Raw genomic sequence first — 144,179 nt, 5'->3', positions numbered from 1 at the left:
CTGCTTTTAACAGTTGCCTCTGGGTCAGTTCTCAGAGTAAGAGAGGAGGGTATCAGGGAAAGCTATATAGTGCAGGGATGTGGAACCTTTTCCCAGGTCGAGTAACCAGAGGGCAAATTCAAGCTGTCCTGTGAGCCCCTGAATTATCAGAGAGCTGAGGGAGAAAGTGCTGGCTTTGGGCCTCTGGACAGAGGGGTGGGCATGCAAAAAATGTCCTTGGGTGCTGGGAAAAGGGGGAATGGAGTAGCTTCCCAAGTGTCAGCTCTGCACGTGTGCCACAACTTCACTAATGAGGATGTAGTGGATGGAGCTATAGGCCTGGAGTCAGGAAGACTTGAATTCAAATCCAACCTCAAATGCTTACTAATTAATTGTGCAACCCTGTACAAGTCACTTAACCTCTTTCTGCCTCAATTTCCTGAAATATAAAATGAGGCTAACTCTCCCTCACAGGGTTGTAGTGAAGATCAAATGAAAGAATATTTGTAAAGTGCCTGGCACATATAAGCAGGTGCCTAAGAAATGCTTATCTCCCTCCCACTCTCCCTCCAAGGAAGAAATTATGGACAGCAAAGGACAAAAATCAGGCAGTTCAAATAGTCAAATACATGAAGTTCAGAAGCCTGTCCTGGCTACTGAGCTGCTCAAGAGCCCCTGCCTGATATATTCTCTCCCTCCTCTGTGAGTCTCTTGTTGGGAGTGAGGCAGGGTGGAGGGGTTTCAGTGAGCAGCAGCTGCTGGGAGCAATGGGCCAGCTCTGAGGACCATCTGGAGGACGGTCAGCCTCTCTCCTGAGGTTTGAGCTCAGCTGTTTCTTCCTTTACTGGCCCCTCTGTTAGCTAAGGCATTTGGCATTTGGGCTTTGAGGACCACAGGAGAAGGAGGCTACTTTAACCTCCTTTCTGATGCCTTCCTTCTGCTGATCCCTTACCCTATCTCAACACATACTCCACGGGAAGCTTTATAGATACTGGAGAAATAAGGGAGAGTGAGGGAATAGCAAGAAAGAAGTGCAGAAAACTCACGGCTTAACTTAAACAGGATTCTAGATAAATAAAATTTATCTGGAATGGACCCTAGAGACCATCTAGTTCAACTCCTGCATTTTCTCAATGGGAAGGGACTTGACCAAGGTCCCATAGGTGATTTGTGGAGCTGATAGTTTAGCATAGTAGGAAGCACATAGAATGTGCATGGTGGAAGAGATTCAACCCTCTAATTTTACAGATGGGGCCCAAATTCAAAGAGCAAGGTAGTTAACAGAAGTAGAATTTGGACTTAGAGGAGTGGGTTCAGTTCCTAGCCCTTCCACTTTCACCATCTGAATCTCAGTTTTCTTATCTATAAATTGGGATAAGGGTATTTGGACTAGATTCTCAAGTCCTTCTGATCTTAATGAGAATGGCAGAGCTGAAACTGGAACCCAGTCATGCTGATTCCCAGTTTCTAGTTCCTCTATACCACACTTTTATCTTTTCTTTCCAAAGGAAATCATTTAAGGGATCAAAATGAAAATATCTGTCTGAGATGAAGTCCCAAACTCACTGCCTCCAAGAAACCTTCCCTGACTAGCCCTACCCTATACTGATCATTCTTTTGGTCCACATTCCAATATGCTTTGGGGGAAAAAGTTTCCTTTATTTATATTTATTTGTTATATTATTACCTGTATTTATTCATGTCTAGTTATGCAGTTTTCCCATCCTCTTTTTGTAGGAAAAAGCCCTCTCATTGTTTCGGAGAATTGACTGTCTTACACTTAGCGTGATTTTGGCCCCACTCCCCAAAGACTTAGGAAGATGCTGTGTATATGTATACATAGTAGTTCAATAAATGTTTGTTGAATAAATACATAAATTAATGAAGTAATCCATCCACATTCAAGATGGAGTCAGGAGCTGTTGTAAGATTTCATAGAAATTTTGAGCTGAAAGGGAAAATAGGCTATAGAATGTAAGATCTGGAAGGGACCTTAGAATACGTTAGAAATGGAAAGATGATGGGCTAGAGGTGATCCTTCATTTTAGAGAGGAAATAATTAAGTAACTAGAGGCAGCTAGGTGGCCCATTGATTGGATAGAACACCAGGCTTGGAGTCAGGAAGACTACTTACTCTTCATGAGTTCAAATCTGGTCGCAGACACTCAATCCACTGAGCTACCCAGCTGCCCCCATCAGCCCTTACCTTCTGCTTTAATCCATACTAAGTATTGGTTCCAAGGCAGAAGAGCAGTAAGGGCTAGGGCGATTGGGGTTGAGTGACTTGCCCAGGGTCACACAGCTACAAAGTGACTGAAGCCACATTTGAACTCAGGATCAATAAGAATTTATTAAGTGCTTACTATATGAGAGGCTTTATAATAAGGGATGAGGGTACAACCAAAGTCAAAAATAGACCCTACCCTCAAGGAACTCATATTCTAATGAGAGAGATAACATGCAAACAACTATGTATGCACAAGGTATATATGGGGTAAATGGAAAGTAATATTGGGGGGGGGGTGACCAGGAAAGGCCTTTTGCAGAAGGTGGGATTTAAGCTAGATAAGTGAAGAAAGCCAAAAGGCAGAGATAAGGAGAAGCATTCCAAGCATGAGAGATAGCTCTTGAAAAAGATAGTTAGTGAATAGCTAGGTCTCTCAATGGTTAGTCAGGCCTCTGAGGCATGAGGTCTTGGGTTCAAATCTGGCCTCAGACACTTCCTGTGCGACCCCGGGCAAGTCACTTAACCCCCATTGCCTAGCCCTTACCACTCTTCTGCTTTGGAACCAATACATGGTATTGATTCTAAGATGGAAGGTAAGGGAGAGATAGAGACAGAGACAGAGAGAGGAAGAAAGAAAAGATATAGGTCAGAAGATGAAGTGTTGTCTGGAAAGGAACAACAATAAAACCCAATGTCACTGGGTCATAGAGAATTTTTTAAAAAAATCCTTACTTTCTGCCTTAGAATTGATATCAAGTATCTCTTCCAAGGCAGAAGAGGTGGCAAGGGTTAGGCAATAGGAGTTAAGTGACTTGCCCAGGGTCATGCAGCTAGGAAGTGTCTGAGGCCAGATTTAAGCCCAGGACATCTCATCTCTGTGTCTGGCTTTCTGCCCCCAGGTGTAGAGTATTTTCAGGAGGGGAGTAAGAAGACTGAAAAGTAGGAAGGAGTCTGGTTGTGAAGGACTTTAGAAGACAAATTGAGGAGCCTCTATTGATCTAGAGGTCACAGGAAGCTGCTGGAGTTTATTTTAGTAGGAGAGTAACATGTTCAGACCTACGTTTTGGAAAATCTGCCAAAGTGCAGCTGATTGGAGGATGGACTGGAGTGAGGAGGCTTGAAATAATGATCAACCAGCAGGCTATTGCAATAGTCTTGGCGCATAGGTGATGGGAGGGTTTGTACCAGGGTGGTAGCTTGTCAGAGGACAGAAAGGGATGTGAGAAGTGCTGGAAGAGATCTTTCTAATGACAAGTCTTGGCAGCATCACTGCCTCTGGCCCTTACTACTCAGATGCTGAATTGCTGAGTGTATAGCTATGTTTATTTAAAAAATACAGATTTGTTACAATATGATTGATATATTAGAATATGATATATTTTGAGTATAACTCAAGTTTTAAGTTATACTTAATTTCTTCTAAAAGGAACATCAAGAAGACAGAAAACTATATCACATCATCATAACTCATAAGCTGCCCACTTCCAAAAGCAAATTTCTGATCTTTTTCAACAAAAAGTGCCATATTTAATGTGTCAATAAGTTGTCTTTTGTTTAAACTCTTCCCTTCCATTTTAGAATCAATACAGGAATTGGTTCCAAGGCAGAAGAACAGCAAGGGCTAGGCAATGGGGGTTAAGTAACTTGCCCAGGGTCACACAGAGAGCGTCTGAGGCCAGATTTGAACCCAGGGCCTCCTGTCTCTAGACCTTATCAATAAATTTTTGAGCACTGTGTTCTAATCCCATTTTCATCATAAGCCTTGTGATTTTTATTGTGTGATTTTGGATAGGACTATGCTTTGGGGGGAGAATCTCCCAGCTAGACCCAAAGACATTTCTCTTAACATCTATATACCCTCCACCAAATCCAGGAGAAAAAAATGAAAATTTGTGAGAATGTGAGAAAGAAAACAAAAGTCTCCAAAGAATATTAGTCCCTTATAACTACATATGACTTCACATTTTCCCAACATACTTGTATTTTATTTAAGTAGATTTATAACTGATCTGTAAAATTGCATTACTTATACTTTACTGCTTGGAGGCAGGGGGTTGAACCAGATGATCTCGGAAGGGTCCATCTGAGCTCTGAGATTTATCTTTCCTCCTTACTTGTTTTTACTTTTTATTTTTTAAATCATTACCTTCTTAGAACTAAGAATTCACTCTTAAGGCAGAAGAGCAATAAGAGCTAAGCATTTGGGGTTAGGTGGCTTGCTCAAGGTGACACAGTTAGGAAATGCCTGCGGCCAAATTTGAACCCCCAACCACCCAACTTCGGGCCTGGTACTCTATTCATTTGTTACCTAGTTGCCCTATTCCTCCTTACTTTCAGAAAGGTTTAAATTGGTGAACCTTTCCTAGAAATTATCAGAGGACTTTGAAGCCACCTCTGATACTTTTTGTATGACCTCTCTGGCTCTTGGTTTCCTTACCTATGAAAATGAAAGGGTATTGGACCAGATGGCCCCTGAGGTCCCTTTCAATTTTGAGATCTATGATGTCATTTAATCCTCATAGCAGTCCTGAGGGAATAGGAATACGTAGTGCAGATAGATATTTATAGCCCCATTTTACAGATGACAAATTGTGGCTCTGAAATCTAAACTTGTTCCAGGTGTGTTCTCTCTCTCCTTTCCTTCCTTCCTTCCTTCCTTCCTTCCTTCCTTCCTTCCTTCCTTTCTTTCTTTCTTTCTTTCTTCCTTCCTTCCTTTCTTTCTTTCTTTCTTCCTTCCTTTCTTCCTTTCTTTCCTCCTTTCTTCCCTTACCTTCTGTCTCAGAATCAAAACTGTGTAATTGGTTCAAAGGCAGAAGAGTGCTAAGGACTAGGCAGTAGAGGTTAAGTGACTTGCCCAGAGTCAAACAACTAGGTCAGGTGTACTCTTGGCACCATATCAGACTGTCTTGGGAAGAGGAGGCACTGGAGCCATAATATGTCTGATCAAGTACAATTGAAGGTATTCATAACTTGCTGAAAGACACCCCTCTCCCCCATTTTGCATCTGTCTCCATACCTAGACCTCAGAGAGCAGCTGTGAACTAGCTATAGCACTGAGCACATCCCTTGTCCATAGTAGGTGTTTATCTTGCGTTTATTGAATAAATAAATAAATAAATGAATTAGTGACAGAGCTTGTCCAACCCACAAATCTAGTCTAGATGGATTATAGAGCCTGGTCTCTCACTTTGGTGCCACCCTGGAGTACAGAAACACTCCTTGATTCATTGGCTTGTGGAGGCATTGTTATTGTTCAGCCGTGTCCAACTCTTCGTGACACCATTTGGGGTTTTCTTGGCAGAAATACAGTAGTGGTTTGCCATTCCTTTTCCAGCTCATTTTACAGATGAGGAAACAGGCAAACAGGATTAAGTGACTTGCCCAGGGTCACAATGCAAGTGTCTCAGGTCACATTTGAACTCAGGTCTTCCCGACTCCAGGCTTGGTGCTCTGGCCACTATACCGCCTAACTGCCCTTGTAAAGGGAGGTTGTAGGCAAATGAACTTTTGTGTCGATGAATTCCATCCCCACTTGTCTTCCCCCTATCCTGAGGATTGTTCCTCTCTGTCTCTCAGGAATTTCTCTGTGACCAGAAGTACAGTGATGAAGAAAACCTGGAGGAAAAGCTCACTGCCTTCAAGGGTAAGCCTGGGCTGGCAGCCCCTGGGACCCCCTCTGGGAGGACTTCCAAATGAAGCCCTATGTCCTGGGAAAGCCCAGGGCCAGTTGCTGTTGACCGACCCCTTGTTCCCTTTGGATTCATTCCTGGGGCAGCAAAGTAGCCAGATAGACCTCTGTCCCATGGGTCTAGGCCATGAACCTATATCCATTTTGGAGCTCACCCTGTCCCTTTTTCCTTTGTGTTTCTCTGTGGAATCCAGGCCGGATACACCGGGTATGGGGCTCTCAGTGAACCCCACAGAGGGGAGGGTCCTTCCCCTCCTATTCCTTTCTTGGTCCCTGAGACTGGAGCTCACTTTAACCTTTCCTGCCCAGAAGATGCTTGCCATACCTTTAGGGCTCCATGCCCACAGGTCTGTAGGCATCCTAGGCAGGACCCTTCCTCCTTTTCCTCTCCTCCTCCTATCCTGCCTCAGGTCTGCAGGGCTGGCTTTTTTCTGCTTTGCTACCCGAGCCCCACTGGCTCTCTGTAGCCTTGCACAATCGGTCCATTGTGAGCTTGCCCTCTCCCCCTCCAAGCAGAGCGTCTCAGGAGCCCCTGTGGAGAATGGGCATTTGTGTAGCTGCACTGGGCCAGGGGGGCAGGATTTCTGCCCATTGAATCCCAGCAGCACGGGATGAAAAGAAAACACGAACGTGGAGCCCATGTTGGAAAAGAGGCAGCATAAAGGCTCTTCTGTCTCAGGCCATGCCTTCCAGCTTCCAGCCAGCAATCCCCCCCAGAAGAGGAAATATATATGTAAGGAGTGTGAGCAGGCAAATCTTTTCTGGATGGATCCATACACATGGGGCAGAGAAAGCTTTGTCCTTGGGAGAGGATGCACAAGCAGTAATATACAGCTTTTTGATCAATCATAAGCAAACAAATTTTATGGCACGCCAGTCAGGCAGTCAATCAGTCAACAAATATTTACTAAGCACTTACAAAGTGCCAGGCACTGTGTAAGTGCTGGGGCTACAAAGAAAGGGGGAGGGGGGGGGAGGAAAACCTGGTCCTTGCTCTCAAGAAGTTCACAGCCTAAAGAGGGAGACAATATGCAAAAAACTCACTACATACAAGATATAAACAGGGTAAATGGAAGGTAATCTCAGAGGGATAGTGCCAGCAGCAGGAAGGACCAGGAAAGGTCTATTGCAGTAAGTGGGCTTTGATCTGAGGCTTGAAGGAAGTCAGGAAACTTAAGAGATGGCAGTGATGGGACAGAATCTTCCAAGCATGAGGGACAGCCAGTGAGCACAAAGGCATGGACAGGAAATTGAGTGTCTAGGGATACAAATATAACTCAAGGAGCTTACATTCTTTTTTTTTTTTTAAACCCTTACCTTCCATCTTAGAATCAGTACTGTGTATTGGTTCCAAGGCAGAAGAGCAATGGGGGTGAAGTGACTTGCCCAGGATCACCCAGCAAGTTAGTGTCTGAGGTCAGATTTGAACCCAGGACCTCCTATCTCTAAGACTGGCTCTATCCACGGAGTCACCCAGCTGCCTCCCATATTTACATCTTAACTAATTTCAGTGAAGTATCATAAAAACTTTTTAGTGCTCTCACTTATTTTGGTCCCCTCACTTAGGTTTTTCTGGGCTACCTTCAAGACTCAGCTCAAATCCCAGTTTCTGCAAGAGGCCTTTTGTCTCTAAGTCTACATCAGAAATCTTTATTTTTTCATTCATTTTGCTCTTATATTGTCAGAGTACAACTAGTGCTTCTAGTTTTGCTCTTTTGGGGGGGGGGAGTGTTTGAGGGGGCGGCGCTTTGCATTATTCCATAAAAATCTTAAAGTCAATCAGTCATAGATCTAGAGCTGTAAGGGACATTAGCAGCCATTGGTCCAACTCCATTTCAGGAGCAGAGAGTTCAAAAGACTCGCACAAGGTCACAAGTAGCAGAAGTAATATTTGAACCTAGGACCTTATACTCCAAATCCAGGACTCTGTCCATCTTACTACCTTTTTCTTTTCTTTTTTGAACAACACTTATCTTCCATCCTAAAATCAATACTGTGTATTGGTTCCAAGACAGAAGAGCAGTAAGGGCTAGCAATGGGGGTTATTGACTTGCCCAGAAAGTATCTGAATCCAGATTTGAACCCAGGACTCCCATCTCCAGATCTGGCTTTCTTTCCCCTGCTGCCCCTCACCTTACCACTTTTGCATGGGGTCAACTGAAGGAGAGAGATGGTGGGAAGAATAATGCATGCATACAGAGAATATACTCAAGGGTACTGGCTCAGAGGCTACACTGATTTATTAAAAGTCCACATTGATCTATGTATGTGATTGGGAGAGAATCCCAGAATTTAAATGGGGAAAAGACCTCATTAGCCAACTCATTCAGCTGTTTGACAAATGGTCAACCCACCTTTGTTTGAAGATATTCAAGGAGGAGGAACTTCTACTACCTCAGAAAGAAGACCAACTCTTACCATGCTAATTCCTTACGAGGTCTTTTGGTTGTTGTTTTTTTTTCCCCCCAAGCTCTTCCAATTTATTGGTTTCAAATGTAATACAGTATTCTCTTAAGTTCATGTATCATAATTTAACCCTTAATTCCTCTATTGTTGGATATTTAAGTTGTTTTCAGTTTTGAGTTTGTTTTGCAATTATGTATAATATTGCTCTGCATATTTTTAAACATTGCCCTTTTTAAAAATGACTCTTTAAAGGCCTATTCCCAACAACTGGGTAGAAGGGTGTGATTATTTTTGTAACTTTTACTACATGTTGCCAGACTGCTCCCTAAAAAGATTTGGCAAGTTTGCAATTACATCAGTAATGAATGGATCTACTTGTTTCTCCACAATTTTTTATTTTCCTGGAGAGAGAGAAACAGACAGACAGAGGAAGGAAGCAGCTACCATTACCTTCACTTCCCAGAAAGGACAACTGAGTCTCAATGAGGTTAAATGCCCAATGTCAAGATATACTGGTCATCAGTAGAGTAAGGTGAATAAGAATGAAATAAAATGAAGATTCTCTGAGTGGAGTGTCAAGAAAATAGCAATTTACATTTGTAGGTTTATAAAGTTTTTCCTCACAACGATCCTCTGAGTTAGATGTGGGAATGTCATCATCATACCCATTTTGCAGATGAGAAAATTGAGGCTCCAAATTAAATGACTGGCCCATAGTCACACAGCTAAGAAGTCTTAAAGCTAGGACCCAAGTTAGACTCATCTAGTGCTCTTCCCTTTTCTATCTCTCTGAGCTATCAGTCATTGAGATACTCTCAACCTTTGATGAGATTCCTGTTTGCAGTTTTCTCTTGGTTCTCTCTAACATATATTCTTACTCTGTCTTCCAGAAAAATATATGGAATTTGACCTGAACAATGAAGGAGAAATTGGTAAGTCAATTCTCTAAGGCCCAAACAGGGCTAGGAAATTCTTTTGGGGTGGGTAGGGGAGAGTGAAGGTGGAAATGGAAGGTGGGAAGCATGCATACAGGGGACATACCCAAAGATGCTAGGTAAGAGTCCACATTGCCCTATGTATGTGATTTGGGAAGAATTCCAGAATTCAGAAAGGACCTCATTAACCAACTCTTTCATCTGATGTCTAAGTGATCATTCAGCCTCTTCTTGAAGACATTCAAGGAGGAGAAGCCCACTATCTCAGAAGGAAGACCAACCAAAACTCTTGAAGTTTTTCCTGATATCAAGCATGAGTTTGCCTTTTTGTAGTTTTTCTTCCTCTCTCCCCTCTACCCCCCCCCCCCTTATTTGTAAGATTTCAGAAGTTGGAGCTTCTAGGAAATTAATTCATTATTTCAGGCTTTTTCCCAGCTCTCACACTCTAAGACTTTTCCTAGGGCCAATTGGCTACCACTAATACCACCAATACCTTTGCTTCTCACTCCTCTTTGGGCTTTTCACTTCTTCCAAAGTCTACCTCCATCTAAAGCAATTTGCCTGAAATTTTAGATCCAAGAAGGACCTAGGGAGAATGAAGGATATTGAACTGTGTCCCCAGATAGGTTTCTGCTATTTTAGCAGCAGTCAAGAAACCAAATGCCCTTGCTCCCTTTTATCATACTATTTCCTTTGCTTTTCTTTTTAAATAATCAAACATAGACATAAAATATTTTTTTTTAACCCTTGTACTTCGGTGTATTGTCTCATAGGTGGAAGACTGGTAAGGGTGGGCAATGGGGGTCAAGTGACTTGCCCAGGGTCACATAGCTGGGAAGTGGCTGAGGCCGGGTTTGAACCTAAGACCTCCTGTCTCTAGGCCTGACTCTCACTCCACTGAGCTACCCAGCTGCCCCCAACATAAAATATTTTTTTAGAAAATTGAGTGACTAGTGAATAAAGAGTAGGTCTTGAACTTGGGATAAATTGGGTGAACCCTCTGACATACTGGCTGTGTCACCCTATGAAAGACATTTAACCTTTTAGGGCCTCTATGCCAATAAGCCTATAAACTACAGGCCTTTAAACTTCAACTCTTGGGAAAATTCCAGAAGGGATCATTAAAGAGATAGTTGACAAATATCAACAAAAGAAAACTATGATTACAAGTTTCATCAAGAATAGTCATGTGGGAAGTGGGGGAAGAGCGGGGTGGCTCAGTGGAATGAGAGCCAGTCCTAGAGATGGGAGGTCCTGGGTTCAAATATAGCTTCAGATACTTCCTAATTGTGTGATCCTGGGCAAATCACTTAACGCCCCCATCCCACCCCACTTGCCTAGCCCTTACCACTCTTCTGCCTTAGAACCAATACACAATATTGATTCTAAGATGGAAGGTAAGGGTTTAAAAAAAAAAAAAGAATGGGTCATGCCAGTCTAAACTAATATCCTTTTTGGGTAACACTCTCTGAGAATAATATGAATATGCTTATCTTGGATAATGTACTTCATAATATTTTTTTAAATAAGATGGAGAGAGAAAGATCAAACAACAATACAAACAGATGGGTTCAGATCTGGTTGAGTGGTTGAACTCAAAAATGTAGCTGTTACTATTTCTTTTTTTATTTAAAGATATTTTATTTTCCTATTTACATGTAATAACAATTTTCAACATACATTTTACAAAATTATAAGATCTAAATTGTCTCCCTGTCTCCTTTCTGTACCCCTCCTCAGAGGTGACAAGTAGTTTGATCTGGATTATAAGCAAAACATATTTCCATATTGGTCTTTGTTGTAAGAACATACTCATATAACACCCAAACCCCCCAAATAAAACTAAATAAACTAATGTGAAACATAGTATGTTCTGATGTTCATCTGACTCCTAGTTGTTATTATTTTAATATCAGGGTGTCAGGAGGATCTCTAGTAAAGTGCCTCGGGGATCTGTGCTTGGTCCTTTATCTATGAATTGAATGAAGATAGATAGTATACTCATCAAATGTGCAGATAGCATGAAACTGGGAGCCCACTGTCTTTCCTGACTTCCTTCCAACTACAATCTCATCCTTTATAGGAAGCCTTTACTAACCCCTCTTAATTTTAGTGCCTTCCCTCTTTTAATTGTTTCCTATTTTTCTGGTATATAGCTTGTTTATCCATACTTGTTTGCTTGCATTTTCCCATTAGATTGTGAGCTTCTTGAGGGCAGAGACTGTCTTTTGCCTCTTTTTGGATCCTCAGTTTGTGGTGCATAGTGGACACTTAATACATGTTTATGGACTGATTGGATACTCTGTTCCCCACCATATCCAGTCTGTTCTCATCCAATCTCTTGCCAAGGCCTGTAGATCTCACATTGTTAACATCTCTCAAATATAACCCCTTTTCTCCTCTGATAATGCTACCACTCTAGTGCAGACCCTTATTACTTCTCATCTGGACTATTGCAATAACCTGCTAGAGAGACCCTAAGTCTTTCCCCAGTCCAATTTATCCCTATTGAGTCACTGAAGTGTTATTTCTAAGGTACAGGTGACCTTATCACTACCCCACCCCCCACACACACACACACTCAATAAACTCCAGTGCTTCTTTAATGCCACCAGGATCAAATGCAAAATGTTCATTTTTTGCCTTTCAAAGACCTTTATAACTTAGCCCTTCTCTTCCCCTCCCCCCACCCCCCTTTCCAGTCTTCTTTGATCTTACTTCTGGACAGATATTCTCCAGTCCAGTGACACTGGCCTCTTGGTCCATTCCATGAACAAGACATTCCATTTCTCAACTCTCAGCACTTCTTCTGTCTCTTCCCCATTCCTGGAACCTTCTCCCTTTTCTATTTTAATTGTTGACCTCCTTAGCTTCGTTTAAGTCCCAACTAAATTTCTGCCTTCTAGAGAAAGCCTTCCCTAATCCATCTTAATTCTATTAACCTCCCTCTGTTAATTATCCCATGTTTATCCTGGATATAGACTGCTCTATATATTTGTTTGCATGTTGACTGCCCCTTTAAATTATAAGTTCCTTGAAAGCAGGGACTGTCTTTTGCCTCTTTTTATATCCCAAGTGTTTAACACAGTACCTGGTACATAGTAGGTTGTTTAGTAAATGATTTATTGATTGATTGATTGATTGATTGGAGAGCTAACACAGTGGATGACAGAGTTAGGATCCTAAAGGACCTTGGCAGGCTATAGCTTTGGGCCGATCTAATCTAGTAAGATGAATTCAGTAGGGAATACTATAAATTCTTGTTGAATTCCTTAGTGTTGACCCTTCATGACCCCGTGGACTATAAATTCTTGTATTTGACTAAAAAAAATCAATATCACAAGTATAAATTAGAGGAGGAATGGATAATTCTGAAAGAAATGTGGGGGTTGTAGTGACTGAAGGCTCAATAAGAGTCAGTGGCAGCCAAAAAAACCTCTAATACAATCTTTGGCTGAAATATAAGTCATAGCTTCCAGGAACAGAAAGGTGTTCTTTGCTCTCATCAGACATGATATGAATATTGTATTCAGTTCTGGGAATCATGGTTTAAGAAGTGTCCAGAGGAACTTGCCTTGAGTCTACTCTATGAGGATCAGTTTTAGGAATGTTTGTCTTAGAGAAGAAAAGACTTAAAGGGGGCCATGAGAGCTACCTTCAAGTATCTCAAGATCCTATCAGATGGAGAAGAGATTAGTTTTGCTCTTTTTGGTCCTAAAGGGTAAAACCAATAACAAGGATAGATGCTGAAAAGAGGAAAAATTTCAGCTCATTGTCAGGAAAAAACTTCCTAACAGTTATTGTTCAATCATATCCAATTCTTTGAGACCCCATTTGGGCTTTTCCTGGCAAAGATACTTGAATTCTTTGCCATTTGCTTTCTCAGCTCATTTCATAGATGAGGAAACTGAGGCAAATAATTAGAGTTGTCCAAAAGTGGCAGCCAGGTAGCTTAATGGATAGGCTGCTGACCCTGGAGTCAGAAAGACTTGAGATCAACTCCATCCTTAGACATTAGCTGTGTGACCCTAGACAAGTTACTTAATCCCGATTGCCTCAGTTCCTCATCTATAAAATGATCTGGAGAAGAAAATAGAAAAGCACTCCAGTATGTTTGTCAAGAAAACTCCAAATAAAGTAACAAAGAGTTGGTTATGCCTGAAAAACAGCTAAAAAAAGTGGAATGGGCTACCTAGCTTAGCACAGAAAAGCAGTGGCCCTCTCTACCTTTGGAGGTCTTCAATTAAGAGCTGGATGACCCCTGGCTAGATAGGCCAGAGTGGAGATTCCTGTCCTTTAAGGTCTGAACTAGATGGCCCTTGAGATCCAGCCACTCTCACAAACACAACTACCAACTCTCAAATTCTTAGTTGCTGAGCAGATGTCAAATCTGCATTAGTCAAGAGAATTCCCTCTCTGAGACTTCCCCATATCTATGAAATCCCAGGTCCTGACCATACACATATATACACATATGTGCATATTTATGAGAGATGAAATCTACATTTTGAAGAGGGTAAGGCAGCATTTTCCTTTTTTTTTTTTTTTGACACATCGCTAGGAAGACAAAGTGCCACCAAAGTCCCTCTGTAAAGTGCAAGGATAGGAAATTAGGGGGTAGAGAAAGGCCTGATCTTACTCCCATTTGTCCTGATTCTCTCATCCTAAGCCACTCTTTCCCAAAGCCCTGATACTAGCCTGGCAGACCCCTCCTAGGGTTGGCTAATAATACATTGTTTCCCAAGAGAGCAAGGTTTGCAGAGGGGAAGCTGTTGAGATGGAGTAGAGTTCTGTCCAAAGCACCAGCTCCAGAGGGGTGGGGGTTCTTTGCTTGTGTGTGCCTCCTTTGTTTTTCTTGCATTTTTTTCTTGTTTGTTTTCCTGCTCTGCGTGGTATTTTTGGCATCTTAGTTCCTCCCAGCTGGGGAGGTGCCCCTTCACTTCCCTTCCCCCACCCCATGTGGGGGACACTATGCAGTTGGCACCTGCTATTCTGCTGAGTTGCATTAAGTATAAGCTGGTTTGCCAACTTGCTGCCCCCACCCTATCATGAAGTTACTTTGCAGGGAGGAGAGAAGCTACAATTAACAGAGACCTGGATCAACAGCAGGAAAGGGGCAACAGGAGGCAGGAATGATCCCTTCTTCCCCCCTCCCCCCTGTGGCCCCCCCCCTTTAAACCCTTATCTTCCATCTTAGAATTAATACTAAGTATCAGTTCCAAGGCAAAAGAGTGATAAGGACTAAGCATTTGGGGTTAAGTGACTTGCCCAGGATCATACAGATAGGAAATGTCTGAGACCAAATTTGAATTCAGGATCTCCTGGCTCTAGGTCTGACTCTAACCATTGGGTCACTTACTGCCCTCCCCCTTCTGTAACTTTTTCAACAATCCAACAAACTTTTGTAAAGTACTTACTAGATGGTGCAGATTTTAAAATTAATATTCATTATCTCCTAAGTATAATATTTATATGGATTTATTAATATTTAACTAGAGAGCTAGAGGACACAGGGAATATTCACCACTCAATTCATGTGGAAGAGACGGCATGGCAGAGCAAACCCAAACTATATACAGACCATGTAACGACGCATGTATACCAAAGACAAAAAGAATTGTGAGTAATACAGAAAGGAATTTTGGACAATGCAGTTCCAGGGGTTCGAGATTTTCCAACTATACAATGACAAGGCCCTATGCTCAGTTCTGGGCATATAAAGACACAATCTCAGCCTGTGAAGAACTTGGGTTTTAATAGAAATTCTCTGGAATAAATAAGTATTTATTGATCAATTGATTAGCAAAAATTTATTAAGCACTTTCTATGTGCCAAGGATTGTGCTAGGCATTGGGAACCCAAAAACAGAATAAGCAAACAGTCTACTCTTAAGCTTATGTTCTAGCAGGGATGTTTCAAGGTAAACTATGATTAGAATAAGAAAAATTGCAATGAAGTGACCCAAAGAAATTTTGAGGCAAAAGAAATAACTCAAAGCAGGGGATGAGAGAAAACTTCAAAGGAGGACATGGCATCTGAGCTTGGACCATGAGGGAAGAGAAGAATGTCAGCAAGTGGAATTGTGGAGGGTAGGGATTCCAAGAGTAGAAGCAACAGAGTGCAAGAAAAGATACAGAGTAGTTTAACTGGGAGCAGGATGAAATAATACCAGAAAGGTGAGTCGGAGCCAGACTGTAGAAAAATCTTAAATTCCAGGCTGAGGAGTTTGTATTTTATCCTAGGGCCAAGATGGAGACTGAGAAGGTTCTTGAACAGGGAGTGGCATGGTCAGACCTACTTCTTAATTCCTTGTACATTTTCAAATAATTTCCAAATATTTATTGATATCTTTTATTGTATCATCTTCATTTCTAAATGTATCCCTTTCCACTTCCCTACCCTGAGAGCCATCCTCTACAACAAAGAACAAAACAAGAGGGGGAAAAAGGAGCAGTTTTGTATGATTATCCAGCTTAAGACTAACAATATTTGTAGTGTTCTACAACCATAGTCTCTTTTTTCTACAAACAAAGAAGGGAAGGAAGTTCATTTTTCTCATTTCTTCTTCATCAGCCTAAGCTTTGACTACTCTTACTCCTCCTGGGACCTATGTCAGCTGCTCCTTAGGAAAGAATCCCTACTGAAGGCTACTCACTCCTAGACCTTTGGCTGCCAAATCACCTTTGCTCAGTCTTCAGTACCTTTATTGAAAAAATCCTAGAATCAAAATCTTCAAGTTAGTAGGAATGTAGAAGACACAATGACAATATAATGTCAGCTAGATTGGTCCTTAAATAATGCCATCTGATCCTGTGTTGTCAAGCTTAAAGAGAAAGGATCTCTGCAGAGCACACACTAACTTAGAAAATCACAATTTAACATTATCTATGTTGTATTTTTTTTGTTAAATATATCCTAATTACATTTTTGTTTTTTAAAACCTTTACCTTCTGCCTTAGGATAGATACGAAATATAAGTTCTGAGACAGAAGAATGATGAGGGCTAAGCAATTGGGGTTAAGTGATTTGCCCAGAATCACACAGGTAGGAAGTGTCTAACGGTAGGTTTTTGAACCCAAGACTTTCAACATATTGATCCAGGCCTGGCACTTTATCCATTGTGCTACCTAGCTGCCCCACAATTACATTTTAATCTGGTTTTAGCTGCACTGGGGAGAGGCTCGAGTTTGATCTAGTCTAGCCCAACCAGGTTATCATTCAGAAGAGGAGAATAAGAAGGAAGCAGAGCTGGACCAGCAGTCTTTCTTGCACATGGCCTATCCAAGTTCAACATATTTGCTTTTTCCCTGGCAGACTTGATGTCCCTGAAGCGGATGATGGAGAAGTTGGGTGTCCCAAAGACCCACCTGGAGATGAAGAAGATAATCTCCGAGGTGACAGGTGGGGTCAGTGATACCATTTCCTACAGGGACTTTGTGAATATGATGCTTGGAAAACGTTCAGCGGTCCTCAAGCTGTGAGTAGTACTCCCTGAATCCCTGACTCTGTAACAATAAGGTGTTACATATGCAGCTGCTTAACTTAACTATTTGTGATTTGAGATTTGCTCCTACCATAAGACACATTTTCCCACAGCATTTTTAAGTAAATTTTAAAATTTAATTTAAATTTAATTTACTTAATTTAAAAAGTAAAAATTTAAAATTTTTTTAAGTAAAAAAGTAAAAAGAAATATTTATTATAATTATGCAAAGATTCAGCAATTTAGCTTCAATAGAAAGCATAAATGAATCAATCAGAAAGCATAAATGAATATATAACAATAGCAGCAATAATGAGAGAGAGAGAGAGAAAAGAAAGATACATCATTGAATGGGGGATACTCCAACACCTGAATATTCTTAGCTAGGAAGTCCCTTTGTTCAGCATTTCAGGGTCCCACTCAGGAAAGCCCCAGGCAAAGCATCCTTTCCATGGGTCTGGTTTTTAGAAGGGGGTTTTTATTGACCTCAAAACAGAGAAGGCATTTTGCCAACTTTAGTTTGCTTCACTGCTTCCAGGGTCCCAGAGACCCAGCCAAGATCCTGAGCCCCAAGAAAGCAGCCAGGCAAAACATGTCTCAAAATTTAATCAACAGTCATGAAGACAACACATTCTGCAAGACATTGGTTACCTTCCAGACAGTCAGAGACCTTGGGAAGCTGCTGAGAACTCTGGTCAAAGTTCAAAGCAGCCCTCTCTGCTTGGTAAATGTGAGACCTATGATATACAATAGGGAAGATTTACTAAAACTTTAACCCTTCACTCTCCAAGCCTCCTGAAGTCAATTATATATGCAGGCACATTTCCCAATTTAGGGCTTGGCTTTCATCCCCAGCCCTTGTACTGGTATCCTTGCTCTTCTGTGTCTACCCTTCTTCCCTGTTTACTGAATATCTATCCCATGGAGGCTCTAGTTTCTCATCCTTGAAGAGGTATCACAGAATAGGACATTATATCTGAGTGAATCTTAGAGGTCATTACTTCAATCTCCATCTTATGAAGGAGAAAACAAGCCTAGAGAAGGAATTTTACCCAACGTCACAAAGAAGTTAAGTGGCAGAGTTGGAACTAGAATCCCATTAAATAGTGTCCTAAAAACCTAAATACCTCTTCAACGTTCAAGAAACTTCATACATGATACAAGTAGGAACTACTCTAATTCGAGCCTTTTGATTCCCAAATATAGTACATCTCCATTGGCTTACATTTATATTTTGGAGGTGGTATGGCAGAGTGCTGCACTGGGAATTGGAAAGATCCTGATTCAAATCCTGCCTCAGAAACCCAGTAGCTATATGTCCCTAGGCAGCCCATTTAAGTTCTTGGAGCCTCAGTTCTCTCTTCCAGCTCAGATATTTTACTCTCCCTGCCCCACCTCCCCATGCCCCACCATGTCTTTTTCACTCTACCAGATTCTCACTGTCTTTCCATGGGCAGAGCAACAATTCTACTCTGTTCTCAAATGTTGCCTTTGTTCTTTGGAAAGGAAAAGAATAGGGCTTTCCTTTTAGTACTAAAATTGCTGTTCCTGAAATGATTGTTATCAAATTTAGTCTTTTTGAATCTTTGTGCAAAGCAGCTAAAGTTGGAAACTGCTGGTTTTTTTTTTTAATTACCAGAAGGTAGCAACTTAAGTTGTTTTGACCCCCAATATCTCTCTGCCTTCCAGCTCTTCCCCCAAGTAGCCCCAGGCTGTCCCAGGTAGAACCAGACATGAATTGCTCCTAGTCTCATGACCAGCAGTAATAAAGGGCCTGAACCAGAGGCTTCATTCACTACACACCAGTGATTCTCCAAGGTGTGCAGTATGCTTTGAGGCTTGTTATGTGGACCATGAATTGCATGGAATTCACAATTGCATGCCATGTCAGTCCCTCAGAAATTTCATGGAACTTAATTCTCATACCACAGCTGAGAATCTCCCAGGAATCACATAAGTGGGATTTGAATATCTAAGGTGGGATTTGAATCCAGATTTTCCTGACTCCAACTTCAATGCTCTATCTACCATGAAACCTAGTTGGTTAGTTCTGCTCCACTGATTACTCGCCATGTGACCTTGGATGAATTGCTTAACCACATTAAGACTCTGTTTATTCCTCTATAAAATGGGAGTAATAATTCCCATCTGCCCTGCCTTCTTTATAAGGCTGTTGTAAGATTCTAATGAGATCATGTCTAAAAATTTGTATAAATAAAAGGCAAGTTTTCAATGTAAGAGACACATGTTCTGACCTAATCCAGCTTTTCTTTTCTCCCTGTCCTCCACCCTCAACAGAGTCATGATGTTTGAAGGAAAAGCCAATGAGAATGCCCCCAAGCCTGTTGGCCCCCCTCCTGAGAGAGACATTGCCAGCCTGCCCTGAAGCCCCTGATCTGCCAGCTCTGCCTGCTTCCCCACCCAGCACCCAGCTAGGTTTCTTGTGTCTCCTTAAGACTTTTCTTGTTTATTCCTTTTTGCTTTGTGTTTTTTGTTTGCTCCTTGTTGGTTTGTTTTTCTTTCATTTTTTACTTTAGAAAATTTTAGTGATTTTTTTTTTAAGGCACAAACTAATCTGCCTTAGGGGAGTTAGGAATGGGAGGAATCCAGTGCCTTTGGTCCCCTCCCTTTTGCAGAAGGTCTCATCTAACTTGAGATGAATGTTGGGGTATCACTGATGTCAAACCAAATACCCATCCTTTGAGACCACTATTTCCTTTCTTCTATAAGGTCTCTGAGTGAAATTAGATGTACTCTAAACTCCATTGTGAGATAAAGGTCTTAGATTTAGGACCTGTAGATATTTTCCCACTTCTAGTAGCTTTTGGGGTGATTTGAGCCAGATTTTCACTTTATCTGCCTCTTAATGTCACCATCAGGAATCTATGGCTTCTTGATGGTTTGCCTTCTTTTTGAACAGAATGGTAGGAGTCCTGGAGCATAAGCTAAACAGCTGGCTACCACTAAGGTTTTCCCCATCTGCTCTATGGTCTCAGATGCTCCTACACTTCTCTGCCTTCAAGAGCTCCTGCCAGTCAGCCTTTCAATTTGGTATAATCCAGGTCTCCTGTGTTTTTTTGCTAGCTCTAAGCCCCCAGTTTCTGTCATCATGAGTGAAGGGAAGTGAAGGTGCTAAAATCAAGCTGCCAGGATTGAGAAGGGAGAGAGTGTGGAAGAAAGAGCTAAAACGTTGAGCCCAACAGAGTATCATGAGAAAGTTACAACATCCTGAGGGGCCAATGATAACCCTTGGGGGACGGCGGGTAGAACAAGCAAGCTCCTCAGTGGGTGAGATATGAATGGAATTGTTGGACCAGGCTAGATGCTGTCTTTTCCTGGGGCAAGAAAGATATGAGAAAAAGAGGAGGGGCTTTTAGAGACCTCCCTTCTAACTCTAGATCTGTGACCCTCCCTGGGAGTCAGCACAGTCTTAGACCCATTTCAAGAGAGGTTCTTGAGAACAGCATCATAGGCTAGTGGGGAACTGAGAAATCCCAGTACCAAAATATCATCCCTGACTCCATATGAAGAACTAGCATTGGGACCCCAGGGAGGAGGAGACAGCCCTTCTGGCCATGACCTGGTGGTTTTTTACTCCCTGTGTAAAGTTTTAATGCCTCTTGATAGCAAAGGCCCAGTGTCTTGCAAACCTCAGCTGGCCTTTGTTTTCAAATTGCCCCTCAACTTTCTCTGAGCAGGATATCTGTGATGCATTCCAAAGGCATCATATTCTAGAAACAGACTTTTGAATTTTAGCTCTAAGGGATTTTGGAACATAGGATATTAGATCTGAGGACCCTCTGGTCCTGCTGCATTTTTAGAAAATAGCTGAGACTGGTACTATCTCTTTTGGAAGAAAAGGAGAGAAAGAGGTAGCCAGAAGGATTCTAAGTTATTGCTTTGTGTAAATCCCACACTAGATGAGGATGACTGAGAACCTCAGTACATAACCTTTATAGTCTAGCATTAGCATGAGGAATCCATTTGCCCGGTCTATCCAATTTACTCCCAAGGACTTCTGCTTCCTGTCCTCCTAAGATTCAGAAAGCTAAACCTTTGAAATTCTTGAAGGAAATTAAAATATTAGTCTCTTCACCCATGGTTAGCAGGCAATGAGTACCCTTAAATCTAAGCTGCCTGACCTTGTGCAATTCCCCTCTGGAAGCAATGGGTCTGTGGAAGGGGCTTATTGCATAGAATTAACCTATGACAGGATGGCTATCCAAAGCCCAGGGCAGCAACCATTTCGGAATGCCAGCTTAGTAGCCTTTACCAAGAAACTCTGTAGAACCAGAGCACTGTAGAAAATGTGACAAATATGGACTTTGTCTATATGGCTAGGTCCCTCTGGTAGAGTAGGGGTGGCTCTGTGTTAATAGATTATTTGGTATTGTTCACAATGACTGTATAAGAGGGAGAAAGGCTCTGGAAAATGTAAGTAGTCCTATCTATGAATATTAGGATGAAATAACTGAATGTCCCCTATTCTGAGTAGGGCTTAGCCTGTATCATGTCTTCCTCTGATCTTAATTTAATTGTGATAGATGCTGCTAAGCAAAGGACTTTCTGAATTAGCTTGGAGACAGGGTGAATAGCCTAGGAAAGTGAGAACTATGCCATTATATCATGTGGGCTTACCCGGTCCTGACAGGTTCAGGAGCAAAGAAAACTTTTTGGCTATGAGTGATTGAATTTTGGCCTAAATAACTGCCAGTATGTACAGACATAGTTGAAGTTTAACCTTTGAAACATTCCTACCTGCAAATTGTACCCTTATTATTATTTCCTTGAGACAACCAACAGAGTGAGCAGCTGGTCCAAAACACCATTTCCCTCTCCTCCCCACCTTTTAAACTGTTGTCTTTTTCCCTGGGATGTGCTTTAAGCAAGATGAAGTCTATTTTGGCATCCCTGTCAGATAACAGTGCAAATGATTATGCCTTAGAAGTAAGGAAAGAAGGAGCTGGGCTTCTTTCAGTGGGTTTTGTGGCTTTCTATGACCCCAGGAAAGCCTTGGGGATTGATTCCTTCTACTCCTGCAAGAAATGGGAGCAAGTGATTTGTTCACAAGCTCTGAAAAAGAGGTACAAAGGAAGGGGTCTCTTTGAAAGGGGTCTTCAGATAAACCACATCAACTCCTTCTCTGTGGCTCTTTGAGACTCAAAACCTGTTGGGATTACCCTTCGCACAGAGCCATTTCTGGGAAGGGTGATACCTTGGATGGATGTGGGGAACTGCTCCCTGCCTTTGGAACTCATCTTTTCTGCTGTGGACTTACAAGCTCTGGACTTTCATATCCTGACTTTTTACTTTTGAAAGACCAAATCTGACCAACATATAACTCAACCAGATTCTGCCAAGGGCTTGGGCCCTTTCTTATGACTGAAAAGGAAGTGTTCACCAGAGCTGAGTAAAGTGTTTATTTGTATGTTTGTGTGTCTGGGGAGGGGGGAACACAAGGGAGAAGGGTCATTTCTATAGACTGAAAATAAATTGGATGAAATGGTTATCAGTCTGTTTATTTTGGAGCTTCTGGGCCCAATGACATGGGACTTAAGTTATATATATAACCCTGGGAAAACAACCTTGCCCATTTGGAGATGCCTCATCACCCAGAGTCCCTGGATTGATAAACTGTTTCATATGAGGCCCCCAGCCATATTCGCTTCATTCCAAACTCACCTCAATCTTTGCAGATGCCTTGATGCTCCTCTCCCCTCTATAACTCTGAGAGATAGAAAGTATAAATGTCATGCCCATTGAAGAGAGGAAAATCATCAAGGTGAGAATTACCCATGGTCATATTCAATTCAATTCCACAAGCATTTACAAAGGCTACCTGTATATAAGGCACTGAATGAGGTGCTGAGGGATCTATGTACCTGCAAATTGAATGTAGGAAACTACTGGGATGGAAACTTCACCAATGTACTTAAGTAACTCTTCTCTAACATAGTTGATGGGGGCATTGAGAAGTTTAGTGGCTTGTCTGTAGTCCCATAGCTACTTGTTTCAAAGACAGAATTTGAAACCAGGTCTTCCTGACTGCAAAGCTGATCCTTGATCCACACGGTACCATACTGCTTTCTTGTATCATGCTGAGGACAAAAATTGCCCTAAAGGAGCTCATGTTCTCCTGGGGCATATCAAATGAACACAAAGGAGTAAATGCCTCAGAGAACTGGTGGAAACAGAAAAGGTTTCCTGGAAGAAGTGATACCTGAGATGAACCTTGAAGAAAGCTAAGGTTGAGGTAAAGAAGGAAAGTATTTCAGCATGGGAGACAGCCAATGCAAAGGTAAGAAATAAAATCGATAATTCAGGAAACAGCAGTTCCATTTTGTTGAGAGTGCGTGAAAAGAAATAATATGGAATGTCCAGGAAGGTAGGTTGGGATAAAGGGCTTTAAATGGCAAGCTGAGAGCTTGTCTTTTGTCCTAGAGACAAAAGAATGAGGAGGGAAATGAAATGATCATGCTGGCTTTGGGAAGATTATTTTGGCAGCTGGGAAGAAAATGCTCCCTGGAAGCAGGGAAACATTAGGAGACTACTGTCAATAGAAAGGGGTAGGAGGAACTGAATGAATATGGCAGCTATGTGAATTAAGACAAAGGGATGTGAACAATATCATAGTAGAATTGATGAGACTCATCAATTGATTAGCTATGAGGAATGAGGGAGAAAGAGAAACTGAAGGCAATTTTAAAGTTGAAAAATCTCAGTGAGTAGAAGGATGGTGATAACCACAAAATGGGTACCTAGGTGGTGCAGTAAATAGAGCACTAGGCTCGAGATAAAGAAAACTCATCTTTATGAGTTCAAATCTGGTCTTGGACACTGTGACAAGTCATTTAACTTGAGGTTTTTACTCCAGGTTCCTCATCTATAAAATGAACTAGAGAAGAAAATGGCAAACCACTCTTTGCCAAGAAAACCCAAAATGTGATTACAATGGAAGACAATTGAAACTACTGAACCATCAAAATGGTACCCATAAAAGAAGTAGGAGATTTTGGAGGAGGGATGGTTTTATGGGAGATTTTGAGTTCTGCTTTGGGCATATTGAATTTGCATTTTCTATAGGATATTAGATTGGTTATTTGAAACTGGACCTCAGGTAAAGAACTATAGTTAGAAATAAAGATTTGAGAATTATCTGCATATGATAATTGAACTCATGGGGAGGAGGAAATTAAATCACTGAGAGAAAAGAGCTGGACATTGACGGCTAAGAAGATGATCTTTCTAGCAAAAGAGACTAAGAAGGAACAGTTACATGGAATGAAAGCTAGAAGGGAGCAGGATCACAAGTGCTGAGGGAGGAAAGAATGTTTGAGTGGTTAAGAATGTCAAAAGCTGCAGAGAGGTTAAGACTGATTTGGATTTCAGAAAAGGTGTTTGCCTTTAACCCTTAAGAGATCCTACCAGAAGGGGAAGTTTCAGTTATATATGGGATATATCTAAAGCCAGATTGCAAAGGATTTATGAATGAATGAGAGATCAGAAAGTAGAAGCAATAAGCATAGAAGCTTTTTTTTTCTGAGAATTTGGCTATGAAGATAGGATGGTGTGAAGGGGTCATAAAGTTAAGCTGGTAAGTATCAGATCTAGGATTCCAACCTAGGTTTCCTGATTTGAAGTCCAGAGTGCCTATTCTGTATCATGTGTACTACATCATGATGGCTCTCATAAAATCTCTAGAAGGCTAAAGTGTTACTCTAAAGTGGGGCTTCTTTGAGCAAAAAAAAAAATTCATCTGGAAGAACAAAAGGTCACAAATATCAAGGAAACTAATGAAAAAAAGTATAAAGGATGGTGGCCTAGCAGTACCAGATCTTAAAACTGTGCTACAAAGCAGTGATCAACAAAACAATCTTGTACTGGCTAAGAAATAGAAGGGTGAATCAGTGGAATAGAGTAAGGGTAAATGACCTCAGCAAGCTAGTATTGATTAACCCAAAGATTCCAGCTTTTGGGATAAAAACTCACTATTTGACAACTGCTGAGAAAATTGGAAAACAGTATGGCAAAAATTAGGGTTAGATATATCTCACATCTGAGGCTAAGAAAGATCAAAATGGGTATATGATTTAAACACTGAGTGATATTATAAGTAAATTAGGGGAACATAGAATAGTTTACCTGCCACATCTATGGAGAAGGGAAGAATTTATGACTTAACGAGATAGACAATATGACAAGATGTAAAATGAATAATTTTGATTATACTTAAAAACATTTTGAAAAAACAAAACCAATGCAACCAAGATTAGAAGGGAAACAATAATCTGGGGAAAATTCTTATGGCAAATTTCTCTGATAAAGGTCTCCTTTCTCAAATATGTAAAGAACTAAGTCAAATTTATAAGAATCCAAGTCGTTCCTCAATTAATAAATGATCAAAAGATATGAGTAGGCAGTTTTCAGATGAGGAAATCCAAGCTTTCAATCATATGAAAATGTTCTAAATCCCTCTTGATTTAGAGAAATGCAAATTAAAACAATTCTGAGATACCACCTTATACCTATCAGATTGGCCAATAAATAAAGGAAAATGATAAATGTTGGAGGGAATGTGGCAAAATTGGGACACTAATGCATTATAATGCATTGCTGATCGAATTGTGAACTAATTCAACCATTCTAGAGGGCAATTAGGAATTATGCCCCAAAGGCTATAAAACAATATATACCCTTTGATTCAGTAATACCACTATGAGGTCCATAACCCAAAGAGATAAAAACAAATGGAAAAGGACCTATTTGTACAAAAATATTTATAGCTGCTCTTTTTGCGGTGGCAAAGAATTGGAAACCAAAGGGATGTCCCTCAAATGGGGAATGGCTGAACAAATTGTAGTATATGATGGTGATGGAATACTATTGTTCTAAAGGGATAATTTCAGAAAGAGCTAGAAATAACCTACATGAACTGATGCAAAGTCAAATAAGCAGAACCGGGAATACATTGTATAAAGTAACAGCAATATTGTGGGATAACCAACTGTGTAAGACTTAGCTACTCACAGTAGTGCAATGATCCAGGACAATTCTGAAGGACTTATGAAAAAGAATGCTATTCACCTCTAGAGAAAGAACTGTTGGAGTTGGAATGCAAATCAAAAAATATGATTTTTTACTTTAGTTCATTTGGGTTTTGGTTTTATGCCATTATTCTCTTACAAAAATGAACAATATGGAAATGTGTTTTGCATGATAATACATGTAAAAACCAGATTGAATTGCTTACCAGCACAAGGAGGGGAGGGAAGAAGGGAAGGAAACAATTTGAATCATATAACTTTGGAAATCTTATGTGGAAATTTGTTACTACAATAAAAAAATAATAAAATTAAATAAAAAAATAAAGTGGGGCTTCTTAACCTTTTTTGTATTTTACTTGCCAGTCTGGGAGAGTCAGTGGACCTCTTCTCAGAATAATGTTTTTAAATCCATAGGATTACAGAAGAAACCAATTACACACTAAAATGAAATTATCAAAATATCATTTTAAAAATTAATGGGCGGGGGTAGCTGGGTGGCTCAGTGGATTGAAAGTCAGGCCTAGAGATGGGAGGTCCTAGGTTCAAATCCTGCCTCAGACACTTCCCATCTGTGTGTCCCTGGGCAAGTCATTTAACTCCCATTGCCCACCCTTACCACTCTTCCACCTAGGAGCCAATACACAGAAGTTAAAGGTTAAAAAAAATAAAATAAAAAAAATTCATGGGCCCTCAGGTTAAGAAATTCTTTTTTTTTTTTTTAAACCCTTACCTTCTGCCTTAGAATGAGTGGTAAGGGCTAGGCAATGGGGGTCAAGTGACTTGCCCAGGGTCACATCTGTCTGAGGCCAGATTTGAACCTAGGACCTCCCATCTCTAGGCCTGGCTCTTAATCCACTTAGCTATCCAGCTGCCCCATGTTAAGAAATTCTTGCCTAAGAAGTGTGACTTAATTGATAAAGTTTGATTTACACACAGCTCTTTCCAGCTACATATTCATTGTGCCAAGTGTTTAGGTTACATAGTGTTCTTGCCCTAAGAAAACTTATACTTGAATGGAAAGAGAAATAGAACCCCAGGGCAGAGAAAATTAAGAAAGCATGTTTGAATTCTGTTGCTTTTTCTATTGCCCTCTCTTTCTTTCTATCTCCTTTTCTCTCAGATGCCTGGTGGTCCCATGATACTTTTTAGGTGACTTCAGATCCTTGTATCAACTACATTTGGATCTATTCCCTGAAGATGTTCTGTACCTCTCTTACTCTTCCCCCAAACTTTCAATTGGTCTTTACAGTAGGGCCAGCCAAGGGGAAGTAGTTATGATTTGGAATAGCCTTAATCCACAAATTCACATTAAGATGTTAATCGTTAATAAAATCTTAATGTGTTACCTTCTTTAGTCAGAGGCAACTGGATGATACAATGGCTAGATCACTGGGCCTGAAGTCAGGAAGACCAGAGTTCAAATACAGATTCAGATACCAACTAGCTATATGACCTTGGGCAAGTCACTTAAGCCTTGTTTACCTCAGTTTCTATAACTGTAAAATGAGGATAATACTAACACCTACCTTTCAGGGTTGTGAGGATCAAATGAGATAATATTTGTAAAAAGTGCTTGGCACATAGTAGGAGCTACATAATACTTATTCCTTTCTTAACCAATGCTAGATTTTCATTGAATATCATATTTAAGTAAAGCCATTAATCTATTGGTGTGCCTCAGCCTTTAACACTATTGATCACTCTCTCCTCCTTGATACTTTCTTCTCTAGTTTCTCTAGACACCACTCTCTTCTGTTTCTCCTCCTGGCTATCCAGCCACTCCCATCTCTTACTGGATCTTCCTCCAGATCATGCCCTCCAACTATAGTGTGTCCCTCAGGGTTCTGTCCTAGAATAGACTTTATTCTCTTCTTTTTATTACTTCACTTAATGATCTTGTTATCTCTCATGGATTTAATTTCCATCTCTATATTGATGATTCTCAAATTTACCCATTCTGCCCCAAACTTTCTGCTGACCTTCAATCTTGCATCTCCAACTGCTTTTCAGACATCTCAAAGCAGATGATCAGGAGATCATAAACTCAGCATGTCCAAAATGAAACTCATTTACTTTCCTTCTAAAACCTTCCCCGCTCCTACCTTCCCTGTTACAGTAGAGGGCAACACCATCTTTTCAGTCCTTCAGGCTAACAGGCTAAGATCATCCTATTTATCTCTTACCTCCCATTTAGAGTCTGTTGCCAAGACTGTCAGTTTCACCTTTGTAAAATTTCCTATACAGCCCCTTCGCTTCTATGACACTGCCACCCCTCTTGTGCATCCCCTCATCCCCTCATCCCTGGACTGTGGTGGTACCCTATTGGCAGGTCTGCCTGCTTCAAGCCTCTCTCCACTCCAATTCTTCCTCCATTCAGCCACTAAAGTGATCTAAAGTGCAGGCCCAATTACATCACACCCCTACTCAATAAAATCCAGTGGCTTCCTATTGCCTCTAGGAATAAATTCAAAATTGTATTCAAGGCCTTTTAAAACCTAGCCCATCTCACCTTTCCAGTCTTCTTATACCTTACTTCCCTAGAGGCACTCTTTGATCCAGTGACACTTGTCTCCTAGCTGTACCACAAACAAAATCCATCATTTCTCTGCTCCTGACATTTTCTTTGACTCCAGCTAGTGACCCCCCTGGCTTCTTTTAAGTTTGAGCTAAAATTCTATTTTCTGCCTTCTCCTCATTAATTCTAGTGCCTTCTCCAAGAAAGGGAAAGGAAGGGAGGGAGGGAGATAAAATTTGATCATATAATTTAGGAAAACTTGAGAGGAAATCTATTACTTGTAACATATATATTTAAATTAAATAAAATAAATAGAAAACAAAAAAATTAAAGGTTTCCATCTTTAAAAAATATTCTAGTGCCTATCCTGGATATTTCTTGCTTTGTCTATACCAGTGATTCCCAAAGTGGACGCTACCTCCCCCTGGTCGGTGCTGCAGCAATCCAGGGGAGGTGGTGATGGCCACAGGTGCATTTATCTTTCCTATTAATTGCTATTAAAATTTAAAAAATTAATTTCTAGAGGGCTAAGTAATATTTTTTCTGGAAAGGGGGCGGTAGGCCAAAAACGTTTGGGAACCACTGGTCTATACTGTATTGGTTTGTTTATTGTCTTGATTAGAAGGTAAGCTCCTTGAAGCCAGGGATTGCCTTTTATCTCTTTTTGTACCACTGAGCTTAGCAGAATGCCTGGTATATAGTAGATGTTTAATGTTGATTGATTGATTGATTGAAGGCAGGAGGTGGAAAAGACAGGAGGCCTCAGAGAACAAAACTAGGAACAAAAGGTGAAAGTTAAAATGAAGTAGATTATAGAATCCACAAGGAAGAACTTCCTAAAAGAGCTGACCCAAAGTGGAATGCAGTGGGGTTTCCATTGTTGGAGGTCTTCAAGTGGAAGCTACTATGAAGGGAATTCTTTTATTATTATTATTTTTTAAAAAACACTTACCTTCTGCGTATTGATTCCAAGGCAGAAGCGTGGTAAGGGCTAGGCAATGGGGGTCAAGTGACTTGCCCAGGGTTACACAGCTAGGAAATGTCTGAAGCCAGATTTGAACCTAGGACCTCCCATCTCTAGGCCTGGCTCGCAATCCACTGAGCTACCCAGCTGCCCCTTATAAGGGGAATTCTTGTTCTCTTATGCCCTAATATCCTTTGAGGTCCCATGCAAATCCAAAATTCTGTGATTTGAAGCTATCTAGATACAGAGAACCCTTCCAAAGTCTCTCAAATGATGCCATGTTCTGACTATTGTAATAGTCTCCTTATTGGTAGCCTTTTTCAAGACTATCCTATCTGCTATCCCTCTAGTTTCAAATCATCCTCTACCCTGACAATCTTATATTATATATTCCTTTGGTAATGTCATTCTCCTTCTCAAAAGTTTTCCAAGGATCCTTTATTGGTCACAGAATAAAATTGTAGTCACAGAATTTCAGAGCTAGAAGGGCATCTAGTCCAGAAGTTCTTAACCTTTTTTGTGTCATGGATCCCTCTGGCAGTTTTGTGAAGCCAATGAACCCTTTCTCAGAGTAATGTTTTTAAATGCTTAAATGAAATAATAAATATTAAATAAAGAAAACCAAAGGTTAATGTAAAAAAAGGATATTTTTTTCCCATCCAAGTTCATGATCTCCCTCTGAAATCTATCCATTGGCTCCTTGGGGGTTTACAGACCTAGGTTAAGAACTCTTGTTCAAGTTCAACCCCTTCATTTTTCATAGGGAAAACCAAAGCCAATAAAGAAGTGATAAAATAAACATAATATGACCATATTCAGATAGTTACTGAACAATTACCTGTTATTAAAGGTTCTTCACAATCTAGTTCTAACCCATCTTTCCAGATCTATAATTCCTACCTCACTGGTCAATTAATTATTCTCTAACCTTGCTATGTACTTTGCTGTCTTTATCTTTGCTTACATGGTTCCCCCTCACCTAATTAGCCTCCTTCCCCATTTTCTTCCTGCCCACTCCCCACCTTTTATGGAAATTCAAGGCTGAATTCCAACCTTCACCCATCCCTTTTCTGTATCCAATCCATCCCTCCTAAATACTAGACATCTTCCTTGTCCAAAAATCTGCTCATACCACATCTGGGTCCAAAACTTTGCAGAGGTTGCTAGTTCCTAAATTTCCAGCTCAGTTTTATATTTAAAGCCATCCATAAGCTAGCAACATCTTTCCAGTCTTAGCTCTTATACTACTCTCTTTATCTACTTTACTGCCAGTCAGAGTAGACTACTTGCCCCAGCATTAGTGCAGTGGAAATAATGCTGGATTTGGACTTAAAAGACCTCGGTTCTAAAGCCCAGTATAGCTACTTCCTAACCATATGAATGACAGTTTCTCCCAGGCTCAGTTTGATGGAGGTGGACAAAGCACAGTGATAGAAGCAGGACCCTCATGTTTTGAAATCTTGTATTTCTCACTAAGTTTCAGCGTTAGTCAAGCATAAACTACAAAATCCGTATTATTAATCAGTTAATCATTCTGTATTAATCATCTGTACTGGTTCCTTACTATTTTGTTCTGTGCACCAGCTTTATGCTGTTCTGTATTATTAATCTCTTATATTGTTCTGTATTTACCATCATTCTGAACTGTTAGTCTTATTAATTACCTATAGTGGTTGTCTATATCCTCCCTCTTTGATGAGGGCATTCTGGAAGGGTAACTAGACCTCTCCTAGTGGGGGAAAACATGCACTAAGGGCTCTGGCAGTCTAGGGAAATCCTCCAAATCTGCTGCATGCTCCTTATTCCCTTTTTAGTGTCCTCGTGATCACCTTTGATGTGTCAGACCTGAAATCTACCTGAAACTGGACTCACCCCTGCTCATTTTCCTGGGTTTTCAGCCTGTAAATGTCCTACAAAAGGTAGACGTAGGCTATTCTGAGAACAGATGGAGATTTTCCTGGAATGGGAGACAGTGAGCCCCCAGACCCTCAATAAATATACAAACCCTGATCCACTGTTTGGACTGTTCCATCAGTTCCAGGGATATTCCATCAGCCCCCAAGGGTATCCCATCAATCCATAAGCCCACCAGCCCCTATACTATTCTACTAGCCCCTAGGCTAGTGTTGGCGAAGTATTGATGCTGGCTGGCAAGGCAGAGCTGCTCCATTCCCCCTCTTCCAAGTGCTTGATGACATTTTTTTTGCATGCCCTGCTCTTCTGTCCAGCCACCCAAATCGAACACTTCCTCAGCTCTCTAGGGTAATGGGTGAGGGTGAGGGGGGAGGACTCACAGGCAGCTTGAAGTTACAGTTTGAGCCCACAAACTCAAAAATGTTCACCAATGCTGCCCTAGGCCATTTCACCAGCCTAGGCTATTATACTATCTTAAAAACGTCTTCAAACAAAATTCTTTCATACTTCTGGATTGAACTGAATTGGAGCCTCCCATTCTTGCATGGAGACCTTGCTAAAAACTTGGGTGTGTTTTCCCACAAGTTTGTTCATCTTGAAAACACATGAAGAAAGAATACATGACCTCTAAGGCCCTGAATACAACCTATACTTTTCCACCTACATGCATTTGTTTGTAGTGTTGCATGGATCATACTGTCTCATTTCAAACAAGATAGTGTAGATAAACAAACATCAATTCTTTATAGAACCCTCAGTTGTAATGTTTATCCTCAATTCCCAGTCTTTAAAGTCCACTTCCTTCATAAAGCCTTTCCTGAGGCCATCAATAACTGAAAATTTTGCTTGCCACTCTTGAGCACTTTATGTTTAATTTGTAGTAATTTGTGTAAGTTACATCCAACTACCAGGTCTAAACTCAAAGAAGCTTATTTAAACATAGTATTCTATTCCCAGCCAAGCACCTATCTCTGCATACAAAAAGGCTCAGTTTAAATTAGAACGAATTCTCTGAAGCTTTCCCTCACCACCAGGGGGCCAGTGATTTTTTTTTTTTTTCCTTCTCTCTACTCACTACACTTTTTCATAATTCTCTTAGAAAGTTATCATGGTATGCTTCATCTTGTAGTTATCTGCGGTCCCTGTGTTATCTCTTCTCTTAGCTAGGGAGAAGAAGGAAGGAAGGGATTTTACTTCTTTCACTATCCTCCCCCTAGAGCAGAGACCTGGCAGAAGGCCTGCTTTCAATTTTGTTGAATGAACGAATGCAATTCATTCAAGACTACTACGCAGGAAGAGACCTTAATAGGAAATAATTAATTGAAGCACAGCTGCAGAGAGCTATATACATTTCCCCACTAGTGAATTTTAAAAAATATATATTTTTAGAACTATTTCATTACACATTCTCCAATTACATGTAAACATTTTTTAAATTCATTTTTAAAAAATTTGAGTTTGAAATTCTCTCCCTCCTTCCTGTCTCTTCCCTTCCCATTGAGAAGGCAAGCAATATGATATAGATCATACAAGTGGTCACGTTAGTAAAATTAAGAGCCAATGTAAAGGACCTCGGAAATTCCACTTCCAGCTACGAAAATTCCCTAAGACCCTAGTTTAGAAAATGACCACATTTAGAAAGTCTGAGCAAAGTCAAATCGCAAACGACTGATGGATCAAGCCCCCTTACCAAAGCAGACCAATGGGAAGCGGCAACTGATAGAAAATTCAAGCCAGACTGGCCAATGGTAAGCAGCACCTCAAATCGCGCTCGCTCCAGATTGGCCAATGGAAAGCGGCAGCTCACGGCGGGCTCGCGCCTGACCGACCTCTTTTCCATCTTCTGGCCTCCTGGAAGACTATTTGTCACCGGTGTGACGTTTTTAGTATGCGCCGGAAATGGCGGTCTTCGGAACGCGCCCCTGAGCTCAGAGAGGGAAGTTAATCTCGCCGCGGCTCGGGCTCCGCGGGGGCGGCGGCTTCTAGGGCTCCAGTTTATAAGGAGTCGGCACCATGGGAGACGAGATGGATGCGATGATCCCCGAGCGGGAGATGAAGGTCAGGTTCAGTGTGACCTGGGCCGGGAGGGGATAGGGCTACTCCCAACGGGACAGGCCACGCCGCGCTGGGCCCGGCCGGGCTGGGGGGGAGGGGGGCGTCACTCAGGCCTGGCGTTGCCTTGGATAGATAGCCTAGGCACTGGAAGAACCCATATCCAGTACCTCTGTCCTTGAACGCCCCGGTCCTCCGGCCAGGGGATATTAGAGCTCAAGAGAAAAGTTCAGAGACCTGGTCTACTTTCTAGGATGCTTCCACTTAGGTTCAGTTCTTCCCACCCACCTCTCCCATCCATCCCTTACTCTCGCCCCATGCTTCTCGTCACGGAACGAGATTTAGAGTTGGAAGGGACCCTAGGGACAGATTATTTTTCCGGCCCGCACTCCACACTCATTTTAAAAGTGAGGAACCTGAGATCCACAAGTTTTAAATAACTTGCACAAAATCATAAATGTGTAGAGTTCCGTATTCTCTGACTCTACGTCCACTTATTGTTCTTTTCCATGCACCATTAAAACTTTAAAAACACTTTGCTTGCCCACTACACTAGGTAAAGTATATGGAGAGAGGAAAACTCAGTATCTGCACCATTAATACCTAGCTGTTTCCTCAGCACAAAAGGCTGTATGAGAAACGTATAATGGGTCTTAAAAAAAGAAAAAAAATTTAATTAGACATAGAATTCTAAAAGCCAAGTAGGTTGCATATAAAGGGGTATAAATCAAAATAACCTCCTTTTCCCAGATGTGCACAGAATTAGAATAAACTACTGCTTGAACCCTACACTGCATTTGTTGGGGGAAAAAAAAAAAGAATCCCAAAGTGGAACCAATGTAAGAATTTTGGAATCATGGGAAATAGAAATGGAGGGTACAACCTTCAGCCACACTGGCAAACATAACAAACTACCACTTCCTGCCTTAAAACATGCTGTTGTGGAGGGACTCTATATCTTTTGCCATCTTATGTGAGTCTAGACTAATCTTAGTACTTCTCTGTACCTCAATTTCCTCATCTGTAAAATGGAGCGAAATGGATTACGTTGTTTCTGAGATTTTTTTCCAGTACTCACAGTCTATAGTTCCAGGTTCAGTGGAATTCATTGGTGGAATTTTGTCTCTTAGGCTATGTCTTTCTAAGGGGAATAATCCCCTGTCTGGGCTTCAATTTCCTTATTATTAAAAATTAAGAGATAGAATTAAATTATTGCTAAAGTCTTTTCAGTTTTGTAGATTTAACCACTGAAGCAACAGCAAAGGAAATCTCTTTTGAAGAAAATTAGATCAATTATCATGATGAGAAATATGTCAAATTGAGAATGAAGAAATTTGTTTTCTACTTCTTTTTGATTGCAAGCTTCTTGAAGTTCAGGATGTCTTTTGCTCCTTTTGGTATTCCCTGCACTTAATTCAATGCCTAGCATGTTGTTCTTAAGTTGTTTTTAGTCATGTCTGACTCTTTGTGACCCCAGTGGGATTTTCTTGACAAAGATCCTTGAGTGGTTTGCTATTTCCTTCTTGAGATTCTCTGTTTTACAGTTAAGGAAACTGAGGCAAACTAAGATTAAATGACTGGCCCGGATCACACAACTAGTGAGTATCTTAAGGCTAGATTTGAATTTTGGAATGTGAGTCTTCCTGACTCCAGGCCCACCACTCTATATTAAGCTACCCTCCTGGTACACAGTAGGCTCTTAATAAATGTTTATTGACTGACTTCTAGATCTGCCAATGTATTCTTGTATAACCTTGGGCAAGTCAATTTGCCCTTAGAGACCCAGTTTTTCTATCTATAAAATGAGACCAGATGGTTTTTAAGGTCTTTCTCACATCAAGAATACTATAGAAAGTGATCTGTAGTTCTAATGTAGAGACTTACTTAAGGAGCACATTAACATCATTTATCTCATTCATCAGTGACTGTTGGATGACTATGATTTCAGAGGTCCAAAAATAGGCCATATTATACTTAGAGGATGGTAGCCTTTGAGGTAGCAGTTTCAAACTCAGAAAGGGTTATGAGAGTTTCTATAGGTAGTTTCTTGAAGACATCGGTCTAATATACTACTGTAACCCACCCTCAAAACCCCCAGACCCACAACAAAATTTTGAGTTTAACCAGGAAGAGTGATATGCTTAGAATTGGTTTATAATAGAAACAGATATTTGGTGTTTTAAAGGTGACATTTTAGCCTCACAACAGCAGTGGGGAATAGGTATAAGTTTAATGATTCCCATTTAGCTGATTTAGAAACTTGAATCTCAGAGTAATTGACATGCATAGGGTCACATGCTAAATGTCAGAGGGTGACATTTATCCATATCTTCCTGATTCCAAGTTCATCTTACTTTGTCCACAAAGAGAAAACATTCTCCCCTTACATAAAACCACCTATAGAAGCACCCACTCTGTTCAAGACCCTTAACTAGGTGCTGCGAGTATAGAGATGCAAAGTACCATAGGCTTCACTTCAAGGAGCTTACATGTGTACATATAAGAAGGATTCAAGATAGACAGGAATGGGGCAAAAGGTATTATTTTGATATGCTGAGATTTCATTGTTGGGAATATTTCTTTAAATAAATCACAGGATTAAGTCGTCTTTTTTGTTTGTCATTCAATATTTTTTGAGTTCTTGTTATACACACACGTGCGCGCGCACACACACATGCTTTGTTCCTTATAGGAATATAATAATAATAATAATTCTCATTTCTCTAACCGTTTAAAGTTATAAAGTATTTTCTTTACACAAGATGCCTATAAAGTAGCACAAGTTTTATTGTCTCCCTTTCCCAGATGAGGAAACAAAGGCTCAGAGGAAAAGTGACTTTATGATAGTTTCAAAGCTAGGTGTTAGAGCTGAGATCTTGAATTTATTCCACTACACCATGGGGAGAGAAATAAAAGACCCTATTCTTATTTGGAAGGAATTTACAGTCTTTTCATTGGAAAGCTAGAATATATCCGTGTATAATTAGAAAATAAGACTATATAATTGCATAGTAAAGATAGTAAATGAGTAAGAGAAAAACTAGAGTGAGCTGGATTTGTCAAGGAAGAAGTCATGGAGGGAATGGTTAGTATTATGTCAACATTTTCTTTGTAACTGAATTTGACCTAAGTAGATAATAGCTCCTATCATCATTTAAGCTACTGAATTACTATCTGTTTTTATTCTTTATAATAGGATTTTCAATTTAGAGCACTGAAGAAAGTCCGAATCTTTGATGCCCCTGAAGAGCTGCCCAAGGAGCGCTCCAGTCTGCTTGCTGTGTCTAATAAGTATGGTCTGGTGTTTGCTGGAGGAGCCAGTGGGTTTCGTGTTTTCCCTAGCAAAAATCTTCTTATTCAGAATCGGCCTGGAGAGGATCCCAATAAAATTGGTAAATCCAATTGAATAAGCTTGTATCAAACTGCTTCTGTGTGAAAAGTACCTTGCAATTTATTGATTTAAGCTAGAGCAGTGTAGTGAAGCATTAATGAAGTAGTCTTTTTTTCTCAAAGGAAATCTCTGACATGGTCGTTGAAGACCATAATTTTAAGAATATTACCAAGTTGACCCATCATAGCTATCTCTGAGGTACTGTAATTAATCCATTTGAATCTTCCTTTTAGGGTACCTGGTCATCCTTTCAGGCACAAAGTAGAGAAAAAAATACTTTATTTTTTATTTTTTGTTGGGCTTTTGACTTGATGGGATAGTGGCTGGAAAGTGTTTTATTATATCACATTTTAGTTGGTTTAATGGTGCTCTTGTTAGGGAGAATGGGGCAAATTGTGTACTGTTAATAAAATTATTATGTCATTGTGGCCATAAGGAACTCTGTTTTCCAAAGGCTTTGTCCCCTTATTTTGCTGCCCTTTTTATTTAGGATGACTGGATTACAAAAGAACCAAAATTTAATGAGTTTATTTGGACCTGAACATTAAGGATATGTGTCTGGGAATCTTATATAGATGAATCTTTTATTTAACATAGCACAACATTAAAGGATTGTTTTTCACTTATGTACTAATCACATGGTAAATTTTCTTTCTTTTCTTTTTTTTTAATAGTTGAGAAAGTTCCAAACATATTAATCCCTATGAAATTCCCAGTGCACCACTTGGCTTTGAGCTGTGATAACCTGACACTCTCTGTTTGTATGATGTCCAGTGAATTTGGCTCCCTCATTGCCTTTTTTGATGTTCGAACATTCTCAAATGAGGTAAGGTACTTGTCAACTGATCCTTGAGCTTAGACCTGATGCATGCATCTTAGTATATCTGATTTATTTCACTAGTCTGTATTTCTGAGATAAAATTTTACTGATGCTCACCAGGTGTTTTTAGTTTGTCTCCTGTGTTGCCAGTTGCTTTGAATATCTTCAGTAACTAGGTAACGATTACAGTACTTGGCTTTAAGATTTGCCATAATAGGGGCAGCTGGGTAGCTCAGTGGATTGAGAGCCAGGCCTAGGATGGGAGATCCTGGGTTCAAATCTGGCCTCAGACACTTCCTAGCTGTGTGACCCTGGACAAGTCATTTAACCTCCATTACCTGACCCTTACCACTCTTCTACCTTGGGGCCAAAATATGTTTTAATTCTAAGGCAGAAGGTAAGGGTTTTAGGAAAAAGGAAAAAAAAATTTGCCATAATAATCGACTTTATTTTCCCCTTCTGGGCCTTAGTCACTAAGAATTTTTCTAGTCCTAATGTTCTTTATGAAGGATAGTGTGTAATTGGTAGGAGCTAGAATGGACTGTAGTTTTGTCTGAAGGATATACTTCTATGTGTTTATTTTTAAAAGGCTAAGCAGCAGAAACGTCCATTTGCTTATCACAAACTGGTGAAAGATACTGGTGGCATGGTCATCGATATGAAGTGGAACCCTACCATCCCCACCATGGTGGCGGTTTGTTTGGCTGATGGCAGTATTGCAGTTCTACAAGTCACAGACGCAGTGAAAGTGTCTGCAAGCCTTCCACCTTCTGTGGCCGTAACATCTGGTAGGTTATTAAAATTTTGACCCTGTAATATATTATGTGATTGTTTTTAAAAATTAATTTCTAGAAGTAGAATGTAACATTACTATTTGAAAAGGGAGATGATATTCTTCTTGAAAGCAAGAGAACATAAATAATTTAGACTAAGTACTAAGTTCTAAGGGAAGAAACATTTTCATACTATTTCCTGGTCTGATTCAGTTGGGTTTTGAGAATGCAGTAAACTTTACCTGTCATGGGAGTTAATGTTCCAGAGACCCCTGTGATAGGTAAAAATCCACAAAGTAGCAGTGGTATATTTATTTTGTTATTTATATATATATTTTAAGTCTTTATAAACCCTTCCCATTCTCCTATAAACCTTTTCCACACTCTTATTAACCTTTCCCACACTCTTATAAACACTTCATATGCTGTTAAATACTTTCTACATTCAAACCTACCTAATTTTAACGTCATATAAAATTCTATATGGGTACTCACCAGTGAAGTACTATACCACAACTTGTATGAAAATCCTGTGATACAGTGAAAACTCTGCAATACAGTATTAGATAAAAAAAATTTAAAAAAACCCAAAACCTGTGATACAATTAAGCCATGATAAGTGAACTGTGGTATAATGAGGGATGCCTGTAATTATGTCTCTTATTCTAAAAGGAATGTACTCTGGATAGCTTTTATTCATTCTCAAGAAAAGAATATGAGAATTGAAACAATTTTCTGATACTTGTAGAACTGTTTAACTGAGGAGGAAAGCCTTAAAACCTCTGGGCAGATCTCACTTAAGAAGCACTCTTTGCCCTCAAATGAATGGAACAAAGAGAAAATACAGTTTGGTTAGAGCCTATATATGTACTCAATTTCTTTAACTATACCTAATAAATTCAAAAGCAAGCAGACTTCTTCTTTGAATCAGCTAATAAAGAATCAACAAGTGGTGATTATGTAAATGATCTTGTCATTGATCTTAATAATTAATCCTGCTTTTAAAAATGCTTAGTAAAATTTTCTTCTTTTCTCAGTGTGTTGGAGCCCTAAAGGGAAACAGCTTGCTGTAGGAAAACAGAATGGAACTGTGGTCCAGTATCTCCCAGTAAGTTTAGTATGCTCTCTCATAATAGTCTGTGTATGTGTGTGGTGTGGTATGTGTGAGTATATAGGTGTTGTATGTGTAAATCATGTAAGTCATTCACTGTTACCTTTGCTCTCTTGGCCACTAAAGACTGGTGAAATCAACATGAGACTTTTGTGTTTGGTATGAACTACTTTTCTTCTGGGGAGGACAAACTGGAGCTTGGCCTGGGTAGTATTGGTTATTTAAAACAAGGCCTTTTGTCTTTCAGACACTACAGGAGAAAAAAGTAATTCCTTGCCCTCCATTTTATGAATCAGATCATCCTGTAAGAGGTAAAATACTTTCTGTTTAAAGCTGCCCACTTTAAAAAAAAATTTAAATGACCCCTGATGAGTTGCTTTCTTTTAAAGTATTTTTACATGGGGGCAGCTAGGTGGCTTGGTGGATTGAAAGCCAGGCCTAGAGACAGATGGTCCTGGGTTCATATTTGGCCTCAGACACTTCCTAGCTGTGTGACCCTGGGCAAGTCACTTAACCCCCATTTGCCTAGCCCTTATCACTCTTCTGTCTTCTGCCTTAGAACCAATACACAGTATTGATTTTAAGATAGGAGGTAAGGGTTTTAAAAATAAAATATATTCACACTTTTTAGGTTTTATCACAAAATTTAAACTATATGCTGTATTTTATCATCTACAGGATCATTTAGTACATTTTAGGTTCTTTTAAATTCATATTATTTCAGTTCAGCATAGGAAAGCTCTTTTTGTTGAATGCTTTGGGAGACTTTGTCTTCATCTACATGCCAGTTTTTCTTAGTAATGTCCATTTTTTAAGTCCCCAGAAAATTAATAACTACTGGACTTCTAAGGTTTGTTAGACATACACATCAATGAAATCTGCTCCAAGTTCTTAAAAATTAGGAATTACTTGATTTCCTATATTTAGATGTGAATATTATAGTGTCTAATTGTCAGAAACAACCATGAAAAAATCTTTGCTGCATCTGTTATTTTTAATGATTAAAAATTAAGGTATATCCCATTTCAGTTCTCGATGTACTGTGGATTGGTACATATGTCTTCACAATAGTGTATGCAGCAGCAGATGGAACCTTGGAGACTTCCCCGGATGTGGTGATGGCTGTCCTACCTGTATGTATACTCAAGAGATGGCTTTAGTATTACAAATTTATATGTCCTGCTTATGAGTTCAATAGCATTATGTGTCCTTTTAACAAGTTGTTTTTGAGTAGCTTCTTTTTTCTTTGGAATGTTTTCTGTTCTATTATTTTGTATTCTAAGTAAAGGAGTACCCAAGTACCAGTCATATGTGTCTCCCTAGACCCCTCCCCACTTTTAGTATAATTTTTAAAAAGTCAGTTCAGTAAACATTAAGTAAAATAATGATAAAAATTTACCTCAGAAACTTTGAACTGTTAAGTCCAAGAAATAAGTTTGCATATAAAAACTTTACATAATATGTAATATAACTTTATAATGTATATAGTAACTATATGACACTGTAGTTAGTGTTTTATTTATGTTGCCTTGTTTAAAACTTGGGTTGCTTGATTGTGAATTGAAATTCCTATATGAATTATATATTTAGGAAGAGCCTAGCTAAAATCCTGAATATTTGTCTTCTGATCTTCACCAGCACCAATATACTATAAATTATATTTGGAGCTATTGGTAATTATTTACGAATAAATGAATAATACTAAGCATTGTTTGTTCTTAGGGATCTAGATTCTTTGATCTTCAGTTGATCTATAAAGTCATTGGTATGGGCATTACTTAAGTGATACAGATTATAACTGTCCTCCCTCTCTTCTCATTATATTGTATTCTTGACCATATATATCCTCCTGTAAATTTTCCTTAGGAGTCACCCAACTCACTGAGGGGACCTTCCTTTGGCAGGGGAGAGGAGGAGTTCTGAGTAGGGGAATTTGATGGGTGTAGAATGACTATATAGGAATCTATTAATTGCATGATTGAAGAGTTCAGAGAGAGCTCAGGTTCACCTAGGGATAAAGTAACTAACATATAGCAACTTGATCTTACTAAAATAGAGGGGACATCCCCTATGACAGTGACAAACACCTCTAGTCATCATTCTTCCCATTTTTTTTACCTCACTTGGTATTGATAATTAGAAGATCAAACAAAAATTAAAGTTATCTATTTATGTTTTTCAAGCACTTATATTTTTTAACATAAAGTTGGCAAGATATATATTCAGGTAGAATTTTAAAGGCAGTATTTTACTCTACTGAATCCAAGTGCTTTTCTTATAATTTAATAACAAGTGCATTATACTATAGTCTTTTGTTTTCTCTATTTTTCTGTCATTTGTATGACTATAAAGATATATATCTTCTCCAGAATGTCTTTCTGAAAACATGCCTGTTCCTAATTATATCTTTATTAAGGGTGCTTTCAGTACATATGTAGATTATTCTCATTAAAATTTTCTAGGGATGGGAACATAGGCATATGGGTCTTGATTGCCCTTTATTTAGAAGTAGGTATGGAAAGAAAGTGATTTTAAGAAATAAGTTTTACTGGCACCTTTTGTTTTTATATCACAATCATTTCCAAAGATATGCCCTTTTGCATGTTCTACCTAAGTATACTTTCCTTTTAACAAGGAAAAAAATAGTTAAGCAAAAGAAAACATTAGAGTTGACATCTCTGATAGTAAAAGCAACATTCTGTCTCTGAATAGCCTGTGTTAGTTTGTACAAGTCTTCTGTATTTCTTTGACTTTCTTGTATTTGTCATCTCTAATTATAGTCATGTTTCATTTACATATCACATTTCATTTAGTTCTTCTGTAACTGATGAATACCTACTTTGTTTCCATTTATTTGCTCCCACAAAAAATACTACTTTGAATATTTATATATAGGACCTTTCATCTTTTCTTGCATAATTCCACCTTGTTTTCCAGAATGGTTTGAAACTGTTTTTTTTCCCAAGTGCTTGGCATTTTATTCTTTTTGATAGCTCGAGAATCAAATCATTTAGTGCCATCAAAATTATGTTGATTTCAGTATGGACTTCTTCTGTATGTTTCTGTCTGTTCCTCTCATCTTTGGAGTTTTTTTTTAAATTACCATTTCTATTTCCTTATGCACGATTTTGGGAGCTGTGATGTTAGAGTTACACCATCACTGATGGAGAGGAGAATTAGTTAGTTGTAGTAATTTGGTTTATTGGGCTCCATTATGTTTCATCTTTAAATACTTTCAGAATCATCTGGCTTAATTGAGTCTTTTGTTAGGTTTTCTGTAAATTTGTTTTTACTTAGACTGCTTTTTACCATATTGTGAATGACACTACTCAGAATCTTCTCAGTAAGATTTTACAACTGAATTTATATTTCAAACTGGTGCAGCAGTTGGCTGCCATATCTTTACACTTGGCAAGGAGATCAAGTGTTTTGCTGGCTGAGCCATTTTCTAGGATTTTTTTGGTCTTTTAATTGTGAGCGTTGATTTACATTGGCTAACTTCCTTAGGAAATGGTGATAACCTGTGTCAAAGTCTGACTTTTTATCCATTTAACCCCTTTTTGACATCAACCTTTTATTAAAATATAGGTCAGGTTGGAGCTAACTCATTTGCAAGCCAAATCTCCCTTTATTCTTATTTGGCAATGACTTTGATCTTTTATTTTTCCTAGCAAGACAGTGGTCAGACGATATACAGGCAGCTAATTTGGAAATGACTCCTACATAAGTTAACTATCATTGCCTCTTCATTAAAATTATTCAGTTTTCATTTTTTGTGATTTCTAGAATCTCTTCTTGAGAAAAGTATTCATCATCTTTAAGCAGGAAGCTTCCATGGAGTCAGAGGGCCTTTGACATCTTTCATTTCTATCTTCTACCATCTAGATCAGAGGTTCTTAACCTCGGGTTATCTTCTTTTCTTTTCTTTTCTTTTTTTTTAACCCTTACCTTCCATCTTGGAGTCAATACTATGTATTGGCTCCAAGGTAGAAGAGTGGTAATGGTAGGCAATGAGGGTTAAGTGACTTGCCCAAGGTCACACAGCTGGGAAGTGTCTGAGGCCAGATTTGAACCTAGGACCTCCTGTCTCTAGGCCTGGCTCTCAATCCACTGAGCTACCCAGCTGCCCCTCGGGTTATCTTATTTTCGAAACTATTTTGATGAGTGTTTCAATATAATTGGCTTCCTTATTATTTCTATATATTTTATTTTTTACATTTACAAACATTCCAAGAATGTTCTCATTGCTGCACCAGATTATTCAAAGGGTCCATGTTATAAAAAAAAGGTTAAGAACCTATTAGATTGGCTCCTGGATCAGCCTGACCATTTCATGATTTCTTAAAATTTAAATGTGTTCATGTTAATTGGCAGTGCATCTCTTGTTTCACTGAACAATATAAGTTAGGAAGAAAAGGGCTGGATATATCAGTTATTCATTTTTTTTCTCCTCAATGTTTATAGAAAAAGGAAGAGAAACATCCAGAGATGTTTGTGAATTTCATGGAGCCTTGCTATGGCAGCTGTACTGAAAGACAGCATCATTACTTTCTCAATTATATTGAGGATTGGTGAGTATAGAACCCAGGAAAGAAATTTCCTCTCTTACTCAGGGGACAAATCATATTTTTAGGTTTCTCTTTGGTAATCTTTTTGCAAGTGGGAGAGACTAAATACTGTGACAGTATCAACAGTTGCTAGTCAAAAAATTATGATGGCTTCTTCTTCAATCTCCTGTATAAATACACAATTAAAAAAAGTTTTTTTTTTAACTTAGTTGCAGTGGTTGTTTATAGGGAAATTGGCACATGAAGAACCTTTCTAAATTCTCTCCTTGAGAGTGCAGAGTAGAATTGGAATTTACAATTTCACTAAGCAATGCTTCTGTTTATGTGGTAGAATGAGATAATCAAATGAGATAATGTTTACAAAGCATTTATTTAGCATAGCGCCTGGCATATAATAGGTATTTAATAAATGTTTGTTACCTCCTTTCCTCCTTTTATAGATATATATAGAATACTGATATAGAATATATATTTAATGAGTTTTTGCTGTATCAATAGCAAGAACTGCTTATCTTTTTCTACCATTTTAAGCACTTTATGTATGTCATTCTTTTGAAATAAGTAGTACAAAGATCATTCCCATTTTTTGCAGATGAAGCAGCCAAAGCTCAGAGATATTAAATCTCTTGCTTGGAGTCATACAGAGTTTGTATGTGAGAACCAGGCCTTGATATTTGGACTCAGATATCTCCCGAGTCCAAAATTCTGTACTCTTCTATACTCTGGTGTGTCTGTGCTTGTTTATAAAAGGCTATTGCTAGTTATCATTTGATACCGATACATCTTTTTCTTGACAAGACACGGTGCTATTGGCTGGCTTTCTTTGGCTATAAAGTGGTACCTTGACAACATGAGTTTAATTGGTTTCATGGCCATGCTCGTAACTCAGTTTGCTCATGTGTCAAATCAGATCTCCCCATTTAAATTAATAGAAATGTAGTTAATCCGTTTGGCCCCCCCAAAAAACATGAATTTTTTGTTTTATATGCTTTTAAATACAAAAATGTACTTTATAAATAACCAATAAATACATTTACTAAAAAGAATGTAAAGAAATAAACTTGCTTATGAAATGTTATTTACCTTTAAGGTCAGGTGAAGATGCTGGTGGAGGTTTTCATTTCATGTGCTATTGCTTAAAATAACTTACTCTCTCTACACACATAATGCTACATTTAAATGCAAAATTGACCTTATACATTCCTTTGATATGTAACTTTATTGCTATTTTTTAAACTACTTAATTATCATTTTCTTCATTGAATTTTGGCTGTTTTGCCACACTTTCCTCTATTTCACTTAGAGGCTGTTTCAACAAAAACCTTTCCATGGAAGTTTGTTTCTTCCTCCCTTTTAGAACGTTTTGATAATATGTGAAACAAGTGTCCTTACACAGCTCAGTGCATGACCTGTTGCAACTTTTTCTGTGTGTCTTTTCAATAAACTTTAATTTTTTTCCCAAATCCTCAACATTTCCTCAATCTTGCTTGTACTGATTACTTCATCCACCTCAGGCTCCTCCCCACTAATTTCCTGCAAAATCTCCATATGCTGCTGCTGCTGTAACTCCCTCAGTTCTTCTGTTGTCGGGACCCATGATTAAAAGTTAAGAAAGTTGATAAAAAAAAACTGATAACAAAGACAAAAATAAAGAAGAAAACAAATACAGTTTAATACAGATACTCACACAGCCAGATAAACACTGAACTAAACGAGCCTCAGGTAGCTTGTGAAACCAAATGTTTGGCAGGCTATCTAGTGGAGGGTGACAGAAGCTCATGATTCAAATATCTCCTTGTGACTTAAAGCAAAACCCTGATCGTGACTGCTTGTATCTCAAATTGCTTGTGATTCAAGATACCACTATATGTTGACCCAGAAAATGAAATGTTGGTTGTAAAGTCCTTTCTGTCCTGCAGTGGTATAGGCCATATCACCTTTTTAACTGTTAAATAGAGAAATATATTTTTTCCTATTGAGATAACAGTATATTCAATAGAAAACTCCCTTACAAAAGTTACTAGTTAAATGATGATTTGGATTTGTTTCTTAAAGGGACCTGGTACTAGCAGCTTCTGCAGCCTCCACAGAAGTCAGCATCCTTGCCCGACAGAGTGATCAGGTGCCTTATTTTTTTTTTTTTTAAACCCTTGTACTTCGGTGTATTGTCTCATAGGTGGAAGATTGGTAAGGGTGGGCAATGGGGGTCAAGTGACTTGCCCAGGGTCACACAGCTGGGAAGTGTCTGAGGCCAGATTGGAACCTAGGACCTCCTGTCTCTAGGCCTGACTCTCACTCCATTGAGCTACCCAGCTGCCCCCCCCCCCTTATTTTTTTTATATATCATAATCTCTGTATGTTTTCCACGTAAGATTTTTAGGCGAATAGGCAAGTTAAAATCGAGAAGAGAACAGTTAAGATATGTAAGGTAACTATTACCTTATTGCATGTCCAGACTATAGCAGCACCTGAAGGACATCCTGGGGCTGTAAACAAAATGGACCAATTCTTATGGGGTCAGTCAGCTTGTAGACACACTTGGGGCATCAAATTTAGTGGTAATCTCATAGCAAACATTCATGCCTGCTAATGATCAGCTCTGGGTCAGTAGGGTGGACTAGATGGCAAAACTGGCAGTGAGACACACTCCCCCTTTCTCTCCTTTCTCTCTCTCCCTCCTCTAATAGGACAGAAATTAATACTTAGTTATGTCTGCGTGTGTGTGTGTGTGTGTGTGTGTGTGTGTGTGTGTGTGTGTGTGTGTTGGTAGACATGAGGTGGGGGGGTTGGAATTGATATAAGTGCGTAGGTACTCTTTCTACTCTACTATGCTGCCTTCACAAAATGAATTTTCTTAATTTATTGTAAATAGGAGAAAGTAAATCTATTTTATTGTAATCTTTTTTTATTATTATGGCATTTTAAGGAGGGAAAAGTACATTTCCCAGCCTCCAGACTTCTGAGACTACCATAGTCTTCTACCATTTTATTGCCAGATTGGATTTAAAAGTTAGAAGGAATGTGTAGATAACATTAATCCAAGAGAAGTGATTTTTCACTTATTCCCACATGAATGAGACTTGCAGATAAAATGCAAAACATGAACTAAAAATGACTTTTCTTTCTTTGCAGACTAACTGGGAATCTTGGCTGCTGGAGGACTCCAGCCGAGCAGAACTGCCTGTTACTGATAAGAGTGATGATTCCCTGCCTGTAGGTGTTGGTATAGATTATACCAGCCAAGTAGAAATACCCATTAGTAAGTGAGACACTTACCTTTAAACTCAGAAATGTAATTCCTTCAACAGATTGTTTGACTTTTCAAGCAAGATATCTCTGGAAGTGCATGGAAATGACAAATATATTTCTCTTTCTCTCTGCTGTACTGCTTAAACTTAAGCATAATTCCATTTTATTTTAGTGGCTTAGAGTTCCCTAAAACCCATTATAAGGGAGTTGTTATTGAGACAGATACAAAACTGTATAATTTGACATTTATCTCTAAAATACAATTAAAATCTAGAAGCTTAAATCTTAATGTTAATGCCAAGATAAACTCAGTTAAAGTTTCATTCTCTTGATTATTTTTATTTTCTCAATTATCTTAAATCGAAGTATTTGAGATAGTTTTCTTTGGTGAAACCTTATAGATTAGACTAGCCACTTATTGGGATGCTCCAATCATTTTAATGTCTGGTTGAATTTGAACTCCTGAGAATCTGTGTAGTTAACCACTACATATTGCCTGAAATATAAATGGTTCCAGAAAAAAATTATTTGCTCTACTTTTACGAATAATATTGATATAGATGGATATATTTAAAAGTATTAATAGTTTATTTAAAGGCATATTGGTAATTAAGAAGGCCATGTGCCTGCTAAGATCTAATTCAAATTGCCCGCCATTACCTTCTGCCCACCTGGCTGCTTTGTACGAGAGAGAGGTGTCTCCCAATCCCATTAGGAGTCTTATACCTCTGTCTACGTAATCACACTTCCTCCGTAAGAGGAATCATGGGAAATGTGATTTCCAAGACCCCTAAAACGTCCACAGGAAATTTATATCATATATCTAAATATTAAAGCTCAATGAACCCAAAAGAACCCCAAATTCCAATAACACACTACTCCTTCCAAACTGTAGCATCAGAGAAGAGTGGTATGCTTCTTCTGTAAAGCATTTACCAGTTGTTTATCAGATTGCTGTATAGTGTGTGGTAAAAGTGAAGGGAGGAAGGTAGGAGGATTGGAGGAATGGGAGAAAGGAGAGACGAAGGGAAAGGAAGGTTGGGGTTGGGGTGGGGGTGGAGTTGACCAGATCCCTTCAGGGGCTCAAATAAATGATCAGAGAGCAACTTTAGGGTTTTGAATAGCTAGGTTTTGTTTAGATTAGGAAAGGGAAGGTCTAAGGAAAACTAGGAGGTAGGAAGAAAGGGAAAAAGAGAGAGATCAGGGTCTCAGGGTAGAGAGCAAAGCCTCCAACATAGAGAGAAAAGGTGCTAAACTTTCTCTTTTATACTTTCTCTGACACCTCCCACAAAGGAAGTGGGAGTTGTCAGGGGAAGTTGTAGCAGGGATCCCTCGGAGAAGTAGTCTTCCAGGGCTTACAACCATTCCAAATGACCCAATAGGCATGAAGTAATGTAAAGAGTCTTGGATTAGTCTTGCTGTAGGTTTTGTATCATTGGTTCTCAGGCTAATCTCTAATTCCTCTTATATACTTCACTATTTCCAATTCATTCCTTCCCCATCACCCACCCCTACCCCAAAATCCAAAGGCCTATAGTTCATCTTTTAGTCATCAGACAGCATTCTTTCTTTATCTTCTGTCTAGCTTTATGCTAGGTGCTTTGATGGCACAGAAATAAAAGATGTTCTCTACTCATGAGGAGTTTTGAAAGTCCAGTCTGGTTGAAGCGAATCAAGTTTGGCTTGCTGGTACCACTGCTGCCAAATGGATTTTCGGAACATCACAGCTCTGGCCTCCTTCAAACATTACAGCTTTTCTTAATTACTGAAAGAAAAACACTTCAGGAGAAAATCCAAAAGCTTTCCCCTAATGGTCTGGCTTGCTGCCATAGAGATGGTTCAAGTTCTTGTTTTTGTCATCTTTATCAAATCTTTATAAGTCTTCTTCATTTGACAGTATGTCATCCTCCCATCCCCATGAGACAGTTATGTTTATGTTAAAAATGTGGTTTTATCCATATGGATTTGGAAATTGTAGCTTTTTAAGCATGGGAGTCCTAATGCATATTTGGAGTTCTATATCTAACACTATATTGATGCTTGGCCAAACACTATGATTAAAAGAAATGCTTTTCATCTTCCTCCTAGTGGTCTAAGCTTTGAGAGTGTATCACAGTCAAGCATCATTAAAATTCTACAGCATAATCCCCTTATACAAGCCTCAGTCATGCAGGACTGTTTGGTCTGATTAGCCATTTACACTGAATGGTCCAGAGGAGAAGCTGGCTCATTTGATTACCTTTGAAAAGTCTGAACTGACAAAGTACAAGCCTAGGATTCAAGTGTGAATGAGTGTAAAATTGTTTGACCTCCCTTTCAATCCCCTGCTTTGCTCTATATATAGACTAGTCTGTCATTTCCCCATTAGCTGCTCAGCCTAAAATTTCCTTTTCTTTTCATTTTAAATGCTTTGAAGATTCATTCATAGTTTTCATACCTTCAGGTATCTGAACTTTCCCTTTGAGTGCTGAAATACATTTTAAAACTCAAGACTTTTAGCAAAGTAATGAATTAATCTTCATATAGGGCAATGTAGAAAGCGGATTATCTAGTAGCTGTGGTAGTTTTTTGTTTTTTCTTTTTTAAAGATATTTTATTTTCTCAATTATATGTAATGACAATTTCCCACATGTTTTCAGAAGTTCTAAGATCCAAATTGTCGCTCATCCTCCCTTCCCTCCCCTCTCCCAAAGATGGTAAGCAATTTGATTTGAGTTATTCATGTATTATCATGCAGAACATTTCCGTATTGGCCATTATAGTAAGAGAATGCTCATACAAAACCAAAAACTCATAAGCTAAAGTGAAAAATAATGTGCTTTGATCTGCATTCCCACTCCATTACTTCTTTATCTGAAGGTGGATAGCATTCTTTGTCCTGAGTCCTTCAGAGTTGTCCTGGATCACAGCATTTCTAAAAGTAGCTAAGTCTTTGACAGTTGATCATCAGCATCATCAACAATATAGCTGTTACTGTGTATAGTGTCCTGGTTCTTATTTCACTCTGCATCAGTTCATGTATGTCTTTCAGCTTTTTCTGAAATCATCTTGCTTATCATTTTTTACAGCATACAGCAATGCAGATAGTATTCCATCACTATCATATACCACAATTTGTTCTGCTGTTCCCTAATTGATCAACATCCCTCAATTTCTGATTCTTTGCCATGTGGTAGTTTTCTTTCAGTGGTTATAGTTTGAAAGTTAAGATTCAATTCCAAAATCTTTTTATATAACCTTGTTGTGGCAAACCTGTTGGCCAACATTCTTCTCTCAGTCAGTGTCTCTGGGTTTCCAAACTCACATTGTCTCTCCTTTTTATCTTTGATAGATGATGAAAAGACCCTTCCTCCTGCTCCAGTTTTGATGTTGCTTTCAACAGATGGCGTACTTTGTCCATTTTATATGATCAATCAAAATCCTGGTGTCAGGTCCCTGCTCAAGATCCCAGAACAACTTAATATTGAAGGAGAACGACAGCCCAAATCATCAGGTACACATCCTCAAAATTCTTGTGTGGACAAGGAATTTATAGTCAGTCTATTTAAAGAATTTTTCTTCTCAAAAAGGAAGAAGCTGAGAGTACAAATTGTGGTTATTCAGTTAGAGTTTAACCCATTTATTAATACTGAGTGTAGGGCACTGTGCTTGTCTGTCATATCACCATACCCATCTTCATATGGGGCAGGGAATTCTATACTTCTTTCTTCATTGTTCTGTGTTTGTGGAACTGGAATCTTGTTCTAAAGCTTTATCCTTGGTCAGAATTTCCTGTAATATAGGAGCCGTCTTGGACCCCTTGTCAAGGAAGGTTGATTACTGAGGCACCTAGAGGATCACATTATGTCAGGCTCAGACACTGAACCACAAGAACAGCATTTTAAATGCTACATTTATTTATATGCTTGGGCTGCATGCAGAAGCTGTTAGGTTTGCTACTTCCACATTCAGAGAAATTACTATAAAGTGGAATGTTCAAACATTCATAGGGATAAAACAGAGAAATTACTATAAAGTGGAATGTTCAAATATTCATAGGGATAAAACTAACAGAGAAGGAATTTAAGTAAGCTTGCTTTGGTCAATGCAGGGCCTTTTAAAGTTGCTTTAGTGCAGTAGTAAGAGCATTTAGGTCTGGTATCAGGTAGGACTTATGTTCCTATCCCCCCTCTAGTACCTGCTAGTGGTGCCAGGGGTCCTTAACCCCTTTGGGCCTCAGTTTTCACATCTGTATTAGGGGAATTGTGTCTCTACTGCTTATCTCACACTTTGCAAAGCTTAAAAGGCTATGTAAATTTCAGTCATTATTAGATTATCTTATCTTATATCTTCTCCATTTGGGACATTGGGACATTCCTAAATAGGAATACTGAGACACCTAGACTATTGATGAATAACAGCAGTACCTAGTCAATGACCAAGGGATTAATGTCCTGGTTTATTGACTTGTTATGGGACTTTGGGGACCAAAATAATTCACTAGTGAGGCAGATTGGTGTAATGGCTAGAACAAAGGATTGAGAGTCAGTAGGGCTTTACAGATCTTGCCTTGCTTATTAGTTACATGACCTTGAGTGTGTCAGTTAACCTTTTTTTAGCTTCCATTTCCTCATCTGTAAAATGAGGATAATAATAGCATTTCTCTCACTGGGTTGCTATTGAGGATCATCTGAGATAATCCATGGAAAGCAAAGTGCTTTACAAACCTTGAAGCCCACTGAAAGTATACAAAGTTTGAAATGCTTGATAGCACTGAGCTACGACATCTCTCTTACCTAATATTTTTTATTGGGCCCCACACATTATGAGACAACAAGTTCCAAAGAATGCTGTGAACCTTGCAATACTTAACCTTCTTGATGGTGTTTACTTTGTGCATGATTACTGGGACCTGGGAACTCTTATCCAATTGGTGTAAAAAATAAAAATATAAATGCAAAAGTTTATTTTAAACCTTCCTGATGACCAAGGCAACTCTTCCACAAGCATTGAAGTTACCTTGTTCTTTATTTGGGTCAGTGAAGGAGATAGTGTGTGGAAGCAGGAAATAAAGGAACGAACAGTTGCTAGAAGCACACTCCCTGCCAAGCCTTGAAAATGTGTCCTTAATAAATCTTTGGTTCTAAAAAAATCTCACCAGCCTTCTCCCTCCTTATTCCTCGTATATACTGTCTGAAACAAGTATTGGAAAGAGGGTACTTTTATACTTAAATAATAATATTTGCATGCATACAGTATGTATGTATATACATGTCTGCAGTGCAGTTTTCAGTTTATACTAAAATCCCACATGAATTTATCTTGATATGACCAGTTTTGTATGATGGGGCTCTTCAGAAGTATTAACTCTCACTGATTACCTAGGTATATATTGGTCAGTCTTTCCTTGGTTTACTATAAACTGTGGTAGTAGAGTGTGATGAGCCCTGGATTCAAGTTCTCTTTTCAGCCTTTTCCTCTTATATCACTTCACTTGACTAAATCTTAATTTTCTCTTTCATAGTATGGGATTGATACTACTTAGACTACTGAACTCATTAGCTGGTTGCAAGGAAAGTATATTGTAAACAGTGCAATATTAACTTGGAGATGGTAGCACTTCAGATGTTTCTTGGGTGCTCTTAGTCAAATTCCCACAAGATCTTGTAAAGCACAACTAACTTCTCCTAAGTCATGGGAGGAGAATTGAAAATTTTACTTCTCTATCCAGAAACTGGGATGATATATAAAGGACTCTACCCTTAGACTTAGCTAATAGAACTTTTATTACTAAATCTTTGTCCTAATGTAATCTCTTTACTTTTTCTTGTGCCCATTTTATAACAGGGCATACTTTAACTTCCTTTTTGTTTCATAATTTTGATTTCTATCATGAGTGTTAATTGTCTTCTTTTCCATTTCTCTCTTTTTTTTAAAAAATCCCTTTCCAGGAAGTACCCCCACAACTCCAACTTCCACTCAAGCCCCTATGAAGCTTGAAGCATCACCAACTGCAGCTCCTGGTTCTGCCCCACCTTTATCCCTTGTCACACCAACTACTGCTTTCATTCTGCCTACAGTTAGTCTTCCTGCTGCCACCTTCCCATTTGGCTCTCCATCCTTGAAATCGTCCGGTTTGATGTCTGGCGATCCCCCTCCTTATTCCTTTTCCTCAGACAGCTCCAAACCAGCCCTAAGCTCTGCCATAACTAGTGCACCGGCCTTCTCTTTTACACCTCCTTCTAAAGCCCCCCTGGCCTCGGCTCCCTCCCTAGCCCCAATGAATACCTCTGCAACTTCCTTCTATTTTGGATCTCCTGCTTTTAAGCCTGCAGTGGAAAATACTCCAGTGGCTAGCATGTCTGCGCCACACATTGGGGCAAAGACATCTTTCCCACCTACGTCCTCTGCAGCTAAAGCAACCGTGAATGAAAAGTAAGTGATACTTCCTTGAGAGAATTGAATTTTTCTTTGTGATCCATAGAAACATAGGTTTATATAGGAATAAATTTAGAGGTTTTGCTTTGGTCAGTGGGCGAAGTCCAGTGGGCTTGTGTACAGATTTATATGGCATTCACTCCTCATTAGACTGTAAACTCCTTTAGGAGGAGGAACTACATCTTCTGTTTCTTTTGTCCTCTCACTGCTACTCCAGGAACCTGCACACCTAGTAAATGCTTGGTGAGTGGGGAAGTGGTTAAGTGAGTGTTCTCTTGGCAAAAGGCAAAAGTAGTAATTGGGAGGCTTTCCTTTGCCCCAAAGTTTAGTGGAATAGATGCTGAATCTAGTATCCTATTGTGGAAAATTTAGTACTTCATATTCCTGTTGAATATTTATTTGATAAGAAAATTGAATAGTTTATTCTCAAGGAATTAGAATATCCAGTACTGTTCATATTTCTTTACAACTTGTACCCTTTGAAAGCAATATTTAAGACATTTGTTTTGCATGAAGTATGGAGTATTCCCTTTTGGGGATGTCACTTTTTATTGGCATGGGAAAGGAATATTTATCATGGACTTTTCTGAAATAGTCTCCTTTTTTGCAGGTTTCCTGCTGGGGAGTCATCCACTCCCATCAGCAGTTCCCAAAGTAGCTCCTCAATGTTGTCATTTTCCTCAGCCTCCAAATTGGCTTCTGCTGGCCCTGTCAGTCACTCCACACCTCTCTCATCTTCATCTAGCTCAGTATCTGCAAAATCATCAGTATCTCCCTCTGTTTCAGGTATGCTTTCAAGCAGGCAGTTTTATTTTATTTTAATTTTAATTTTTTTTTTCCAATTACTTGTAGAAACAATTTTTTACAAATGTTTTCTTACATTTTGCATTTCATATCCCTCACTCTGCTTCCTGAGGTAGTTAATAGTCTGTTACAGGTTATACCAGTACAACTTTCATGTATTATATATTTCCATATTTCCCATGCCATGACAGAAGACATATATTACACATACAGTAAAAAAAAACTTGAAAGAAATAAAGCAAAAGATGGCATACTTTCATCAAGCAGACAACTTTGAAGAACTTAGATTCTCCATGGAGAAAGGGATGGACACTGGACTGGTATTTTCCAGTAATTTCCTTCTCTCAGTGCAGGTTAACATTCCTGTCTCTTAGAGAATTACATGAAGCACTGAGAAATTAAGGAATTTTGCCCAGAGAGTTGTCTCAGACTTAAGCACAAGTCATCCTACTTAGTGCTGGGTCTCTAATAATTATGCCATGCCATATTCTCAATGAACATTTTTTCCCTAGCATTCTTTGAGGTACTAGCTTAGTGAATGGCAAAAGTTATTTACTTCTCTCCTCATAAATAGAATAAATTACTGAGGATTTTTATATTCTCTTATTTAGGAGAATTGAATCTATATATGTTGTGGTGCTATGGACTTAATAATGTGATTGGCAGGTTTCCTTGTCTCCTTATCATTCATTCCTCCCAGAGCTGAACATACTTGGTGATTCAAATAATGGGTCTGGTGGCCATTCATCTGTATCTAGTGTCTGTCTCAATCCTTTGTGGGCTTTAAAATAATTCATTAAAGGGCAGAGATGAGGACAGTTCTGCAGTGACTATCATACTTGAGCCCAAAGCAGTCACAAGTGAATGATTTCTAGATGTTAAAACCATGAACAATCTGTCATATAGAAAGCTGCAGTGACTGTAGTCAGCAGCCGAGGAGGACCAAGCTGAAGGGCAATGCAGGCAATGTCTAGCACATTTCCTTAGCCCATTCCTGTTTGGAATTTGGTATCATTTATTTTTGTGAATTAAAATAACAGGTTTAAATTTATATGACACTTTACATCTTACAAAGCCCTTTCCTCAAAATTACCCCCTTTGTAGATGGTGTAAGAAGTGATAACTTCATTTTTATTGATCAGTCAATTAGCAGAGTCCTATGTCCTAAGGATATGTGTACAAAGAATAAAACAATCCCTACTCACCTGGACTTTACATTCTGATGGATGGAGTGAGGGAATTTAGGCTTAGAGAAGCTTTCTCTGCTATCATTGTGGTTTTTTTTTTTTTTTACTCTTTTGTCTTAGAATCAAGTACTAAGTATATATTCTAAGGCAGAAGAGTAATTAGGTAGTTGGGGGTTAAATGACTTGCTCAGGGTCACAGAACTGTCTGAGGTCAAATTTGAATCTAGATCCTTCCAACTCCAGACTTAGCTCTCTAGCCACTGAGTTACCTAGCGGCCCTCATTGTGTCTTTAAGCACTAGAACAAGTTTTGTTTTCAGTAAGCCTACAGTATCTCTTAGCTATATCAGATTGTTTTCACCAAAGAAAGATTATAGAATTGACTGAACTCTTTTCTTCCAAGGGTAGCCTGCTCTGAATTAAAAACTCTTACCTAGGAGAGAGAAAGATCTGGTGCTTCTTACCAGAGTTATCTTAGTCTTTTGATGATGGATTCTCTTTACTTCCTCTCTGACTGTATTTCCCAAATTATGTCATCTTCCGGCTCTCTCTCCCCTCAGTTTGAGGGAGATAATCTGTCTCCAAAGGTGTAGGGAATGTGGGAGCAGAGAGGAGAGAGGCATTACATGAGTCAATACTGTCATTGTCAGAAGTGCCAGCAGCAGATTTTCAATTCTCATCCTTGGTTCTCACTTGGCTGATTTGGGACCACCCTCCGTAGCACCTGTGGCCACCAAGACTTTTTCTGAATCTTTCCACTAATGGTAACCATGGCAGCCTTCCATATTGTTCCATTGCTAATAGCTGCTCTGAAGATGAAATATGCACCTTATTTCTCATATTTGGGATTGAGAAAATTATATAAACATCACATATAGTATTATGATTGAATTTTCTTACTGTCATTATAGTACGCTCTTCCCAAAGTAGCCCAGTATCCTCAATGGTGCAGAAATCAGCCAGAATCACCGCTCCAGTGGCAAAGTCAAGTACTACTCAGGTACTGAATGCTTGGAATTCAACCAAAATTATATTTGCTTTTTGATGAACTCAGCTAAGTGTATATATCTGATCATATGATTCACATTTTTTTGGAATTATCACTTTCTAACAGTCTCTTTGACATCATATTTAGATCTCTGCATTGCAATTAGAAATATCAGAAAGTGTGAGGTTTTGACTACCTCAGTGAAGCACACTATCTCAACTAAATATTGTAGCTTTATATTCTCTCTTGGCTCACTTACACCTTCTTATATTATGGAATGTCTGTTTTTCTTCCTTATCTCTAAATGCGAGTTAGCAATTAATTTTTCCCACCCTGCCCCTTCCCCCAAATAAGCAAGAAGTAAACCACATGACTTTTTTCTTTTTAGTCCCCCATGATCATTTTCTTATGGGACTTAAGTTAAAACCTCAGAGAAAATAGACTCTTAAAAAGTTGAATGTCCCCCTGCCCAATCACAAGCTTATGCCTTTTACAGTATATTGTTAGCCAGTTTATATTTTAGAACCCTCTTTTAATTATTGTGTGTAATTAGAAGTAATCAAACCTATAAGACTTATTACCTATGTTAAATGTTTGAATACATACCTAGACTGTTTTCAGTGGCCGCATCTTATTTCATTCAACAAATTTCCAAAACTTGTCATTTCAGGCCAAATCACCACAGCCTGCCATTGTGATGGAAAAGCAGCCACATCAGTGGAAAGATTCAGACCCTGTGATGGCTGGAATTGGGGAGGAGGTAATGTTGTGTCCTACAGATAGAATTTTTTTCCTACCCTTCCAACCATGTACAATGAATGTTCTAGAAGTAAAGGATTTTGGTTATCAACATCACCCTAGTGGGTGTCCTCAAAACCTGTTTCCCTGGAAGCAGGTTCACAGTTTTGTACTATATTAGTCACTCCTACAACAGAAATAGTCATTCATATCCTCATTGTCTCATATTTGGATTGACTCTTCTCACTGGTTGATCCTGTAGATTGCCCACTTCCAAAAAGAGATGGAAGAGCTAAAAGCCCGAACTTCCAAAGCATGTTTCCAAGTAGGCACCTCTGAAGAGATGAAGATGCTGCGAACAGAATCAGAAGATTTGCACACCTTTCTCCTAGAGATTAAAGAGACAACAGAGGTGTGTATTTGTTCATCTTTTCCCTAGGTTAAACTGTGTTGAGTCCTAAACCTTTCCCTCCTCTGAAACGAGATGAACAACTGTCATTTTTTCCCCACACTGGATGTGCATTTGACGGCTTCCCTTTTGATTTGGTTTGGTCTTTGTGTTTGAAAATTCATTTCTTTTCAAATGACCCTCCCCTTTCCTCCTATATGTTTGCCAGTAACCCAGTTAATCTTTTTATTGACATTATCATATTCATTCCAAAAAAAAGATTTTTTTAAAATCTTGAAAATTTTTTCTTCATCATTATTATATTCCTTTTATTTCTTTTAGTCTCTTCATGGCGACATTAGCACCCTGAAGACCACTTTATTAGAAGGTTTTGCAGGGGTTGAAGAAGCAAGAGAACAGAATGAAAGAAATCATGATTCTGGATATCTTCATTTACTATATAAGAGACCTCTGGATCCTAAGAGTGAAGCGCAGCTTCAGGTAGGAAATACCTGGATGAGTAGGCCTTTTAAATTGTTCTTTTTTCGTTTGTTCATTTTTTAAACCCTCACCTTCTGTCTTAGAAGCAATACTTGTATTGGTTCCAAAGCAGAAGAGCAGTAAAGCTTAGGCAATAGGGGTTAAATGACTTATCTAGAGTCACACAGGTAGGAAAGTATCCAAAGCCAGATTTTAATTCAGGACCCCCTGTCTCTCTCCACTGAGCTACCTAACTGCCCCTTAAATTGTTTTTATGTGACATTTGACATCACATGGTAATATGATAACTAGTCATGTCTGTGTCTTGCACTGACAGTGCTAAATGACTAGCATTCTTCTTGAAAAAATATTATTATATGTATTTGATGAACATCAATGAATAGGAATATTTCTTAACATAAAGAACCACAAAAGAATACTCTGAATATTACACACAGCTTGGTTTTTTTTTTAAGTATATTATAAATTTATTATAATAATTCTAATCTTGCTCTACTGAGATTAAAAACTGTAGGCTCTTTATTTTCTCCTCCATACCTGACCATTAGGCTACATGCCATCAGGTAGATGGAATACATTGGTTATCTAATCTGATCTAAACAGCCACATACTTAATCTACAGCAAAAAGAAAAACAGACTTTCCCATTCAATTATACTTTTTCTACTAAAATCAAACAAACTTGTAATTTACATATATTTGTTTGTCCTCTTGCTAGACTTACTGATTTCAAGTTTGTCCCTCTCTCAGTGCCTAAAACAGGCCTTTGCACTCAGTAGGTAGCTGGAAGAGACTTTGGACACCATCAAATTCACTGTACAGATGAGGAAACAGGCCCAGAGAGGTGAAGTGATTCGCCCAGGGTCACACAACTAGAAAGTGTCTGTGGCAGAATTTGGAACCTGGGTCATCCTGATTTAGTACCCTATGTAACCACCATGCCCTGCTGTCTCTGGTCACTTAATAAATGTTTATTGAACTTTTTACTACAACAGTTCAATGAGATAAAGAACACAGTATTGAGGGTGGATACATTTGTATGTTAAGATTTATTAGTATAATAATGGAATAAGGAGATACCCTTAACTGTTGTCTCTCACTGCTTAATCAGAGGTTCCCTCTCCTGCATGAGTAAGGAACTTTTCTTTCATTTCTCTCTACATCTTTACATCTCTAAGGCAGAGATCCTCAGTCGCTGGATTAGTGTCTCTTGGTAGCTCATCAGTCTGGTTGCCTTTCTACTAGTGTCCACTTCTCTGCAAGTTTGTCAATATCTGGAGCAGGGAGGGAAATTTTTGCTGAAGGGGAAATCCCCTCCATTAAGTCTGTACTTTTACTATCAGCTCCATCTCTCATCATACCTTCCTTTGAGGAAATGGAAATTAACCTTTAGAAAAAGGACAGGGAACCCTTGTTTTAGAGCAAAAAGCCTGTGTATCAGGGTATCTTGGCATCAAAAGTTCTTTCAGGTTTTTCTTCTATGAGTTTTAACTCCTTTTAGCAAGAGAACAGTTATCTCATAATTTATGAGAAGAAAAGCCCTTGTGGACTCCATCTGGTTTCATTGTTGTCAGTTTCTGTTTCCCTCTCTATGAAGCCTGCAGAGAAAGTTATGCAATGCTCCCTTTAATTATTGGTTTCCCAATCAAAAGGGAATAATTATTCTTTCTCAAAAGAAAAGGCCTCCACCCTTCCTAGGTATTTTCTTGAAATTCACATATTGTGCTTTTGTTTTTTCCTTAAATACTAAACACTGAGCTCTTGTATTCATACAATATTACTTCCTTTAAAAGGACTATGTGAATTTTCAGTTAAAATTTAATTTTTTAATTTAATAATAAAATATTATTGATCATTATTAATAGTAAAAATTTAAATAAATCATAACTTTTCAAACATTGAAACAAAACAAATTTAAATAGAAAAAATAGTTTATTCTCAGTGTACAAGAGTTTTTCTTTTTCTTTTCTTTTCTTTTATTATTTTTTAATTTTAATTTTGAATATTTTCCCATAGTTACATATTTCATGTTCTTTCCCTCTCCTCCTAATTCCATATTATTGATAGTTGGACTAGGGTTATCATTTAATGTCTACATCACCAGTAATATCTCCATCAGCCCATGTGTTCAAGCAGTTGTTTTTCTTCTGTGTTTCTCCTTCCACAGTTCTTCCTCTGAATGTGGCTAGTTTTCTTTCTTATAAGTCCCTCAGCCTTGCTCTGGATCCTTGCATTGCAGCTAGTAGAGAAATCAGTTATGTTTGATTGTACCACAGTTTTATCAGTCTCTGTGTACAATGTTCTCCTGGATCTGCTCCTTTCACTCTGCATCAGTTCCTGGAGGTCATTCCAGTTTACATGGAATTCCTCCAGTTCTTTATTCCTTTGAGCACAATAGAATTCCATCACCAACAGATACCACAATTTGTTCAGCCATTCCCCAATTGAAGGACATTCTCTCATTTTCCAATTTTTTGCCACCACAAAGAGCGCAGCTATAAATATTTTTGTACAAGTCTTTTTCCTTATTATCTCTTTGGGGTATAATCCAAGCAGTGCTATGACTGGATCAAAAGGCAGATAGTCTTTTAAAGCCTTTTCAGCATAGTTCCAAATTGTCATCCTGAGTGGTTGTATCATTTCATAACTCCACCAGCAATTCATTAATATCCCAATTTTGCCACATCCCCTCCAATATTCATTACTCTCCCCTGTTGTCATTTTAGCCAATCTGCTGGGTGTGAGGTGATACCTCAGAGTTGTTTTGATTGCATTTCTCTAGTTATTAGAGATTTAGAACACTTTCTCATGTGCTTATTGATAGTTCTTATTTCTTTATCTGAAAATTGCCTATTTATGTCCCTTGCCCATTTATTGGTTGGGGGATGGCTTGATTTTTTGTACAATTGATTTAGCTCCTTGTATATTTGAGCAATTAGACCTTTGTCTGAGTTTTTTCTTATAAAGATTTTCCCTCAATTTGTTGCTTCCCTTCTAATTTTGGTAGCATGGGTTTTGTCTGTGCAAAAACTTTTTAGTTTAATGTAGTCAAAACTATTTTACATTTTGTGATTTTTTTCTAACTCTTGCTACTATTCTGTGCTCACCTAATTTACTTATAGTTTCCTTCTTTATATTCAAGTCATTTACCCATTCTGAGTTTATCCTGGTATAGGGTGTGAGATGTTGATCTAAACCCAATCTCTCCCATAATGTTTTCCAATTTTCCTGGCAGTTTTTGTAAAAAAAAAAAAAAAAAGCAGTTTTTGGGTTTTTGACCCAAAAGCTGGTTTTTTTGGGTTTATCAAAGACTGTCTTGCTGAGGTCTTTTTAAAAAAAATTCCTTACCTTCTGTTTTAGTATCAGTTCTAAGACAAGAGTGGCAAGGGTTACGCAGTTAGTTAAGTGACTTGCCCAGTGTCACACAGCCAGTAAATGTCTTAAGGTCAGATTTGAGCCCTGCGCCTCCTAACTCCAGGCATAATGTTCTATCCATTGTGCTACTCAGCTGCTTCTACAAAGGTCCTTCTTGCCTTTCAATCTGTGCAGTTTTAGTACAAGGCTCCAGTTTTTAGGCTAAGCCTCATTTTGTATAGATCTTATTTAACAGAGTACCAAGTAGAAGAAAAAAAGTCAGGAACTAAGCATAAGTTTAACCCATAATGCTACTATTTACATTTTTTAAATCTACCAATGTTTCATTCTCATAAATAGATGTAACTGATGAAAGTTAATAGAAGTGACAAATATTTTCAGCCTGACCAGTAGATGCCAAAAATCTACAAGGTTGTTTTGGCTTGGATTTATTTTTTTAATGAACTTTCAGTTATTTTTTTAGTTAATGCTTGACCCAGTGAATTGATGGTTTATAATGTCTCACCACACTGCCTGCCATTAATTTCATGAGTAGCAGTGCATAAAATTAAATGACTATTCTGTCCAAGTGCCAGAATGTGATGGAAAATTCCCAAAGTGCTGGTAACACTTTATAGAAACTGGAAGAGGAGAGCTGAGCAGAAACACTATAGCAAAGCAGACACCCAATGAGAAAAGCAGTTAGATTAAATATATTTACATTGTTTCATCAATGTGTTACCTTTTCTAAAAGTAAGAATTTTAAAGGGCATCATATAATAAAAAGAATTGAATTTCTATTAGAGGAATATCATACAGTGTAATACAGGAAAGTGAAGAATGTTGGCAATGGTGTAAATGGGGTTTGTTGTCTACATTTTATTTTTTATTTTGAACTTAAACATACACACGCATATGCCCCCAAGATCATTTGCATTTTCATGGAAAAGAACAAAAAGAGGCTTGTGTGTGAGATTCTGAATCTTTTATGATTGGTACCATTTGATTTGGGTTTTTTTTTAAATGTATACAATGAATTCTGTACCTTACTTTCAAAACTATCCTGCTTTTTTTTTCAAGGAGTCTTTTTCTTGGGTATGATTTACTATTTCCTTAGCCATTTTATTCACCTTCCCACCTCATTCCTCTAGTTTTTGTTTCATTTTTTTATCTCTTGTTTCATTTCTTCTAAGTAAAATTCATTTTTTTCTTTGTTTCCTGTTTGTAATTCTTAGTTATTTTCTTTTTGCCAAATTTTTGAGTATCCCTAGGTCTACTGTAATATTTTTTTATACAGGTTGGTGTTTGATTTACTTATCTGTTCAGTTTTAGTTCATGATCTGGGGTTTTGTGGCAGAGCCAGGCTAACTTTTTGATGGGGTGATTGGCTCTGCTTTGCCTTACCAAGGTCCACTCAGTTCCTATACTGACTTCCTTCCCCTGGGGCTCCTCCCCCAACCTGATCTTTGAGGTTTAGAATATTGAATCTTCTGGTTCCTCTGTGACTTGTCACTCAGAGCACTGAGTCCCAGATGTCCTGGCCTGTGTGCTGCTGTACTGCTCTGTACCTTGCCTTGCCTATACTGATTACTGCTACTACCCAAGTTCCTTGCTGTGGGTTTATAACCACCTAGAACTTTCTGTAAGGAGGCTTTTACTCTTGCTGCTTTCAGACACAGTGCCCACCAGGCTACACACATCTGGTAGGTCTGGGAGTCTATGGATTTGTTTGCCAGTGCTAGCCCAGCCCCCTTCACTAATTCCTATGGGGTGCTGGCCAGATGATACTGTTTTTGTTGGGGTTTGGTACAGTTCTAGGGCAGAAGAAAGCACTTAGTATAGTTTCTTTTTAGGTTTCTTGATCATTTGATCTAGTGTGCATTTCAGGGTTTTCCTGTAGCTGGTAACGTGGGGGAAATGGACAGCCAACCTCCATTCAGCCAGCTGTACAGTCCAGAAGACTACGTGTGTTTTTGACAAGAAGTCTTCCCCATCATTTACTTAAATCATACCTCTTTATTCATTTCATATGGCCAACCCTAGGTAGAAGAGCTCTTTAATATATACTGCCCCATTGCCTCTCAGTCTACTCATCTTTTGGGTCTTTTTATTCTTGGAACCTGTCACATCTTCAGCTTCATGCTTCTTAACTTGCTTCTACTTGCTCTCTTTTGGTATGTTCCTCGTGCTTCTAAATATTTATATCTCCATGTTTCTGTTCCAAGTTAGAAGAAACTTAAATATAAGACCTTGTTTAGACCACAATATGACCTTCTCATTTATTCATCAAATATTTATTAAGCACCTACTCTATAAAATTCACAGATGCTTACCACAGAGAGAAATAACAGTATCCCAGTCCTCATAGACTTTTTAATTTAATAGCTAAATCATGATATTAGGCTATAAATTGGTATTTTCATTCTGAGCGTTGAAACCTTAGCTTTCTGTATTACTCTTTAAAAAATTATTCTTTAAAGAAATAGAACTTTCAAGTCAAGGTTCCCACCTTCTATCTTAGAACTGATACTAAGTATCCATTTCAGGCAGAAGAGTAGTAAGAGATAGGCTATGGGGGTTAAATGACTTGCCTAGGATCACACAACTAGGAAGTGTCTGAAACAAGATTTGAACCCAGCACTTCCTATTGCCAGGACTGACTCTTTACCCATTAAGTCATGTAGCTGCCACTTCCCAAGAGTGTTAAAAAGAAAATTGACTATCATTATAGGCAAGCGATTAGACTTGTTCTACTGTCTTCTGTAGTCTTCACTAGGAACACAGGGGAGAAAGCACATTTAGGTTTGAGGCAGGCAGTGGGCCACCTCCAGACAGGGAAGGGCCCACTTCTCCCTCACTGGGATTCTTTGAGCCAAGCTCAGAGCTATGTTTTTGAGTCCCTTGCCAGGGATATTTTCAAGGGATGTTTCTTTAGCCCAGGGAGGAATTAACTGGCCTTTGTGGTCCCTTCCAATGCTATGATTTTATCCCTAGGTGTGCATTGACAATTAACCATTTTTCCTTCATTTGGACCATCCCACTCCCAGATGTCCAATGAAATGTTTCCCTAGAATTATGTTTTATATTAGTTACAAGGTTCTATATGATTAGTCAGACTCCTAAAGGAGTACATTTTTTGCTTCTGTTTGTTAGTCCATATTTTGTATTTATGAACTTTTTGTATCTCCCTGTAGAATGTAAACTCTTTGGGGGTAGAGCAGGATTTTTGTTTGTTTATTTGTATCTTTAGTGCCTTATATATGGTACTTAATATTTCTTGAGTTAAACTGAAGAATTATGTATTGTATCTTCCATTATATATTGTATCTTCCATATAATTATAGACTTACTCTGCTTGATCTCAGAAGATAGAAATAGAAACAAAGCATAGAAGTTGTTAAAAAGGAGAATTTAGTTCAGTATAAGAGAAAAGTTTTCAATTAAAGTAGACATCCACAAATGGAAGGGCTTACTTAGGAGGAAGAAAGTTCTCTGAGGTTTTCAAGGCTGGATGGCCACCTGTTAGGAGGTTATCAAAAGGAATTTTTGTTCAGGGATGGGTTGAACTGTAGAAACCTGAGATTCTCTTTAGATTCTGGGATTTTTCTCTGTACAACACATTTAGAGTTCTGTCTTTTAGGAATATTATAGGCAGTTTACTGTTCCTCTTTAAAACTTGAATATGAACAGTTACTCAAGCTGAAAAATGAGTCATTTGTCTTTAAAAAATTTTTTTTGTTTGGTAGGAAATTCGGCGTCTTCATCAATATGTTAAGTTTGCTGTCCAAGATGTGAATGATGTTCTAGACTTGGAATGGGACAGACATCTGGAAGAGAAGAAGAAACAAAAGTGCGTGCTGATAGGATGATAAACCCCTCTTTATTCTCCTTAGTAATGACACCTTCTGGCTCCTTTCTTACATCTTTGAGATTCTCTTGATGGCACTTCTCTTAATCCCTTCTCCAAAGGTTTCCTTGGCCTTAAGAGTGGCCCACTGAAATGCCCAACTAGGAAGTGACAGCTGACCTATCCTTATCAAAGGAGACAATTACTCAACCAGCTCTAGTCTATTCAAGGATAATTGATCTGGGGCAGTAGGGAACAGTTAGGAGTGTGAGAGAAAGAAGACTAGAAATACAGTACAATATGAAATCATTGGGTGTTTAATTATTGTAGAATAATCCAACGTCCCTAAAATTTTAAAGGTTTCTCATCACTGTCAACAGGCGCCTGCTTGTTCCAGAGCGAGAGACGCTATTTAACACTCTTGCCAATAACCGGGAAATAATCAACCAGCAAAGGAAGAGACTGAATCACCTGGTGAACAGTTTACAGCAGCTCCGGCTTTATAACCAAACCTCTCAGTGGAGCATACCCAATGACAGCCCTTCTCAGAGCAGCACTCAGAGGTATGTGAGTAAGCAGGGCATGGAGTAGAATGAGTTTTGGAGGTGATTCTCTCCAGAATTGTGTACTGAAGGAGTATGTCATAATGACAGCTAATAGGAAAAGGGTACTTCCTCAATAGCTATTTTTATCAAGGTCTTCAGTCTGCATTTTCTGCATGACATTCATTAGTTATTCTATAATTATGCCATAATTAAAATGAGCCCAATTAAGGAGATGGGCTAATACCTTGCTTTATTGAAATAAATTGAGTTTTCCTTGCTTATGAAGCTATATATATATATATATATATTTTTTTTTTTTTAACCCTTACTTTCTGTCTTAGAACCAATACTTTGTATTGGTTCTAAGGCAGAAGAGCAGTAAGGCTAGGCAGTGGGAATTAAGTGACTTGCCCAGAGTCACACAGTTAGGAAGTGTCTGAGGCCAGATTTGAACCTAGGACCTCCTCTCTCTAGGCCTGGCTTTCAATCCACCAAGCCACCTAGCTTCCCCCCTAAAGCTAGATTTAAGACAAGGAAACATGAATATCATTTACCACCTGAAGTTCTTCAAGTAGCCTCCCAGATTTAAAGAATTTAATGTGTTGTTTTTTTATCTGATACATGAATGTAGTATAATAATTTATTTTCATTCAGTTGCCTTTCTTCTCCCCTCCTTCCCACCCCCCCCAAAAAAAAACACCCTTATCTTCCATCTTGGAATCAATACTTTGTTGTTGTTGTTATTTTTTAAACCCATAACTTCTGTGTATTGGCTCCTAGGTGGAAGAGTGGTAAGAGTGGGCAATGGGGGTCAAGTGACTTGCCCAGGGTCACACAACTGGGAAGTTTCTGAGGCCAGTTTTGAACCTAGGACCTCCTGTGTCCTCTAGGCCTGGCCCTCAATCCACTGAGCTACTCAGGAATCAATACTTTGTACTGGTTCCAAGGTAGAAGAGTGGTAAAGGCTAGGCAATGGGAGTCAGGTGACTTGCCCAGGGTCACACAGCTGGGAAGTATCTTAGGCCAGATTTGAACCCAGGACCTCTCATCTCTAGGCCTGGCTCTCAATCCCTGAGCTGCCCCCTCAGTTGCCTTTCTCAACTCAGAGGTTGTTTTTTTTTGTTTGTTTTTTTAAATAACAAATTTCCACATAAGTTTTCCAAAGTCATATGATACACATTGTTTCCCTCCCTTCTTCCCTGCTCCCTCCCAGAGCTGACAAACAATTCCTTCTGGGTTATACAGGTTATATCCTGCAAAACATTTCCATATTGTTCATTTGTGTAAGTGAATAGTCTTATAGAACCAAAACCCCAAAACATATACCTAAATAAACAAGTGATGAATCATGTTTTCACCTGCATTTCTACTCCAATAGTTCTTTCTCTAGATGTAGATAGCATTCCTTTTCATAAGTCCTCAGAATTGTCCTGGATCATTGTATTGTTGTTAGTAGCAAAGTCTATCACATTTGATCATTCCACAATGTTGCAGTTAATGTGTATAATGTTCTCCTGGTTTTGTTCATTTCACTCTGCATCAGTTCACATAGGTCTTTCCAACTCTCTCTGAAATCATCCTGTTTATCATTCTTTATAGCACAATAGTATTCCATCCCCATCATATACCACAATTTGTTCAGGCATTCCCTAATTGAAGGACATTCCTTTAGTTTCCAATTCGTTGCCACCACAAAAAAAGTAGCTATAAATGTTTTTGCACAGACACATCCTTTCCTAGAGTAGTGGTTTTGAATCTTTTCCAGTATGTTTATAAATTTGAAAAACAAGAACTGTGAACCACCTGCCCTATCCCACTTGATAGTAGTCCTAATATTAGTATCTATTGATTATGAAATTATGTGATTATTTTTAAAAAACCACTATGAAATCAGTAATGCTTTTAAATTGATTTGTATTTTATTTCATTATAAGTGTTGTAATAGCTTACAATAATAATAATTAACATTTATATAGCACTTGCTAAGTACCAGATACTACAATAAGTGCTTTACAGCTATTATTTCATTTGATCTGCCCTGGAATGTAAATGCTATGACTAACCCCATTTTACAGGTAAGAAAACTGAGGCAAATAGAGGTTAAGTGATTTGTCCAAGGTTACACAGCTAATAGTTATTTCAATCTAGATTTGAACTTGGGTCTTCCTGATTCCAGACTTGGTACTCTAGCCACTATATCACTTTGCTGCCCCATCTCTTATACACTTAGAAAATAGTGATGTTTGCATATGAAAAAGAGAGTGTTCATGTTTTTTTTTTGTTTTTTTTTTGTAGAATTGCTTATGTATGTAGATCTCTAGAGGCCTTGTAACTATACATGCTCTCTCTCTCCCTCCCGCCCTCCTTCCTTCTCTCTCTTCCCCTCTCTCTTATCTCTCTTCCTTCCCCCCCCCTTCTTTTCCCTCTCCACCCTCTCTCTCTCTCCTCTTTCTCTCCTACTTCTACAACTCAGGAGTCTGATCCCACATATTGGAAACTACTAATTCAGAATTTTATCTGCTTTCCTGTTTGTTGTTTGTTTTTTAAATATAACCAATTGCACTTGATCTAAAATTTTTAATTTTTTCACTCAACAAAAATCTACTATCTTTCCCTCCCACCCCTATCTCCCAAATACAATGAAAAAGTAAATTGCCTATTATAGACATGTATAGTCTTGCAAAATAGATTTCCTTATTGACCAGAGAAATGTTTTTCTCTGAGTTTATTATCTCCTTACACAGAAGTCAATAGTAAGTTTTACTATACATCCTCTAGCATTGGGCTAATCAGAGTTCTGAAGTCTTTCAAAGTTATTTCAAGACTTTATAATATTGTCATCTTTGATAAATTATTCTGGTTATGCTCACTTCACTTTACATCAGTTCATACTAGTCATCTCAGGTTTCTCTGAAACTAGCACATTTATTATGTGATTATATTATGATTTGTTTAGCCATTCCTTTATTAATAGGTACTCCCTCAAGTTCCAATTCTTTGTTACTGCAGAAAGAGTTATCAGTATTGTTTAGACATCCTTAGGGTTTGTTTTGTACAAGTCTAAATCCTCCTTTGATCTGCCCTCTCATCCTGGAATGTCACCCCTTGGTACATGTCTCCTTTAGTTCGTAAGTGAGAGCTACCAGGTATTACCTATTCTGTATCCTACATGAGTTTAGGACTCTCTTCTTTGCTGGATCCAAGACCTCTTTTGACTATTGCACTGCCTCTTACTGTACTGGAATGCTTCGCACCATGCTTCTGGCCCAGATCACATGCCCTTTATGCACAGATGTCTCTGTCTACCTAAGCCAACCTGGGCTAGAAAAATGACTTTTTTTTCCTTGGATTTTTCAATCAGTATTAGACTTGGCGTACACTTCTTAGATATATTTGGAGGAACTAGAAATGGAGAAGGGAGAGCCTCTAGCTTCAGTGATGCAGGTGGCTGGACCAAAGGTTTATGATACTTTTGGTTCCCCTTATATTTTAGTTTCTCAATGGGAAAATACATTCCTCAGCTCAAGAAGGTTTAGTGCTCTCTATTACCTCTAGGATAAAATTTAAGCCCATTTATTTGGCATTTAAATCACTGTGGCCTCTTTCTAGGTAATCACTCCTTACTCTCCTTCCCTCACATGCTTTGAGTTTCAGGCTATTTGACTCTTTTGCTCTGCCCCATACACATTGTATTTCTCATCTGCCTTTGAAAAATCTCTCTCTTGTGCCTGGAACATTCTTGCTCCTCCTGCCCAATTCTTGGTACCCTTAGATATTTTCAAGATTTAGCTAATGTGCCATTTCCTACAGAAGCCCTTTCCTGGTTTCTTTAATAATTTGTCTTTTCCCCTCCAACCCAGATCCTTGATATTTTATATGAAATTTGGATTTCCTTTTTTTTGTACCTGTTATAACCTCCTTCACCCATCTCTGCCTAAATTCTTTACAAGATGATACAGTTTTGTTTTTGTCTTTATGACTGAAATATAATAGGTACCTATATGATAGCTGCATTGACTTCTCAATGCATATAGTATGATTCTGTATGGTCTTGTGCCTTTTTTTCAGCTTTGACAGTGATCTTGAAAGCCTGCGCAATGCTTTAATGAAAACCACCATTGAATCTCACGCCAAACCACTACCCAAAATACCAGGTAAAATAATTCCTCTTTCAACTCTTTCATCTGTTTTATGTTCTGCATATATTTTTGAGTGACTATTGAGCATTTATTGGTTCATATGATTTCTTGCAGCTAAATTGTCCCCTGTGAAACAGGCACAGCTGAGGAATTTTTTGGCCAAAAGGAAGACCCCACCAATAAGATCTACTGCACCAGGTAAACATAGCTTTTTATAAATCTGAAAAATAGATCTGAGAAACAGCATAGATTTAGAGTGGGACTTTAAATACAGGCCTTAATGAGTGTCCTTTCAATTCCTCTATGTAGGGGATGGGGAGAGTATTTTACCTAGGAAGAAAATATTTGTGTCATGAATTTGAGCTTTTGAGGGCACAACACAGAACTTAATTGTCTATCTGGATCTGAGACAAAGTAAGGTTGATAGCCACTGAGGCATTAATTCAGAAAATTTGATCTGAAGAAATACTTACCTAAAAAATGCAGATAATTGCATAAAAACTCTTCTGTTATTGAATGGTCTGTATAATTTAATGTTTCCACTCTATTTTCTGTATACATGCACAACTTCATTCAAGATCTAAAATTTTAAATTGCCTTTTTCTTTGACAACCCTTTTTCTAATCAGAACTGTTGTTTGTACTTCCAGGTATTATTCAGCAATTAAAGAATACTAAAGAGGACTTAACTCTTGATTGTCCTAAATTAATTTTGCTATACTAAATGGATTCCTTTTTTTTTTTTCCCCAGTAGTATTGCAGCTCAATAACCATGTAATTACTATTCTTAGGAAGGTTAATAAGTTTGTGTATACTTTTGAGATTTCCTTCCTTGTTTTTTAAAATTATAGAGCATAGTTGTTTAAATTATCATATAAATGTTGTATATCCATTTATAGTTTTTCTAAGAACTGACATTAGTACTACCCTACCAGCACATTATTTTCCATGTATAAGTGTCAGCCTAGCTAAGTAAGGTATTAGATCCCCATCATCTGTAGCCTGGGCCAGATGGCAATGAATTCTTTAGTAATGGCAACCTGTTGTGGAAAGAAGAATATAAACTACCCTTCTGTGTATTCCTCTTCCATTGTTCTAAAAATATGACAGAGAGTTGAAAAAGACAGCAGAAGCTGCTAAAGATCAAGTACTTTAGAGCAGGTACTTTTAACCTATTCTGTATCATGGGCCTCTTTGGTAGTACAGTAACACTTATGGACCAACCCCTTCTCTGAATAATGATTTTAAATGCATAAAATAAAATTTGTAGGATCACAAAGAAAACCAATTCTATTGAAATGCAGTTATCAAAATATTTTTTAAAATAAGTTCATAGATCTCAGGTTAAGAATTCCAACTTTAGATTGTCTATAAACATGATCTTAGCTGTTAGTATTTTAAGCGGTACTGGATCCTTATACAGGGTCTGAGTGGATATATTCTGTATCCTATCAACCTTAGAATTCTCACCATAAATGAAACCAGAAGACAAAAGGAAATTATAACTAAAAGGAAAGAAGGTTCACAGTTCATCTCTGAGAGATAAAAACAAGTTGGTAGAGTTGGGTTTTTTGTGTATCCAGAGACATGAAACATTTCATGGAACATTTTGTCATCTCAGATTACAATACTCATGGTAAGTGTTTGCAAGAAGACCACTTTGAAGACAATTGGAGCTTATACTTAAGCGTCATTTCTAAAAAATGAGGAGATAAAGACATTCCACCTTAAATCAATAGAGTTTATTACTCCATGGCTTCAGTGCAAAGGTGAACATAGGGAAAGAGTAAAAATGTGTTATGAAACATGGTTCAGAAGTTTAAAAAAATGAGACATTAAGGACTTATGGACTGTTTCGTTTCCTCTTGCCTAGAACTGATACATTCTTCTGGGTTTTTTTTTTTTTTTTAAGCCCTTACCTTCTGCTTAGCATCAACTCTTAAGACAGAAGAGCAGCAAAGGTTAGGCAGTTGGGGTTTAGTGACTTGCCCAGGATCACACAGCTTGAAAGTATCTGAAGCCAGATTTAAACCTGAGTCCTCCCAACTGTAGGCCTAACCCTCTATCCACTTTGCTACCTAACTGTTCCAGAACTGATGCATTCTTTTAGGAAGAAAGTCAGAAGGCATTGGACATGTCAAGCAGTAAATAGAATAACCTTTCAAAAAATGAAATAGACTATTTTACCAAATGGGAAATAATGGTGATCATTGTGGAAATGACTTTGAAGTCTATCAGTGACTTGCTAGAGAAAAGCTCAATCAATATCAAATTAAAAGAAATTCAAATGAAAAGAAGATGGGCTTGCAATTGAGGCAGTTCTAGCCTAAACTTTTAATCACTCTGCTAACATGGAAAATTAAGAAAAGATGTCTATATCAGCATAGATTATCACCATTTCCTAAGGAAACAAGCCATGAAAAATTAATCTTCCTAAGAGAGAGGCCTAAAGAACCTAGAAACTACCTCGGCCAACACACACTTGTACTCCTTATTAAATAGATATCGTGGTAAACAGCAGCACCAAATTAGAAACTCCTTTGCATATATTATGGAGGAGGTGGATAGAAAATAAAGAAGTATAACCCTAAAAATAGTAAGAAAATACATGAAAACAAGTTTATAGAAAGTTTGCATTGAAGTTACTGAGTATTAACTATTTTATGTGGAGTATCTTGTCTTTATCCTCACTTTGTAGAGATCTTTGATAATTACTATAAACAAACTCTTTTCTTCATCATTGACAATGAAACTACCTCTTTTTCTCTCTAATATTTTAACTTTTTTTTTAAACCCTTAAATTCTGTGTTTTGGCTTATAGGTGGAAGAGTGGTAAGGGTGGGCACTGAGGGTCAAGTGACTTGCCCAGGGTCACACAGCTGGGAAGTGTCTGAGGCCGGATTTGAACCTAGGACCTCCCATCTCTAGGCCTGACTCTCAATCCACTGAGCTACCCAGCTGTCCCAATATTTTAACTCTTCATTATACTACATGAGAAAATTGAAATGTCATTAAAGAAAAGATGGGAAAAGTAGCCAGACTAGACCAAATATACACAGGGGAAGTTTGTGCTGAAGGCAACAAAATTTGATGGTATTGAGGGATCAGTTCCCAAGATGTGTTACAGAGAAGATGATATTAAATACTTGTAGAGGAAATCATAAAATTTATAACTGGAAAAAACTCAGTTGAGGAACTACCAACCCATTTGCCCACTTTCCCATCTTTACAAAATCTTGATGGGAATAATCTATACAAATATTAGATATGTCCTTATGGAGGTGTGGAAAAGGAACAGGTAGGCTCACAAAACATCATACAAGAAGACTAGCGTTATTTTCACACAGTTGATTGAAAGGATTAGAGAATATATGATTCTATTGTATTTGATGTTTGTTAACTATAAAAAAATAATTTTATTAAATGTAGCAAAATACTGCTCTAAAGACTGTCCTCTATCAACCAATAAACATTCGTTGAGGCAGCTATAGATAGCTAACATAGTGGATTGAGTACCAAACTTAGAGATAGGAGGTACTGGGTTCAAATGTAGCCTTAGACATTTCTTAGCTATGTGACCTTGGGCAAGTCACTTAACTCCAATTGCCTAGCCCTTGCTGTTCTGCCTTGGAACTGATACCAATTCTAAGACAGAAGTTCAAGTTTTTTTGTGTTTTTTTTTTTTTTTTTATTAACTACTTATTATATGCCAGGCACTGAGCTTAAACACTAGAGGTTCAAAAAAGGACAGAAGATAATCCTTGCCTTCAGGTGACTCACTAGTCTAATGAAGGTTCCTCTCATGTGTGTATCAAAATCATACATGATTCTTTTAAAAATGAGAGAGGTTCCCCATAAATGGTGAGCTCTTCCAAATTTTTCTGTTTTGGAATATTGTGTGTTAATAGCATCAGTGTTCTAGGGAATGCTGTAGAGCCTCCAAAATGGGTGAACATCAGTAAGTTTTTATTTAAACACCTGCCAGGCACTATTCTAAATGCTGGGGATATAAAGAAAGGCCTCAAAATAAAATTTCCCTGCTCTTAAAAGAGCTCATTATCTATTGAGAACCATTTTCATTAAATGAGCTCAGCCTAACTATTCCACGTAAGAAATCAAATGGATGGTCTATTTTCCAAACTATAATATATAGCTGTATAGAGTTAATATGGTTGTATATTATAGTTCATGAACTAGTCATGTGACTGTGGACAAGTCACTTAAACCTGTTTGCCTCAGTTCCTTATCTGTAAAATGAGATAGTGAAGGAATTGACAGGCTTCTCTAATATCTTTGCCCAGAAAAACCCACAAGTGGTCACAAAGAGTCAGACATGAATGAAACAACTGAACAAGAACAACAAATATTATAGTCTTGTCCCTGAGTACATATTCCTTAGGCAATGATTGTGGATATACAATGTACTGGCTCCAGAACTGACAGAAGGAGAAGAGAGGACTAGAACTTTGGGAAATTATGTAATAGTTTTAATGATTCCAAACTTCTTCTTGAAATAAAAACCCAATTTTTTTAATATCAGTTTTTAGTATGATACTTCAAGCCTGTGAACCATGGAATACTTCAGTTCTTGAAAAACTAATGTTGTGTGGCCACCAAAAGACAAATAGATGGTTTTGTGTTGGCATGAATAGGTTACATCTTGTTATCAAAAAGAATTGAACAGGAGCACAATATGAAGGTTTGGTATCTTAAGAGATTTATGACCAGAAAAAGAGATGGATCATTTGTGCAGTTAGAGCCAGGGATACCTGGTAGGCAAGTCCCATGTTCCCTTGTAATTGACACAGTGTTAAGAGATGTAGCAGAAAACCCAAGCATGTTGACTAGACTGAGTAGTAAAGTGGAAAAGTGCCCTAGCTCAAGAGCCAGAGGACTTAGGTTCAGATCTTATTTTCAGCATATTATTTCTATGACCATGGACAAGTCAGTCTAAGTTTCCTCATCTATAAAATGAAGGGGTTGGAATGGATGGCCTCTAAGGTCCCATCATCCCTACATCTGAACTCCTACAACATAAACAAGGGACACAGGATGAGAATTCTATTATGAGCTCTGATGTGAAGCTTTAGGAAGAGGTCCCTAAAGATAAGACTGGAGATTCATCTGTGTTATTCAGTTTTTTATTTAAGAATTCTATATAAGGGGCCATTTGCATATACATGATCATAGATCAAGACCCAAAAAGAGACCTCAGAGGCCATTTGGCCCAACCCAATTGTTTTACTGATGAAGCTACCAAGGCCCTAGAGATTCTGCTGACTTATCCAGGGTCCCACATCTAGTAGCTGTCAGAAGGTGAATGTGCTGGGTATATTGTACAAAGAAGCAAACATAACATATTCTTAAAGGTGTCTTCCCCATGGAGTTTGTAGTCAAACACATTGAAACTTTGTGTATTTTTGATTATTCTGTGATTCTCTAATCAGAGTGATGTGTGTATTCATTGTTGTCTTAAGAAAGAACTTTATCCAGAGACAAATTCAGTTTCAGGGTGTAAATGAAATCTGCCCTCCAAAAGTGAGGTGGATTCTGAGAAAAGTCAGTTTTCTTGAGTTGGTTGGTTCCTAATTATCATAATATGATGCTACGATATGTCCTGTCAGTAAACAAAATCAAACCTAATACATTTCGGTGACATTTAGAAAACATTCATCTTTTTTGATGCTTGATGTGTTTCATAACAGACAGACTTAGGTAGTCATTGGACAAGGTCTTTTGACCACCCAAATATCAGGGAGCTGGCTTTGGCGTTGGCATTGGTGGCAGTAGAGGGGAGCATGTCCATAGTCTTCATGAAGCACTGCCATTGCCTCCATAGCACTGTCCCCTAAGGGTCCCTGCACCCTCCCTTGAGAAGTGGGTGCTTGTTGCTGCCTGTTGGGACTGTCGTACCTGTCTCCATCCAGTGATGGAGAAGTAACATTGAAAAGGGAGGAGACTAGTTGAGGAATAGACTACCTGTCATTCTGGACAAGCAGTGGTAGTGTCCCTTTGTCTGCTGAGACTTGCAGTGGGTCTTAAGTTGAAGTTAGTTGGTGTTATTATTGCTTCCTTGGCTTTAGGAAGGTTGGCAGAGAGCATTGTGCCCTAGGCCCATCACTGAGCTTCTTGCTCAGGTAATAAGTCTCCAGGGGAAAATTCTGCCACTTGTCTTGATCTCTGTGAGCATCCCCACCCTATCCCTTTAGGACCTAATACTAGTGCTTAGCTGTGTTGCCATCTGTGCATATACTAGGACAGATGAGGTGCTTTGGAATGGTACTTCTATGAAAAAGCTCATCAGTGAATAATGAGGTTAAAGATTCATGAGACTAAATAAATGGATGAAAAAGAAATCTGTAGTTACTCTTTCCCAATTCAGCTTCTCCATATAGCTCTAACAGCTGTCACTCACTGGGTTTGAACTTACTTGTTCAAGCAGTATAGCTTCCACAGAAGCCTGGGGTTGTTTGCCTTGCAGATCAGTAGGTCTAGAGAACAACTCCAAGGAAGGCAGTGGCTTAGGTCTAGTGATTTTCATTCACTTCTCTGATTCAGAGTCCATTTCCACAGATCCTTTTCTGTGAGTCCAGTTTATCTGTAGCTGAGACACAGGACAGTGGTTCCCATCTATGTGGTGCTCTTCTTAAAAACATTACTGCAGTTACAGAAACAGATCCTCCTTGAGCCTCTCCACACACCAAAGAAGCTGGTCTGTTCCTTTTTTGGCTTACTATTGCTCTACCTGTGAAAACTTTTCTTTGGTGCCCCTTATTTGTAGGCTGTTAGACCAATACTCCTACTTTCTCTTCCTTTTTCTTTGACAGTCATACTTTTTCCCTACAGCTGGGGGCTTTCAGAGCAGTGTCTAAGCTAAAGACCTGAAATGAGCCTGATTGCAAATGGCAACAACTACTACTTCCACTTAAAATGGTCATTGCAGTATTTTATGTATCATAGTTCATATATTCTAGAACTGGAAGGGTTTTTAGAAATTTCCTAGTCCACCTCAATCCCCTTGGTCTAAAGATGGGGAAAGTGAAGCTCGAGAGCCAGGGCCACACCTTTCCAATGTCATCCAGGTAGTAAGTAGGAGAAACAAATTTTGGACACTAGTATTTTTATTACAGAATCAAAATTTTCTTTCTTGTCAGTAGAGATTCTTTTTGGTTTGTTTTAATGACCTAACGTTGTCCATTGTTTTGGCCTTCTTTTCCCTTTAGCCAGTCTCTCCCGATCAGCCTTCCTGTCTCAGAGATATTATGAAGATTTGGATGAAGTGAGCTCCACATCCTCTATTTCTCAGTCTTTGGAGAATGATGAACCACAGATTGTATACAGAGATGAGGATGTGATAGCCCAAATCCATCGCCATGCCCCAGTGGTTCGCACTTCTTCCATCCAGCCCACTCTCTTGAATCAGACTCCTCCTTTCACAAAATCTCATCTGCTGCTCAGCTCTTCTCCTAACCTGGTGGGAGGTTTAAGTAAGTAAATAATGATCAAACTTACTTTCCCCTATTAAGACTTGGATTCTGTTCATAGTTTTTTTTTTTTTTTAACTCTTACTTACTGTCTTAGTACTGAGTATCAGTTTGAAGGCAGCAAAGCAGTAAGGGCTCTGCAGTTGGGGTTAAAGTGACTTGCCCAGGGACACACAACTAGGAAGTATCTGAGGCCACAGATTTGAACGCAGGACCTCCATCTCTAGGCCTGGCTTTTTAGCTACTGAACCACCTAACTGCCCCCATACAGAGAGGTTTTTAGTCATAGCCTACTCCTGCTGTTTATTATTCCAAAACTCATTGGACTAATGATGGTAGTACCTTATATCCCCCTGTACAAAATACTTATGCATACATGATCTCTCAGAGTCTTAAAACAACACTGAAAGGGTAGGTAAGGCAGCTCTGATTATCCCCATTTTAGAGATGATAAGTATTAAGCTCAGAGACATAAAGTGCATGACACAGCCAGTAAATGGCTGAGCTAGGATTTGTACTTGCCACTCCTTCCAGGATGCTACATTGCCTTTTTTTTGACCTCTCTGTTATCAGCTGACCCTAAGGGCTTTTTTTACCTGGAAAGTAAACTGGAAGGTCAGCATTCAGGAAAGGAAAGTAAGTAAATTTCAGGGCACGAATACACTTCTCATGTCTTAACTATAGCCTATGGACATGCTACTTGGCTCTTTTGGGAGCAAGCCAAAGCATGTATTTTCATTTTTATCTTATCATAGTTACTATTCTCTCCTCTATGACAAAACTCACAGCTATAGCTGAGCAGGTGACTTCTAATAGAAGGCACAGGCAGGACTAAAGTCTCATTCTGCCACTAACTAGTTGTCTAACTCTGGGTAGACCATTTTATGACTCCAAGCTTCAGTTTCATCATTTGCAAAGAGGGCAATGTTAAGAGATATGGCTGAAATGGAATTTATGGGACGCAGAATATTAGCCTCTGTCTTAGAGGTATTCTTCTACCCAAGTTCCTAGAAGTGGGTGCATTTCTTGTGCTTCATTCTTTACTCCTGTAAAGGGAAGCCTGTAAGGGAAGTTTTATCATTTTAGCTATCAAATTTTCCTGTCTTCACTAGCATTCTTACTTAAATCCAGATTTCATCATACTTTTTTTAATCAGTGTCTACATCTACTAGCAAAATTGTTCCACAAGGGGCTGACAGCACGATGCTTGCAACCAAAACTGTGAAACATGGGGCACCAAATCCCTCTGTCACCATCTCAGCCCCACAAGCAGCTGCTGCCGCTGCCCTGAAACGGTTAATGGCCAATCAGGTTCCAGGTAAGAGTGCAACCAGCAGATTCTCAGACTCATAATCAGCTATTAGATTACAGTAAGGCCCCCAGGATAATTCTCTGTACCTGTTTCCTCTTCAGAAAGGAGTCTGATTTCTTTTAAAGGGAGAATTCCTAGAAAGTAGGGATTTGGTCTATGAAGTTTTCTTCACATAGTTCCTAGCCTGGGACAGTATGCACTTAGAAGGGTAGTATATTCTCTTTGATAAAGATCTTGACTGCCAAGATAATTTTTTATCTTCTTTGATGCCAAGAATTCGCCTTAAGGGTATTTGTCAAAGCTATAGTCTTACTAGGTAGAATTCCTAAATGATTCATTATTTGTATTTCATTGATGACCCAAATCTATTTGAAATTCTTTATGATGGGATTTAAAATTTTAAGTATTTGGTGTCTCATAACTGTTAGGAGCTTGTGTCCAAGTAGTAAGGTGACTTTCAGTTTTAGCTATTTGAAATCATGTTCAAATCTTCTTAATCCCTAGGCTGAGAACACCTAGACCGTGCCCATATTTTTTTAAAGTGTAGACACAAAAAGAAAGGTCTAATAATTTATTTAGTTAAGATCAATGTATTTATAATTCAGAGGGACTTTAGAGGCCTGTCTCATAGTATCTTCATTTTACAGATAAACACAAGCATAGATAGGTAAAGTGACTTACCATCTCAAGGTTACATAGTTCTTATCAGAGCTGAGACTCCTGATTTTCCACTCTTACTTTAATGAGAATATTAAGACCTTTCATCATGAGCTCCTTCTTCTTCCCTTTTATTCATCTCAGAACCCCTTGATACCATGCCTCATGCTCTCCTCATTTTCTCCAGTCCCTGATCATGAGGTGATTCTTCTTGCTGTGGCCAAATCCTTGTGTGGATTCTATGTATGTCCTTAATCTCATACATTTCTATCATCTAGGTGTTTCTCCTTCAGTCATCTCTCCCTCTCTAATCTTTAGTCTTTCCTTGTCTATGGATTCCTTCCCTTTTGTTTTCACACATATCCAAGTTTCCTTCATACTAAAAAAAAATCCTTCATTAGACCTTGCCATACTCTCAAGCAATCATTCTATATCTCTTCTTTCTCAGCCAAACTCTTTTCTACATTGGTTGTCTTCCTCTCCCTTCTTTGCAATATAATTCCTGACTTTATCACAATCTTCCTTCTTGACTTTTTTTCTCTGTTGACATTGACCACACTCTTATAACTCTTTCTACATATTTGTGACATTATTCTCTCCTGGTGCTCTTCCTCCGTTTCTGACTTCCTTTTCAAATTCCTTTGTTGGCTTGTCATCTTTATCATATTCCTTAAACATGTGTTCCCAAGAGTTGTGTCTCCTAGGTCGTGTGTGTGTGTGTGTGTGTGTGTGTGTGTGTGTGTGTTTCTCTCACACACACAAGTTTCCAAGGGTTTAATTATCTCTGTGCAGGTGATGACTCAAAGTTCTATATTTCTAACTAATTTCTCCTGATCGCTAATCTTATCAAATGCCCATTAGATATTGCAAACTGGATATATCAGAGATATCTCAAACTTGACATGTTCAAAACAGAACTCATTAGTCTTTTTCCCAAAATTTATCCTCCATCTATACTTCTCCATTTTTCTCAAAGATGCTAACATTCTTCTAGTCTTCCACGTTCATAACCTTAGCACTATTTGAATTCTCACTCTCCCAATCTAGTCAATTATCATACTTTACCATTTCTACCTGTACAATTTCTCACTCTGTCTTGATCTTTCTGTCTCTCTCCTACTGATTCTAAGGCAGAAGAGTGGTATGGGCTAGGCATTTGGGGTTAAGTGTCTTGCCCAGGGTCACAGAACTTGGGTTTTATCTGGGTCTAGAGTTGAACCCAGGACCTCCTGTCTTCAGGCCTACCTGTCTATCCACGGGAATGTAGCTATCCCTCTACAGTATCTCTTGCTTCTACCTCTCTTCCTTACTCTCACAGATGCCTCCTTATTTTAGCTCTTACTAGCTTCTAACTTAAATTATTGAAGTGGCTTCAAGTCCCTCCACTCTGATCCATCCTTCACATAGATGTCAAAGTGATTTTCCATTTGTACATATCTGACTATATTACTTCCCTACTCACTAAACTCCAATAACTCCCTTATTACCTTTAGGGATCAAATATTGACTGTTTCTATTGCCTTTTAAAGGCCTTTGCAAACTGACTCCATCCTATCTTCTGTCTTGGTTGTATTTGTATATTACTCCTCTTTTTGTGCTATATGATCAAATCAGACTGGCCCCCTCTTCCTCGGACCACATTTCCTTCTTTCTACATGGAATTCATTTCCTTTCTCACTTCTGTCTCATAGAATCTCTTTTCTTCTTCTAATATACCTAAGTCAGGTGCCACATGTGTATGAAGGTTTTCTTGATCTCTCCAAATGCAAATGCCTTCATTCAATTCACCAATCAATTAACAAGCATGTATTAAGCTTGTGTTATGTACCAGTAACTATTCTAAGCATTGGGAATATAGAGAAAAGCAAAAACAATCTTCCCTCCATAGTGAGTGAAAAATAAAATGACTGAGGAAACAAAGTTTCAATCTTCTGAGCATATCAATTTATTAAGCAATACATGCCATTTACTCAACAAATTGGGACCAGGCCCCTGCCCCACCTTAGGGCTGGTCCCTAAATACGAGAGGAGACAGACTTTTATGCATTTAAAACAATCAAATAGAGCCATCTCATTAAAAGGAACAAAAGGGCATTAGGCAATCTGATTGCTGATTGGAAGATAAAGATATGAGGCTTTATTCATGAGAGGGGGAGAGCAAACGGGTACAAATCCCAGAATTCAGAAAAGGTGTCCCATTCCCTCCAAGCATCCATAAAAACAAGCAAATAAATAAATAAATAAATAAATAAATACATGATTTGTAAAATAAAGGACCATGGAAACAATAACTGAAGGATCAGCTTGGGGCCAGTTTTCAGATAAGACTTTTAGGTTGCTTTAGATGTACTAGTATGAGAAAACTCCTTGCATCAGTCTTTGGATCTGGCTATATTTCTGATTGGCATAACCTAGGTCCTTAGTTAAGAGTCTCTAGACAATAGATGCAGGTGATCTAGTTTCCCAGTCTTTTAGGGCTAAGTTCAAACAATGCAATAAGGTTTTTTTCCAATTTCCACTATTGAATAAAATTTTCTCACAAGACAGAATTTGGACAAGGCCTGTAATTGAATAGAAAGGGAATTGAGATAACTCTAGAATTGAGTCACAAGATGGAGTCAGTATGATGTCAGTGGCCCCAGTTAACCACTTGCTATCCTGATAGCAAGGCATTCAATTTCCTTACCTCATAGAGCCCACATTTTCATTTTCAGTGGCATCTGGTGGCTCGGTGGATAGAGCACCGAGTCTAGAGTTAGGAGGACTTGAATTCAAAGCCAGCCTCAGACCCTTACTAGCTGTGACCTTAGGCAAGTCATTTAACATCTATGTGCCTTAGTTCCCTTACCTGTAAAAAAGTACCTGCCTCCCAGATCAATGACATGTATACAGCTTATGTATTAAGATCAAATGGCATAATATGTATAAAACACTTAGTACTTTGAGTGGCACATGGTAGATATTTTTTAAATGTTTAGTCATTTCCCTTTAATGACAGACAAAATATTTATATAAGCTAGAACATTCAAGGTAAATGGTGAGTAATTGAAAGGTAGCCCTAGATGAGAAGGCATTGATCCCTAAGGGAACTGGGAAAGGCCTCCTTGCAGAAGGGGCACTTGAGCTTAGTCTTAAAGATAGCTAGAGATTCTGAGAGCTGCAGAGCTGGGATAGGGAGCATTATGTGTGAGAAAGAGCAAACAGACCCACATGACCAGACCATGCATGTGGAGAGGAGACTAATGTGTTAGAAGACTAGAAAGAAAGCCGGGGGCCAAGTTGTGAAGAGCTTTAAATGCCAAACCGGGGAGTGTCTATGCAATTGTAGCAGTAATTAGGGAGCCATTAGAATTTATTGGATAGGAGGAATAATAATAGCTCATGTTTATGTAGCACTTCAAGACCCGAGAAATGTTTAACATCCATTCTTTTTCTCAATTCTGTGAGGTAAGTACAGCCTACAGGTATTATTTGTACTTTAAAGACAAGGAAATCAAGGCTGTGAGAGGCTGAGTGATTTGTCTCTAATCACGGTCTGGAAAGTATCAGAGACAGGATCAGAACCCAGATCTCCTATCTATAGGTCCAGAGTCCTTAGCACTCCACTGCTTCCTTCTTGGTTTTAGTGTTATCTGGTGGCTGGGTGGATATAGAGAGAACTCCTAACTATCTTATAAGGGAAAGAGCTTTTTTTTTTTTTTTTTTTTTTTTTTTTTTTTAAACCCTTACCTTCCGTCTTGGAGTCTATACTGTGTATTGGCTGCAAGGCAGAAGAGTGGTAAGGGTAGGCAATGGGGGTCAAGTGACTTGCCCAGGGTCACACAGCTGGGAAGTGTCTAAGGCCAGATTTGAACCTAGAACCTCCCATCTCTAGGCCTGGCTCTCAATCCACTGAGCTACCCAGCTGCCCCCAGAGAGAGCTTTTAACACATGTTCTTTTACTTGAGTTTGTCTCAAGTCAACATGGAAGTAAAGCTCCTTTTCTCTCCTCTAAGTAGTGACACCAATCTCATTAAACTCCTAGGGAGACTGAAATGCCTTCATTCACATCTACGTTGGGGGACAGGAAGGGAAAGGAGGAGGCCTAGCACCTAGTACACAGTATGTGACACAATTGACCCTTAGTAAATGATTGTTGATGAATCAGTGGATCAACACTAGTATTCTTTTCCCTGTGTTTACCACACTGTCTCCTAGCTAAGGAGTCCTAGGACTTCCTAGGGGAATAGAAATATTAAAATTCCAATTAGGCATCTAGAAAGGAGAGCCAATCATGGCCTGAGTGACATCTCAGGACCCTCCAGCCCTCTGATTGTAGGATACTTAAGTTTATACCTGCCTTGAAGTAGAGATCAGTTTTTCCTTAGTTCCCAATTGAGTTCATTGTTCAGCCTCTTCAGTGTTTTGATGGTGTCCTTCAAAGTTTTATTTCAGCATTAACTGAATATAAACATATTAGCTTATATTCCTACCTCGTGCTAGTAGTGTTAGACCAGGCAAGTATTCCTTTAAGAAATGAAAATGAAATATCTTCATTTCCTTGTCCCAAGCATTACCTAGAACTGGCTTCTTTTATATAATAAATAGTCTCTTAAGAAGTTAATGTTTTGGTTACTAATTTATATATGATGGAAGTTTGATTCATTAATGGAATTAATATGTTTTTGTTTATTTAATAGCTGTGAGCACCTCCTTGACAGAATCAACTCTGAAGAATGTCCCTCAAGTAGTAAATGTGCAGGAATTGACAAACAGCCCCCCAGTTCCCACTGCAGCTTTAGGGTATGTAATTACTTCCCTTGACTCATCATTTCTTCAGTGTCTTACATTATTAAACTAACAAATAATTCTGTAATAAGGATTAGCTGCCAGTTGAGTACAGTATTGCTGCTACATACAATTTGAACACTTCCCTGCAGAAACATTCTGAAGCATATTTCTGTGTGTGAATGCGCACGCACATGTTAGTGCATGCATGCAAGGGGGGAGGGAGGGAGTGTACATGTGCTCACATTGTATTTTTATTTTTCTATACCCTCATCTTTCTGAGAATCAATAATGTGTATTGGTTCCAATGCAGAACATATAAGGGTGAGGCAATGGGGGTTAAGTGACTTGCCCAGGGTCACGTACCTAGGAAGTGTCTTGAGACCAGACTTGAACCCAGGACCTTTCATCTCTAGGCCTGACTCTCAATCCACTGATCTCCTAGTCGCCCCCCCCCCCCCAATTGCATTTTCAAGGATTCTGCATCTTTTTAAACTCCATAGACTCTTCAAGAATGGCTAATTAAAAATGTTTAGGCAAAAGGAAAGGGTCTCTTGGGTTAGACTTGTTCTTTAAATTTTGTTCCCTAGGCATGTTCTCATTTTGCTGTTACCATGCTGAAAACTAAGTTGCAAGTGTGGTGGCTAAACACAGGGTGTCATAATTTTAATTCTTACCCTGATGAGTTTCAGAAAATAGTCTTCAGTAATGCAAATTGTTGATTCTGGTGCATTTCAGTGGTAGAGCTGATGTTGATGACAGTCCTGGCCTGTCTTCGATTCCTTCCTCTAGTCCAGGGGTCAACAATGTATGGCTCTCGAGCCATATCTGGCTCTTTTGAGGGCCAGATATGGCTCTTTCTGCAGGAGCCATAACGTCAATTTTTTTTCAGGCGCTGTTACAGGAGCGCACTGTGAGCACTGTACGGCTCTCACGAAATTACATTTTTAAAAATGTGGCATTTATGGCTGTCATGGCCAAAAAGGTTGCTGACCCCTGCTCTAGTCGTTTGTATTCTTTCAGGCTCTTTTTTAAGAAGGGAAACAAAGTACTTTCTCAAAAAAACTTCATGTTAGTTTTGAGTCTTCGAGCTGCCCTTTTATCTTATATTTGAGGGTTGGAATGGCTACTTGGTGATCATTTTCTGTAGTATACATCTGTTCCCAGAACTTAAGTTCTTCTTTGCCATCATCATTCCAGACAGTTCATTAATAGCATTTTGCTTTACTTTGCTCAGGGGATTGTGTAGCCATTATTTTGTTAAGTCTGGGAACCATCCTTTTTAGCATAACTAAGAATTATATGATACTCTGCTTGTTTTATAGAAGGAGATTTTGAAGCCTGTTATCGCTCTAGAAAGTTGAGCTAGTGGTTTAAAAAAAAAAGAAGAGTATTCTAATCTTATAGGCACACAGATTGGGGATCTCCCCTCAGAGCTAACCTTTGGCTTGCAGAGTTGTTAATATACTTTCATTTGTAGCTGCCTTAAAAAGGAGATCATTTCTTCCTAAGTTCCCAGATGTGTTCACTCTTCTGTCTCTGGTCTAATAAATAGGTCTGTCCCATGTATCCTGTAGCCTTCTCTCTTTTCCCCAACAAACACTGAATAATAGCTCAGCTTATTCTAGCAATTCTTTGGTTATCTCAGGGTCATTCCAGCAACCAAACAACAATGCTTGTTTGCTTTTTGGTTCGGCTCTTGACCTTGGTATGCAGTTATTTAGACCAAGATAATATTTCAGGCTACTCTGCACTTTTCAAGAGGGAGCATTATATGTGAGGAAGATTGGGAATTTTATAGATTCTGAGTGTCAGGAAGACAGAAAAATTTACTATTAAGATAGAGCATGACATTAAGGAGTGAAACACCACCACTCCACCACCCCTACCCCTAGTCTGAAATTGCTGTTGCTCGTGCCTGTTCACTAGGCTCTTGAAAGGCATGTATTGGAATGATTTCAATTTACCCATTGTCAAGATTTCTTTTCCTCAACTGGGTAGATAAATTGATTGGTTCATAAAGTGTTTGGTAGTGGAATAATTCAGACTCTGCTATTCTGTCCTGAAAATAGTATATCAATTAAAAAAATGCATCCTGTGGGAATAACAACTATTCATACATAATGCTTAAGGTTTTAAGAAGCACCACAATAACCTTGTGAGGCGAGTTGTCCAGAGATTATTATTTCCCATTTTACAAATGAAAAAACAACTTCAGAGAGATCACAGTATCATATTTAGATCTGGAAGAAGCCTCAGAGGCCATCTTCTTTCATGGCCCCTTATTTTACACATGAGGAGGCTGAGGTTTATTAAGTGATTTGCCAGAGAGATAACATCTACTAAATGTCTGAGGTTTTTCTGACTCTGGGGTCCAGCATGAGTTCTAGTATGCTATACTGCCTCGCACATTACCCTTCATAAATGACATCATCTGAGATCACATATAAGTGGCAGAGAAAAGCCTTGAAACCAGGTACTCTGATTCTATGACCAGTGCTCTTTCCATTATACTTTGGTATTTTTCTTTTTCTGAAAAGGTATCTATTCCTTTGTCCTTAGGAAAGGTCTCCAGTATTGCATTTTGACCCTGAGCAAACTTAATGTATGAAATTTCATTTGGTCTGCATTAATTTCTTATAACTTCCTCCCTGCCATGTATTTTTCAGTGACATTGGCCTGTTCCATGAGCAATACTCTATCTCTCAGCTCCAGACACTTTCTCTAACTGTTCCTCCTCTGTGCCTAGAACACCTTCTTTCATCTCCACCTACTGGTCTCAATGGCTTCCTTTATATCCCAACTAAAATCCTCCCTTCTACAAGAAGCCTTCCCCACCCCTTCTTAATTCTCATGCCTTCCCCTCTTCATTATGTCCTGCATATAGCTTGTCTATACATATTAGGTTGCTTGTTTTTTCCACATTAGATGATGAGCTCCTTAAGGACAGTTTCTGTCTTACCTCTTTTTGTATCCCCAGTGCTTAGCACAATACCTGGCACATGGTGGTGCTTAATGTTTATTAATTAATTTATTGAAGCACTTATATGACAGCTAGATGGTGTAGTAGATAGTGCAGGACTTAAGAGGCAAGAAGCTGAGTTCATATCCTGCTTCAGATTCTTCCTCTAGCTCTATGATACTGAGCAAATTACTTTTTTTTTTTTAAACCTTTACCTTCTATTTTAGAATCAATGCTTTGTATTGGTCCAAGGCAGAAGCACTTTGTAAGGGCTAGGCAGTCAGAGTTAAGTGAATTGCCCAGTCACACAGCTAAGAAATGTGTGAGGCCAGATTTGAACCCAGAACTTCCTGTCTCTGGGCCTGACTCTCAGTCCACTGAGCCACCTAGCTGTCCTCCTCAGCAAATAACTTTTAACTCTTTGTGTCTCAATTTTCTCATCTGGAAAATAGAGAAAATAATACCACCTACCTCACAAGGGTGCAAATCTTTTTTTTTTTTTTTTTTTTTTTTTTTTTTTTTTTTTTTTTTTAATTTTAAACCCTTAATTTCTGTGTATTGGCTCCTAGGTGGAAGAGCGGTAAGGGTGGGCAATGAGGGTCAAGTAACTTGCCCAGGGTCACACAGCTGGGAAGTGTCTGAGGCCGAATTTGAACCTAGGACCTCCCGTCTCTAGGCCTGACTCTCAATCCACTGAGCTACCCAGCTGCCCCACAGGGGTGCAAATCTTGCTGTTTCTACCTTCATTAAATCTCACATCTGACTAATTTTCTGTATTTGTCTCACATCTTAGTACAGGCGGACCCTTGTGCTTCTTTCCTAGATTATTATAGTGGCCTCCTAATTGGTTTCTCTCTCTCAAGTCTCTTCCCCACTCCAGTCCAACCTTACACTGCTGCCAAAGTGATTTTCTGTAAGCACAGATCTGACTACAGACAGTTCTTGCTTTATGTGAGTGGACCAATCTGCAGACCTCTTAAGTAATAATCAGTTTTTACATAATGCAAATTTGCATGCAGATGTGGACTGGAGCCAACCACAAAGGGGTCTGACCAGAACCAAGAAGATGAAGAGGGTTTGGGGAGGACACATGGGGGCCAATCATAGAGACACAAACATGGGAAAGGAGTGGTGGTATATGGGGGTGGATGTGCTAGGACACACATGCTGTAATCAAGCATGGACAGATGGAAAACAGACATACAGGGGGCCAGACACACATAAGTGAGTAGGCAAAGCAGGACAAAAATCTGTCCTTTTGGGTTGGAGTTCCCAAACTTAAGTCCCTGATCATGTGTGTTTGTGGTGGTAGTCTCTCCATGTCCAGTTTTCTGCTTTCCCTTCCTCCCTCCCTCCTTCTCTTTCTCTTTCTCTCTCCTGCTTCTCCCCACCGTCCCCCAGGCAAGAGGCACATGAGGAGAGAGAGAGAGAATACATAATATTGTAAAGTAAATATAGATTTTTTTTTGAAATGTGCATTTCTTTCAGAATTTTTTACATATAGTCAAATTTGCTTAAAGTGAGAACTATCTATAAGTAACTCCGTAACTCCCTACTTTACCAACCACAGTGACTTCTTTTTTTTTTTTTTAAACCCTTACCTTCCATCTTGGAGTCAATACTGTATATTGGCTCCAAGACAGAAGAGTGGTAAGGGTAGGCAATGGGGGTCAAGTGACTTGCCCAGGGTCACACAGCTGAGAAGTGGCTGAGGCCAAATTTGAACCTAGGACCTCCCATCTCTAGGCCTGACTCTCATTCCCCTGAGCTACCCAGCTGCCCCCCACAGTGACTTCTTAATGCTTCTAGGATGAAATATAATTCTTCTTTTTAGTTTTTAAAGCCTTACACATCCTAGCTCTGTCTTTCTAGTCTTAATTGGATATTATTTCCCCTCCCATATGCTGTAATCCAGTCAAATTGGCCTTCTCACACTTTTGCACTTACCATCCTCCATGCCTGGACTGCAGTCTTCCTTGCTTTTACCACAGAGCCCCTCTTTTACTTAAAGCTATAGCTCAAGTGCCATCTTCTTCATGAAATCTTTCCCAGGCCTCTCAACAGCTAATGCTTTCCTTCTTAAACTACTTTTAGTACTTTATACATTTGTATTTTAAACTTTAAGAGGTATATGTTTTTACACATACTTGTCTCACATTAGAAAGAAAGTTTTATAGGGAGTAGGGATTTTTTTCAGTTTTTGGTACTCTATTCCTATTGCCTAGCACAGTACCTGGTACTCAGAAAGTGCTAAATAAATATTTACCATTTGGACAGGAGGAATGAGATAATATACAAGAGATATATTACAATGTGTTATTTGTAAATTAGGACCTTTTTTGTTAAATTAGAAGGTCATTATTTCTCAAATGCTCTCAACATCAAATTTGTTTTGATGGTCATTTCCCTGCTGCATTTAATATAGCATTTGATTTACAAAAATTTAATTTGGAAGTATTCATTAAAAGTATTAAACATAAGTCAAGACCTTCCTGCTTTTCCTATGGCTTCATCCCTTAGCCGTTCCTCTGAAAGCCACCTCATTCTTTTGGGAATAGGTGACCTGAAATGTAAATATGGTATTCAGAATGTGGGTTCACCTTTATTCTGAGCATTAATATCCAGTATGTCCTATGGAAATGGTTTCTTTTAGATTTCAGAAATATTTATGTGACCATTAGATCAGCTCTTTATTTAGTTTTGATTATATTCCACACTAAGATATTAGCATTGTTAAGCCACATTACTGGTTTTCTGCCATTGCATAACTCATTCAATCAGTTGGCTCTAGCAGGCCACAGTGTGTTTTGCTCTCAGATTCCTTTCTTTGTGGGTTTTATCATCATTTCTAGAATTGTTTGCTAACTTTTCATTAGTCATGCAGTAATCTTTTACCAAGTGACTTTTGCCTCAACTCACTCTTATTAGTGAAATGTAATTCAGTTGATTAAAAAAAAATAAAGATTATTTAGACTCTATTATAGCATAAGCATTTACAAAATGTCTGCAGTATGTGAAGATGCACTGTGCTAGATAACTAGCTCAAGGTCCAGAAAGGGGCAAGCAGAACTGGAAGATGAGTTTTGGGGATACAGATATCACAAATAAAATAATCCTTACTCCCAAGTGGCTTACATTTTAATGGGGGAGACAACAAGGAACAGGAAAACACACACACACACACACACAGCAGTTTGGGAGATCAGGAAAAGTTTCATGTAGAAAGTGATGCTGGAGTGGGCAGCTGAGTAACTCATTGGGTTGAGAGCCAGGCCTAGAGATGGGAGGTTCAAATCTGGCCTCAGACACTTCCCAGCTGTGTGACCCTGGGCAAGTCACTTAACTCCCATTGCCTAGCCCTTACCACTCTTCTGCCTTGGAACCAATACACAGTATTGATTCCGAAACGGAAGGTAAGGGTTTAAAAAAGAAAAAAAAAAGTGATGCTGGAGCTATGTCTTATAGGAGAATAGTTCCCTGAGGCAGAAGTAAGAAGGGAATGCCTTCAAGAGATGGGAGGGATAGATATCCAGGGCAAAAGCATAGAGATTGGAGATGAAATTTATGTGTGAGAGAAACAGAAGGAAAGCTAGTTTGACCGTATGGTAAATTACAAGAAGAGGAGAAATAGCCAATGAAGTTAGGCTCTGGCCAGTTTGTGAAGGGTTTTAAAAGGGAAAAAGGAGTTCATATTTTATTCTTGAGGCAATAGGGATCCAGGAAAATTTATTTGATAGTAAAATGCCTGGTCAAATCTACAGTGTGAAAGATTGGCTAGAAGGGAAAAGACTTGAAGTATAGAGACCTATTAGGAGACCATTGCAGTAATCTAGATGAAAGGTAATGAGGATCTCAACTAAAGTGGTAACTGTGGGAAAAGAAAGAAATTAGATATAAGAGGGGTGACATAGCATGATCTGCCTATTAATTGTGAGATAAGTGAAAGGGTGGGGGAGTCAAGGATAGTTCCAGGGTTACAAATCTGTAAGACAAAAAAAAATAGTAGTACCTTTGACAAAAATGAGCAAGTTTTGAAAGCGGTAAGTTTAGGAAGAAAGATGAATTCCATTTTGAACAATTTTACATTTGATATCTCTAGGACATCTGCTTTGAAATGCTGGGGAGGCTCTGAGGGGTATAGCACTGAAGCTCAAGGGAAAGGCTACAGCCGGATTTATGCATCTGTGAGTCATCTGTCTAGAGATGATAATTAAATCCATGGATGCTGATGAAGTCTCCAAAAGATAGAATGTAGAGAGAGAAGAAGGCCCAGAACACAGACTTGGGGAACACTTCTAGTTGGGGGTATATAATAATATATAATAGTATATAGTAATATGTATTTTAATATATAGTACTATATTAGTAATAATATCATCTGACATATAATAACAAAAATAATACATAGTAATATAATGATGGTCTCCAGCAAAGGAAACTATAGGTAGAAGGAAAACCAGGGGAGAGTAGTACTACTTCACAAAAATGCAGAAAGGAGAGAATATTCAGGAGAGGGCAGTCATATATGAGGACAGAGATGATAGCTGTTGTACCCTAATTTTATAATTCACAAAAGAAATCTTTGTGATTCCCTTATTTTTAAAAATGTTACTGTATTCATTTCATTAAATCACAAGCTGTTAGTTCAGGAAACAACCTAAGAACAATAGTTGGAAAAACATACCTCCATCAAGAGCTCACCAAAAATGGGATGTACTGGAGATCTTCAAGTAGAGTCTGGAATCCCACCTCTTTGCTGTGTTGTAAAAGGAGTCTTTTTCATGTATAGTTTGGATTAAATGGTCTCTGAAGTATCTGCCATTTCTTTGAATCTTTGATCTATTTTGATCTATTCTCATCTCTCTTTCATAAATGAAGAAGCAGTAGAAGTAAAACGATTTGTCCAAGGTTTTGCATACATATATGTTGTTATTTTAGTGAACTCCGTTAAAAAAAAGAAAACACATGGAAAAAGGGTTGGGGGAAGATAGTGGAAATTGAAGTTGGGTAGGTCAGATTCAAGCTCAGTCCTTCCTTCATTTCTGAATTTCCAAAACAAAGTGAACCTTTCTACTATCCAGAGCAGTGAAGTTCTTCCTCCATTTTATATTGAAAGCTTTCATATGCTTTGTACTCAACAAGTTTATATGGCAGTTCCCTTATTTTCCCTTGCTACAGTTAGGGTATTTTCTGTGATGTTGATTCTGAAATGGAAAATTTGAACCTTCTTTGGGAGAAAAATATCATTGGTTAGAATCCAGTACTTTCATTAAGGAAATGTATGCCAGACTGGCTACCAGAGCAACTTGCTATTCTCTTGGGGCAGCAACACTTAAAATGAAGAAATGCATTTTTCTTCACTGGAGAAGGGAAACTTACCAGCTGAAGTATGAGATATTCCATTAAGTATATCCTTGACTCGCCAGCTGAAAAAATCTTTATAATATACACTTAAGAAACAATTTACTTCTAGTCCAGACAGTTAACTTATAACTTGGTTCTGCCCTAATAATGTACGTTTATTTACCCATGATAACGTAGCAAAGATTTATATTGTTTCAAAATCACTTGGCATGTAGAGTAGGGAAAGAAAAATACTCTAGGAATAGCAAGTAATTTAAAAGTGATCTCATATTTTTAAATAGTCTTTTGAATACTTATAGATACTTTATTAATTCAGAAAAACTTATTGAATACATGTGCTCTTATTTTTTCTATGAAGCAGTATGTAAAGCCTGAATTGAGTCTTTTTTTCCTCCAACTTTTTCTCCTCTTGAGTTGCATGAATTCTCCTATCTTCACTCTGTACTTTAAAATTGTTCCACCAAATCCTTGGTCATTATGTGTAAGCAGTTGTATCAAGATAGTTTTCATGACAACTTATATGAACTGATACAAAGTGAACTGAACAGAACCAAGAGATCATTGAACACAGTAATAGCAATATTGTACAATGTTCAACAGTGAATAAGTTAGCAATTCTCACCAATACTAAGATCTGTACAATTCTGAAGAGCATATGATGAAAAATGTTATCTACTTCCAGACAAATAACTAATGAGATCTGAATGCAGATTGAAGCATACTGTTTTTTAATTTTCTTTATTGTTTCTTGGGAGTTTTTTGGTTTGTGTTTTCTTTTACAACTTGACTAATAGGGTAATGTTTTGCATAACTGCACTTGTATAACATCAAATTGCTTACTGTTTCAAGGAAGAGGGAAGAGAATTTGGAACTCATTTTTTTTAAGACTTAAAAATTATTTTTTACAAGTAATTTGGGGAAGAAAATTTTATTTTTAAAAAATAGTTTTCGTAGCCCATATCCTGTATATAATCATAGTATTAAGTAGAACCACAGTTTGAAAATACACTGAATCAACCATAGTCTTATATTTTTAACAAGTTACTATGTCTGGATAAAATATACACAACTAGACTTTTGTTCCCCCCCTTTCCCCCTGCCCCTTAAATTCAGCCTTTAAAATGTTTAACATTAATCAATCAGCCAGCATTTATTAAGCCCTTACTATGTGCAGGCACTATGTTAAGTAAGGGGGGGAAGTAACAAAGAAAGGCAGGACAAACAAAATAGATGTTGATCCTTTTAGTCCATTTGGTCTTGGACTGGAAATGTATTTGTCAGCCAATAAGCATTTATTAAGTCCTTTGTGCTTGATGTGATGAATTTTGGGGATGCAAAAAAGGGGGAAAATATAGTCTCTGCCCTCTCAAATGTAATAAAGAGGCCATATTATTAAGGGCTTTACATGTCAAATAGAGGATTGTATATTTTATCTAGAAGGCAATAGGAAGCCACTGAAGTTTATTAATTTGGACAAGCGCGATGAACTAGTCAACTCTGCCCCTTTATTAAAATCACTTCAGGAGCTGAATGGAAGGCAGATTGAAATGGGGAGAAACTTAAAGCAGGGAAACCAGTTAGAAGGCTCCAGAAGTCCATATGGGAGTTGGTAAAGGCCTGCACTATGCATCAGGATATTGACCGTGTGAGTGTATAGGAAGGGATGTGTAAAAGAGTTTTAGAAATTATAGGATTTTTAGAAAGTTTTACAAGTTTTAGGAATTATAATAGATTGGATTTATGGAATAATCACCAGTATCACGGTTATAAGCCAGACTGATAAATGATAGGAGTACTCCTGACAAAATTGGGAAGTGAGGAAAGTTTTTAGAGAAAGATACTAAGTTCTGTTATGGACATATTGAGTTTGAGATTTTCATGAGACTCTTCCAGATTCTTCATTATCTTTCTAAGTATGAGTCTAAGATTTCTTCTTGTTCTTTTCTTCTTGCTCATATACACTCTCCCTTGAAACTATCATTTGTTTAATTAATTAATGTGGCTGTGCAGATGATTTTCAAATCCATATATCTAGTCTTAATTTCTCCCCTCTGGGTCCCCTGTTGATACCCCTTGTAATAATATCCCAGTAACTCCTGTTTGTACCTTCTTTCTGCCTTTCCCATTTTGGGCGATGACACCACCAAGAGACTTCGAATTTTAGCTAATCTAGGGGTTCTTGACCATTTTTGTGTTATGGATCTCTCTGGTAATCTGATGAACTCTATGAACCCTTGTGGAATGTTTTTAAATGAATAAAATATGATACATAAGATTACAAAGAAAATCAATTTTACCAGAATGTTTTTTTCATTCACAGACCCCAGGTTAATGAGCCTCATTTATTCTAGCCCTCTCCTTTCACTTGGTAAAACTGAGACCTTTGGACAGTTTTAGTTAATGGTTTCTATTTTTTGATTTATGATCTTAACAGGCTTTGGGGCATCTTTATTTGGAAATACTATAATCTTTGCTATGAAAGAAATTTTTTTTTCCTCAGGTCAGATTTTTGCCATCCAGTTTGTGTCTAAATAGCTAGTGTTGTAGGTTATAGTATATTGTATCCCAAATTTATGCACTTGGAGTACCCCAGAGGTGGAATGTGGCGTCAGAGAAAATAAATAGAACAATTATTATACTTTGTTTTATTTTTGCATGATTTCCCTTTTTCTTCAGGTTAGAACCATTCTGGATGACAATGAAATTCTAGAAATTGAGCTTTAGCTATTTCTTTTGTTACTCTTGCTCTGTCTTTTATTGTTTGTCATTTAGGAAAAAAGCAGGGGGCAGTGGTGGGGGGGGGCAAGGTGATCTTCATTTGTCTTGGAATTCCCACAAAACCAAACATTTCTATAAGTAATTTTCCCCTGTCTGCACAGGTGCTCTTTGGGCTCCAAGACTCCCACTCACACATTCCTTTTCTCTCTGTTTTTGTTGGTGCATCATTCAATCTGGGGGAGATAGCTTTGAATCTTGAAGGCAGAATGATTTTCAAGGGGCTGTGTTATCCCTCCAGAGGAGTAATGGGTCCAGCAACACTGGAGAAGAATTTGTTTGTCTTCTTTGATCATTTAAGAAGCATAACTGTGGATTTCTTTGAAACAGCAAAAAGAGAAGCCCAAGTTTGCTTATAAAACTTGTGATTTGTCTTATCAATTTTTCACATTATACTTGTCCTTTACCTCCTCAGATTTATTTTTGAGGGAAAAAATAGTCAAGTTACTTGCCCTAAAGCCAAGAAGACTTTTGAGAAATGAAACTAGATCCCATAGCTTTTGCAGTCGTACCCATCCTTCATCATAGAGTCTGGTTCAGGGCTTTAGGCAACTTAGTTGATTGAAATGACAGTCCCTGAAAATCAAATATGGAATTTTTACCTGTGATTTGAATTGGTTCTGTTGCCAGTAAATAAACTCTTAAGTGACTTGAATTGGCAATTCCCTGTTTTTATGTACAATGTATGGGTGAAACTTTGATATGCTTCATTAACCAGGTACAGTGAGAGCTCTATTTCCAAATGTTTTGTATGTCTCCTATTCTATAAATGATGCTTGTCTGGTGAGAAGTCTTTTTATCCAAACTCCAAACTGTGCCACAAACTCTTTAATTCTATATTCCATCCCTGAGAACTGGTGCAATAGCATTTATTTGGATATGTGTTACCTACTGCCCTTCAAATAGCAGGGTTACCTCCATGTGCTTAGAGGTAGCTATTCCAAAAGGCCCAAGCAGGTGAATAACGAAGTTCTGAGTTCCCCAAAGTCAGTGGGATAAGACCTAAATCCTGCTGCTCAGTTAATGTAATGACAGGCATTTCCAAATACATTATGCTTTCTGCTTTTGATCATTATAGAATAGAGGGCATACACAACACTTGTAGGTAGAGTTCTCATCACAACAACAGCAGTGTTTGGGACTATAACATAACTCATCTGATAATTTCTTAACTACAAAATCACTTAAATGAGAATTTTCCTCTTTTCTAATCCTCAGAACCATTTTATTATATATACACAATTGTAATAAAAATGGTTCTAAGAAGTAGAAAAACGGGAAATAACCTGAGAATATTGTATTTGGATTCTTCCTGAAATCACAATTCTCATTTAAGGAATTTTACAGTTGGAGATTATGTCAGATGAGTTATATTAGAATCCCAAATTCCTCACTTTTGCTGTCCAATTTCTTGGGCAGGTACAGATGACTTAGAGTAAACATGATTGGGATCCAAGTTGGTGTATTAGGGGTGGCCATCCATCTGAACTCTTCCCAACACACCTTCCCCAAACATCATTAAAATAATGCCTCAAATCAAATTTGGAGCACAGAGCCAACAAAAGTTTGGGGTGAGACATTTTTCCAACATAAAAAATGAGGTCAGCAGAAGTCTTGCCAACTTGGGGTGGCAATCAGTCGATCCACACACAATTAGAAATTGAGGGGGGCCGCTGGGTAGCTCAGTGGATTGAGAGTCAGGCCTAGAGACAGGAGGTCCTAGGTTCCAATCTGGCCTCAGACACTTCCCAGCTGTGTTACCCTGGGCAAGTCACTTGACCCCCATTGCCCACCCTTACCACTCTTCCACCTAGGAGCCAATACACAGAAGTTAAGGGTTTAAAAATGTAAAAAAAAAAAAGAAAGAAAGAAAGAAAAGAAATTGAGGGGACACTCATCAGTTGGAGGTTGGCTGAACAAGTTGTTGCATATAATTGTGAAAGAGTACATTTGTGCTATCAGAATGATGGAGGAGATGATTTCAGGAAGATACAAGAAGAACTGTATGACCTGATAAAGTAAAGTAAAAAGTATAGTGAGAAGAACTAGGAAATCATTGTGCACAGTAATAACAATGTTGTAATGATGATCAACTGTGAAAAACGTATTACTCTGATCAATACAGTGATCCAAAACAATTCCAGAGGTCTCATGATGAAAAAATGCTATCTACTTCCAGAGAGAAAAGTAATGAACTCTTGAGTCCAAACTGAAGTATAATTTCTTCTCTTTTTTTCTCTTTTTTTCCCCCTGCAATATGCCTAATATGGACATTTGTTTTGTTTGGTTTCACATGTACAAATGATATATTGCTTGCCTTCTCAGAAATTGTGGGACAGAGGGAGAGAATTTAGGATGTAAATTTAAAAAGAAACGAATGTTTAAAAATAATAAATGTAGGGGGCAGCTGGGTAACTCAGTTGAATGAGAGTCAGTCCTGGAGACGGGAGGTCCTGGGTTCAAATTTGGCCTCAGCCACTTCTCAGCTGTGTGACCCTGGGCAAGTCACTTGACCCCCATTGCCTACCCTTACCACTCTTCTGCCTTGGAGCCAATTGACTCCAAGACAGAAGGTAAGGGTTTACATAATAATAATAATAATTACTTTATTATTATTATTAATAGTAAATAAATAGCTAGGGGAAAAAAACAAGTGTAATTTTTTCATTAATCCATGCCTATTTCTGTGGTTATACTCTTCCTTTTGAAAAAATAGGTCACCAGTACCCCAGTCAGCAGCCAAAACGTCCCTCCAGTTGTTTGCTACAGTGGCTACCAATCAACCTAAGCAGGTACCTCACTGATTTTTATTCTTTTAGCACCACCGTTTTTCATATTTGCCTTAGCATATGATGGTGACAATGCATAGGTACCATTCATGTATTTAATTGAGCTATGAGCCTGTAATCCTTTCCATGTGACTGTCCTAACTTGGTCAATGACTTCTTTTATTCAGTTTTATCATTAGTTAGGGCTAAACTTTTTAGTCTCAAGACTTTGCATTTTAGTTCAGGTTATTCTGAGTATAATTTTGAGTGCCTTCATCTTTTGTTATTGTGAAATTCGATTAAAGACTTGGAACTGGAAGGGACTTCAGGGCTATCTACTCTAACCACCTCCTTTTATAGATAAGGAACTGAGGTTCTCTCTTGTTTTGTTGTAAGCTGTTGTTTTTGTTATCATCCCCACATACTTTACAGTTCTGTTTGTAATCCACTGTCTAACCCTGATTGGATAGTGCTAGACATATTCACTGTGTCTAGCTTTAGGCTTTTACATTGCACTCCTTGAAAAGAACAACACTGTGCTATACAGACAAGACATCAGTCTCAGGAAGGTTAAAAAATAAAATGAATGGGCTTAGCAGAAAGCAGAAAGTTAGAGGAGATAGTGACAGAGTAAGCAAAGAGATTGCTCCAACTTTTCACAAGAAGCTTGTGTCACACACAGCCTCTGAAGATGACTACATATTTGAATTTGAGATGGAATTTTAGAACTCAAGCTTTTTCTCCTATAAGTCACTGCTATGGTCTCAAACATTTGATATAAACTCCTTTATTCTTAGTGTTCCTGATAGCTTTGGAAAAAGGATAATTTTAATGGTTTATCAGACCATTAAAGCTGATTCGTAGTAATCATTGAAGGCTTACAGTGAGGGGCAACCTCTTCTGAGGCTGCCTCACACTCTAGAGGTAATCTTGAGGTCTTGAAGGCTGAACCTACATACTATGAGCTCTGGCCAGACCTACGACCTGCAAAGGCTCTGAGGGTGACTGTTGGGTTAGTCTTTGTTGTTGAAAATCACCCTTGCTAGCTAAATATAGAGAATAGCCACCAAGCACTGAAAATTTTTTGACCACTACAACTGATGACGCTTGTCTGGTAAGATATAAAGAGTTTCGATCTTTGTCAGAGGAGGGAGTGCTCTCAGTGGTAAAATCACAGATTTTAATTCAAGCATTCATTTCTTCAAAACACTTATTTTACTGACATATTTGAAACAAGGTGCAGATTGTGGCTAGACACATCTAATATAGGAAGTCACAGAGGCAAACTTCAGAAACTTATTTTGTCAGTTGTAGCTCCACTGGTAGAAGCCAAGCATATTGGTTGACTTATATAGGTCAGTGGTTCCCTACTTATAGGAGTACCACAGTGTTATTGCTAAAGGGAAGGGAGACCCACAAATTTTTATTAAATGACCCATTATAATTGTGTCTCCTGCAATGTATTGCTATTTTTTTCAAGCATTTTTGATGCATTGTGATTAATAAAATAAAATTCATTTAAAAGCATTACTACATAAATAATGCTTATGTATCATTGAGTATCAATCAATGGCTATTAATAATACAACAGCTATAGTGGTCAGTGGAATTTTTTGGTATTACAAAAGGATCCCAACTTTAGAGAACTAGGCAGAACTATAGATGTCATTCTTACTAGCCCCCTCATTTTACAGATGAGAAACTTAAGAATCCTTAAAATGTTAGTGCACTTATAAGATCACATAATATTATGTGGCAGAGCCAGAACATATGTCCCAGACTACAAATCCAATACTCTTTCTACTACACCATGTTGCTTTCTTGATACTCAGAGTGTGGCAATATTAATAATGTAAGTGAAACAGCCTGTTTTCATTCCCTCATTTATGTAAATATATTCAAAACTGATTAACTTCTTAAAGTGCTTGTTTGCTTATTGTACTGTTTATCATTGTATATCTTTTGTAGTTTCAATGATAATATGTTTAATCTGAAAGTTTTACTTGTGTGTTTTTTGTGCTCTATTATAGGGGTCTCTCATAAATTCCATCAAGACACAGTCTCCACCTGGCCCTACACAAATACCAGCACTAATCACATCTGGCCAGCTGTCATCTGGTGACAAAATCTCAGGTCATTTTGCTTTTCTGTTTTCAGTGAAAATGAACACAAAAGAAAGACCACTTCATATAACTCTTGAGTTTACTGGCATGGTTAATATAGAATTAATTGATAATAATTTGAAGAAGTAAATTATGGGAGGCCAGAAATGAAAGACCAGATCAGTGAAAAAAATCTGTCCTCCTTCATCCCCCCAAAAGTGACTTTTAGCAACAATGTGATTTCTGAAATTTTATCTTCAATTTGATGAGATGCTTTTCTGTTTTGTTAATTTAATTTTATTAGCTTAAACATCAAAAAAATTAATATTTCCATATACACAGCAGAAAAGAGGATTATATATGAAACTATGAGTCAGGATGACTTGTTCTATTAAAAAGAATATTGTATATTCCACACATCATATTCAAAACTGTCTTGCTTTTCTATAATTCCTTCTAAACTTCCTTCTGTCCTCTTCTGTTCATTTAAAAATAATGTTTCAGTGGCTCTCTTTTGGCAGGGGTGAGGGTGGGGCCATCAGTATTTTTAACCTCTTCTCTATTCCTCCATCCCCAGGTAAACTGAGAAAAGAAAACAAAAAATCACTTGTAACAAATAAAATTGACCCTGGCAAAAAGAATCCCAAAAATAAATGTCTCTTTCTGCATCTTGAGTCTACCACCTCTGTCAGAGGATGCATACCATATTTCATACTATATCCTCTGAAAATTCCATTGATCAGAGTTTAAATCTTTCAAAGTTATTTTTCTTTGTTTTTATCTACATGTAAATTGATCTCCTGGTTCTTCTGTTCACTTCACCCAGCATCATTTCGTACTACCCAGAATTCTTTGACGTCAATCTCTTTCATCATTTTTATAGTGAAATAATATTCTATTACATTTATATGCCACAGTTTTTTCAGCCATTCTCTAAGTATTAGGCATCCCTTTGGATTCTAATTTCCCCTTGGGGATCAGAAAATTTTATTTACTCATAATTATCCCTCTCCTAAGGAAGAGGAACTATCTTCTATTAAATGGACCCACTCCCACCCCCTGCAGTCCATTTTTATTCCCTTCTTGATTTTGATATATTTCTACACCTAACTGTATGTTAGTGTGAGTGTTCATTCAGCTCTTTTTTTATCTTATGCCTGCTCTCCCCCATCCCTTCTTCAGTGTTTGTATACTTTTTTTCCCTCACATATCCAATTAAGAGGAATTGCAGCTTCTACTTTCTTTTTACCCTAGTACTGTGGTGGCAAAGCCATGGCACAGGTGCCTGAATGGAATGGGGAGGGCTGCTCCATTCTCCCTCTCTGCTGCACCCAAGGACATTTTTTGCATGCCCTGTCCCTTTGTCCAGCTACCTAATTCGAGTTCTTCCTCCCTCCACTGTCTGGGGTAATGCAGGAGGCTCATAGTCATCTTGAAATTGCACTTTGGGCAAGCAATCTCAAAAACATTCACTACTGCCCTAGTATATTCCTTTTACCCTCTTTTCTTTTTTTCTGCCCTCCACAGAACAGAACCAACCTACCCCTAACTCCTTGCCACCCAGATACTCTTTTTCTTATTTACTTCCCTCTGTATCTTTTGAAGACATCAAAGTTCTGAAAACATTAAGATTTCTAATCAGCTTAGTATAGTGCATGACCCATAGTAGGTAATGAATTGTATTGATTGCTTGACTAATTGAAGGAATACTTATCTCTTCTCTTAGAATGCTAGCACTACATTATCATGTATCCCCTTCCAGTTGCTCAGATAAATCTACTTTTCTAGTTTCCTTTTAATTCTTCTGTTTATATTTCACACTTTAAAGTCTTTATTCCATTAAATATCTGATTATTTCTCCTTGTAAGAAACCTATTTAGCTTTGCAAGGTAAGTTATTCTTTCTTGTAAGTTTATCTGTATCTTTTGCCCTTTGGATCACTGTATTTCAAGAACTCCTCTACTTTAAAGTAAAAGCTATTATTATGTTTTATGTGATCTCAGCTATGTTTTTGGTACAAAAAATACTTTCTGGATTTTTTCAAGATTGTTTATTTTTGTTGTTGTTTTTTTTACATGAGAATTCTGGATTTTAGCTATGACATTTCTGGGACTTTTGATTTTGGGGTACCTTTCAGGAGCTGATTGATAGATTCTATCTTCATTTTGTCCACTGATTCAAATAGGTCTGAATTTTTTTTTTTTGTCTATGATTCCTCAAAATATAATGGGAAGAAGTCATTATAGTTCTCCTCGGATTTCTTGATCACTATTTGGTTTATTACAAATTTCAGGCTTTTTTTGCTATAATTAGTAGGTAGACACTAGACTGCCTTATTCAAGCTACTGTCTTGACTGGATGTTCAATTTGATGAAATTGTGAGTATTTTCTTAATGGTTAAAAAATCCTTCTTGGAAGGCCTTCTTCCAAAAACTTTATATTGGGATGAGTATATTCTTGTTCCAATAATATTTATCCAAAATTGAAGTTTAGAGGCTAAGTATCACAATATGTAATACCAGCCCCTTGAGAAGGGAATCAAGAATCTCATTTCACAAAAAAAGAGATTATCTATCACTTACATTTGATTCAACCTGAAACTTTATAAGGAAATTTAAAACAACAACACCAACAAAAACCTCTTGCCTTCCATCTTAGAATCAATACTAAGTATTGGTTCCAAAGCAGAAGAAGGGTGAGGCTAGGCAGTGGAGCTAAGTGACTTATCCAAAGTCACACAGTTAGGAAGTGTCCGAGGCCAGATTTGAACTGAAGACCTCGCATCTTCAGGGCTAACTCCACTGAGCCACCTAGTTACAACTTCCCAAGAGCATTAAGAAAAAAAGAACTACTATGTGGGGGTATCTGTATCAATAAATAGATATAAATTGATAGATATTTAATATGTCATCATAGTGTAACTACAGTGATATGGGTAGAAATGTAGAATGGAAGAGGTGGGGGGGGGGGATAGCATACCAGAAGTTAACTTAAATTGATTTCATTAAATGTGCTTGTTTGTTTATGTAATTTTAGGCCCAGGGGCAACCAAGATGGAAACAATTATGACTTCAACTTCATCAACAGGTGGACAGTTCAACAAGCCATTTTCATTTTCTTCATCAGGGTCAGTACTGAAATTAAATTTTATGGCAAGGTTATAGGTTTTCATCAATATTATTGATAGCTTCTCTGAATCTTAAAAGTTGCTATCATTTTTGCAAGTCTGAAAAATGTCAGCCTAGCTGATGAAGAGAAGCTAGTGGCTCATAATGTATTAGCATGGATATTTTTCCCATTTTGACTGAAATTTCTACACATAATAAGAAGTGGTTTCTTCCAGGATGTTTCCAAATTATTTTAGGAGAGCCTGTATTAAATGTTTTAGGTAGTCTGCATTATTGATTTATTTACTTTTCATTTCAGCAGCTGTTAAGTGGCAAGTGAGAGAGCTGAAATGCTTTTCTTGATTACAACTCTTACAGCTTCCTAGGGAAGATGACAAAAGGCATGGAGATATTTTGAAGCAATAGGTTTTACATGCAAGTGGAGGAATCTATTTCTGTTAAGTTTTTAGATTGTCTGATTATAAAATTCAAATTAGTAAGGAAGAACTAAATAGTTTCCTTGACTTCCTATGCCACTTAAGGTGAGCTTTTCCAACCCTTGAATAAAAGTGCTTATTTCCTCTGAAAATTGGTTTCTGTAAATGCAAAAACAAAATGTTGCAAGAATTCATATTGAAACCTGTGAAATCTCCTCAAGCGTTCAGTTCCCTACAGAGATGGGATTATGATGGATGCCACTGATAGAAAAACCATCCAGATGTTTTGGTCTTGTGTATCGTTGTATCTATGAAGCTGCTTAGGACTTTTTTGTTTCGAGGTTATGTTATGTCATGTTTTAGGGTTGGAAGGGGTAGAGACTTTTAATTTTGTATTTGAAATCACATTAACCAAAATATCTTTTTCTGATTTTAGCATGCCTCTTAAGTAGGCTGTAATGGTAACCTATTAAAATGAAGTGTGAAAAAGAATTTTTAGATTGGAGTCACAGGGCAATTACATATCAAATACAGTATGTGACAGACTATTTGTCTTTTATACTTTGTAGAGATAATTTGAAGCAATTGTAAAGTTTAAACAGTTTTCAGACTATTCAAGTGTTTTACAAATGGTTCCCATCAGGAGAGAAATAATCATCATTCTTTTTTTTCTCCACTGAAATTAATAATAAAAGGTAAATTCATTTCTGAGTAGTACAAATTAGTAAAGTCATCCACAGAAACGAAGTATCAATATTATGGCTAGCAGGTTAATATTCCCTACAATAAACAACACTATCTTAGTGAACAACATTTATAAAAACAAAACATGCCTACTGACTGGGCAAAGCATATGTTTCTTTGAATTTGTCCTAACAGTATTTTGGAACATAGCTGCTTCATAGGATAGCATACTGTTATGATTTGCCTGTCCAGGTGCCCTTGCTAATTATTATTTTTATTGCATTATGGTCTGAGAAGGTTACATTTATTATTTCTGCTCTTTTGCATTTGTTTGCAATGTTTCTATGCCCTATTACATGGTCAATCTTTGTGAATGTACCATGTGCAGCTGAAAAGAAGGTGTATTCCTTTTTGTTCCTATTTATTTTTCTCCACATATCTATTAAATCTAATTTTTCTAGGACTTCATTCATCTCACCCCTTTCTTATTTATTTTTTGGTTTGATTTATCTAGATCTGAAAGAGGGATATTTAGATCTCTCACTAGTATGGTTTTACTATTTCCTTCTTGAGATCTGCCAGTTTCTCTTTTATGAATCTGGTTGCTATGCCATTTGGTGCATACATATTGAGCAATGTTATTTCTTCATTGTCTATACTGCCTTTAATCAGGATGTAATGACCTTCCCTGTCTTTTTTAATCATATCTATTTTTACTTTGGCTTTGTCAGAAATCATAATAGCCACTCCTGCCTTCTTTTTCTCATTTGATGCCCAAAGGATTTTGCTCAAGCCCTTTACTGTAAACCTGTGTATGTCTACCTGCCTCATATGTGTTTCTTGTAGACAACATATAGCATACTGTTATGAAGTATACAAAGAAATCCAAATCCATACTACAGCACATAGCCAACTGATTTGAGTATTGCTCCTTCCTATTGAATGCATCATTTTATTTTAACTTCTCCATAGCTTTTTTATAGCATTGTTTTGTTGAATTTGCTTTTTGGGTTTGGCAGCTTTGCTAACAGTGAAAAGAAAATATGTGACAGAAGAGGGAAGGTTAAAAGGAGTCAGACACGTCTCTGAACCAGACTTTCCAGCCTATAACTCAGGATTCTGCTGAATAAATAAACAGAATCTTATATTTTATACATATACTTTACATACTCTTTGATTGTATTTTGGTCCTATGTTCCTTGGGTGGATGATAAGAAATCCTTTACCCCATGTCCTCTACTTACTTTTCTAGCATCATCCTCACTCTCTGCTGGCTCCATGAACCTTCCACTCAGTCTAGTCTAATGGACTTGCTTCTTTCTAGTGTAGCTGAGGTTTTCATGCTTCTGCAACTTTACTCAAATCATTTCCTTTTGCCAAGAATGCCTTGCTATTCCAGTCCTATTTCAGTTCACCCTCCTATTCCAATTCCAACCTTCATATTCTAACTCAGGTGCTAACACTATAGCCTCTACTGTCAATGGATGTCTTCTTCTTGTGAATCCCCCTAGCCTTCACTGCCTATTTTTCCTACTAAATTGTGGGCTATTTAGAGAATTGAGACCTTGTCTTATATTTCTTTGTATCCCTCATAGCACCCAGAATCCAGAGCCATTTGTATAGTAGATTATAGGCACTTAATAAATATCTAATAAATATTTTATCATTAAATTAATGAAAATGTTTAGATGGAGGAAGAAATAGTACATTAAATTGTTTCAACTGTTTTTCCTTTTGGAATTCTCTAGAACTGGCTTTAATTTTGGAGCAATAACATCAGCACCACCTTCCAACTTCACTGTCTCACAAGGTAAAATTCTGTGAATTATGCACATTACACTTGTGTCTCCCCCCTAAACAAACACTGATTTCTTCTCTTTTTAAATGTGTTTTGCATCTCCATATACTACCACGTCGCTATTGTTAAAATACCCACAGCAAGATAGTTGTTATATTACTGATGTCGTAATCATTAATAACAACAGTACTGTGAGGCAGCTAGGTAGTACAGTGAGTTTAAAGCACCAGGCCTGCATTTGGGAGGATCTGCATTCAAATCCAACCTCAAGGACTTCCTAGCTCTTTGACCCTGGGCAAGTCAGTTAACCCCAATTGCCTATTCCTTACTTCTCTTCTGTCTTAGAATTGATGTTTAGTTGATTCTAAGACTAAAGGTAAGGGTTTTTATTTTAAAAAATAATAATAGTTCCTAGGTTCAAATCTGGCCTCAGGCACTTCCTAGCTGTGTGATCTTGGGCAAGTCACTTAGCCTCCATTGTCTAGCCTTGACCACTCTTCTACCTTGAAACCAATACATAGTATTGGCTCCAAGACAGAAGATAAGGGTTTAGAAAATAAAATAATAATAATAGAACTTTAATACTCTGAAAAAAATCTGTTTTTTAAATGTTAGTACTCAGTCCATCAAATAGAAAATTGTAAATAGCAGTCCTTTCTTATATCATGTGTTTCTAGGGCCAAAATCATCAGTAGCTGGTACCTTCCTAATGGAGCCTCTTCACACTTTAGGCTGAAGTGATGGCTATAATCTGTTTCTGAGCCTTTAGTTGAAGCTTTCTTCACTTCATAAGACTTCCTAATGTTTGTGTTCTGCTAGTCTAGACTTTGAGACCCATGGATGATTTCTCTCACATAATGAGGCACTGGATGAGAGTTTGTGGTGTTTGGGGTTTTTTTAAATGAACAATAATAGTTAATTTGAGAAAATGCTTAATTTAATGTGAAAGATCACAATAAGAGAACTGAAGGAGGTCTACTCACTAACTGTAAACATACAAGAGGAAAACATGGGAATTTAGAGTGAATGATAGAAAATATACTTTATACTGAGATTGATTTCAATATAGATAGTCAATAAGCAAGTTAGTTGGTTGTTATGATGTTTGATATTAATCTTTAATATTTAAAAAATGCTTGGTTTATACTGAATAATGCAGGGGATTTCTGGCTGCCTAGTTTCTTATTTAAAATAATTAAATTGTTTGCTTCTGGAGCATCAACTTGGTGTAGTAACATAAAAGCCATACAATGGGAATTGTCTTTATTCCTTTTTTTCACCAGTCCTTTTTTTTTTTTAGAAACCTTAACTTTCTGTCTTCCAATCAGTAAAATTCTAAGTATTAGTTCCAAGGCAAAAGAATAGTAACGACTAAGTGATTTGCTTAGGATCACACAACTAGGAAGTGTCTAAAGCCAGATTTGAGCCTTGGTCCTCCTGATTCCAAGCCTGATCCTCTATCTACTGTGCTACATATTTGCCCCTCATCTACATATCTAAAGTACATCACATGTACTTTTTAATATGAGGATTTTATGCCCTGTAATGACCATAATACCATGAAAATAGTCCTAATTTTTATATCATTTTAGTAATCCCAGTGGCTGCCAAATGTGTTTTCACTAATAAATTTTTTTTTTTTAATCCTCGCTTTCTGCCTTAGAATCAATACTGTGTATTGGTTCCAAGGCAGAAGAGTGGTAAGGGCTAGGCTTTGGGGGTCAATTGACCTGCCCAGGGTCACACAGCTGGGAAGTGTCTGAGGCCATATTTGAACCTAGGACCTCCCGTCTCTAGGCCTGGCTCTCAATCCACTGAGCTACCCATTTGCCCGCCAATCATTTTTCCTAAAGGTTGGGTTTTTTTTGTTGTTTGTTGTTTTTTTTTTTTGCCATAATCTGATAACCTTAAAAAAAATCCCAATATACTTTTTCCTTTATCTTATACTTCTTTGTACTAAATATATTTCCTGTTGACAATATGGCTGCCATTCTTCCACGTGATGACCCTTGTAAAACAGAAATTCTATTTTCAGTTTTACCAACTTCTAAGAGCAATTTTGCCTATCATTGAAGTTACAGTTGTTTACCCTTTTTGTCAATTGTTAAACTAAAGTCTTAAATCTTTTTTAGGGGCTTATCTTTGGTCTATCAGTTCTGCCTTTGAAACTGTCCTGTAAGCTATTGTTTAAATGGCACATCTTATACCTGATGATTTGGATAGACCAAATTCTCTGAATCAAGAACTGAAAATGATAACAATGTAGATTTTCCCACAACAGCGGAATGACCTTAAAAGTGGTAGTGACAAGACAGACGAACTTTTTTTACTCAGAGTGATTTAAGAAAAAAATTTTTTTATAATTTATAGTAAGAAAAATAGATAATTAATGGAATAAAAGAGATATTGCTGCTGAAAATCATCTACACTTTGGGGGCAAAGTCTTAACTCTACACAAACTGAATATCCTGTTGGCAATACAATTAATAATTATGAAATGGATATTCACATTGAATATTCCAGGGACATACTAGTACTTCTTTGCATTGGCAACCAATGGGTAAAATTTATCAAGTACTAAGTTTATGAGGGCCTAAATTTATTCTTCCTGCTCTAGAATCAAAATGCCTTTGAAAAGAAAACCATCTCTTTCATTTTAAATGGAAGGTAGAGAAATGTACTTGGAGGATAATTCAGTGGATAGGATGTGATGGCTTTACCTCTACTATATCATTTGTTTTCCAATTTTCTTTCTCATTGTAGTGACAACGGCCACCACTAAAGAGCCGAATCTGTATGATACATTCTCATTTAATTCGGGGATCTTGCAAACAGCCAGCACTGCCGGAGCAGCATTCAGCTCTTCAGGAGATGCAATGCCATCTAATAAACCTGCCATGGCAGCCACTTCCACAACATCTAGCAAGCCCGATGCACCTTCCCCAAAGCTGGGCGAGCATCTGTTTCCAAATTCTTTGACTGGAGAAACACTAGGGAGTTTCTCAGGCCTGAGGGTTGGCCAGGTAGATGATAATACAAAAGCCTCTGGTAAGGCTTCTTCCATAAACTTATCTAGCATACAGCCGGCCAAGACATCAACCCTAACTTCAGAATTTAGCTTCAGTAGCTCTCCCCTCCTAGGGAAGTCCATGGATGCTCCCATTACTTCCACTATGACCACCACAACAGTGACAACATCAGCCATCATAGGCCCAAGCAACTCCACAGGTAGTTTATTTGGTGGTCTGCAACTCACCAGCTCAGGAGCCTCGGGTTCCCTGAATCTAGGTGGGACCTCTTTGAGTGGCAGCAAGTCCACCTTTTCATTTGGACAGACTGGCAGTGCAATGACCCTACCTTCAACAATACCTGCTTCAACCATTGCCCCCTCTGCCGCCCTCCCTGTGTCAGCATCTCCATTGTCATTCAGCAATCTCTTGAGTTCACCCTCTACTCCTGTCCTTCCTGGGTCCCCTGGAAAAAGCATGGGAGATGCCAAGCCATTGTCAGAAAAGCCAGAGGACAGTGAAGTGCCTGCCTCCTCTATACCTGCTCTTGCAGATCAACAGCAACTGCCGGCTGACCAACCTCCTCCAGCCCCAGGGCCGCCTCTGGAGATGGCTCAAAAGGAGCCTGTCCTCCTGCCCCCTGCAGTAGAGGACTCCGGAGACTCTGCAGCCAGTACAGCTAGTCTTGGCACAGAGACACCTTCCACCAAAGCCAGTGAAGCAGCCACAAGTGTCTCTGAGGCCAAGGCCGAGGCCTCTCCTGCATCCATCTTGTCATTGCCTGAGCAAAGTGCAGCAACAGCAGCCTCTGCCTCAAGTGTGACCCCAGAGGCTGTGGGCTCTCCTGGTGCCCAGCCCCCCTCCAGCAGTGTGGCTTCTCTCACCCCAAGTCCGGCTGGGTTTGGGGCTACCACTGCAGGAACGCCTGTGTTCTCAGCAACTCCTACCACCAGCTCCACAGGCTCTGCTTTTAGCCAACCAGTCAGCGATGCTGCCCCTGCCCCTTCTGCTGCTTCTGTGTTTGGACAGTTGGCAGTCACCTCATCATCACCTTCCCTGTTTGGACAACAGACAGCCAGTACTGCCACTACCACATCGGCCACAGCCCAAGTTACCAGCCCAGGATTTGGGAGTCCAGCTTTTGGCACCCCTTCTACTGGGGGCTTTGGGCAAGCAGCCTTTGGACAGGCACCCACCTTTGGACAGCCCACAAGCAGCTCTGCAAGTGGGTTTTCATTCAGTCAGACTGGTTTTGGCTCAGTACCTGCCTTTGGGCAACCTGCCTCATCTACTACAGCCGCCAGCAGTGGGAATGTCTTTGGTGCTTCCTCCAGCACCAGTAGTGCTAGTTCCTTCTCTTTTGGGCAATCTTCTGCCAGTACTGGTGGTGGTCTTTTTGGGCAGAGCAACCCTCCGGTCTTTGGGCAGAGCACAGGCTTTGGCCAAGGAGGCTCTGTGTTTGGTAATACTGCAACTGCTACAACAGCCTCATCCTCCTCTGGCTTCAGCTTTTGTCAGGCTTCAGGTAAGAATCTGCCAGAGAAAACAGACCCAGGTGGGACCCTACAGAACTGTGAGCAAGTTACAAGAATGTCCTTAATTTAGCAAGGATGACCCTGCCCCTCTATATTTATTCCCATTTCCAACATTGTTAATTCAGCAGCTTCCCATTCTGCTGACTGTCTTGAGTTAAGCAGCAGCAGTAAGAGTTGTTTCATGAAAAAGGATAGAAGGCAACTTAGCAACCTTTATTTGGAGCTGGAAGGAACTTTGTGGTGAGAACCCTGAAATCTTGGGAAATTTTCATAGGCTCTAAAGGAAAGAAACCTTAGAGCTAGTCCAACCCTTTTAATTTGTTAAGGTAAAAAGGACTCCTAAGGTTGCCCAGTTAGTTATATCCCTTAGTAGCTATTGTAAAATTAGGTCTCAGACCCGGGGTCTCTTGCCTCCTGTTTCAGGGATCTTTTCATTATGCTATGCTGCTTCCTGGCAGTTGTCTGTTTTTTAGTGTTGTTCAAGTGGGTGCAGCGTTTGTTGTCGGTTATCATTGATTTTAAAATTTAAAAAATTTTTCTTTTTTTGAAAGTAAAACTTAGCACCTCATTGTTGTTCAATCCAATATACAGCAATTTTGCATTTTGAGAGGCATCAGTCCTTGAAAATATGTATCCAATTTTGTGTTCTTAATGATTCTGATGACCATAGAATCATGGATCATAATTCTAAAGTTGAAAGGAAACGGAGAGGCCATTTATTTAATTGAACACCCCTTGGTTTTTCCATATGAGGAAACTAAGGCTCAGGTACACAAGGCAGAAAACCTAAGTCCTCTAATTCCTATGAATGGTGGTTCATATATCAATAGACCATGTGAATGCTTGGTAAAAAAAAATCTGTTTTTGGTTTTGGTAGGCAAACTTTATATATATTCATTCCCTTATTTATATTCTTTCAGAATAAGGCCTCACCAGAGGCAGTATGTTATAATGGAAAGAGCCCCACACCTTGGAGACAGAAGGCCTCAATCTCTGTCTCCCATTTATTCTCAGAGAATCTCACACAAATCACTTGTCTTTAGTTTCCTTATTTGTAAAATGAATTTTAGTTAAATCACCTCAAGTTCCCTTCTACTTCTGGCACTCTTTGATTTTTGTGGGTCTAAGGGTCTATTCTATTCTGAAGATATCTTCTCCTATTCTTTAAGTAGGCTTCTTCTTGCTTATTTGACTGATTTTTGAGTATGACAAAGCAAAGTTCTTTGACCACGAGAGTAAGGAAGTAGAGACTTTATATAAAAGATTATAAAATTCTCCAGACTTAAACATTCATTCTCTCGTCTCCATTGAAGATCTAAAGCCCAGAGAAGGAAAACCTCCTTCCTTCCTTCCTTCCTTCCTTCCTTCCTTCCTTCCTTCCTTCCTTCCTTTCTTTCTTTCTTTCTTTCTTTCTTTCTCCCTTTCCCTTTCTCACCTGCTTATTTCTTCCCTCCCTCTTGCCTTCTTCCCTTCCTTCCAATGCCAGTGTCAAAGCTCCTAGATAGTACAAATGAGGCTACTAGAGAAAAAGCCACATCTAAGTAGTGATCTCAGACTTTTAAAAGAATACTGATAATGCTTTTGTTTTACAGGCTTTGGTTCCAGCAATACAAGTTCTGTGTTTGGTCAGGCAGCAGGAACTGGGAGCACAGTCTTTGGTCAGGTAGAGTAAAAATGGAGTGGTTGGGGTTAGGGTCAGTGGGTATTGGTGGCTGCTCCCTCATCCTGCAAATACCAACTCTACTAATTGATTGATTGATTGTTAGTTTCTTTTCACAGTGATAGCATTTTAAAGTCTACAGAGCTCTTTCCCCACAATAGTTCAGTGATAAACAAATACAAATGTTGAAGGTCAGACAAATAAAATGAATCAACCAGTAAATGGCAGAACTGGGATTTGGATCCAGGTCTGAACTCTTGAGTCCAGTCCTCTTTCTACTACCCAATATTGCCTAGTCAGTAAACATTTATTAAGCACATACTGTGTGCCAAATGCTGTCTTGAGCACTGGAGATAAAAATACAAAGGAAAACAAAGGAACTTAAGATCTAATGAGGGAAGGCAACATGCAAAAGGATGCTGAGGGGGGGAGGATGGATAGGAAGGAAGAGGCGAGATAGGCATAATGGAAAGTTCTGAAGAAGTCCAAAATCAATGTATCTGGAAGGAAATGGCCCAAGGCCCTCCCTTCCGAATAGAGAGGCAGAGGTTGTTGATGAGATGTGAGGACTAGACTAATACAGTCATAACTAGATTTTCCAGAGGTGAAAAGAGGCATAATGGAGAGGTCCAGAGAAGTCTAAAAGCAGTTGAACTGGTAAGAAATAAGGGAATCTAGACCATCTCTGCATCTCCTGTGGAATTCTCCTAAGAATCTTTGGGATGATTCCAAATTCCAGTTATTTCTGTCCCGCACTGGTTTTCTTCAGAGAAAATACCATAACTTTTTTTGAAACTTATTCACTGACTCCTTTCCTGCTTATGTGGAGTCCCAGGCTCTTTTTGGAAAAGGCAGGCTCTCCTGACTTGCGCCTTATCCCATGTAGCTTGCTATAAGAGATTGAGTTGTGGTCACCAAGCTGGGCTTCCTTCCCATAGATTCCTTGGCGAATTCGAATGTGACCTTGGCCTTTTAATTTTTTTTCTATTATAAAGATATATTATTTTGCCAATTACATGTAATAAATTTCCACATAAGTTTTCGGAAGCTATGTGACCCAAATTGTCTTTCTCCCTCTCTTTCCCCTCCCAGGTCTGACAGGCAATTCAATTTGGGTCATCCTTGTATTATTATGCAAAACACATTTCCATATTGTTCATTTTTATAAGAGAATAATCATATAAAACCAAAATCCAAATAAACTAAAGTAAAAAATCATATGCTTTGATATGCATTCTGATTCCAACAGTTCTTTCTCTGGAGGTGGATAGTATTCTTTGTCATAAGTCCTTCAGAATCATCCTGGATCATTGTATTGCTGTGAGTAGCTACATCTTTCACAGTTGATCATTCCACAATATTGCTGTTACTATATACAATATTCTCCTGATTCTGCTTATTTCACTTTGCATCAGTTCATGTAGGTCTTTCAAGCTCTTTCTAAATCATTCTGTTCATCACTCCTTATAGCACAATAGTATTCCATCACCATCATATCTCACAATTTGTTCAGCCATTCCCCAGTTGAGGGACATCCCTTTAGTTTTCAGTTCTTTGCCACCACAAAAAGTGCAGCTATAAATATTTTTTTTTACAAATAGGTCCTTTTTCATTTGTTTTTATCTTGTTGGGATTCAAACCTCATAGTATTACTGAATCAAAAAGTATGCATTGTTTTATAGCCCTTTGGGTATAATTCCAAATTGCCTTTCAGAATGGTTTGATCAGTTCATAACTCCACCAACAGTGCATTAATGTCCCAATTTTGTCATATCCCCTCCATTATTTATCATTTTCTTTTACTGTCATATTGGCCATTCGAGTAGCGGTAAGGTTTTAATTTGCACTTCTCTGATCAAGAGGGATTTAAACCATTTCCCCATATGATTATTGATAACTTTAATTTCTTCATCTGAAAACTACTTATTTATATCCTTTGAATCCTGGTAAATATATGGATAGGGAGAGAAGGGAAGGGAAGAAATTGTAAATATCTTGTGCATTTCTTGCTTATTTTTAGGAGGCCCCCTCTCCTTCACTGCTATGCTGGGCCCCAGACTGTGTTCACCTGAGAACTTGTTAAAGGTGTGAAATTAAGCATCCCACCAGGATAGGTGCTTTCCATTGTAACAACTCTAACCATGAAAGGGGACATTTCACCCCAGGAAATGAGGACACCTTAGCGAGCCTGCAGTACAGAAGCTCCTTTTGGTTTATTTGGTGAGATTCCTCAGCAGCCTGACCATATACCCCCAAATAGACCAAGATGAAGGAGTTGCCTTTACTGGACCAGAGTGCTTACACAGTCATGTTTCCCTGAACTATGGCTCAGGAGTCTGAGCTTCCATCACTAAGCAGGAAGACTGGAACATTTGGCTGCCAGGATAGGGAAAAGTCAGACAGGGCAATGAAAAACATTCAGCCCAAAGCATGTTCTCATTTGACTTTCACTTTCCTGGATAGACCACAAGCAGTCCAAATATATGCTTTTAGCTACTCGTTAAGCAGGTTCCCATGTATTCTGGCTCCTCCCCACCATATCACTTAAGCAAGATAGTCCTGATTTGCCCTTTAGCAATTTGCTGCTTTGGATATTATGAGATCATAGATTTACATTGAAAACTGGACGGGAACTTTGAGGCTGTTGTGTCCAACCCTCTCATTTTACAGATGAGGAAACTGAAGCCCAGATAAATGAGATGACTTCTGGGATCAACTCAGAGAAATCAGAGCTAGAAGTCATCCATTTTCCTCCCCCCACCCTTTTATAGGCTAGGAAACTGAGGCTGAAGGAGGTTGAGTGACCTGGGTCACAAAGCAAAGGACCGTCTGAGCAGGATGTGAACTTAGATCTTGACTCTAAGCTCAGAGCTCTCTCCACTCCATCATGTTTCCTCCCAAAGGACCTGCCTTTTGTAAATTGCCCTGATCAAGCTTTTCCACACTTATCCCCTATGAGACTAGTATTCTTTCCTTATGTCAGTATGGGAGGGAATGTTCAAACATGCAGATAGGCAGGTGCTCTGATACCTATTTAATTTCAGCTAATGCAACTCAGTCAGGAAATGGTCCAGTTTCTTTTTCCAGCTGTCATAGTGTCTTTAAGAGTCTTATGCCTAATAATCAGTTTCACAAAGCCTTTTATGAATGATAGAAATAGCAGCTCACATTCATATAGGACTTGAAAGTTTGCACAGGCCTCTCCACATGCTTTTTTTTTTTTTTACATTTGAGTCCCACAATTGCCCTGAATGCAGGGTGGTTACATTACTTGCTTTTGGTCACACAGTCAGAAAGTGTCTCCAGCAGGACTGGAATCTCAGCTCTTCCTGACCTCGGGTCATGCTGCCTCTTGCCTTATTCAACCTATTATACTAATGAAGAGACATGACACTTGATGTTATTGACCCTTAGAGTTTGCCATTCATCTGCCATAAAGAACTAATTTCCACTCTGGAAAATGAGGGATCTGGTACAGCTTTGACTCAGCATGTATCTCTCTAAGCAAATAGCAGCACCCGAGCACAAGATTTGAGAACTTGGACAGAATTCAGCTATGATCATCATTTCAACAATGCAGCTAATTTAGGCTGATTTCTGCAGTTGAGTGAAAGTCACTATTGAATAAAAGTGTAGAAATGGGGGGGAAAGTTAGCATAGATCACATATTGTTAGTAACTGATTAGTTCAGTCTGGCTGTGTAAGAGCCAGAAGTTGTAGGGCTCTTCATGGCTTGTAATGGTGTTTTCAAGCTTTATAAGATTGTAGAATTCTTGAGATTATGATTTTATGCCCCTGGCTTGCGTGGTGTGGAACAAGGACCATAGACAACAGTATAAATACCAGTTAAAAGCAAGCAACATTTATAGATCATTTTTCAGACCCTATTAGAGAGTCCTAGACAAAGAACAATTTGGAAACACTATCCTTTAGGAATGTCCCTATTCAAGCCCAGCTTCTTTTCAGATTTCTGGAGTGTCCATTAACAAAACTATTTTTCTGCTTGCGTAGTATGTGAGGGCCTCCTGCCCACGAATATGCCCTGCCATTTTGCTGTGACCTCTAATCCTATCATACTTCCTGTTCCTTTTGTTTCCCAGCAGTCATCTTCTTCCAGTGGAAACTTGTTTGGGTCTGGAAGCACTGGAAGGGGGGTGGGTTTCTTCAGTGGCCTTGGAGGAAAACCCAGCCAGGATGCCGCCAACAAAAACCCATTCAGCTCAGCCAGCGGGGGATTTGGATCTGCAACCACCCCAAGTAAGTAAACCAGATGTTCGAAGAAAATGAGAATTGTCCCTATTCCTTACACTTCCATCAGTATCACCTCCCTCACATTGTTAACAGGAAGTTAAAAAAGAAAAATGGTGGGGGAAGGGGATGGACCAAGTGTCCATTTAAAACAGATTTTCTTCAATGTAAGTGTAACTTTTTCTTTATTTATATGGAACCTTTTTAACATGGAATGTCCTTTATGATCTTGAAAAATCCACAGGGCAGATGAAATGTGTATAGTTCTGCTAGGCATTTCTTTCCAGAAGCCCATGTCTTTCTTTTGTTTACTAGAAGTAAAATGATATGGTGCAAATGCAAACAGATAACCAGAAATCATCTTTAAGAAAACAAAAACCTGTGTGAGGTTTGATTTGGGGGAGAACATTTTCATTAGTATGAGAACCCTCTTTTAATCTGTCTTTAAAACTCAACCTTTGGGGAGAAATGTCACCCAAAAGTTAGAAGCTTTAATTATATCTCATCAGTTGCATTTTTGTTTGATTTTCCTCTGACGCTCCACTTCCTGACTCATTTCTAAGGTTCTTTGTTGATCTGTCTGTTCATAGTTGGAAGTAATACAAAGTTTGTTTTTTAAATCATTAAAAAGTATCATGCTGTTGATGGATGGGTAAGCTTAGGAAACTGGAAATCTGTCATAGTTACAGCCCAAATCGTCTATTCTCTCATTTTAATGTGTAACATAAAACTTTAATGAATCAAAAGCTAGTGTTCTGCCAACTCAGTAGACGTATCTATAACATGGAGGCCCCAGCTGGTTCAAAACAAAACTCTCCCCTTATTTTCTCTCTTATGAATCTGAAGACTCAGTGGCCATAATGATGATGTCACAAACAACAGTAGGAAGGAGGGAAGATAGGTTATTTAGCAAGAAATAGCCTGGGATGCTCTTACACTCAAAATTGTACATCCAGGATTTCGATGCAATTTTCATTGTATTTGGATAAAGTTTGTTTCCATCTGCTAGTTCTGAAGTTAAACTTGGAAGTCTGAGTTTTCACATTAGAATTTTCTGTTTTCCTGCACCTAGAGGCAGTGTTTGTTGGGTAATGATTGGTTCACCCCAACTTGTGCCATTATTCTTCTAAATAATGTTTTGAAATATAACCATCTTTTACTGGAATGTAATATTTTATTTGAATTATAACAGTGTGCTAGCTGGAGAATTGGGTTTAAAATAATAAAAAGGTGATTACAAAAAATACAGGTTTTATTTTCATGAGTAATTCTTTTAGGAAACTAGGGAGCATCATTAGCTCCTTTAAAAGTGAATTGGAGGAGTGGAAAGTAAGTCAGAGAACATTTTAAAATATATGTATATATATTTTTAAAAGTATGATCAGATAGTACCAAGGACAGCAACCTCTTGAGCATCAAATATGCAGCCACTCCAGCTAGGAAGTTGCTGTGAGATGGTAAGCAAAAGATATTCAAAGGGGACAAAAAAAGGAAAAGGAGGGAATTGTAATGGATATTTTAAAAAAGAGAAGATAAAGAAGAAGAAAAAAAATAATCTAGCTCTAGATGTGGAAAAATACTTTTGAGATAGGTGGGGATCAGAGAGTTCTCTACTCTTGAAATTCACACCAGTGAATATGGGCTTGGTCATTTTTTAATGTCTCAACATCTGACCCTGTTCAAATTCTCCTCCTAGTTTTCTTCTTTTTTCTGTCTACTCATATCATCTATTCTCTGGCTTTTCTTCCTTCCCTACTCCAAGACTTAGTTGCATAAGGACTCATCATAAGATAAGTGGATTACATTGGTGATGTGGGATAGGGAAGGAATCATCCCCTTTCCTTACTTCCCTGAATGGCCAACCACCACCCCACTCCTTATCCAACTGTCCATCCATTAATGACCCCCCCCCTCCCCACCCCACCCTTCCTCCACATACATCCTATATAGTATATCTTAATTGCTCTCTTTTTTCTTTGACCCATTTTACATCTCATTCACTGTCAGACTGATCTTACCCAAATAGCAATTTAATCAATTTGTCCCATTGCTCAAAAACCTATGACTGATCCAGTAGCTTTCAAGAAAAAGTTGAGGTGACTTAGTCTGACTGCAAAGGTTCTCTACATTCTTACTCCAAACTACCTTTTTGACTTCGCTTCTTGCTTCCTCCAAAACAAAATCTCCCAAACTAGTCTATTCCATGTTATTGCCCCCTGTACCTTTCTACCCCTGCATCTTTACTCATTCTATACTTTCTTGGATTGTAATCTTGAGAAACAACTGAAAATGTAACACTAAGGGGGAAAAAAAGAGTATCAAGAAATACTGTTCATTGGAATTGTTGTGATCTCTGTCCACTAGACTTCTCCCTACTCCCAGGACTCTTCCTAATATGAACCACTGATCTCCAAAGTCATTTAGGATTCAGCACGATGTTCCCTTACAGAGCAGTTACCTTCTTTAGATTTGTACTGAGAATATCTTTTCAAATCCTCAACACATTCATTCTGTTCAAGGTCATGAAAGGGATATGAGTGTCAGCAAATGAAGAAGCCATCTTTTGAAAGCTCAGCAATTAACATTTGGTCTTAGGATATGAATCTGAAAATTGGAGTAGAAGAAAATCCTCCTATCTCAGCTTCTGAGATTTTGCATTGGGTTCATATTTGTTTTCTTTAGTAGTATAAAATGACCTAGAACAGGTTTTAGATCTGGAAGAGACCTTCAAGATCATCTTGTTCAGCCTCTCCCTCTTCCCCAGTGTAATGAGGTCCAGTATAATGACTTCCCAAGGTTACACAAGGTAGTAGTGACAAGATCTAAATTGGAATCCAGGTTCTGGGGCTCCATATCCAGTGAGGATCTTTCTTCTGTACCACATTGCTTTTCTATTGTTCTCTTCTATTTAATTATCCAAAGTGTGTGACTACTCAATGGCATCCTTGTACCATCTTAATTTCTGTCATTTGTGAGGATTCCCATCACTCATTTTCCTGTAATTATACATGGTCTAGATAAGATCCTTCTGTGTTTTATGTTAGTATTTTCACTCTAAACAAAATTAAGTATCTGTTCTGGGAAATAAAGCCTACTTACTCCCTTTTTTGGCCAACAGGGGTTTTTTAACATATATTCCAAAAGCCTGTGCTATCCCAAATGAGCAGATTATGAAATGGTTCCCCCAAAAAAAGGTCCCCAAAAAGTACATTTTTTCTTATTGGCTAATATGTTTTACCAGCGAAGAACCTCCTAAGAGAATAACGCTAGCTTTTGAAGAAATTCCCACAAACCCTGTGGGCTAGTTGCCCCTTTTAGGGGAGAAGTTAGTGACACAATAAAACAAGAAATGTTTAAGAAGGAGAAAATTGAGGCGGGGAGAAGATTAAGTTTTTGTTTTAAGTAATACATTATTAAGTATTACATTATACAATATAGTAAGTAATATATAGCCTGCAATATGAAAATATTTATATGTCTCTCTCTTCCTGACCTGTGTTAGGCTGTGTTCTTAAACTGAATTGGATTGTGATAGAGGGGGGAAAATACCAATGATAATTATGAGGACCTTGAACATCAGGGACTTTTAAAGAAACACTAGGTTTAAAAGTCTTGTAAATTTTCTCTGGCTACTAAGCAATTGAAAGTGCTGACCATATTCCTCAGGAATTCACTTGACCTTGATTTTATACAGCTACACTGAAGTTTGTCTAACAGAAGACCCAGAAAGTCTAACCTTGCATCTATGCTACTGTTTGTTCTATAGGACTTATATTGCAAGCACCAGCAGAGTCAGAAAACGAGAGCTGTTTGTTCTTGAAATACCCAGTAAAAATGACTTGTTGAGAGAAGTATGTGCCTTTGTCTCCAGTATCAAATACATTGGCACTGAAACTTCCAGATTAGCACAGTAAGGGAGAGATCAGGCTGCTCAAAGGGGCAGTTTTTACACTGATACAACTCAGAGCTTAATATAAACACATGATACTTTATTTGGGGCTAATAGAAATTGATTTTTCTCTACTCTAGTTTCCAGATGCCATATGCCTGACACATGCAGTCCTGCATCCTTAACCAAGTGGTCAGAAATTGCTAAGGATGGTTTTGAAGAGAGGACAGCCATGTAGGGATCTGAATCAGACCTTTTCAGGGCCACTAACACAAAAATTGAGTGCTGTTGTTTCCACAAGAAGTCTTAAGTCGGAAACCCTGAGCAGAGAATAAATAATGTCATAACTGAAAGTACTGGTAACATTGTACTTCACTCTTCCTGGACTAAGAGAAGTACCTGAGGAAGTGGTCATTCTGACTACCTCTTCAGATAAATTGGCTTTGAGAGAGAATGACTTCTCTCTTTTTCTCTTCCAATGGTCTGTGTACCCTGGAAGTTTGGGGAAAGAAGTCTTAGGAGGAACGTGTGTCTGTGTGCGTGCGTGCTTTTCCCTTGAGAGGCATGACAAATCTAGGCAGCCCATGGTTTACCTTTGTGTCAAGTTATCCATTAGAGGCTTGCTTTTCCATCCTTTGTTGGCTTTTCTACCACATTTTATAGACTCATTGAGTTTGAACTGAAAGAAGTGAGAGTTTCCAGGTCATTTGCCTAGGGGCTTCATGCTACCTGGAGGTGAGGCCCCTGCACAGGTGATATTTTACAGGCGAGGAAATGGAGGCCTAGATTGTGTCTCAGGTGGCCTTTAAACCTGCAACCTTTCCTGTCATCCAGCTGGGTTAAACTAATTAGAGCAATACAGGCAGTGCACAGTTCAAAAAGTGTTACTCTCAAAATGGATAGTCTAATACATACAGATTTTAGACATGCATGAGAAAACATTTTATTACCTGCTACTCTCTACTGGAATTGATAAGCATGATCACTAAAACACTTATACCTGAGTTTTTAGTAACTTCCTTTATTTGCCTTGGCTTAGCAACAGTCATAGTGAATAAGTGACCTAGGAGAAAAAACATCAAAAAAGTCAAGGACTTAATTGGCCTTCTTAGTAAGAGGAAATCAAGCTGGAAGTCTTGCATACTTTCTTTGGCATTCTCCAGCACTTTCCTGGTTCCTGTTGAAATCAAAAATAGCAAGATAATGATTTTCCTTATGCTTCTACTTCCACTTCACATCAGGACCTCATCTCTTTTGTCTGCACTGTTACAATAGCTTTCTCATTGGTCCCCCTGCTTCCAGACTTCCCTCTAGCTCCTCCATGCAAACACACAAAAACTTCCATAGACACAGGTCTGCCTGGGTTACCCCTTTGCTTACAGTTTTTCAGTACTTTTCTATTGCTTTTAGATTAAAATGTATACTCTTTAGCCTGCAATTTAATACCCTTCTCTATTCTCACTCCAGCCTACTTTTCTTAGACTTACTCCCTGAGTTTTATATCCCATCTCCCTCCTCCATGCATTTGCACATATTGTCTTACCTGCCTACAGTGCACTATCTCTTCATTTCCACCTCTTAGAAGCTTTAGCTTTTTTTTTTTTTCCAGGGCTCAGCTCTGGTAGGTAACCTTCTACATGAAGCTTGCCCTAATCTCCCTACTTGTTCATACTCTGGCTTGTATTTACCAGTCCAAGTATTATATTGCCCGATGGAATGTAAGCTTCTCTAGGGTAAACCCTTCGTTTATCTAGCGTAATCTCTTGTACCTAATACAAGTTGAATTCTCCAAACCAGGAAGCACCAGGTAGAAGAGAAATAAGATGAACTCATGAGACCATTTTGTTTAAAATTCTGATTTGATTTAACCTTGTTTACCCAAGTTCATTACAATTTTAAGTTGGTTTTTATTCAAAAGATCCCTAATTCTTTCAGAGAATTTCCCCTTCCCTCAATGACTGTCATACCTATAAGTAAAACAGAATGTTAAACTCCAAGAGATATGTGTAAGGGCATCTAATACTCTCTGTATTTATTTGTGAAAACCTTCATGTACCTTATGTTTAAGTTCATTTTCTGTTAACACTATTGTCATGGGGTAAGATTCCTTCAGGAACATAAACTGTGACCTATTTAAAAGGGGACCCACTTATTGGAATGCCACAGGGCCTCTTTTAAATGGACCACGCTGTCCTTGTGTATTTGACTGTAAAATCATGCCAGGAAAATCCTGACTCCTCCCGCCAGAATTTATTAACCCATAATCATGGTCCAAGAAGGAAAACTACCAAGGAAATTGTTTTTTATAAAAGTACAAACCTACCCCCTGGCTTAGATCCTAGCCTTTTTTATCACATCCTCCACATATTCCAATGAGATTTAGTGACCTAGTTTTTGAGAAGTAAATAAGCAAGTTTCCTTCTAATCTTCACAAGTGGTATTCATTTCTCCAGATACCCCTAACCTTTTTGGAAACAGTGGGGCCAAGACCTTCGGTGGATTCTCTGGCTCATCGTTTGGAGAGCAAAAGCCCACAGGCACATTCAGTTCTGGAGGTGGGAGTGTAGCAGCACAAGGCTTTGGATTCTCTAGTCCAACCAAAACAGGTACTGATTATGTCTAGTCTATCACCTGCCTGCCTATACGATACAGAGGAAGGAGTAGGGGCAGATCTGAGGGGTTCCCGGGGTGGGGCAAAGGGGGTAGGTGTCTAGTTCTGTTACACAGAAAATTCAGAACTCAAAAGAAAGCATTTCCAATTTAAAAAACAAAATACAACCTTAAAAAAGCAAAGTACTTATGGATGAGAGACAAAGATACTTTATAAGGTTGTTTCTCTTGGAATACATTAACATTAAATCAATCCAGTGGATAATTACATTACCCTCAGTGAGATTTTTTTTACCTGGATTCCTTGGGCACAGGCTCAAAGAAATATTTTTTCTGCATGGTCCTGGAGATCATGGAATAGCCCACTCCAAACTTTTTTTAAAAAAAAAATTTTTTTTTTTACCAGTTACATGTAATAACAAATTTCCACTAAATTACATGATTGAACTTATCTCCCTCTCCCTTCCCTTCCCCCTCTTAGTGCTGGCAGGAGGTTTGATCTGAGTTATACATGTATTATCATGCAAAACATATTTCCATATTGTTCATTTTTGTAAGTGTCCACTCCAAACTTTTAGAGATACTCTTTTTATAACTTAAACTTAATCCATTTTTCTCCAATGGGCCATACCCCACCCAGACACCAGACTTGTTCAGTTCCATGAACTTGCTGTTTGATTTTTATTCTACTGCAGTTTTAAATGAATGGGCTAGTATAATTTCTCTGCCTCCTTCTGTTTATGCCCTTAGTGAATACTTTAAAAGAGCCAAGATTTTTTTTTAGTACTAACAAGACTGAACTTAACTAAGAAAATTCAGTTTTTGACTTGTCATATTTTTTTCTTTTTAAACCCTTACTCTCTCCATCTTAGAAACAATACTATGTATTGGTTCCAAGGTAGAAGAGCAGGAAGAGTTCAGCAGTGGGAATTAAGTGACTTGCCAGGGTCACATAGCTAGGAAGTGTCTGAGGCCAAATTTGAACCCAGGACCTCCTGTCTCTAAGCCTGCATCTTTATCCACTGAGCCACCTAACTGCCCCTTGTCAGATTTTTTTTTTTTTTAAACCCTTACCTTCCATCTTGGAGTCAATACTGTGTATTGGCTCCTAGGTGGAAGAGTGGTAAGGGGAGGCAATGGGGGTCAAGTGACTTGCCCAAGGTCACGCAGCTGGGAAGTGTCTGAGACCCGTTTGAACCTAGGACCTCCTGTCTCTAGGCCTGGCCCTCTATCCACTGAGCTACCCAGCTGCCCCCTGTCAGATATTTTTAAAAAAAGCTACTTAACACTATCATATCTGTGGGGTCAGTTTTTACTTTTAACTGAGCAGACGAGGACCCTTTCTTTTTTTCATTTGGTAACCTAGGAACCTCACAACTCGGTCGGTTCCCTCCTTCTGGCCCCCCCAATTGTTTTGGTGTCCCTAGAATATCTTTATCAGCTTTTCTTCCTTAAATAGTTGGTATACCAGTCTGCTTCCTGTTTGAGAGTAATTTTAGGTGGTTGGTGGCAGAACACCGCAGTGGAAAGTACCACTTCACTTCCTCCTCCCTCTCACTAGAGTGACAGAAGATTATTTTCAAGGGACTGGATGTGGCATCACCAGCTTCAGCCAGTGTTCCACTAGGCCTTGTTTCCACCAGTGGTGCAGTAAGCAAGCGGACCCTGCCTATATTCTAATTGTGCTACCTCTCCCCCTGCAATGGGTTGGTAAAACATTTAGTCTCTTACCCCTGCTGCAGGAGAGTCATTAATGTATTGGATTTAGTGGATATTGAGAATCCTTGCTCCAACTCTAGAAATGACATTTATAAAATATATAAAACCTATCTCTCTCAGCAATAAGAGAGAGTTGTGTATCCCAGAACAAGTGAGCTCTCTTTCTTTTTGTGGGATATGAACATGGGGATTGGTTTCACATTAGCATTGCATTTTATTTTTATCCACTTCTTTCTTCTGCCTAATTTACTTTCTATACCATCATATCTGTTCACCACGTCCAAAAAACCCTTGTGTACAAAGCACCAGATAAAGCTCCATGTGTCTAGAAAGAAAGTAATTCGATCTGTGATCATTCTTAAATAATTTAACTCAAAGGGTTTTTTAGCGCTTTTATACACACACACACAGTTATATTTGTAACCAAACTATCCATTATTGTAATAGAGACTGGAATTTCATCCGCAGTACTAAAATGCATAATGTTTCTCCAAAAGTGAACTTTGGCAAAAAATATCTCCAAAGTCCTCTGACAACAAATTTTAAACAAGCAAATGACTGAATCATAAAATAACTATTTACTACCAAAATGCAACTAATGACCTTTGGTGCACAGTATATGATTTTTCTGATTGCATAATGATTTCTGCAAAAATAGTTTGCCTTTACTTTTATTGAATAATAACCTTGACATTCTAGTGGATGGAATAGAAACTTCCTTTGTCTCCTTTAGACATTCATCTCTTTGATTTCCTTTACTCTATTTATATTAACTTAACAGTTAAGTCAAGTCAAGTCAGCAGGTATTTATTAAGTGCCTACTATGTGCCAGGTAAGTGCTAAAAATACAAAGGCCATAAAGCTCGTATTCTGAAAGGTCCAATTTGCATGTTTCCATATACAAATAATTATGTACAAATAAAATGTGTACAGGATAAATTGGAGGTAATCAACAAATGGAAAGCACTAGCATTTAGGGATCAGGAAGGGCTTCTTGAAAAAAGTTAAATATTTTACTGGGACTCGGAGCCAGGGAAGCAAAAAAATAGAGATGAGGAAGGAGAGAATTCCAGACTTGGTGGGAGCAGCCATTGAAAATGCATGTAAGGGGGCAGCTGGGTAGCTCAGTGGACTGAGAGCCAGGCCTAGAGACAGGAGGTCCTAGGTTCAAATCTGGCCTCAGACACTTCCTAGCTGTGTGACCCTGGGAAAGTCACTTAACCCCAATTGCTTAGCCCTTACCACTCTTTAGAATAGATACTTATGTCAATTCTAAGACAGAAGGAAGGGAGTTTTGTTTGCTTTTAAGAAAATGCATATAATCACAAGTTGGGTTGTCTTATGTGAGGAATAGCAAAGAGATGAGCCTTAATCTCACCAGGCCTCAATTTCCTAAAATGGGAAGATTTAGACTACTCAGTCAGTCAGACTTTAGAGTCCCTTCTCTCTTGAAAGTACAATGATTCTTATAGGGACAGCTAATTGACTCAGTATGTAGAGGCCTAGAGTCAGGAAGGTCTGAATTCATATGTCTGGCCTCACACACTTAACTAGCTGTGTGACTGGGCAAGTCACTTAACCTCTCTTTGCCTCAGTTTCTTTATCTGTAAAATACTGGCAAAAACAGTACCAGCCTCCTAGGATCAAATGAGTTAATAATTGTAAAACACTTAGGGCAGTGCTTGTCACAGGAAGCATTAATGTTAGCTACAATTATTACTATTACTGTTTTGTAGCTCATCAGTTTCTGCCAAAAGAACTGAGCAACTGCCTTCAATGGCCGCTATTCTTATTCTGTTTTAGAACCATAGGATTAGGGGTAGCTGGGTGGCTCAGTGGACTAAAAGCCAGGCCTAGAGATGGGAGATCCTCAGTTCAAATCTGGCCTCAGACACTTCCTCCCTGTGTGGCCCTGGGCAAGTCACCTAGTCCCAATTGCCTAGTCCTTACTGTTGTTCCACCTTAGAACCAGTATTGATTCTTATACTGAAGGTAAGGGTTTTTGTTGTTGTTGTTGTTGTTTTTAAATCATAGAATTGGCCCCACAGATCTCTTAGATATTTAAATAACCTTTTCTGGGTGAGCACGTGCTCAAACATCATCTTTCTAGCCAGATTCATGGTAGAGAAGAGATGAGAAGAAAGATGCAGGGCACAGCGGATACCTTAGAATCACTGATAATGCTTGTGCATGTTTTCCCAGGGCTTATATAGTACTACTCTTCCCCAGAAGACAACCTGTGAGCTTCATGTTAAAAAGATTTTTTTTAACTGTATGGCAAAGTCCCTGGTCACAGTGAGAGAAGTATTCCCTGTCCCCTCCCCCCTCCCTCCTTTGTGCAATAAGAGAGAGACACTGATGAGAGATGTGAGAGCCATTATGCTTTAAATAAATAAAAAGCATCTGGCAGTTCTCCAGTGCTATGCATCTCCTTTCATTTCCAATGTAACCTAGTTTGTGGATCCTCCCTGATAGGCAATTTTGAGCATCTAATTTTATAACTTGGATTTTCATAGGATTGCCACTATGCTAGTAGTAGGTAATGAAATCTATATCCCATTGGAAGCTGTAGATATTGAAACTGCTATCAGTGAATGGTTTTTGGTTTTTCATTGGCAGTTTCAGTAGCTCCAAGAATAAGCCAGGAAAGGATCTGAAATATACCAAGTATGCTCTCAGGAAATGAGTCTGGTTTCACAAGATTCTTCATTATGAAACCTTCCATGCCTTTGAGAGAATATAGAATTCTCTTGGACAAATCTGATGGACTCTTATAGGCATATCTTTTTGATTTACATAAAATGAAGATCTTTGTGGATACCAGACCCCAACTAAAATGGTTTTTGTACTGATATGAGGGGATACAGGCCCTATCTCAGGGCTTTATAATATAATTGAAATTCTAACTTTTTTGTCTTCTCTTTCTTCTCCCTTTTGGTTTCCTTTCATTTTTCATTTTAATGTTTCTACCTTTCCTTTTAATGTCCTCTCCTGCCTACCCAACCAACCCCTTTCTGTCTTTGGTTTGGTTTTGTTTTTGCCTCTGTTTTGCTCAGGTGGCTTTGGTGCTGCTCCAGTGTTTGGCAGCCCTCCTACTTTTGGGGGATCCCCTGGGTTTGGAGGGGTGCCAGCATTCGGTTCAGCCCCAGCCTTTACAAGCCCTCTGGGCTCGACGGGAGGCAAAGTGTTCGGAGAGGGGACCGCAGCTGCCAGCGCCGGAGGATTTGGGTAAGCAAGCTATTTGGAGGTAGGAGGCAGAGACCAAAAGGTTCACACTAGGGGAAAAGGGCCTATGGTTTGTCATCATTTTAAAATGCAAAGATCTTCTGAATTTTCCCAATTATGGGTAGTGAGATGGAGGCCCCTCTCCCCCAAGATTCCTCATGAGAGGTGCCATTAAACCCCAAGCTGCCTGTTCCCCAATAGAATAGATTGTTTTTTCCCTTTTGTTATGTTTTTTAAACTAGACTGTTTGATTATGTGGTCAGACATCAACTGTGTCTGCACTCTATAACATTGAGAGTGGAGCCCATTGCTCATGTAAAGTTGGTGGAAATAGGGGAAATAATCTTTTGTCAGGCATTTCATTTGGGACAGCCAAGATTATTGCCCCATGTATTCATGAACTTCTATTATGCAGCCTTGAACAAATGAATGTCATCAGATCCATCTCTCCTGGGACTCCTCTGCATTTAATCTGTTGTCTCTAAGCAAATAGCACTTTGTTGTCCCCCTTTCCTACCCTGTACTCTTAGAGTGGGCATGCTGCTCCATGATTCCCATGAACCAGCTACTGTACTCAGCAGCCTGGTGATTGCTCAACTTTCAAGAACCCTAGTTGCCACATGCACGGGGCAATGCTGTGTTGGGGGTAGGTTTAGAAGCCCCGAAACTACCTTGACTATAAGTGCCAATGGGTAAATAGCCTTTCAGTCCACATCAACCCCAGAGGAAACTTACCTTGTATAGGCCACTGTTCTTCATTTTAAGCAAATATTCCTAGAAGTAAACATTTCATGCTCCTCCACTGTAGAATTGGGCTGAAGGAAAGATGTAGATGAAAAATCTCTAGAATTGGCTTTAGGAAGAAAGGCAAGAAAGATACCATCTTCCAAGGCACCTTGGTTCAATACAAGTTTTAAGTGGGTGTCATCTATGTGGCAACCATATCTCCCCCATCCTTACTTAGCAGGTGTGGGACTCTTGCCTTTGGCCCCACCAAGACCCCAGTGTGAAGTCTTGAGACCTGAGATGATAAAAGATAATCTGGGCTGAAAAAGATTCAATTCAAATAGAAAGATAGCTATGCTTGTGAAACTGGTTAAGTTCTCCTCTCGCATGTTTGAGAGAGAGAGCAAGCTGCTGACAGTGGTTTTAACAAAACTTGTTTTTCTCCTCTTAGAATGATATATACTGCAACACCTTTATGGTTAAGGCAGTTGAACCACAAGTTTCTGCGTCACTAAATTTACCCATTTCCCTTCATGACTAGTATAGATATGATTCATTTGACAAGCCAAATATCTGATGAGTTTGTCTTGTAGATCACATTCCCTTTTCCCAGAAACCCCTTCTGGCTTATTACTTTTACTATTTTTTTTTTTTTTTTTTGGTGGAGAAGAGGGCAGGGCTAACTTCTCAGGGCAGAACTGTGAAGAAAGTCCCTTTGGTTCCCCTGACTGTCCCCTTTTCTCCACCCTCAAATGTGTCAGGATTGAGGCTTCAGCTTTGTACAAGCTGAAGTGAGTTTTTGTATTCATACTGCTTCTTAGCCATAACACTAAGACCAATGTGCAATTTGACATGAATGCTAATCTCCCTGTAAGATAAGCAGAAGCATTGAGGTAAAGAAAAGTTTGCAAGGGAAAGGAAAGAAAGCTTGACAAAAGCTAGTGTTTCTCAGAAAACCTTCACAAATATTACTCCTTCTGATGATTCTTTCACCCACCACAAATCAGCTTGGGAGGCCACAGTAAAGTGCTTCTGATTCATTTTCTGTTTCTTTAATGATATAGAAGAGTAGGGAACTCACCTTGGTTTGGTCCCTTTTCTATGAAGCAGACTCTTTGTAGTCAGATAACTCAGCTGTTGAGAGCATTTTGCTCAGGAAGCCAAGGTCATAGGTTAAAAGCCCAAGTAAGGTCATTAACATCACTATCACAGATCACACCCCCAATGCTGACCAAACATCTGACAGGTGCATGCTATTAATTACAAGAGCACCCTTTCAAGGCAATAGAATGGATTTGAGCAGATGTATCCCCATTCCTGAAAATAGGAGTCTTTTAAGTGCAGTGCCCTTCCTACTAGTGATGGGTTATTTTAGCATCATCTCTGTATGAAAAAGACATCAAACCATCCCTGTAGTATTTCAGATTGAAATTATAGTTGTAGAAGTAAGCAGAGTTTCAATGTAGAGAGAAATGAAGCTGGGTAAGGGGCAAACAGTTTTTAACTCAAAAGAAAAAAATATATTTTAATGAGGGGATGAAATGAAAATTAGGAAGGAGTGAAGGTGGATAACCTGCCCAATATTTAAATGACCAGTGATTTCATTGTTTAAGATACAACCAAAATTATGGCCAAGCTTTGCTTAATTAAAAAAAATTTTTTTTAAACCCTTACCTTCCATCTTAGAATCAACATTGTGAATTGGTTTTAAGGCAGAAGAGTAGTACGGGCTAGGCAATAGGGGTTAAGGGACTTGTCCAGGGTCACGCAGCTAGGAAGTATCTTGAGGCCAGATTTGAACCTAGGACCCTCCTATCTCTATGCCTGGCTCTCAATCCACTGAACCACCCAGCTGCCTCCTTTGCTTAAATTTTGATTCTCCCTAAAGCCCAGAAAACAATGCCATGATAAAAGCTCCCCTTTCCAGGAAGCTGTTGGCTAGAACCTAGTTCGTTACTTCACATCACAGACGAAGATGATCAGTGAGAGGAGAATGATAGCATAGTAGAAGTCCAGCATAAGCTGATGAGAAAAAGGCTTCAGAAGAGCCAGCAATACAGATACTTACTAATGGAACATGCTCTGTCTTTGGAACCCAGGTTTGGCAGCAGTAACAATACAACATCATTCGGCACCCTGGCTAGTCAGAATGCACCCACCTTTGGTTCACTGTCCCAGCAGACTTCTGGCTTTGGGACACAAAACAGTGGATTCTCTGGTTTTGGATCAAGTGGAGGAGGTAGGAAACCATTTCACTTTATAGCATAAATACCCCAGTACTTTCATTTTCCCTGAGCTGAAACTCAAATAAATGCTTCCTGCTCCAGGGAATTCCAGGTGGTTGGAATCTAAATCTTTCCCCATGGTTCTTCATTTTAATATTTTTAAATTTTTAAATGGTTAATGAAAGGATGTCCTTTTCCCACCTTTTTCCTCCCCCTTTCTCTCCAGCTTTAAATTAGAGGAGATAAATGGTGCCATTGGTACCATGTAAGTGGTAATGATTTGCCTTTCACTGAAAATTTAACCAAGGATCCAGAAATTCAGAGTAGAATCAAAGAGAACACCTAAAGAGTTGACTCTAATAAATAGCTTGTGTTTGACTTAGCACTCTGCTCTCTTCAGAACACTTTTTTTTTTGTCTCATAATAAAACTATGATAGTTTAGATGGGTAAAATTATCCTGTTTTTACAGAGGAACACGCCACAGTCAGGCTCATTAAATGATAGGCCCCCAGAATCAAACAAATTTAGTGGCACAGTCAGGTCTGAAACTCAAGTCCTCTTCTTCCGAGGCCAGTGCTCTCTCTGTTCTATGTTTAAATCACAGATTATTAGAGGGAAGGCCAAGGCAAGCATATAATGAGATGAAGTGAAAGCACATTTCTCATTGGAATGTCCTTTTCTTGTCCTAGCATAACTAGAATAGAGAACTTATGCAAAAGATGTTTTGTGTGAAAACATGAGATTATTGGACATTGAGGCTAAGGGTCTAGAGAGTGCTATATTATTGGTTGAAAAAATAAAGAGGATATGGGGGGGGGGGGGTTGATCTTTTAAACTCTTACTTTTCATCTTAGAATCAATACTGTGTATTGGTTCCAAGGCAGAAGAATGGTGAGAATTAGGCAATAGAGGCCAAGTGATTTGCCCAGGGTCACACAGCTAAGAAGTGCCTGCAGCCAAATTTGAACTCAGGACCTCCCATTTCCAGACCTGGTGCTCTATCCACTGAGCCACATAGCTGCCCCCAGTTTTTTCCTTAATGGACTTTGTCATATCTGTAGATAAATTCAGTAAAGCACTAAATATAATGCAGTGAAAGAACACAATATTTCAAGTCAGAGGACTTGTATTCAAATCCCGGCTTTGTCACTTTCTCCCTGAGTAACATTGGGCAAGTGAATCCCACCAAACCTCAGTTTTCTCATATGCAGATGAAAAAAGTTGAATTAGATGACCTCTATGGTCCCTTCCAGCTCTAAAGCCATAATCTTATGATCCTTCCCTCTCAAACTTGTCAGTTTCTGAAATTTTTCTTGATGTTAATTCTATATCTTATTGAAAACTTTCAAAAGAGGTTGTTTTTTTTTCCAGAGGAAAAATAGAAAGGAAAAAATTGTTGAGTATAGGCTGATTGAAAAAAACAAGTAACTTGATCCTTTTCATTTCTCTTTTAGGGTTTGGCTTTGGATCATCTACCACGTAAGTACCTATCTCTGGTGTTGTGTGATTTTAGTTATAATTTTTTAAAAAGAGAAAGAAATAAAATGAATGTGTAGCTTGTAAAAAAACACTCAAGAAAAGTATATTGAAATAATGACTTGTTTATTTGGATTTTAAAGCAGAAATTAAGGATCTAGATATTTTTCCTATTTAGTTTTCTATAGATTTTCTTAGTAACCTCAAGTTTAAATAGCAGTATTTGAATTTTATGTCTGTTTTGGTGGTCATGTTTTGTTTAATAAGTCGAAGTAGATGCTAGTCCTGTCCTTGTGTGACAGATGAAAGGGAAGGAAGACTTTTTCCCTTCTCTTAGAACAGTGATGGGCAAACTGTTCCCCGTGGGCCAGATCCAGGCCTTAGTTTTCCCATCACTGCCTTAAGCAATTCCCTAATCACTACATCTGGATGTGGGGGTGTAGTGATTAGGGAATTGCTTACAGCCATGATGAGCAAACTACGGCCTGGATTTGGCCCGCAGGGGAATAGTTTGCCCATCACTGTCTTAGAGCATAGTATTTCAAAGCCAGGACTTGAGAGCAGATAAAGAAAACATGTTCTTAATGATACTTGCTGGCCGTTGGATGGCCAGAGGTACTTCGTGCCCTTCCCAAACTCTGTGGTCTTGGAATATCTCTATACTACTCCTATACAGAATTGCAGGAACATTTCTAAAACATGAAATCCTACACCCAGGGACCTAAGTCAGTGCTTTATAAACCCTCTGTGGGCTTCATGGGAGTCACTACTCTGTTCTACTACATCCTTGCAGGTCATCCTCAGGGTTTGGTGGATGGAGAAGCTGAAAGGATCCTGTCGTTTCTTTCTGTTCCTGGGATCGACTGCATGCTCGCCTCCTCCTCAGATGCAAATCTTGTATCAGCCTTGTAGAGGGCATGTGCCCTTTTTTTATACAGAAGATGCTGAATGCTTATTTTTTATTTTTTCTCTCTCTATTAAACTATTTGGCCTCTTTCTGCAGAGAATGCATTAGGGTTTCTTTCAGGCTACAGTCAGGAAAAAAAATTCCTGTTGTCTTGTAGACCTGAGAAATTCACCCAGCCTTATGCCAGCCTGAGCGATGACCAGTGCGTGCCCTTCCCAGTAGCACTGAAAGTAAGAGAAATATGGCATTTACATAGAAGGTGTTAAGACAGGAGCTGTTTTTTGGCTTGTTTTTAATTAAACTTAATTTTGTAGAACATGTCTTGGTCTATCCTGTCTGTGCCCTCCCAAGTAGTGCCCCCCAGGGCATTATACCTTCATGCTGGAAGAAGAAGAGAAACTCATCTTCACTTAGAAATCAACATCAGGACAGATGCAGCAGCACCTGTGAATAAAGTTAGAGAGAAAATTTGGGGAACCTCCCCCTGCTTGGAGAATCCTTTCATGCCTAGAAGGACTTCACTTCTTCCTTGGGTTGTTATGAATCTGAAATCCTTGATGAGAGTTCAGAAAGGATGTGGGCCTATCTCCATACTCCATATCCCTTTTTTCCTCCAATCCCAGCCTCATTAGTTTTTTTTTTTCCTCCCACTTGGTTATTGATATCCCCAACAAACATGTAGTAGGTGAGTCTCATTTTCCAGTGGCTAGTCCCCCGAGACATGCATGAAGAGTGATATTGGGGAAACGTAGAGAATTAAAACTTGCTTCGTTACTCCAACTGTTGCTTTTTGATGAAAGGCTGTTGCCTATTTGTATGATTATACTGTTGACCTCCAGCAGTCTCTAATCAGCCTAGTTAGGATCTGGGACACTGTGTTTTCCATACCTATCTCTTCCTCAAGTTGGAGGAGTTAGTTGATTTGAAAGACCAGCTTTTATCTCTGGGATTCAGTGACCTTGGTAGCTACTCCTATCAAACCTTCTAGGACCACTGTGCCAGATAGGTACTCTTGGGGTAGATAAACTGGAATTGAGAATATTGGGCTAGCTTATATAAAATATACTCAGTTGCTCTGTCTACAGAATTGGGGAGCTAAAATAGATAAAAATAATAATAGCCCTTTCTTAGCACTTCTCAGCTTATAAAGTACTTCTTCACAATAGCCCTCGGAGGAAGTGTGGTGCAAGCATGGTTATGATCTCCAAGTTCCCTTCCACTCTAACAGTTTTTCTATGAATTAGGAGTCTATTTGTGCTAAAGCGTTCTATTTGATGGTGTGTGTCTTACCAGTGTCGTGGGTCATAATTCCATTTTTTACAAAGGGGCTTATTTTTCCCACTCAGAAACATTTTTCAGGACTGCATATTTTCATTTCCATTTCCAGGGCCCTTATATATGTACTGTTACCAGACTCCTCCAGCGTACGTTGTGGGGAGGGGATGAGAAAGAGTGATGAAAGATGCCTAAGGAAAAGAGATGAAGATTTCCTATGTGTACTTAGTCTGAGAAGGTATGCTATTAGGCTGGAGGAAAAGAAATCCTTTAGGGTTTTACATATTGGTAGAAAACTTGTAAAGTGTCTAAATAAACGTTTTGCATATAGTAGGTACTTATCTTCCAGCTGTGCTGGGGTCTCAGCAGAGGAGATGGAATGTAATAAAGATTTTGGTGGGTTTTTTTTTCTTTTTTTTAAACCCTTAACTTCCATCTTGAAATCAATACTGCATTTTGGTTCCAAGGCAGAAGAGCAGTAAGGGCTAGGCAATGCGGGTCAAGTGACTTGCCCAGGGTCACATAGCTAGGAAGTGTCTGAGATCAGATTTGAACCTAGGACCTCCAGTCTCTAGGCCTGGCTCTCAATCCACTCAGCCACCCAGCTGTCTGTCCTCTGTAATGAAGTTCTAAACAAGAACAGCCTGACTTGATAAAGAGAGTAGGAGTTTTATGCACCCTAGCCAGCCTAGCATCCTTGAGCTAAAAGTCTTTCACTAGCCTCCCTTCCTGCACCAGTTGTTACCAAAGCCATCCCTACGTTGGAATTAAATCTTTGTTTGCCGTTGATAATCTGTCATCCTTGACAACCTATGGTTTCAGGCAGCAGAGGGGCTCTCTACACTTTGGTTTTCTTTAGGAAGCTGGCTTCTTTTTGGGAATTTAGAATTTGACACCTGCCACCCACTTTCCCCAATTGTGTTTTCAAGAATCACCCATTTCTTTATATTCACATGTAAGTGTCCTCTGTCTCCCAACTTCAAAGGGGGCTGTTTGTGATATGGGCTAGAGGGGTGGTTGTGTTAGCTTCAGGTAGGAACATGTCCCACATTACAAAATCCCTAAGAGCCTATATGGGAAAGCCCTTCATCCTGTGCATTCTTTGTGGCACACTCTGTGACTTCTCTAATGATCTTAAGAGAAAGAGAGAGAATCAAAGTTAGCAGGGAACCTGATTTCAATGGAAGCAATTAAGAATGTGGAAAAGAAAAAGAAGCAAGGGCTCTCCCTGCTTGTCATTCTTTCTCCCAACGCCCAGGCGGAGCCCAGGCTACTTACCCATTTGTTTCTTCCCCACAAGGATCTTCTTTATAAATAGAAGCGACTTTGGCCCAAACCCCTGACCTCACATTCTTTACATTAATCCTTCACCTCGGTGGCATGTGACACCTCCTCGCAAGGTCCTAATCATCTGTGCTCTCTCACAGATAATTCCTGAGCCACTTGCTGCCAAGCCAGGCAACACCAAAAGAATGTACCACTGGTATGTTTCTTTTTTGGGGATTGATAAGAATGATGAGATTGGGGCTAAGGGGAATGGAGTGTCACGCCTCTGAGGGTATAACCTCATTCAGCTCCTACAACATAAGCCCTCAGCATGCCTGGGAATGTAGGGTTCCCAAAAGAAAAGGACCTGCAGTCAAGAAGACCCGAATTCAAATTCGGCATCAGACACTTAATAGCTGTATGGCCCTGGGGAAGCCATGGGGCCTCTGTTTGCCTCCATTTCCTCATCTATAAAATGGTGATAACAGCAGCTACTTCAAAGGGTGATTTTGAAAACAGACAAAATAATCATTGTAAAGAGCTTAGCACAGTGCCTGGAATCTTGTAAGTACTATACAAATGTTAGCTATATTTATTACTGTTATTATCCAGGTGAGAAGCCCCCGTGAATTTTGGAGAAGCCCTAGGGTACTGTATTGGCAGCCAGGGGGAATCAAGGAGAAGCAGTTTTCTACATAGAAAAGAGCCGCTCTTTGAGCTGAATTTGACTTGAGGATTGGGGGTAATTCTAAAGGTTACTGAGTGCACTTTTAATCCACGCTCACAGGTAGCCCTAATCCAATATGCCCCGCACAATGACGAGTTGCAAAGGCTGCATAGGTAGTCACGGATGGTCATTTGGTTTATCTTAACTGCATAGTTCAAGGGGGTAGGAAACGTTTTATGATCTGAGAAATGCCTCGAACTCCTTTGCCAGAAATGATGTAAATAACAAACACTGACCACTTTGGGCAGTTGCTTTGGATGGCAGCTTAGTGATATATGAAATGAGCTTGGCTTGCTCTTTTCTCCGGGACAGGTGTCCATATAACAGAGAGACTCTCTTAATCCCTTGGCTCCCAGTCTGGGTAAAAGGAAAAATGCACTGGAATATTTGCCTGTTTTATGAGGCTCCAAAATACTATAGCACCAGAGAGAGCGATGATGTCCTGTCTGGTCTCGGTGCCTTGGAGGGCAGCTGCTTTATCGTATATCCAGGAGCTCATGAACTCAGTCGCCATTTATTTATCTGCAATCCCCAGGAGACCCAGAGTAGTTCTCACCTTTCAGGAGTTTGTCCTGCTTCCAACCCCATGTTTCCTGTTGGAATTTCCTCTTTTCCTGAGGGTTTTTCTCCCTTTAACAAGTGTGTTCACAATCAATCAATCCCATATTCATATGTGATGGCCTTCTCTGGCCAGGCACTGCTCTGTTAAGGGGTACAAATACAAAAAAATTCAATAAGTCAAGGAGCTTACATTCTAATACATATAAATAGAAAGGTATTAGGAAGGGAGGGCAGGGCCTGTCTGGACAAAAATGCTTTCTTTATGGCCCTAGTGACTGACATTTGTGCTGTCTAGGGACCAGCTGAGGTCAGTCTAGAGTAACTCACTGGTCAATCAACAAACATTTATAAAATGCCTTCTTTATGCCAGGTACTGGGGATACATTTTCAGAAGACTGGCCACCAGGGGCTTTTTTCCTTTGGCTACAGCAGTTCCGAGAGGCCATCCCACAAATAGAGCTGGCTTAGGATCTCCATCAGTGGGAGGGGCAATGGCAGATAAAATTGTGCACCTTTGAAATAATGTTACAAGTCAGTAAACATTAAGCTCCTACTATGTACCAGGCACCATGCTAAGTTCTGGGGATACAAAAAGGGGCAAAAGACAGCCCCCACCCTCAAGGATCTCATAACCAATTGGAAGAAGTCAATAAGCAGACAGAGGTACCAAAGCTATATTCAGGATGGGCAGGGAAACGTGAAGTTGCTATTGTATAAGCTAGCAGGAGGTGAGAAGCAAACATGTAGATAGGTCACACTTTTCCCCAGAGGGGAGTGGAGGGTTTCCATTCCTCCTTTACTACCCACTTGGGGGGACCAATTCCTATGGATATGTTCATTTTTACGTTAATGCTTTGAGAACTTTCTGCTTTGGGGAACACAGAATTTAACTAACATTGCTCCTAAGGATCATAATAGCTATTATCTTTTATATTGCGTCTTAACATTTGTATAAGTTATCTCATTTAATCCTCAAAATATCCCTGTCAGACCCTGTTTTACAGATGAGAAAACTGAGTTTTGATTTAAGAGACTTGTTCATGGTCACATGGAGCTAGTAAGTGTCTTGAGATGGGAATTGAACTAAGGCCTTTTGCCTCGAAGTCCCACACTTGACCCAACCTGCTGTTGTTCTACCTTGTAGGAAGCTGAATTATCCGCATTCTCTAATTTATGTTCAGGTGTGTCTGTAAAGCAGTGGTTCCCAAACTTTTTTGGCCTACCATCCCCTTTCCAGAAAATTATCACTTAGCCCCCTGGAAATTAATTTTTTTTAAACTTTAATAGCAATTAATAGGAAAGATAAATGCACCTGTGGCCATCACCCCTCCTCCCAATCGCTGTAGCCCCCACCAGGGGGCAGTAGCACCCACTTTGGGAATCACTGATGTAAAGGGTAAAAAGTAGTTGTCACAATGTAAAGGGGAAAATTACGGTTTGGTTGGACTGAATATTAAAAGGGGTGGTCTCCAAGAATTGAATAAATATCAGTTCTAAAATGGTTTTAGCAATTATTTATAAATTATAGGAAAGAGTGAAAATAGAGAAATAAGAAGAGGGTAGAGGAAGAGATCTAGCTTAACGAACTAGATCATGTGTTCAGGTCTTGGCTTTATTCGAGCAGGGCTCCAGAGGCCCAGCCAGGTAGCCTAAAAGTCAATTAAGGGTTTTAGCCCCGAGGTCTCCTCCTAATCAAGGGCCCCTCTGAGGCTGGTGCCTCCAGGGAAGCTAAGGGAGTCAGCTTTTTTCACTCACAATGTGTAGTTCTAAGGGAGAGATTTAAGAACAGTCTCACCAAGTCCAAAGTCCCAGCCAGAGCTCCTTCAGGTCCAGTTCAAGGCCAAAGAGTCAAGAAGAACTCACTCACAGGAAGTTGCCACTCCCTTTTAAAGGTGCTTCTTTTGCCTCACTTTCTCCTCCAGCTCATTTGACAGATGAGGAAACTGAGGTAAACTGGGTTAAGGGACTTGGCCAGGGTCACACAGCTAAGAAATGCCTTTAGGCTGGATTTAGACTCGTGCCAATGGGTTTTCCTGATTCCAAGCCCAGTGTTCTATGTCTATGCACCACCTGGCTGCTCTAAGAAAAGTAAGCTGGATATCCTTATTCAGCTTCTAAAACTCACTGGTGGCATAGTCTTCCCTAATTAACAGGATGTGGAAATACCTTCCCCTGACTTCATCCTGTGGACCTTTAGCTTTTTTTTTTTTTTTTTTTTTTTTTTTATTAAACCCTTACCTTCTGTCTCAGATACTAAGGATTGGTTCCAAGGCAGAAGAACAGTAAAGGCTAGGCAGTGGGGGTCAAGTGACTTGCCCAGGGTCACCCAGCTAGGAAGTGTCTGAGGTCACATTTGAACCCAGGACCTCCTGTCTCTAGGCCTGGCTCTTCATTAGTGGAGCCACCCAGCTGCCCTTGGCTTTGGCTCTTGAGGCTTAATAGTCTTGTGCTCCTCTCCAGTATAGTCTTACCTTTGCACTCCATCCCCAAAGTGAACTCACCTTTAACACAGAGACTGCAGTAAATACCATCATTAACTACTTTCCTCTGCTGCTTCTTGGTCTAATGCTAACAAATTATAAAGTCCTAGAAGGTAAAAGGCCTATTCACTTCTTAGCTTCTGGTGAGCTAAGGGGCTGCTTAGTAAGTGCTTGTAGATGAAGATGACCACCAGTCCCTCGGACAGGCTGAAATGGCTTCTCTTTCCTTTGGCATCTCCTCCTGTGATGGGCTTTTGAGGTTTGCCAGAGTTCTCCAGGAGGTCAGGCTCCGGAGCCCGGGGGCCACTGGGGCTGCAGTTGTCCTATTGTTTGAGCCCATCTCCACTTATAAATAGAAACCCTTCCATACCGCTGCCCCTGCCGACCGGAGATTCTCAGCATTGTTTTTGACCCTCACAGACCAGCTGCCAAGAGACTGGAAGGGAGAAGGCAGCAGCCGCCCAAGTCAAAATGAATCTCTAGCCCCCAAATCTCTTGGTCTGCTTTGTTCCTTCTGAAATGGACATTTCAAGCAGTTGCCTTGCAGACGGTGTGGCTCCTCCGCCTGTGATGATGATGTTGATGACAGGAATGCTTTTCCTTTTTGTCCTCTAAATCTTGCTACCTTTTTAGGCCTCACAGAATTGCACTCAGAACTAAAAGGGAGTTTAATCCAACCCCCTTGTTTGACAGATGAGGAGACTGAGGGTTGGAAACAAAAGACCCAAAGTCACACAACCAGCTAGCTGGAACTAGAACCCAAGCCTCCTTGGCTCCCGGGCAGCGTTCTTCCCAGTCTCCTTAATCCTGGGTAAAGGGCCCTTTATGAACTTTCTGATTTGGGGAACAAAGAATTTATTGCTCCTGAGGATCATAATAGCTCTTATCTTTTATATTGCACCTTAAAATTTGTATAAGTTATCTCATTTAATCTTCAAAATATCCCTGCGAGACCCTGTTTTACAGATAAGGAAACTGAGGTTTGATTTCAGAGACTTGAAAACCTCAAAAAACTTTGCAGCTGCAGACATTGCTGATGCATGAATTTGGCCACCAAAATCAATCCAAAGAAGCAAGAATCCTCCCAATCATTTTATTCTGCTGCTTTTTGGTTCTCGGGGGGTTTCTTGGCCTTTTCTCCTCCATCCACAGACCCTGCCCACACAGGCCAGTTAACTGCCCAGTTGCCTCCTTATCCTCACTGGGAGAGAGCATCCGCCAGGGCTGGTCCTCACACTCAGTTCCCTCCTTGCACAGCAACTTGCTCAATTCCTCCAATTGGGAAGCCAGCACAGCTGGCTTTAGCTCATTCTGACAATATTTCTGAGTGACTCACAAACAAGGCCACCCGGAGGCCTGCACAAGGGGAGAATGAGCATCTTGCAAAGAGAGAGCAACATTCTGCCCCTGTTCCTCACTCCTCCCTCCGCTTCGGACCCAGCCTGAGGGCCCAGGGCTGGGGGAATAGGACGGCCTGCATCATTCTGGCCTTGCCACCGAGATTTCAAACCCGCTATTAAGGGACGGGGTGTCTGCTTTTAGCTCAACTCCCTGACCTTACAGGAAAAGAACAGCTGAGTTCATAGCCTTCCTCTGTTCCAGAAGCCTCTCCCTAGTCCCACCCTTGCCAGTCTCCTTCATCCAGGATCCCTCCAGCTGTTGGAGAGGGAAGGGACCGGAAGGACTCGGGCTGAATTTTCCATCCTTTCCTAGGTAGGACCTGGCAGGAGGACGTTAACTATTGCCAAGTTAATAGCTTTAACAATCACCCACAGACATTTCCCAGAGCCTTCGCAGTTTTTCTGGCTTTGGGGTTTTGCTTTCTTTGGGGGCCCTCCGAGCCAGGGAACAGAAACTGCTCTCATCGGCTGTGTCAGAAAGGTCCACATCTCTTTTTCCCAGGGTAGCCCCATGCACCTGCCTCCTCGCTCGGCCAGGCCTCTGGCAAGGAAAGCCAGTTCCTTTTCTAAACTCATCAGTTGCTCCGCTGAACTGAATTGATGCCCTCCCTCTCCCCTTCCCACCCTCTGCGCCTCCCACGCCTGGGTTTTCCTCCATCTCACTTGGTTTGAGGCATTCTGCTGACTAGTTCTGAGAGCTTCTTTTCCTCATGCTTTGGGCAGTTTAGAAAACTTTCTCAGAAAAAACGCCAAGGAGCAGCTGGGTAGCTCAGTGGATTGAAAGGCCTAGAGACAGGAGGTCCTGGGTTCAAATCTGGCCTCAGACACTTCCCAGCTGTGTGACCCTGGGCAAGTCACTTGACCCCCATTGCCCACCCTTACCACTCTTCTGCCTTGGAGCCAATACGCAGAAGTTAAGGGTTTAAAAAAAAATTAAAAAAAAAAAGAAAAAACACCAGCCAACTTAGCATTTGCTCTTTGGCCATCAGATCGGCAGAGACGGGAAGAGAATAAGCACCTCCTACATGGCAGCCACAAATCCCTCAATTTGATCCTTATCCCTGGAAGGTAGGGCTATTATCACAACTGAGGAAACTGAGGCAGATGAAGGTTAAGTGACTTACTATGGGGAGCATCATTAGTAAATGAGGTGAGATTTGAACCTGGGTCTCCCTGATTCCAGGCCCAGGGCTCTATGGGCTGTGCCATCCGGCTGTCCAGTAGGGACTGATGATCGTCATCAAAAAGTATTAATATGCTATCCCTCTGACATAGACACATTGTTCCATTGTCAGGACTGCAATATCTCTGAGCTCTCTCCTGGAGTGCAGAGGGATCGGGGAAAGAGAGGGTAGAGTTGTCACCCCCAAACTGGAGCCTTATGCTAAAACTGCATATAGGCTGAAGGGCAAGAAAGACCCTTGTAGAAGCAATTAGGTGGAAAGAGCACCAGTCCAAGAGCTGAGAGGTCCTGGGTTCAAATCTGGTCCCAGACACTTCCTAGCTGTGTGACCTTGGGCAAGTCACTTAACCCCCCATTGTCTAGCCCTTACAGCTTTTCTGCTTTGGAACCAATACACAGTATTGATTCTTCACACACATACCCTTTAGAGATGTTTAATTTTACACTCAGATCTGTCATCACTCATTACAACAAGGCTGTAGAACCATGGGACATGAGGACTGACCTAGCTCCAAGGATACCTATCTACCTACTACACTGCACACAGTATTGATTCTAAGCATAGGGTAAGGGTTAATATGAAGAGATAAAAAGAGAATAAGAACAATACATACTGTGATTGCATTTTTAAAAAGAGCCACAAAATGAAGAGAAAAAAGTTATCCAAGTGAAACAAACCCAAAAGCCACTCAAAAACAATGGATGTTTCTATCAGCACACACATATAATTTACACGTTTTAAAACAAATTGTAAACGACATAGAATTTGTGGGTTTGCACATAATTTTTTATGCATGTTTATTTAAAAATTTTGTTGTTGGTAGTGATTACTAAGTATGTAATTTTTAATTGAAAAACAACCCCAAAATAGAAGGTAAGGATTAAAAAAGCCTGGATCCAGTGATCTAGTGTTTTCCCAGAATTAGAATACCTCAGTGGCTATTGCAGAGAGAAGCCAAAGAACCAGTAGCAAGAGTCCTGGGCTCCATGACCTTGGATATAACCTACATCTTTTGTTCCACTAATTTTTGGTTTCTTTTCTAATTCTTTGTATTTTTTTAAATGCATTTGAAACCATTATACTGAAAAGACTCCATAGGCTTCACCAGATTGCTGAAGGGTCCAGGCCACAAAAAGGGTGTAAAACTGACAGTATACAGACAAATCAAAGAATTACAGAATGTTAGAGCTGGAAAGAGACCTTAGAGATCCTTAAATGAGCCTGCCTCTCTCTCCCTCTCCCTCTCTCTCTCTCTCTCTCTCTCTCTCTCTCTCTCTCTCTCTCTCTCTCTCTCTCTCTCTCTCTCTCTCTTTTCCTTTCTTCCTCCATTCTTCCCTTCCTCCCTCCCTTCCTTTCTTTTTTTTCTTTTTGAAAACTTTTATATTCCATCTTAGAATCAATAGTATATATTGGTTCCAAGGCAGAAGAATGATAAGGGCTAGGCAATAGGGGTTAAGTGACTCACCCGGGGTCATCTAGCAAGGAAGTGTCTGAGGTCAAATTTGAACCCAGGACCTCCCATCTCCAGGCCTGACTCTCAGTCCACTGAGCCACCTAGCTGCCTCTCAGTTCTTTTCCTTAACAAAAGAGAAGGCAGGCCCAGAAAGTGGCTATTTTTGTTGTTTTAAAACCTTTACCTTCTGTCTTGGAATTAATACTAAATATCAGTTTCTAAGGCAGAAGAGCAGTAAGGGCTAGGCTATTGAGGCTAAGCCCAGGAAGCTAGTGAGTGTCTGAGATCAGATTTGAACCCAAGACCTCTTGTCTCCAGACCTGGCTCTCTATCCACTGAGCCACCCAGCTGCCCCTCCAGAGA

At 39.0% G+C, this 144,179-nt stretch overlaps 2 protein-coding genes across 2 annotated transcripts in view; both read left to right on the top strand.

The window, feature by feature from the left end:
* AIF1L (allograft inflammatory factor 1 like) overlaps nucleotides 1-22,225 on the top strand; it is a 38,290-nt gene extending 16,065 nt beyond the window's left edge. The window contains exons 3-6 of the mRNA XM_044663975.1: nucleotides 5,783-5,849; nucleotides 9,191-9,232; nucleotides 16,550-16,712; nucleotides 19,017-22,225. Of these exons, the coding sequence (XP_044519910.1) occupies nucleotides 5,783-5,849; nucleotides 9,191-9,232; nucleotides 16,550-16,712; nucleotides 19,017-19,104 (360 nt within the window). The 3' untranslated portion in view covers nucleotides 19,105-22,225. The remainder of the gene's footprint in view (nucleotides 1-5,782; nucleotides 5,850-9,190; nucleotides 9,233-16,549; nucleotides 16,713-19,016) is intronic.
* Nucleotides 22,226-33,165: 10,940 nt separating this feature from the next.
* Nucleotides 33,166-133,791, top strand: NUP214 (nucleoporin 214). Its single transcript, XM_044663974.1, has 36 exons — nucleotides 33,166-33,213; nucleotides 36,404-36,599; nucleotides 37,273-37,424; nucleotides 38,008-38,206; nucleotides 39,229-39,299; nucleotides 39,550-39,613; nucleotides 40,332-40,435; nucleotides 43,767-43,873; nucleotides 45,926-45,992; nucleotides 47,003-47,129; nucleotides 50,451-50,612; nucleotides 53,050-53,533; nucleotides 54,147-54,322; nucleotides 56,438-56,526; nucleotides 57,185-57,274; nucleotides 57,515-57,664; nucleotides 57,983-58,141; nucleotides 65,241-65,344; nucleotides 65,722-65,904; nucleotides 69,955-70,040; nucleotides 70,140-70,223; nucleotides 77,248-77,511; nucleotides 78,665-78,826; nucleotides 84,157-84,259; nucleotides 98,062-98,137; nucleotides 100,144-100,246; nucleotides 103,252-103,342; nucleotides 106,192-106,253; nucleotides 109,005-110,774; nucleotides 112,377-112,447; nucleotides 116,545-116,701; nucleotides 123,035-123,187; nucleotides 127,967-128,138; nucleotides 130,961-131,100; nucleotides 132,542-132,566; nucleotides 133,357-133,791. Exons 1-36 carry the CDS (start codon nucleotides 33,169-33,171, stop codon nucleotides 133,388-133,390), a joined length of 6,282 nt encoding a protein of 2,093 aa, XP_044519909.1. The 5' UTR covers nucleotides 33,166-33,168; the 3' UTR covers nucleotides 133,391-133,791.
* Nucleotides 133,792-144,179: the final 10,388 nt, after the last annotated feature.

Source organism: Gracilinanus agilis, chromosome 2 (genome assembly GCF_016433145.1).
Source record: "Gracilinanus agilis isolate LMUSP501 chromosome 2, AgileGrace, whole genome shotgun sequence".
Lineage (NCBI taxonomy): Eukaryota > Metazoa > Chordata > Mammalia > Didelphimorphia > Didelphidae > Gracilinanus > Gracilinanus agilis.
The sequence above is the reverse complement of the archived record's forward strand: the minus strand, read 5'-3'. Positions and strand labels throughout refer to the sequence as shown.

Coding starts and splice junctions, on each gene's coding strand:
- NUP214 (XM_044663974.1), top strand. CDS start 33,169: ATGGGAGACGAGATGGATGCGATGATCCCCGAGCGGGAGATGAAG. Junction 57,665..57,982: donor AGATTAAAGAGACAACAGAG/GTGTGTATTTGT, acceptor TATTTCTTTTAG/TCTCTTCATGGCGACATTAG. Junction 70,041..70,139: donor ACCACTACCCAAAATACCAG/GTAAAATAATTC, acceptor GATTTCTTGCAG/CTAAATTGTCCCCTGTGAAA.